General features: G+C 39.7%; 3 protein-coding genes across 5 annotated transcripts; 1 reads left to right on the forward strand and 2 right to left on the reverse strand.

Moving 5' to 3' along the window:
- Positions 1–27,394: 27,394 nt before the first annotated feature.
- Positions 27,395–87,593, forward strand: Jak2 (Janus kinase 2). Of its 2 annotated transcripts, XM_034509401.2 has the most exons (25): positions 27,395–27,746; positions 28,064–28,146; positions 39,580–39,830; positions 45,096–45,219; positions 47,961–48,078; positions 49,679–49,824; positions 55,751–56,072; positions 56,763–56,882; positions 57,180–57,337; positions 59,142–59,253; positions 60,748–60,934; positions 61,514–61,641; positions 64,055–64,189; positions 67,708–67,795; positions 68,519–68,646; positions 69,310–69,448; positions 70,906–71,057; positions 71,207–71,357; positions 72,094–72,230; positions 73,516–73,705; positions 74,285–74,409; positions 74,570–74,742; positions 84,214–84,331; positions 85,542–85,655; positions 86,223–87,593. In XM_034509401.2, exons 3-25 carry the CDS (start codon positions 39,605–39,607, stop codon positions 86,328–86,330), a joined length of 3,399 nt encoding a protein of 1,132 aa, XP_034365292.1. In that variant the 5' UTR covers positions 27,395–27,746; positions 28,064–28,146; positions 39,580–39,604; the 3' UTR covers positions 86,331–87,593. The 2 variants fall into 2 exon arrangements, with proteins under 2 accessions (XP_034365292.1, XP_076775096.1); XM_076918981.1 differs by lacking the exons at positions 27,395–27,746; positions 28,064–28,146; positions 45,096–45,219 and having other exon boundaries at positions 39,698–39,830; positions 86,223–86,587.
- An 11,367-nt stretch (positions 87,594–98,960) lies between these two features.
- Insl6 (insulin like 6) lies at positions 98,961–102,877 on the reverse strand. The gene is made up of 2 exons (XM_034488692.2): positions 102,561–102,877; positions 98,961–99,314 (listed from the first exon to the last, which is right to left on the reverse strand). Exons 1-2 carry the CDS (start codon positions 102,826–102,828, stop codon positions 99,010–99,012), a joined length of 573 nt encoding a protein of 190 aa, XP_034344583.1. The 5' UTR covers positions 102,829–102,877; the 3' UTR covers positions 98,961–99,009.
- Positions 102,878–109,776: 6,899 nt separating this feature from the next.
- On the reverse strand, positions 109,777–112,637 carry LOC117693358 (prorelaxin 1-like). Of its 2 annotated transcripts, none has more exons than XM_034483966.2 (2): positions 112,427–112,637; positions 109,777–110,117 (listed from the first exon to the last, which is right to left on the reverse strand). In XM_034483966.2, the coding sequence occupies exons 1-2, from the start codon at positions 112,635–112,637 to the stop codon at positions 109,777–109,779; spliced, it is 552 nt and encodes a 183-aa protein (XP_034339857.1). The 2 variants fall into 2 exon arrangements, with proteins under 2 accessions (XP_034339857.1, XP_034339847.1); XM_034483956.1 differs by having other exon boundaries at positions 109,777–110,114; positions 112,421–112,637.
- Between the last annotated feature and the right edge of the window lie 14,680 nt (positions 112,638–127,317).

Here is a 127,317-nt window from a genome sequence, read left to right on the forward strand (position 1 = left end):
AGGATCACCAGGAAGTTAAATGGAGCTGAATCCTGTGTTCAAAGATATTAAATTGGATTAAGGGAGTAGCGACCTTGGAGCAAGATCCTATCCAGCTAAATTTAGATCCAGGCATAATGGTCCACACCTTTAATACCAGGAGATAAAGCCAAGCAGATCTCTGAGTTCAAGGGCAGCCCGAGACAGAGCAAGTTCTAGATGAAGAAAAGCTTAAATCTAGGCAAGGTGGTAAACATCTTTAATCTCAAGAGATAGGCATGCAGATCTCTGAGTTCAAGGTCAATCTACAGAGCAAGTTCCAGGACAGCCACACTTAGGCAATGAAGGAATTGGAAAAGAGGAAGCTGGTAATATTGTAATAGAACAAGGGGGCCATGTTCCAGCTCCTGCAAGCTTCAGCCATGTGGCTCTGACTTTAGAGTCTAGAATAAAAGGAACTACTAGAACAACTATGCTTGTTAGCTGGAGCTAAAAAATTAGTGGTGATTGACAAGAGATTAACATCACTGAGGTAAAATCTGGAAAGTGTTTTCTGAGAGCACAGAGAAACTGTGTTCCAGAGATACACAAGGTTGTATCACATGCTGCAGCCATACTTGGTAATGTGTAAGAGTCACACAGATGGTACTGGATTTGAAGGTATGAAGGGGTCATGAAGAGCAGCTGAGGCTTGGCACTGTGAGAGGCCATGGAAGGCTACTGGTGAAGGTGCAACCTCAGTTGCAGTTGACGGCCCAGGACTGAAGGAGTCATGCAAATGATTTGAGGCTTGGCACCATGAAGAGAGCGAATGAGAGGATATGGGTGAAGCCTAGTTACAGTGGAAGACTCCAGTGTATTTGAGATGTCAGTACCATGGGATGATGACTAAGAACAGCAGCATCAGTGGAGTGGATCAACCTGAGCTACAGAGGCAGAGCTGGAGAAGTAATGTCTGCCTTTGAGGAGCCCAGAAGATCACGTGTGGATCCCAGACATTGAAATAAGAAGCTGTAACGCTGAAGTTGCCTTGGAGACTCCAAGATTTTGGAGATGCCAGAGCCATAGGATATCTCCTGAGGAATGCTGATAACAGGGAGTGGAACCAGCCAGGAAAAGAAGTTTGTTGGCATCAACAAAGATGAAAAAGGAGTTGGAGATCTGAAAACTGCTTTGACATCAGACATGGAGATGCAGAGTTTGGAGTTTGCCCAGCTGGTTTCCTGTCTTGATTCAGGGATTACAGTTAAGAGATTGGATCTAAGAAGAGACTGAACTTTTAATATTGTTGATACTGCTATAGACTATGGGGACTTTGTTTTTTTTTTTTTTTTTGTTTTGTTTTGTTTTTTTTTGGTTTTTTGAGACAGGGTTTCTCTGTGTAGCCCTGACTGTCCTGGAACTCACTCTGTAGACCAGGCTAGCCTTGAACTCAGAAATCTGCCTGCCTCTGCCTCCCAACTGCTGGTATTTAAAGGCGTGCGCCACCACCGCCCGGCGGGACTTTGTATTTTTACAAAAGTAAATGTACTTTTATATTATGCTATGGCTAGATATGGCTCCCATAGACTTGAAAAAGCTTATAGAGGCCAGGGAGTGGAATGTGATGGTTTGTATATGTTTGGCCCAGGAGTATTAGAAGGTGTTGCCTTGTTGGAGTAGGTGTGTCACTGGGAGCATGGGATTTAAGACCATCATCCTAGCTACCTGGAAGTGAGTATTCTGCTAGCAACCTTCAGATCAAGATGTAGAACTCTCCACTCCTCCAGCCTGTCATGTCTGCCTGCACACAGCCATGCTATCCACCATGACGATACTGGACTGGACCTCTAAGTTAATTAAATGTTGTAAGCCATTATTAAATGTTGTCCTTATAAGAGTTGCCTTGATGATGGTGTGTGTTCACAGCAGTAAACCCCTAACTAAGACACTCCTTAAACACTCGGTTTTTTCTTTACAGTAAAATCATTCTATATATAAATAAACATCATATCTAATCTATGGTCGATCTACTCCAGAGCAGAGCACCACATCTCTAACCTGACTAATGCCTGTTAAGCAAATGGCCACCCCTCTCCCTACCTTCTACTCTCTCAACCTCTGACAATCCTAGTGTCATCTCCTGTAAGTCCGACTTTTTTAGATTGTGCATGTGAATGGGGGCATCCTGTAGTTGTCTTTCACATAACAATAACCTTCAGCTACATGTTGCCACAGATAAAAAGATTTTTATCTAGATACTATACTGCTGTGTATGTGTATTCCTTATCTATTAATCGGTTGTTAGGTACTTAGTCTACTTTCGTTTCTTGGTTTTGTCAATGGTTCTGCCATAACATGGGAGTGTGGCTATCTCTTTGGTATACCGACTTCATATTCCTTGGAAATATACTCAGTGATAGCGTTATCAGGTCATATATAACAATCCTATTTTCAGTTTTATTTATGGGTCTCCATGGTGTTTTTTGCAATAGCTGCACAAATTGACATCTCTATCGACAGTGTACACGCTCTCCAATTTCTTCACCACCTTCATAGCATTTACTGTCTTTTCTTGTTGATAACCATCATTCTTATTAGAGTGAGGTGACATCTTTTGTGGTCTTGGCTTGCAATTCTCTGGGGCTGGTGATGTTCAGTCTCCTCACCCCACCCCCCATATACCTGTTGATCATTTCTGTGTGTTCTTTTGAGAAATGTTCTTTTTCCCATTTTAAAAATCAGTTTGTGTAGGGGGTTTGCTATGGATTTGTGTGGTTTCTTTATGTACTTTTGGATATGAACCTTTTAAAATAAGTAAACAACGAGTCATGTTTGGGTGCTGTTCTATTATCTCACTAAGATAAGAAAGTCCTGTTATTATCAGAGAACTTTCAAATGCAGTTAGCAAAATAACAGTTACCTAACTAAACTTCTCTAGCCGAAACCATAATAAGATGTTGCCAAATTTTAACTTAGTGTGTAATGATAAGTATATTATATCTGCAAATACCTTTTGTCACACACTTTTTTTTTTCTTTTGTGTTACTAGAGGCAGAGAGAAGCCAGAAATCATGGCTAGACTTCTGTAGGAGGGCTGTAGAGGAGAGAGTCAAAACCAACATTTACTAATATCTGCCTGTCAACTGTGTTAGACAGATTAGTTACATTTTTTGGTTCTATTATATGTCACTTCCTCAGTAACAGCTGAAGCACAAGGTGGCTACCTGAATTCTTATCAGAGCTGGCTGGGATTTGGGCATCTTAAGAGCTATGAATCGGCCTTTCGTTTACCACATGCTTTTAAAGGTGGTGTAGTTTCCCAGGCATCTGTCTTCCTAGCCAGTGAGGTTATCAGCCATTCACAATTTAGAAAGAATGTTTCAAACAGATAGTCTTTCTGGCAGAAGTTTATTGGTTTTGAAGAGAGTGAAGTAGCCCCTAAGCAGTGAGTGTGGGCAGTGGGATGGTGGAGGGTGGCTGCATGGAGGTGGAGATGTCACTCAGAGTTCTGGGTCTCTGAGTTCTGGAGGAGGTAGTAGGCAGCAGTATAGAAAGAGAAGTGGGAAGATCCCAACCATAACCTCTATTTCAAAATTCTGGGGATAGTCGGCCCCGCCCTCAAAAGGAGACAGTCTTCTTCCTCTTTCTCCTCCACAAGGTAGTCAGTTCCCTATTCTCAGAACCCAGAATCTCAGGTTCAAGGGCAGCTGCTCAAGGGAAACTGGGGATAGACTGACTTGTGGGATACCCAACCCCCTCTGCCTGGTCAGACCCACCCCCCTCTCCTCATATGCTGGTTCTCCTCAACTGTACCACAGGGCAGCCTGTATTCATGTGGAATTCTGTGCATTCAAAACCCTTTTAAAAGCATGTCTCTCTTTATTGTCCCCTCGTAGGTAGATCCTGCTTCTGTCTGTGTGTTCAGATGGAGTTTGACCCACTACATACTATTTAATGGTTTCTTCGGATTTGCTAAGTTGATTAGAGCCCTCCATACCTTCTGTGCTTTTGGATCAAGCTACAAATTATTGCAGATTAAATGTCCTGAGGACTTTTTTTTTTTTTTTAAAGAAAAGTTTTACCATTACTCTGTCTTTATTTTTGTAAAGAAAAAATTGCAAAGAAAATTGCAAAGAAAAATTTCAAAGTAATAGACTTACCTTGTAGGGATATATGCATATACAAATCCATAGATTAAACAGTATAGACATCCATGTCAAACCATTGCTTGTGTTTCTTAATTGATCAGCCTTTACTGAAAAGTTATTTCATCACCTTGATAGAATAATAAGGTGATTAGGTATTGAAAATGAGGTCATCTATTTAATCTACATGGGCAAATGTTCCATCTCACTTTTAACCTTTATAGAGGGAAAAATTTAAATGAAATATATTTTTCTTCCATTCACTCACCTACAAAATAAGCAGCACTCATAAGAATATTCAAATTTTGTTGGTGCTTCCTACACATTAACAGTAGAATGAAACACATCTTTCAGTACAGTCGATTAGCGGGATGAGTGAAGGCCAGGATCTTAGAATTTATACTAAGGAAACAATCAAAAAATTAAACAATATCTGACTAAAGTTTGCATTCCGTTACAGGAAAGTTATTTGTCATATCGAGAAATTAGTCATACCCTAAAAATCCAGCAACAGAAAATGTTAATTAAATTAGAGCCCAGCTGCTAATGGGAGCAGATTGTTCAGCCATATCAAATAAAGGTCTGGAGAGAGTACCGTCTAGACAGCGTAGATGCTGACACTGTAGGTAAAGCTGTGGTGCAAAAGCAAACAAAAACAACACGAAAAAAAAAAGGAGACGCACAAGTTTGTAGCCACATTAAAAAAAAAATTATACTGTGTAGAACGCCATGATGTATACAAAGACACGTATAGAGTGATTATTATGGTAGAGAATGGAAGAATTTTGAAATTAAGACAGCAATCTGATGTTTCATTTTTAACGGAAACATAGTATTATAAGATAATTCTCCTATTGCCCAAACTAACCTTGAACAACAAAAATGCAAAATTGTTCCTGAAATATTGTTAGACCGGGCTTCAATGAAGTAAACAGAGGGGGCTAGGGAAAGAACAGAGTCGCTAAAGATCTGCTTTAGAAACACAAGGACCTGAGTTCAGTCACCAGAACCTAAGAGGAGGAGGGGAGAGGAGGGAGAGAAGAGGAGGAAGAGGAGGAGGAGGGGAAGGAGAAGGAGGGGGAGGAGGAGGAGGGGGAGGAGGAGGAGGAGGGGGAGGAGGAGGAGGGGGAGGAGGAGGGGGAAGGGGGAGTGGGAATGGAAGATGCTGCTGCTGTTAATACATAACTGGGTGTGGTGGTTTGTGATTATAATCCGAGAGAGCTCTGGGGTGAAGACTCCCTGGGGCACCCCAGGAGTCTCCTTGTCAGCTTGCCTGGCTTTAAGTCTGCTTTCCAAAAAGAACTATCTTTGTGTTAAAGCCAAAATTTTATTTTCCTGTTCTACTTCTCTAAAAGCCAATAGAGAGAAGCCATGGAGAAAAATTTTACCTGAAACAGAGTTTTGAAGGTTCTTCAATGTGCTAACAGGAAACCTCCTGTTTCTGAGTCTCTGGGATACTCTGCCCAGCTCATCAGGCCTGAGAGATGTTGTGTGGTGGGGCGGTTGCATGACTGTCAACAGTTCACAGGAAACAATAAAACCAGAGCATTTGATTACTGAGGGAAACACTGCAGGCTCTGACAGTTGGCAGGGAATTCAGGATGGGACTCTCCGGCTAAGTCTTCTGCTGAAGCAATTGCTTGATTCAATACAAACCTTCTTCCTGGCTCCACGGATCCTTGTCCAGTTCTTAAAGCTTTACAGTTTTTCTTGTGTATTTGCGCATGCGCGTGCATGTGTGGCCATTTGTGGAGGTCAGAAGTAGATGTCAGGGGTCCTCCTCTATGAGTCTTCCCCTTATTTTTCGGAGCTCACGGATTGGCTAGTCTGGCTGGCCTAGGAATTTCAGGGGTGTGCTGTTTCTTCCCAGCCCTGAGGTTATTGGGTGCTGATACTTGTCCCTGGCTTCTTAGTCGGGGGCTAGGGATCCAGACTCAAGTCTCAACCTTGTGAAACAGGTTCTTTATTAACTGAGTCATCTCCTCAGTCCAGTGTTAGAATTTTCTAACGTTTTGGTTGATGGCTTTATATTATTTTCTCCCCAGCTTCATTATGGAATATTTATTTAGTATTTCTGTCCAATAGCATGCACTATTTGGATACACTTGATTATTTGAGCCAGCAAAGGGCCTGGGTTGCATATTGTGAAAGTGACAGTTAATATAAGAATTATATTAAAACTACCAGTCAATTTTCACACCTATGTACATCAATTAAAAAACAGAAAACATACGATATATTAGCCAGCTGTTACCACTAATACCAAGTCAACAGCCAATAACTCTAAAATTCAGTAGTTTAAGAAATACATACTTATTTTCCTAGGATGTGGCTTTGTGGGTAAGGTAGAACTTCTCTCTTTGTGTTGCAAGACAGCTTGACTCAGAATCCTACTTGCTATCAGAGGCACATTCCTCTCTCAGTCGAACTCCAAATTCAAGAGGTCAAGTTGTGTTACTCCTTTAAGACTGGGACCCATAACTGCTATCATCGACTGGTCAAACAACGCCATGCAAACCATCACGTCCAGCATAGAGAAGTAACTGATGAGAAGTTCACATGAGGGCCGAGTGTGATGGAATAATCCTGTAATCCTGTATGTGAGAGGCTGAGGGAAGAAGGTCAAGAGTCTCAGGGTAGTCTGGATATATAGGGAGACTATGAATCAACAAAACAAAACCCCACAAGCAGAAACAGAAAAAGCCATTCACATGACATATGGGGAGCTCATTGAGGACAATACTCTGCCAGACAACAAGCAAACAAATCAGCATCAATCATTCAAAAGAAATGCAGATTGCCTTACGGAGCAAGTCACATTATTATTATTATTTATGCATGTAAATACTGTCTTGTGTTTGCATGTGGGCCAGTTTAAGATTATTAGAATAGTTATGCAAATGTATAGATTTGTTTTGTTTTTTTGTTTTGTTTTGTTTTGTTTTGGTTTTTCGAGACAGGGTTTCTCTGTGTAGCCCTGGCTGTCCTGGAACTCAAACTCAGAAATCTGCCTGCCTCTGCCTCCCAAGTGCCAGGATTAAAGGTGTGAGCCACCACCGCCCAGCCGTGTACAGATATTTTAAAGAGTGTCCATATCATTAATATTCTGTTGACATCCCCTGCCTTGTCTAGGCGAGATATCTAGTCAAGTATCCATTAGTTTAATTGTGGGTGAAATTTGGGGTTCTGCACACCTACTTACACTTCTTTCTCCATATTGTTTTCTGGGGCTTCAGCAGGGAGTAATAGACCCAGAAAGGAAATTGTCTGGTAGGAGCCCATCTTTGGTAAGAAGTGGTGAGTCAAGAGAAGAAGGTCCTGTGGTTTCAAACTTGTCTATGTTATGGATCGCCTAACAAGAAAGAAGGGTGGGGTGGGTGCTGATTTTTAAAGCTAAAGGTTTAAATTAAAAGTTCTGTTTTAAAATTTCAAAATGAATACACTTCTCTGAAAAAATTTTAAGAAAAAGGAAATTTTCACACTCTGATTAGCTAACTGTTCTTGGTGAAGGAATGAACCAAGCACAGGTGTTTTAGCAATCTTATCACTTGGCCGTGCAGATTAAATCAAACAAGGGAAAGCCGTCAATACCGAACAGACAAAAGCAGAGTCATTAAGCAAGTGATGGCAATCATTTTTATAATAAAAAGACTAGAGATGATTTAATTCTTTTTTTAAGTACATATACATTTAGGGTCTGTAAAAGCCAGTGTTCACATGAATACATAGCTCCATGGTTACAGTTATAGCATAACTTTAAGCTTTCAAAATGCATTCCTGTCCACTGTTGTTCAGCCACATGTCACTTTGTGATTGGAAATGAGCCACCTCATTGTGAGAGCATCATCATCATCCTATGTACGTACCCAAACTAAGACAGCTGGACCTCCAGGCAGCGGGTCTATCAAAGCACAGTCGGGCCCCACATTGACAAAAACAGAACAGTGAGTGCGGCTGAGTTATATTTCACGACATTTTGTCCAGCATGTCGGGCCTTTTAATGAACAAATTAGAGCTCTCCCTCACACCCTCACAGAAGAAAGGGCACATTCTCTGAATAAAGTCATGATATCTGGGATATAATTAGACTGTGCCTGTCCTGAAGGCACCTCCCCTTTGACCCATGAAATCCTCTGAATACTCTAAAGCAGTTGTGCTTCAAGTCATTTGCCTAAGTTCCAAGGATCCAACCACAGGGAAAGAGAGCGCGTTTTCTTGTTACGGCTCTAACATAGTTTGCATTTATAACGGATCCATTGCTTGGTTAGAAGATTATACTCTGCTGATAAGTAAAAAAGATGGGGGAACTCTATTTTTGCTTCATGGGGAATGGCAGGAAAATTTAAAATGTAAAGTATATTTTCAAACATTTTATCTCTCTCTCTCTCTCTCTCTCTCTCTCTCTCTCTCTCTCTGTCTTTTGAGAAATGTTCTGAACTGAGAGTCTCATTTGTCCCTATAAAGGTAATATGTACCAATATAAATAACTTGAAAAACCCTCCAAATGTCAACATCTAAAGGTGATTGTGTTTCCTTTTTTTTTCTAATTCATAGGCTTTTTTTTTTAGTTTATTATGAGAGTTTTCACATATACTGAAATATGGACATATCTGCAATGTACTTTAATGTGCATGCTCACAGACTTTTGGTAGAGCTAGTGTTTTTAATCTGGGCATCTTGATGTCTTTATAGCAATATCTTTTGATTAATAAGTTTGGCCATTTACTTTTGTGTTTATGGCCTTCCTATAGCTTTATGCAACCTTGGTTTAAATATAGTTACTGATTTTCTTGCGATGGAGATCTCACTGTATCACCCAAACTGGCCTCTAACACCTGAGCTCAAGCGGTCCATGTCAGCTTCAGGATTAGCTGATGCTCACGAGCGTGTGCCACTGGTCAAATGGCTCTCAGGCCCTTTTGGGCGTGTGTCTGGGTATGTCCCAGTCCTTCAAACTTCCCTATATTCATAGGGGCCTTTCCCTAATCTTTCTGTTTCTCCTCTTTCCCAGTCTCTTCTTTCCAACCTTCTCAGTCCTTGGGAAGTCTGGGGGGGGTGGGGCGGGGGTTGAATCCAGGACCCCCAGCATGCTGGGCAAATGCTCTATTACCTCAGCTACACCCTCAGCTCTGCGTTTCTTTTCCTTAGGGTTGTTCTTTGCCCCAGGCTCCTGTGGTCAGTATGTATACCTTTAACTCCTTTCAACTAAAGCTCCTGGGCAGCAGTTCAATCCCAAGTCAAGGAAACAAAGGGAATTCTTTGTGTAGATCTCTGTGGGAGCTATCAGAGACTTAGAGAGCATAACCACAGTGTTTGAATAGAAGGTTTGTAATGTGCCTCTGGCAATGGCAACCTTACCAGGACTGCACACTTCACTTCAATGGTGCTGGTTACTGGAAGTGGGCAGGCAATCTCAGTATCTCAGCACAAAGGTGTATCTCTCTTTTTACCAGATTGCTCCTGGCTGTCTTTAAGTGTCCAATTATTTTTCAAAGTTCTGCAAGAGGTGGTTTTCAGCATGAATGCCATCTTATTAACTGTTTTCCCAGAGGGTCGGTGTCTTGGAGTTCTCTCCTTTGTCATTTAGTGAAAATAATTGTTGTTGTTGAATAACATTCTACCCATAAATGATCATAATTCATTCATTATTTTCCCAATTTTGAACACTTTCTTTGTTTAAAAGGTTTTTTGATATTTTAGATAAGACTATAATAAACATCAACACACATAAAGCTTTTGTACTGATTATTTTCATTCTTTCTTTAGAATACATTTTTAGAAATATAGTCACTAGGCCTGAGGTACTTAATGCTACTACCAAGTTGTCAAAGAATTATGTCTATTCATACTTCAATTTCATAACTTTTTTTTTTTTTTTTTTTTTTTTTTTGGTTTTTTTGAGACAGGGTTTCTCTGTGTAGCCCTGGCTGTCCTGGAACTCACTCTGTAGACCATGCTGGCCTCTAACTCAGAAATCTGCCTGCCTTTGTCTCCCAAGTGCTGGGATTAAAGGCATGCGCCACCACTGCCCGATAACTATTCTTAAATGCTGAGTTTTTCTGAAGTAGTTCTGTCACTGACAAACACCTTATGAGATGTAATGTGTATTTTAACTTCTTCATTTTTAAAGGATCACTTTGTAAACTGCAATATGCATTAAAATTTCCCTAGAATGTTTGGAAATACAGGACCTGCTTTAGTCCATGCCCACCCCTTACCCCCAAAAGGATGGAAAACTAGAAATACAGCCAGAGGCTTTGGGGTTGAGGAGAAACCAGAAAACAAACAAACAAACAAACCCCAAACCTAAAACATGAAATCCACCATCATCAACACCACCAACAAAACAATCCCCCTCTATCCCCCAGCCCTGAGTCCATCTTCCTAAGGGACTACCAAAGCTTAAATTCCAATAGTAAATTAGTGTTAAAGATAGTCTTTCATCTACAAAGGAAGCCTCTTCAAATTTGTCATGCAGATGTGTAGGTCTCTGCTACAAATGTGTGGCTAACTGCAGGAATACTATGTGGTGTATGAGTGTGTCTAAGAATGTCTTTTCTACATTAAATGGATATTTGTCAATATTTTCCTTTTTTTACTAGGCCAATTTAAAAATCATTGTTATTCTGAAACAGTAGAGTGTCTTGACAGATATTTGGATATTTGGATTGTATTTGATCAAGGCACTGGCTACTTTATAATATGGTTATTATCTTCAAAATAAATAATGAAATACTGTGTGCTGGCTCTGCCCACAGTTACTTGGCAACAGCCAGATGTGCCTGACTCACTACAAAAGTAACTGCTTGCCCCTTCTTCTCCTCCTCCTCTTCTTCCTCTCCTTCTTCCTCCTCCTTCCTCATCTTCCTCTTCTTCTTCCTCCTCCTCCTTCTTCCTCTCTCTCTCTCTCTCTCTCTCTCTTTCTCTCTCTTGCTCTGTCTTCTTGCTCCTTACCCCTTCTCTCCCCATTCCCTACCCCCCTCTCCATATATGCTCATGGCCAGCTTCTACTTCTCTACTCTCCCCACCCCATGTGTATGTGTGTCTGTCTGTCTCTGTCTGTCTGTCTCTCTGCTTTTCTCTCAACTCCCCTCTCCATGCCCTGAATACACATTCTATACTATATAGAATAGAGTTCTATATTATATAGAATAGAGTTCTATATTATATTGAACTCTATATGTGGCTGGTCCCTCAGGGGGAAGGAATGCCTCAGCATGGGCCTGCAGAGGCACACCCTTCCTCCACACCTTACTGCACCTCCAGCAAACATATCCCTGGTTTCTCTATCTTTTTATAGAACACAGCACTGTGAAAATGTATTTTACTTTTCTATGATTGAATGTTACAATTATGTGTACATTATTGTCATTGATGTAATGAAGGACTTTCCTTTTTGTCCCGTTTTGTCCTCCACTGACTAGAAGCATGAAAGAATTGTCCTTTGTCAAGAGCTGGGACTGCCTTGTGTGCTTGCTGTATCTCAAGTCAACTCAATAATTATTTACTGAGGGAATATTTATTGTTCTACCCATTGTGAGAACTAACTGAAACAATTTGACCTAGCATATAATTTTGACTAGAAATGCAGACTACAGAAAGTGTCTGCTTGAGACATATGAAGCATTAAGGAATAGAGGAAGAACATCGAATGTCATTGCTATTTTCTAGACTTTTAAAAACTGATTTCACAGCCAAATGTCATCTTATTTATTTATTTATTTATTTATTCATCCAGGAAGTGGCTGTCTTCAGTTCTCCGCAGTTCAAGTAGATAGAATTACCAGTGTTGTGATGAGGATAGATGCTCCACTACTATTTCTCAGCCTGTAATTTATGTCACATTTTAATAAACATTAGACATGCAATTTTAAAATGATGTCCTAGTTAAAAGATAGGACAATTTTGTACTTAGTCTTAGATATTGTCTCCAAGAAATGTCATATGTACGGGCAAAATATTCCCAAATCTGTGACAATTTCAATCCCCAAAGACTTTGGACATAGATGTTTAACCTGCCGTGGTCACTTTCGTGTGATCTCAACTTTTGCCCTTGGTTTCACTTCCTCTTTCACACCTGGGGATGTTCCAAACCCTGAGAGAGTTAAACTTTTTATTCTGAGCTTTAGGGTGTGGAGCCAGAGAGTGTGGGTGGGGAGATACCCACAGCAACACTGTTGTTGAGCCTCGTGCCAAATTTTTGCTTTCTGGTGGTTTTTTTATTTCTGCCTAGTAATCAACTACAGTCAGTCCTTCGTCCCTTTGCCCTCCCCCTCTTCTAGATAGTGTCTTCATGCCTCCACTTTTATCTTTAAGGCCAACATTTGTACATAGCAGCCACCCCCATACCCCCGTCTTCTGTCAGTTGATGATCTCCTTTCTGCATGGGGGTGGGGATTGGCCAGCAAATGAGAAGAATCAGCAGTTGGTTTTGTCCTCTTACAATGTCTTCTCTTATTGTCAACTGTGCAGTTTTTATGCTTAAAAGAACCTGCGGGAGTTTGCAGGGTCAGGTGACTGCCTGCAGTTACTCCTACTTGGTCTGTGGCAGCATCTAGGCTGAAAGCCTTTTCTCCCTCCTACCGAACCCCCTTGATGGGCTCTTCACAGCCAATGACTGAGCATGATGAGGGCATTAGAGCTATTTTTGTTTTATAAATAGATATAAATCTTTTGAACAACATCCAACGTACTGTATGCCCTTAGCTATTATATATTATTTTTTTTTTATCAGGATTCTTTTCAGAGTGTTTTCTGCACACATAATACATGCTTAGTAAATATCTGCTGTGCCACCAGAGATGAATGTGGTTTAAGATTAAAATTATATAAAACTAAAGATTCATAATAGTCTGAGTTCTGTGGCTATAGATGAATGAATATTAATATACCATGATGAGCGTTTTAAATGTTACTCTGGCTGTAGTCAGTAAAATTTAAATGCATCTTTCCTTTAGTCTAGAGAGTCTAAGTATGTATTTTGGGCAACATTTTTGTGATTTGAAATGTATGTACAATACCAACCAGTTTTATTTCTGTAGTTGTGAAAATTTAGAAAGCTACATATCCACAAGTAGAATTTTCAGTAAATTATGAGTCACCCATTTCCTGGAGACTATGTAAGAGTTTAAACAAATGAGGACAGACTATAAAGATTGAAACGAGAGTGTATGGGGTGAAAGGCTGGTAACAAAAAGTACTGTATAGGGTTATCACGTTTGTTTACAGAACTCAGCTGTTGGGAATGTGTATGAAAATGCACCCCAGTGAGTTTGAAAGGTTGTACGTGGGCTGAGTAGTCAATTCTGAAAAACGAAGAGAGATAGGAAAGGCCAAGAGATATTTATACTATTTTCCAAACTGTTTAAAATTTTCCGCAAGTGGCATGTATTAACACTTACTTAAAAACTTAAAGCAGAGGAGGGTAGTTTTCTCAACCAATGTACATTAAAATTCTTTTATATTGACACTAGATGCGAAGGCATCCAAATAAGTTTCCATGAGGTATAAGACAAATGTATTTCAGTAATTAATAGTTGCCTTACATGTTTTTCCAGTCATCATTCTTACTAAAGCTGATGCTGTAACATTGTTGGTTCCTGGCATGCTTCCTGTGCATCGGGAAAAAGCTGACTTGACGTCTGGAAGGGACGCGTGTGATACCAGCATTCTTGTAGCCTTGGAGTTCTCAGCCAAAGCCTGTCTTAGGACTGCTACATCCTTTATAATTGTCCTGGAACAAGTGAAGGTGACAGGAAATAAGTAAACAGAAGCCCTGAGACTCAATAGGAAAACAAACAAACAAAACCAAGACATAGCAATAAAGAAACTGATTTCTCTCTCTGCAACAAATCACTCTGTCAATTCTCAGGTGGTATTCAGTGTGTCAGACAAGGGAGTAAAAAAGTCCAAGACTTGTCTGGACTTCAGTTTGAGAAGCACTGCATAGTATATTAGTTTACTAGACTGCCCTAGAAGGTACCACACATTGGATGGCTTATATCAGTAGAAATTGATTCTTTCATAAATTTGAAGGCTGGGCTTTCCAAGGGGTTGGCAAGGGTCAAGCTTCCTGTGAAGCCTCGGGGTGAGGGGATTCCTTCATTGCTTCTTCCAGCTTCTGATGGCCCCCAGGTACTCTTTAACCTGTTTCTCTTTAGATAGATGTCTCGTGGTGACCTCTGCCTCCAATTCACACAGCCTGTGTTCCTGTGCATTCCTAGGAATTCCTGTCATTCCAGGTCAGGGTCCGCCTTAGTGCTTTCGTTTGTTGCTTGATTAGCTCTACCTAGACAGTATTTTCTTAAGAGTATTAAGTGCTCTTAACTACTGAGCTTTCTCTCCAACCCCTCATTTTTTTTTAAAGCTTTATTTTATTTACTTATTTAATGTGAGTACACTGTAGCTGTCTTCAGACACACCAGAAGAGGGCATCAGATCCCATTATAGATGGTTGTGAGCCACCATGTGGTTGCTGGGAATTGAACTCAGGACCTCTGGAAGAGCCGTCAGTGCTCTTAACCGCTGAGCCATCTCTCCAGCCTCCTAGACAGTATTTTCAAGTGAGCATTTCCACATCCATAGGAAAGAGTGGTTAGGACTTCAACGTATTTTCTTGGGAGGTCCAATTCAATTTGTACTAGACTGGCTGAAGTTTGATCTGTTGTGAATAACAGCTGTTAATGTGTAGTTCTAAGACTTAGATTCAAAGGGCTTTAAAGCACTTCACAGAAGTTCATTATAACAATTTCAATAAAAACCTGGAATGATGAAGGCTTTTTTCTTTCTTTCTTTCTTTCTTTTTTTAAAAGCAGCTTTCAGGGAAATGAATTTAGGTATGTGCTATTGTAGCAGGCCTCAGAATATACCAACAAGGAAAGAATTTACTTTACATTGATAAAGCAAACACCCTATGAAGTGCTTCCTCAACACCAGCTGCCTCTCCTAAGAGGAACACACCGGCCTTCCATGCATCAGCTCTCAGGATCAATCGGTAAATAGAGAGGCATAGTTTCAAGACTTCCAAAAGAAGAGGCCCGAGAGGGAACGATTTAGAGGAACAGAAAGGTCTAAAGACAAGTGGGCATTTGCCTTAATGCTGGAGACTGAGTTAAAGGTTCCGTGACATGACTGTAAAAAGGTGAGAGTTGTCATGGAGCAAGTGCATGTCCCAGAAGAAAGTGTTTTACAGGAATTACAGGGAGGAGGAGCTAAACTGAGAGTAGAGACCAGAGCCAGCATTCTCCTGTGGCTGCCTCCCCTGCTCTCCTCCATCTACTGGTCCATTCCTCTGCAACTCCAGGCATGAGAACCATGACATCACTCTCACAGTGGTCACCTCTATTCCAGAGTATGGGTGACCTTACTTCCAGTGAACAGAAAAGGGATGTATGGTCTATGACTCTCAATTCCAAACTCCCTGGAAGGGAACTTCTGGTTCTGCATGAGTCAGGCGTCCATTATGCTCCCATCAAGGGAAACAGAGAGGGTCACAAACTAGGCAGTAGAGGCTGGCTATTCCAGCTAAAGAAGCCAGGTTTGGGAGAAAGAGTGTATACTTAACTCTCAGAAATCAACACTTTCTACAGTACCACCTAAGCATGGAAATTTTCTATATTTAGAATGTCACATTTATTTTTATACATGTATTTACTTATGTGTGTGTGCACATACCCACAGGAATGTGAATTGCACCGTTAGAGATATGTGGGGGGTCAGAGGTCAACTCACAGGATTCAATATTCTCCTTCTATGATTGACCTTCAAAGAAATTTCCTCAAGTGGTCAGACTTGGTGGCAAACACCTTTACATTTTGAACTATCTGCCCGAGTTTCTGCTTTTAACAGTACATCTTGGAATGTATTGTTTTCAAAAATACAATTTGTGAGCAGGCAACTCTCACCATCGTAAGTCAAACCTTGTGCTGTTGACACTTGTGTCTGTGATCCCAGATACTCAGGGGCACAGGGGGTTCATGGATTCAAGCCCAGCTTGATGCACATAGTAAAACTACATTAAAAAAAAAAAAAACTTTTTTTCTTTGTTCAAAGTAGAGCAAAGTTGTACTTGACATTCTGTGTATTTTGACAAATAATTATCTTTACCTAAAAGGGTTTACAGAGTGGAAAACTATCTGGTTCTCATGCATGATCTGCTCATGTCAAGGGAAAGGAAGTTTTGTTCAGCAGGACATAAGGACTATAAAGAGGACCAGTGTCCGGAGGAGGGTGCACTAAGGAGGACCTGTGACTGATAAGTAAGCGAATGCTGTAAGCCTCTCTGTTTACCTGACTCAGACACCATGTTTATAATCTTAGACCTAAAATAAACTAGCCTTTTCCCGTAGCTACTAGTTCTTCTTCTTTTTTTCTTTCAGAAAAGCATATTTTCTCTATTTTGGAAGGCAACAAAATAATTTTTGGACCCATCCTCGGACCTTCTCATGAGTCTGCCAGCCAGCACTTTCTCACATCTTTCTTTGCCTTGAAATGTACCCAACTCTTAAGGACGATGGTTCCTCTAGGGGTGCCCCCCCCCCCCACCACAAACTCCAGCACTCTGGAGGCAGAGCAAGTTGCAGCCTAGCTACATAGTAAAATCCTGCCTCACCCTATGACAAACAAAACAACCAACAAAAATGAATAAAATACAGCAGACTACAAAGCAAGCAAACAAATGAGAAACAAAGAGGTCATCATTATCTTGTTTAGTGACAATTTTTTAAAAAGTGTTTTATTTTCTCTTCAAGATAGGGTCTTACTATGTACTTGAGGCTTGCCTTGAAATTGCTATGAAGTCCAGGCTATCCTTCAAGACATGATCATTCTGCTTCAGTCTCCCATGTACTGGGTTATAGACTTGTAATATTGTGACCAGCTATGTTACAGTTGGTTTTTTACATTTTAAAAATCACAGTATAGGGAGTTTTGGTAAGCTTGTGGGCTAGAAGATGTCTCCATGAGATGTATTGAAAGAGCAAAAGGATCTATTGAGTTAGCATTAGGAAAAAAATAGACACTCCTCCAAACAGAATAGAAGAGAACCTGTGAAAAGTCACAAAGATAGTGTAGGTTACTGAAAAGAAACATCAACAGAGCCCAGCCTGGTGGCCATCCCTGGTGGGGGAAGGGAAACAAAAGCCTAGTCCAAAAGGTCAGTTAGGTCACTCTGGTGGGAAAGCACTAAAAGCCCTACCCTCAGGATAAGCCCATAGGCCTCAAAAGCCTCAAATCCAGTTGCTGGCTTTGGTGAAACAGTGATCCTCTGGCAGATGGGCCAGCCATAGAGACACTATCATTCTGTATGACTCAGAGGACAGGGACTGGGTTCTACCCGGAGAAGAAAACTATTGCTTAACACTGAGCTTCCCTAGACAACCTCAAGAGAGGGAGACTGAATCTAACCAGTCACAGCTCCGGGGAATGAGTGAGTCAGCCTCTGGAAGCACATTTGGAGTCTGGGAGGACTCAATGCTGATAAACCAAGAGTGAAGGTAGCAGGAGGTTTGGCTCAAGGAATGAAGGGCTTAAGGAAAGGTAGCCTTGTCCTCAGAGACAAAGAGATTTCCCTTGATGAAACCGAGAATGATTCTGGAGTTTGCTAGCCCTGAGAGTGAAGGTCAGTGTGTGGATCAACTTTTGCAGTCACCTCTCGGTCTCTTACGGGGGTAGGAGATGACTGTTTCAGCTCCAGTTGGCTTCTTGATACTCAAGTGGCACCCCTCAAGCAGATCAATACTTAAGAGGTCCTGAGAGTACAAATCTGGGGAGTATCAAGAGGCTGAGAAACTGTCCAGACTACATACTGTCAAGGCAAGTAAGGCCAGGGGAGGCCTTGGATAGGCAAGTTAGGGAAGGTACTGTAGTGAACACAACTCTGGCAGACATGTACACTTGCCCAATACCTGTGCAGCAACAACAGCATTAACTATAGGCAGGGCGAGCCCACGAATTTGCCTGACCCCTCCCATGCACTTTACTGGCAGTCTCGAGTTTCCAAGGACCAAGAGAGAAGTGGAGCCATCGCTAACTTGTAGCCCTTCCTCCCTTTCTTTTACTATACTTTCAGCAGTTATTTTAAATTTATTTTACTAAAAATTTTTGGGGTTGTTTTTAAATTATCTTTGTGCATTCATTCAATGATGTTTACAGATTTTTCCCATTACTGGAAAATATTTTTTTCTTTATCTTACTTTTTATAAAGTTTTTTCTTTCCTCTTCTTCCTCTTTCTCTTCCTTTTCTTCCTCACCCCGACACCTTCTGTTCTTGTCCTCTTTTCCTTTCTATTATACATTTGGTAGTTATTTTGTCTTTCTCAAATCATTTTTAAAATCCACACTTAATTTTCATCACGTTCTCATGTTTACCACGTTTTGGTTCTGAGCTTTTTTCATTCCGTGTTTACTACGGCACTTTCTGGGTTTTATCTTATTTTTATTTTTTCTGACACCTTGCTCTATTCTCTTGTCCTCTATAACACTCTCCTCTCCTTCTCCTCTTTTTTCCTCTTTTATTTATTTAATCTTGTGTCAGTTTTTAGTTTGCTCTTTGCATGCCTTTCCCCCAGAATTTCTCTTATTCATTCACTGTTTGCACATTTGCTGTAAATAGTTTTTAGGTTCACATACCCTACATTAGTTTTGCCATTTTTATTGTTTTATGGACATTGGTGAAATATTACTGAGTTTTTTAAAAAGCATGTGTCTTATTTCTATGGTTTGATATTCCTTGTGTTGTAGTAGTTTGTTTTATATTCTCTAAATGGTATTAAGGGGTTGAGGATTCAAAGACAGGCTGTTCAAGAAGACCCTTAAATAAAACCAGAAGAACCATTCACACCAACAGAAATGCAAATCACAATGAAACACAAGACTTCAAAAGGAATGGATGACCTCAAAGATGACACAGACGAATAATGGGATTCAAGTCGAACCTGAAGAGGAAAACCACAGAATGGAGGAAATGATAGAAAAATGGGTGAGAAAGTCAACAGTTATTGATGGAAAACTGAAAAATTAGCAAGGCAGTGGAGAGATTTGAGTAAAACCAAACAGAAGCAATGCAAATGAAAATTGTAAGGAAACAAACTGAAATGTAAAGCATAACCAGCGGACTTAAGCCAGCAGAAGGAAGAGCACCAGGGATGAATGGAGGCCAAGGTCAAGGACACGTTGCATCCAAATACCAGTAAGAAAATATAAGCGCGGCACAGTGTCCAAGAACTCCGGGATATTATCAATGGTCTAAACACAAAACCCTTCGATGAAGATCGCGCCTTCCACTGAAGCTCTCTCGTAGGTCTGACAGAGATGTAGACATACGAGACAAGATTATGACTAGCAAGTCAAAAAATGCAAAGCAAAACAGAGCAAAGCTAAAAACACCTCCAAGGGATATTACACACAGAGAAGGCAGGGGGGTCTCAATCATGAGAGTGCAGAAAAGAATACATTTACTGAGGGGAGCAGAACCAGAAAAGCTGCCCAGGGCATGACCAAGGCACTAAACTAACAGACAACTGATTCAGAGAGCAGAGGAGGAACGGAACTAGCAATAACACAACCCCAAATTACAAGAATTAATAAACAGCTCTCAGTACTATAGATTATTTCAGATAAAGAGATGCAATCTGACTGGCTGGGGGAAAAAAAAAACTAGATTCAAGTATCTGATGTTTTCAAGAAACAAAAGTAGCAAAACCCACCCACAGATTTAGAATCAGAGGCTTGGAGTCAATAGTCAAGTGAACTGCCTTTCTGCTGTCTGATGAAGTAGAGGTCAAACCAAACTTACTCAGAAGACATAAAGAAGGCCCCACTGCATACTAATAAAAAATATTTCATTAGGAACATATAGCAGATATAAATACATATATACTGAATATAGGTACTTTTAGTTTTAAAAAAACAAACACTAATGGACATAAAAGTTTATATAAATCCTGACACAATAAGACAGATGATTTCAGTGACCCAATGACATATTCACAGAGGTCATTTAAAAGCAAAATAAATAAAGAAATCTCATAGTTAAACTGCACTCTGGGCTGGCCATGGTGGCACACACCTTTGATCCTAGCACTTGGGAGACAGAGGCACGCAGTGCTCTGAGACTGAGGCCAGCCTCATCTAAAAGGTAGTTCCAGGACAGCCAGGGCTACACAGAGAAACCTGTCTTGAAAAACAAAACAAAATCAAAGCAAACAACAAACATCCTAAAACCCAAAACAAAACAAAATAAAACCCCACAAAAATCACATTATAGATGAAATGACTTCAGATATATGGAGTTCAAGCCAACAGTCACACAATATACATCAGCAGCCCTTGGAACCACCTCTAAAACAGATCTCATTCTAAAGGAATTTATTTTTATTTTATGTTCATTTTTTTTCCTCCATGTCTGTCTGTGTGAGGGTGTCAGAGGCCCTGGAACTGGAATTACAGGCATGTGTGAGCTGTCATGTGGGTGTTGAAAATTGAACCCAGGTTCTGTGGCAGAGGTGCTCTTAATCACTGAGCCGTCATTCCAGCTCCAAGAGAACAGGTCTTAGCAAGTAAAAGAAAATCAAACTAATGTTTTGAATCTAATTGGATCATACTGCAGATACTAGAGATCAATAGCAGAAGAAACCACAGAAACTACAGAAATACCCGAGGCTGACCACTATATTCATGAAGGGCCAGTGGGCCACTCAAGAAATCAGCAAAAAAAAGTTTTTAAATTAAGCAAATATGAAAGCACAACTTATCAGTATCTGTGGAATACAGTTAAGGCAGTCCCTAAAAGGAAATCTTATACTGTGAGTGCTTACATTAAAAACAACAGTGTGATGGCAGATATATAACCACGTGGGATATCTCAAAGCCTCAAACACAGAAAAAGAAGCCAAAATCCAAAGCAGTAGACAGCAAGAAATAATAAAGATCTGGGCAGAAATGAGTAAAATGGTGACTAGAAGAACAGTACATAAAAATCAATCCAGGAGTTGCTTCTCCAGAAAAATAGACAAGGTTGTCAAATCCATAGCCAAAATGACCAAAAGAATGAGAGAGAATGACCAAATTAATGGCATTAGAGATGAAAAATTGGATGTTACAACAGATTCCAGTAAAATCTAGAAGATCATTAAGAAAAACTTTGAACATTTAAATTCAAAGAACTGCAAAATCTCTCTATATATAAAGAACAAATTTGCCGGGCAGTGATGGCACATGTCTTTAGTCCCAGCACTTGGGAGGCAGAGGCAGGCAGATTTCTGAGTTCGAGGCCAGCCTGGTCTACAGAGTGAGTTCTAGGACAGCCAGGGCTACACAGAGAAACCCTGTCTCGAAAAACAAAGAAACAAACAAAAAAAGAACAAATTCCTAGACATGTACGACCTACTAAAGTTAAATCAGGAATCTATAACCAACTTCTAAAGATCTCTAATAAGCAACAAGATTGATGCAGAAATTAAGTCTCTAACAAAGAAAAACTCAGGATGGAAGGCTTCACTGCTGAATTCCTTCAAGAAAAGCCGAATCTAAAGAGCCACAAACTATTCCATAGTTAGAAAGAAAAACAGCATTACCAACTCATTATATGAAATAAGCATTATTCTTATAGCTAAAACAGAAGATGGCACAAGAACAAAAAAGAAAACTATAATTTCCATGATGAACACACGTATGAAAAATCTCAATAAAATCCTTTAAAGCTTAAAGATAGAGAAATAGCTCAGGCAGTTCTGCCTTTAGTCCCATTCCCAGGGGGATATAATGCTCTCATCTCCCCTCAGGCATTGACACACATGTGGCATACATATACACAAGGGTAAAAATAATAAAAAACATTTTTACACTCTTGAAAATAATTTTTACAAAGGCACATTATAATGATACACTATGGTCAAGTTTGTCTCATTCCAGGAAGGCAAGGTTGGTTCAATACACACAGAGACAGCACAGAACATAATTATCATTTTATTAGATGTAGAAAAGTCCTTTAACAAAGTTCAATGATGAGTAGCCCCAAAGAAACTAGTAACAGGAGGAACATGTGTCAACACAGTAAAGGCTATGGATAACACACTTATAGTCAACAGAACACTAAATGGAAAAGACTGTAATCTTTTCCTCTAAAATCAGGAAGAAGACAAAGGTGCTCCCCCATGAGTCCTACTCAATACAGTGTTCAAAATCTTAGCTAAGCATAAGACAAGAGAAAGAAGCAAAGCAGATGTAAATAGGAAAGGAAGAAGGCACATTGCTTTTCTGCAGACAACAGGAGCCTATGCCTAAAAGACCCAAAGTCTCCACCAGAAAACACTTAGACCCAATAAATACTTTCATCAATGAAGCAAGATACAAACTAAACATACAAAGACGAGAAGCTTTTCTATATGCCAATATTGAATTTGTCAAGGGCATTAAATCAAGGGAGAAATCCTAATCACAATAGCTTAAAAAAAACTAAATAAACTAAATAAATTTAGAAATAAACCCATCCAAGGAGATTAAAGACTGAAGACTTTAATACTTTAGTCTCTGAAGAAAGAAACTGAAGAATACACCAGAAGATGAAAAGACCTTTCACACACTCATGTGTTGGCAGAAATATGTTGGAGAAAATGGTTTTATTACTGCAAGCTATATACAAATGCAATGCAATCCCCATCAATATTCTGTTTGGCATTCTTTACAGAACTAGAAAAAACAACTCCAAAATTCCTACAGAAGCATGAAGTCCTGCAATAATCAAAGCAATACTAAGCAAGGGCAATGCTGGTGCTACCACAATGCCTGATCTCATCCTACAGAGCCAGAGTAACAAAATGGTATGGCACCAGCACAAAACCAGGCACTTAGACCAGTAGAATAGAAGACCTAGAAAAATCCACACAGCTACAATGTTTTGACAGAGATGTAAAATGAATAATTTGGAGAAAAGACAGCCTTTTCAATAAATGGTACTGGGAGAACTGGATATTGATCATGGAGGAACAAAACTAGATACATATCTTTCTCTTGGCACACACACACACACACACACACACACACACACACACACACACACAAATCAATTAAAAAAGCATCACAATTGTAGTGTCAGACCTAAAACTTTGACATTGCTTCCAGAGAATATGGTAATATATTCAAGATACAGACATGGGTAAGGACTTCCCAAAATGGTCTCCAAAAATACAGGAAACAATTCCAAGAATTGACAAATGGGATTTCAGAAAATTAAAATGTTTCTTTCCCAACAAAGGAAACATTTGCCAAATGAGGAGACAGCATATAGAATGGGGAAAAAAAATCTTAGCTAAATGTGTACCAGACAAGGAACTTACATCTAGAATATATGAAAGTCTGCAGAAATTAAATATCAAAAAAAAATTGTTCAAGCTGGGCAGTGGTGGTGCAATCTTTTAATCCCAGCACCTGGGAGGCAAAAAGCATGCAGATCTTTGAGTCTGCGGCCAGCCTGGTCAACAGAGTGAGTTCCAGGACAGCCGGAGCTACACAGAAAAACCCTTTTTCGAAAAACCAAACCAAGCCAAACCAACCAACCAACCAACCAACCAACCAACCAACCAACCAACCAACCAACTAACCACCCCCCAAAAAAACCTCCCAAAACAAAGCAATCAAAATCACTACCAACAAAAATCACCACCAACAAAAATCATTCACTCAAAACAGTTGGCTAGACAACTTTCAAATGTTTAATTGCCTAATTAATATATGAAAAAATGTTGAACATCCTTAATCATGAGAGAAATGCAAATTAAAATTGCTTTTGGATCTCATCTGACTCCAGTCAGAATGACTGTTGGTAAAACAAACAGGAGCAAATACTGGTGAGAGTGTGGGCTAGGACACACTCCTATACACAGCTAGTGGGGTTGTAAATCCAAGAAGCTACTATAGAAATAAGTGTGAAGGCCATGTAAGTCAGCTGTACCACCTCTGGACACGCACAACAGAAATACTTGTACATCCACGTTTATTGCTGCACTGTCATTCATAATAGCTAGGGAGTGGAAGCAGCTGGGTGTCCATCAACAGGGAGGCAGATAATGGAAAAGTGCATACACACAAATGAAACTGTGACATTTGCAGGAAAATGGGTGGAACCGAAAGTCATTCTGTTACATGAAGTAAGCTAGACCACAGAAGACAAACACCCTTGAGTCCTCTTATCTGAGGGGCGTGTGTGTGTGTGTGTGTGTGTGTGTGTGTGTGTGTGTGTGTGATGAAGTAGAATGTGCAAAAGGGGGGGTAGGAACTGCTCCTGATTTCGAAGAAGGGGAAAGAAAGGCTAATAGAATATACCTGACATGAAAACGGAAGGAGGTGCTATTTCAGAGGGGGAAAAGGACCAAGTAGAGGGGGGATGAGGAGGGTGAGAGAGGACAGTGGGAGAAGAAAATGAGTCAGAAGAAAGTGATCACACACACACACACACAAATGCACACAACACACACACACACACACACACACGTTATAATAGAATTCATTACTTTGCATGCTATTTAAAATGAATAAGATGATAGTAAAAATGCTGTCCCTGCATCTGTCTCCATTACAATTCAGCTTTTATCAGGCTGCTAGACAGTTTCTTGTGCAATTGTGACAAATGATTCAGGATTACTGACAAGATGCAGCATGTTTTATACTTCCCAGCTTGATGGCATCTGTAAATTGCCCCATAACAGACATTTAATAGCTGTGCTTACAGGCTTTAAAATACTTCTGATCCAATCTTCAAAATGTGTTTTTAAGTATGATGATGCTATTATACTCAATCCTCATATTCTGATGAGGATATATTTTTCATTATGTAGATAAACTGGAAGCTTAGAAAATTGAAATGACTGTCTTGGAAAAAGCTTTGATTGAAACCTGGGCTACCTAGCCTCTACTGCATAACATTTTTAGGATTGTCTACTTTATGCATATAGTATTTTGCCTACATATATGAGCACTACATGAATGCTCAATATCCAAGGTTAAACAGGGCCTGGTGTTCAGTTCCAGGACATCAAGATCCCAAATTATAGATGGTTGAGAGATACCACGTGGGTGCTGGGAACCTTTGACCATGACTTTTCCAACCTAGGCTTGCTTTATTTATTTGAAATGAAGTCTTGCTATGTAGCTCAAGCTGACCTTGAACTCAGAACCTTCTTGCCCCAGCCTCCAGAGTATGGTTTCACTTATGGCTTTATAGAGCAACTGCCTAAGAACTATAGAAAGATATATAGAACAAGGGCTGACCTCACACACCGATTCAGTCTTGTTACTGTCTGGGTGTGGAATCCAGCTTTGTGACCACAGCGAAAGGACAGAATCTTGCCCCCTGTCTCTACACCAGTGCCACAGCAGACAACTAGCTATTAACTTTTACTTGTTAACCAGGCCATGCTAAAAGCTCTAACTCTAAATGTCTTATCTTCCACCTCATATTTGTTTGTGCAGTTTTTGAAGGTCATAAAAGATTTTGTCCGATTCCTCGGAACTCCCCCTTATCATTATCAAAGAATGGAGGAACTTTGTGAAAAGATTAACGGGTGGAGCAAATCTCTAGTTCATGCTTCTCCTAGGAATCTCACCGAGAGCTGGAAAGCATTCTAGCACACAGAGTAAAGAGCTCAACATTCAAGACTAGCACTGGTACGCCTCACTCTTACTTCACCGAGAATGGTTTTCACTGTAGATAATGGTGAACAAGTAAGTTGCTCAATTTTTCCTGTGTGGTTTAACAAAGGACTTAAATCCTATAAGCTTATTGTTAATCATCTATTTTTCCTTGCCCACATTACCTTTAGCTTTGGCGACATTTACTTAAAGAAACCATGCATTGTGTGGTGGCACACACCTTTGATTCTAGCATTCACCAGGCAGAGGTAGGAGGATTTCTGTGTGTTTGAGGCAAGTAAGTGCTACATTATGAGTCCTTGACTCGAAAATAAAGGAAAATAAACCGTTAGATGTAAGATCTGAATAACAGCATCGCGTATGAAAGGGATGTGGGTGCTATGGATGCTTCATTTGGGTTGACAAACCTGGGGCTAAGAGTAAAAAAGTCCTATACAGAATGGCCCCAGTTATTTCTTTATCTTATTATTTATCCCCTTTGCTTTTACTGTCTTCTACAGAGTGTCCTTAAAAGTGCTAAACACATTCCCTTTTCAGAATCCTTCTCATTGGTAGCTCCTTTTCTTGAAATCAGATAGTTCCAGGACTGGATCATTCTCATCCTTCAAATTTCTTCTCAAATGTCACTTTAGGAGGTCTTTTCTGGTCATCCCCATATAACATCTCCACTCACCTTCGTGTGTGTGTGTGTGTGTGTGTGTGTGTGCATGTTACTGGAAATCACACAGCACAGTGCAGATTTAAAGCATATTTTGTGGCTTCTGTAAGACTAGAGCATACAGAATGGAGGTTGTCCCTGTCTCCTATCCATATACAGAATGGAGGTTGTCCCCGTCTCCTATCCGTATACAGAATGGAGGTTGTCCCCGTCTCCTATCCGTATACAGAATGGAGGTTGTCCCCGTCTCCTATCCGTGGGAGCCTTTGCCTAGCAGGGAGCAAATTCTTGAATGAATGAGCGTGGCTCTTTGGGACCCTGCGTGTCATTTCTTCTTTCAGCCCGTCCCTTCGCACAAGTGGTGGCTAACTGAAGTCAGGCACTTGGGTCTCAGTGCCCGGTCCACGGTGCCACGTCCCCTGGGCCAAACGCTTAGGGCAGGGAAGCCGCATGTGGAAGCGAAAGCAGGAAGGGGAAAGTCTCCGCGGAGGCAGCGGCCGCCTATCCTATCAGCTCCGGCGCACCGGGGCCTTCCCGGTCCGGGCTGACTCATTCCCAGCCGTCTCCTCGGCGAGCGGAGGCCGCAAGCACGCCCAGAGACTGCACCAACCCGCACCCGGCCCGCTCCTCCTCCTCCTCCTCCTCGCGCGCTCCCGCCCGGGGGCTGCCCCGGGAATCTCCACGCGCGCCTCCGCTTCCCCGGAGCCCGCCGCCGCCTCTCCGGCCCGGGCCCAACCCTGCGGAGCGGCCCCGCGGGCGGCGCAGGCGCAGTGGGGCGTGCCGGCCTCCGCCCCCAACCCCCGCCGGCTTGCGGGCGCCCGGCTCCGCCGCTCCGGGCCGCTTGCCTGAAGCTGCGCGGCGACAGAGCCCGCCGCGCAGGGGCGACTGAGCCGGCGTCGCGGGCCGAGCTGAGGCGGCGTGCGGCCCCTGGAGGGCGGGGGACGGGCTCGGCGCGCGGTGGGCGTGGCGTGGGCTGCAGGAAGCTGAGGCAGAGCAGAAAGGGGGCAGCAGCGGCCACCGCCGGCCTCCCGCCGCGCTGACAGGCTGGGCGGGCCCCGGCTCTGGGCGAGCTCGCGCGGCGTCGGCGCTTCGGCCGCGGCCCCGGGTCCGGAGGCGCCCGTCCGGGTGAGGGCTGCAGGCGGCTGCCGGATCCGCCTCTGCGGGATGTGAGTGCGGGCCAAGCCCGCGCGGGAGGGCCCCCGAGGGCCCAGCCTGGCGGCCGCTCGACCCTACGCCCGGCTCGGGGGCTCCCTAGACCTCGGCCCGCCCGACACGTCTCGGAGGAGCGGATCCTGCGCGCCTCGGGGCGCTCCTGTGTAGCCCGACCCGTGTCGCCGGTGGGTGAAGTCCCTGGCTGCTGGATGGGGGTTGGGGGGGCAGCGGTTCTCCCTGCGATCCCGCCTTCTGCTCTCTACTTAGCCCCCTGCTACTGCCAGGGAACTTCCAAGCTAGAAAACCTGTGGGTTTCCGACAGCCTAGGAAGGAGTGGCTGGCTGTTGCTACATGCATGCATCCCGGTGTGCCCCAGAACCCGACCCCCCTCTTTCTTATTCTTCTGTAAATTTCTCTAGACATCTAAACCAGCGCAGGGGGAAAGAAAGAGCATCTATTTGCCCTGGGTTTCTTAGGTAGTGACTGCTGCTTCTGTTTTTAGGTTCCTGAAGCAGGCGACGGGAACAAGATGTGAACTGTTTTTCCTCCCTAGAAAAAGAGGCCCTTCTTTCCTCTCCCGCGAAGGTGGGTGTTAGAGCTCGGGGCTGCTCGGGTGCTGCAGTTAAAGACAAGGGTGTCTGAGATCTGCGAGCCAGCTCCTGCTAGGGAGGCTGGATGCTTGTGTAGAACGGCAGGACTAATTGCTGCTTACTGCGAAAATGGCAGTGTTGAACTTTTCCTGTTGCCGTGGGAGAGTAATTGGGTGGTATTTATTGTGTCTCTTGAATCCTTTAAGAAGCGGTCTTTGTTGGTTTTACAGTGTGGTCTTGCAGAGAAAAAGAAGTCGTCCCCGTCTCCCCTTTCTCTTTAGGTAGCCCGAGTCTTAATTTTCAAGTAATTAGAAATACCGGTTGAGGGAACACATTGGTTGTTTTTGCTGGGTTTCTGCTGCCACATTGAATGCTTCCTGTATTCACCTGCTTGCTTTGTCGGTTGAATGTACGTAGTTTGCTTTCCGGTGGTTACTAGTCTATCAGGGGAAAGTCCTTTTTCCTGAATGAAAGGACAGGAGCAGCTGAGTGTGTCACGGAGAGGAGGAGAAATGCGGAGAAGGGAAACAAATGGGAATAAGGGAGTCGGAGGTTGCTTTTGGTTTCATAATAGGTTTTTTGTATGAGTGAGTTGGTTGGCTTACTGCAAATATTCTGATACAATTCCCAGCGGATTTGAAAATGAATCATCAATTTTTGTTCCTCTGTCTCTATATTCTTTACCTGTTTACTATTCCAAGTATTAAGATCATTTGGTTGTATGTGAGTTCGATTGAGTGTGGTACATCTGCAGACTGATGTGTCCAGGACTTTATCCTAATAGTGTTACAGGCACTAGCATGTACCTGTACAGGAAAGCTGCAGTACATGTAGGCTAGAGAAGCACTTATGTTTATTTTTTTGCTTTTATGACGCATTGTGGAACTTGCTCTGTGGACCAGGCTAGCCCCCAACTCAGAGATCCTCCTGCCTCTGCCTTCCAAATGCTGGGATTAAAAGCCTGTGCCACCACCCACTCAGCTTCATTTGTTTCTTTTAGTGTCTTTTCCTTTGTAATTTGAAGGTGTCTTGGATGTGAAAAGCAAACCTATTTTTCTCTACTTTACTAGGATAGTTAATTCTTGAAAGATGGGATCCTTTTCTGGCAAAATAAGAAAGACCATTGGCTTTGGAGTTAGATCTGAGCGTGTAGACTTATGTTAGAATAATGGTGTTCTTTCCACATAGCAGCAGTATTACTTAAATTTATTTTCTCAGAACATTGTGTGAGGATTGATTGGATGCATGCAGAGTAGTAAGTGGTTTGGCCGCTTTTGAAATTCTTAGCTTCTCATAGCTGGGCACGCAGAGGAGGTTTCTAGCTGGGCGGTGCATAGGTGTTCAGTCCCTGGTGCTTCTTCCATAAAGCATGGAGAAACTGCATGGCAGGGTATTTACAGCCTCTGTATGGAAAGGATTTGACTCCTAAGTCTCCTGGTGCTGCCCTCTTGTGGTTAACTGCGCAAAGGCTTGTCCTTTGCTCCTCCCCATTACACGGTTTTTCCTTTTTAGGCTCCCACTCTTAGTTCTCAGTTTCCCAAACTCTGTCAGGTGCTAGGGCATCAGGGAACTGATGGCTTTCACCACTCACCTGAGGTTATTTCAGATGTAGAAAGTTCCGTCCATTCTTACAGTGTCTTTGTAAAGCTGTATCTTCAGAGTTTACTAAATGAAAAGCAGCTATTTAGTGTGACAATTAGTGTGTAACAAGAAATGTGGCAGTGCTTAGGATGATACCAAGGGCTGAAGAATTGTCAGTACCCTAGCAGCACTAGACCCCAACAATGCTAAATTTTTTGACCCTACTTGAGTATTTCCTTGGCTTAAAACATAATAAAGAAATTGCTAACTTTCAGGATTCCTCAAATGAAGATAGTTCAGTTGTAGTTTGCTTTTCTGATAAAAATTTTCAGTTCAAAGCCAGTATCAGTTCATAATGGCTTAATGCAGTGCTTTTAATAATTTCTGTATGGCATCTGCTAGGTTCTTCTGATAATGCCTGTATGACGTCTGCTAGGTTCTTCTAAGAATGCCTGAATGCTGTCTGCTAGGTTCATTCACATTGTAATTATTCCTCTTGTGTACCTGCTACTCAAGTCATTTCACAGTTTTTATTTTATTCTGCACAGGTCTCTTACCACCATGTTTTTAATAATCTTTTTGTCCCAAATGAAAACTGTTATTTTATACTACTGCTATAATTTGGATCTTGAATGTTCCTGAACAGTTTTTGTGTCAAAGCTTTTGTTACCAGGCTTTGGACTGCAGTAGGCATGCTCTAAGGGGAAGGCAGGAGATCCTGAGATGCTAACTTCTCTTCTGCTTCCCTGCTGCCATGGCAACCAGCCCTTTCTTATATTAACAATTCTCTGCTGGTTAGAAAGACAGTTTTGAGCCCTCTACATTTTACACAATTTCATAGAGCAGGAATAGATTATATCAGTTGTAAAGGCCCTTAGACGACACACTATTTCAGTGTCTGTGCTAAATTGCCCTGTTTGTGTTTCCTGTGTTGCTGTAGGGAAGGCTTGCCAGTGTTACTTAGAGTCTCCTGTCCTTGTGTTCAACAGCATTTTCCCACACTCCAGGTTGAGTCCTTTCTGACAGTTGCCCCGAGGCTTTATTAGGCCTTTATTTGATTTCCTCAAGGAAGACTTTGGGTGGGTTCTTATCTCTTTCCAGCTACTGTAGAACTGTCCCATAATCCAGTGGTTCTTAGACTTACAAACGGGATTTACTGAAATGTGTATTGTTGGATTCTTTCTCCAGAGTTTGTGCTTCAAGTAGGTCTGGAGTGGAACCTCCATTTCTTACATGCATCTATATTTCTTACATGCTTTCCAAGGACCACCAACCACACTGTGAAAATAACTGATTTAAACTGCTTGGCAAAGTTTTTTTCTGTTAAACTGTGTTGGCAAGATTGTCTCTTTTGCTAGTCTACAGTGGTACCTTTATAGTGCAGGAGTAGTCATAGGCTGTACATAAATAAATGGCATGCTGTGTTTCAACCAAGGTTTATTTACAAAAACAGCCAACTGGCTGAATTTGGCACATAAACTAAAATATGAAAATTCCTGATGTATATTATCATCACATAATTCCACAGTCTCCGTGAGTTACTGATGTACTTTTCATTTATTTAGAGCAAAACTTATATTGAAAGGGCTGTTTGTCTTTTTAAAAAAAATTCTTAAAGTTTATTTTCTTTAGCAAGTCACACATTTAATGTTTTATAATTCAAAATAGTATTTTTGTATATGTGTTATTTTGTTTGTGAAATAGAAGAAGGCTTGTCGGATTAGATGCGGCATGTGTTCCTGATTGCAAAACACACACATTGCCAAGTTAGTGTAGAAACACGAAGTGCTTTTTATATCTCTACTACAGTGTTTCAGGTGGCCCAAGTCTGCTAACTGGAGACATGGGAATCATAGTCTGACCATTTACAAACTTTTAATTTTCCATTGGGACTTGTATGTTCCAGGACACACTCTTCCTATGTTCTTCATACCCATGTCCCTGCAAATAATGCTGTGCTTTTTGTTGTCTAAATTATCATTCCCCATTCTTTACTTTTAGAGCATGCATGTATGCGTGCGTGTGTGTGTGTGCGTGCGTGCGTGCGTGCGTGCGTGTGTGTGTGTGTGTGTGTGTGTGTGTGTGTGTGTGTGTGTATTAAAGAATACCAGTGCCTGGGAAGGCCACAAGAGGGCATCGGATGAAGCACTCATTAGGCACCAGACAGGGCGGGTGAAATATGGAAGAGTAGGAAGCTCTTCAACCCCTGAACCATGTCTCCTCAAATTCTTTTTCTTGTAGAGGTCTAGTCTACGCTTCAATTGTGCATGAGATGTCTAAAAGCCTTCTCTGTTGTAATAATCATGGTCATTCTTCCCTGGTCATCTTTTGGCCCTAAGTGAGGAATTTAGTATTAGATTATACAGTAAGTAAATGAAAGGTATAGACTTTAGGAATCAAGAGACACATTTAATATTTATTAATTACAGAAACAAAGGTAGTAAAATTCCCTTATCAGACATAATTAGTTTGCAGTGAGGACAGTCTAGAGGTGATTTTTAGGTTTCTCTGCTCTCCTAGTTCAGTAGTTTCATCTATTATGCTATTTTCTCATGGTCATTTGTTTGAAAAGCCAACTGTTTTAGTATTCTAAAGCATAGGAATAAATTTAGATAATATTAGGTTCTCAAATGATTATATTTGAGGTTTTTCTATGTATGTGTGTATTTATATACATAATTAAAAATTATTATGGCAACTTTTTAATCTTCACTTACTTGACATAATTTTGGCATCAGGGACTGGCTGAAATAATCAGTGAGACATTGTGCTTCTCACCTGTAGGAAACTCTCAGTCTAGTGATGAAAGATGATCAGAAAGCAAACATGTGACCTAACCTTTGAGAGGTCAGGACTGGTGGCTCTTGGGTGGAGCAGGGACAGGTGGAGAGAGGGAGCCTGAGAACTTTGTGGAGATGGTGATTTCTAGAGGGTCTGGGTAACATGGAAGAGCATGGGCCAGACCATGACAGTATTGTGCATTTCATTTTATGTGGAGGGAAATCCTACACATATAGAACAGAATAACTTAGAGGCAAGTTCAGAATTAAGCACTTGAAACTACTTCCATTTCAGGAACTAGAGATGTCCCAGTATCTTACAAATTCTATCTCCCATTAGTGTATTTTGAGTTTAACTTTGCTTTTAATGTTCTTTTTTGTCTTAATACATAAATGCATTTGCCATAATCGACTAATCACTCTTGCTCAACCTTATTTAAAATGGTTACCTTAAAGCTTACAGTTTTCTACAACTTGCTATTCTGTTTTTAATATTTATCTATGTTAAATTAAAGCTACAGTTTTAAACAGCCAAGGAACTTACTTTCTATAGTGTGGATACACCAAAGTATTTACTCATTTTCTTCATAATTTGGTTGTTTGGAGGTCTGTTTGGTTAGCTGTGACTTTGGAAGTGGAGGTGCAGTGTGTGTTAGTGTTCATGTGAGTGAGTCTCTGTAGGGTTTGTAACTAGGAAAAGAACCCTTCTTCATGGTTGTAGTCTCAGCTCGTGTCTGGGATCCTCAAAACCCTTCAAGAAGGGTAACATAACAGTTCTGAGACGTTTGTTACATGGCATTGACACGTGTACAGATGCTATAAAGGCACTAAAGATACAACATAACTGCTACAGTGTAGATCAATGCAGTGATACCAACTACAGTGTAATCATAGTGTGCATGTGTGTGTGCACGTGTGTGCATGAGTTTGTCTGTGTGTGTTTCATTCACAGAAAAAGGCCAATTTGAATTATTTATGTTTTTATTCTTTTCATACTTTTTTTTGGTAGAAAAACAGTACATTTTCTAAAGGGCCAAATTCATTTAATGAAGCAAACATTTCCTGAGTGCTTCTGGAGTTCTGCATTATATGTGGTAGTATAGGCTTGTGCTGTAAGCTACTGGAGAAGCTGAAGAAAGTCCCATTTGGACTACCAAGCATCTTCAAAGGCTAGTCTGGCTAACTTATGAGATCCTGGCTCAGAATTTTAAAATATTTCAGAAAAGACTGGGAATATGATTCAGGGGTAGAGCCCCTACCTAGCTTGTGTGAGGCTCTATATTTAATCCTCAGGATTGAAAACAGGAAAAAAAAAAAAAAAAAGAAAGAAAAGAAAAGAAAGAAAGAGCGAGCCAAGCTGAAAGTATCTTCAGATTACAAATACAAGTAGCGAGGGTACCTTGCTGGATTCCTTGTATAGAAACTAGGAACTTTGACCTTATGGTATAACATGGACTAGAGTTAATTTACTGCTAACCATTTCCTCCCTCAAAATCAGCATATTTTCAACCCGTAGGTCATGACCCCTTGAAAGTTGAACAACCCTTTCCCGGGGTCACCTAAGACCATCGGAAAGCACAGGTGTTTACATTATGATTTATAAGTAATTTCAAAGTAGCAACAAAGATAATTTTATGGTTGGGTTTCATCACAACTTGAGGAACTAACTATATTAAAGGGTCCCAGCATTAGGAAGGGTGAGAACCACTGGCCTAAATGAACATCTTGCCAAATGCTACATGATGCTATAGCATTAGGTAAGTTACAGACTTAGGAAGAAGACATGATACACGTTTTCAAATCCTAAGATGAAGCTAAAAATCTTCTATTTTGTTCTGGTTGGGTCTGCACATATCTCTTCATGTAGAAATCTTAACTTGGTATTGTCAGAACTAGTTCTGTATATAGATATCCAGGTAGGCTATGTTGACACTCAACATTGTCTTATTACAATTATTCATTGTTATGGAAAAGTGAAGGTGTGTGTGTGTGTGTGTGTGTGTGTGTGTGTGTGTGTGTCTGTCTGTCTGTCTTGGGGGGTTGAGGTGAGTTAAGGATTAAGGTGAAGTAGAGAATGGTGAAATGTACCTATAAACCAAATTTCAAAAACGATAGCCATCTTAAAATTTAAAACAATTCATTTTTATTTCAGGTAAAAAAAAAATTTTTTTAAAGATAATATCTTCCTTCGTAGTCTCAGTTGACCCAAATTCAACAGGTTGCCTAAGCTGACCTCAGATTCATGGCGGTCTTCCTGCCTCAGCCTCTTAAGGGTTAGGATCACAAGCATGAAACACTGCACCTGCCTTTACAAGGTTTGAAAATGAACTTTTAGTTGAAGTATATCAGAGCCCTAAGTGTAGAGCCTCACAGATGTTCAGAAACAAACGCGTAGTGTTAGTCACTACACCCGTCATCGAGCATGCACAGAGTATTGCTAACATCCCCGGGGCCTTTTGGGCCTCTGCTCATTTCCTATTCTCTTGCTGTCATGGTCCTGCTGTGATGACCATTGTCCTTACGTTGTCACCATAAGCAAGAGCAGCTGAGCGGTCTGGAAGTAAATTGGAGAGGCTCTGTAGTTAACAGAGTTTTGTTAGTAGAACTTGGAGGGATTGACAAAATTATATTTTTTGGATGTCTGGTTGCTTAGATTTGCCTGGAATAGAAAGTAGAGACACGAAGCATTCGATTAAAAGCATCCTGGAACTTTTCTTCATGATAAATAATAAGCTAATCCCATTGTCAAGAAATGGTCAAACTTTGCTGCATTAAACAGACCACAAAAGTCTTACATTGTTAGATGGAAAAATAAGACACCGTGGATGACGGTGGACTATATAATTGCATCAAAACACACCAGAAAAACAGTGCAGTGATGTCTTTAATGTGTTGAAGGAAAAGACCTGTAGATAGAAATGTGAGAATGTGAGTTTTTTTTTTTTTTTTTTATTCCAAAGTCCTTGGAGAAAAATGCATGGAGACTAGAAAAAGATGTTTTAGCAGGAGGAAATGAATCCAGAAGGGAGTCCTTGGATCCCAATGTGAACACGAACATATATTTATCAAAATTACTCTTTAATACTAACAATATACATTAGTTGACCTGTTTAAAAACAAACTCATCTTTGTTATATTTTCCATTGTTTTAAATTTTGTTTCATTGATCTTTGTCTATTCCTAATTATTTCCTCCCTTCCTTCTGACTTTGAGCTTTGATGGTTCTTTTTGCTCACCCTGAGGTGTAGTATTAGAGAGTTTCCTTTTATCTTTATGTAAGCACTTACTGTTACAAACTTCCCTCGCTTTCTCTGTGTTTGATTGACTTCTATAACTAACAAAGACTTTATAATAAATTACAAAAATATTCTTAAATTATATAAATTTGAACAAGTCAAAATTCTTTAAGGTTTAGTAAATTTACTTGCAGATAGTCTTTAGAAAACTTGTAACTTTGTATCTGTTTCAACAGTTGCCAAATGGGAATTTTTGTTTTTTATTGTTTATTTTATACACTGACATTTTCATAAGGTATGCATTTTTATAATTAAAGACTAATTCTAATATTTTCTTTAGTAATTAAGTCCTTATAGTTGTAGAAAGAAATATGTTTCAAGTTGTAATTATGTCTCTTTGATTGAGACAAGGACATACTGTGTAGCTCTGGTTGTCCTGGAACTTGCTATATAGAGCAGGCTGGTCTTGAGTTTGCAGAGATTTGCTTGCCTCTGCCTCCCAAATGCTGGTATTAAAGGTGTGTGCTATGCCCAAGTGTAATTCATTCATATTTTCTCCCTCCCCCTCCCCCTCTCCTCTCCCTCCCCCTCCCCCTCCCTTCCCCTCTCCCCCTCCCTTCCCATCTCCCCCTCCCTCCCCCTCCCCCTCCCCTCCCTCCCCCTCCCCTTCCCATCTCCCCCTCCCTTCCCATTTCCCCCTCCCTTCCCATCTCCCCCTCCCCTCCCTCCCCCTCCCCTTCCCCTCCCTCCCCCTCCCCTTCCCCTCCCTCCCCCTCCCCCCTCCCCCTCCCCCTCCCCTTCCCCTCCCTCCCTCCTCCCCCTCCCCTTCCCCTCCCCTTCCCCTCCCTCCCCTTCCCCTCCCTCCCCCCTCTCCCCTCCCCCTCCCCTTCCCCTCCCTCCCCTTCCCCTTCCCCTCCCTCCCCCCTCCCCCTCCCCTTCCCCTTCCCCTCCCTCCCCTCTTCCCCTCCCCTTCCCCTCCCTTCCCCTTCCCCTCCCTTCCCCTTCCCCTCCCTCCCCTCTTCCCCTCCCCTTCCCCTCCCTCCCCTTCCCCTCCCTCCCCCCTCTCCCCTCCCCCTCCCCTTCCCCTCCCTCCCCTTCCCCTTCCCCTCCCTCCCCCCTCCCCCTCCCCTTCCCCTTCCCCTCCCTCCCCTCTCCCCCTCCCCCCTCCCTTCCCCCTTTCTCTCCCTCCCCTTTCCCCCTCCCCCTCCCCTTCCCCTTTCCCTCCCTCCTCCCCCCTCCCCCTCCCCTTCCCCTCCCTCCCCTTCCCCTTCCCCTCCCTCCCCCCTCCCCTTCCCCTCCCTCCCCTCTCCCCCTCCCCCCTCCCTTCCCCCTTTCTCTCCCTCCCCTCTCCCCCTCCCCCTCCCCCTTCCCCTTTCCCTCCCTCCCCCTCCCTCCCTCCCCCTCTCCTCCCTTCCTCTCCTCTCCCTCTCCCCCTCCCTCTCTCCCCCTCTCCCCCTCTCTCACTCTGTCTCCCTGCCTCTGCCGCCCCCCCCCCCCACCTGCCTGTTTGTCTTTCTGTCTCTGTGTCTGACTGACTGTCTCTCCTGTATCTTTCTCCAGTTCTGAAATTCTCTATGTAGACCAGGCTTGGAATTCCCTTAGTAGGATGTATGTATGTATGTATGTATGTATGTATGTATGTATGTATGTAATACTTAGAGCAGTGCTTTGTCAGTAGCAAATGCTTTAAGGTTTTCTTTGATGTTATTTTTACTTATTTAATTTGCTTTTTGTAATGGACTCTGACTGTGTGGCCTTCCCCCTGCCTCTGTCTATACACCACCACTCCTATATTATCAGTTGTTATTACCAGTATTTTTCTCATGTCCATGATTATGTATATTGGGAGGGTTGTCAAGTCATGAAATATTCCAAATAGGCAAGCTTTTATTTTAGGTGCCAGCTAGATTCTGGTAGAATTGTCTAAGTATGATATAAGTGAAACTGTGCAAAAACAGTTTTTACTCTTTTCATCTTCCAGTATCAAAGAGTGACATCCTCATTTATGTTGATGGTTTTACAGGTCTCCTACACTTGAACTCTGTGCACTTGCCCTTCAGGTCCCTGCTTCCTCCACAGCTCCTGTCACCGGTAGCATTAAGTCTGTGTTTGTATTCCCTCTCATCATCTCCCATGCAGTCTGAGTTCATGAACTCTTGTTGCCTAGACCACCACAGCAGCTTTCTAGCTTCGTTACTTTAATGTCCTGAATCGTAGTCTGCCCTATAAAGTTTAAATTCTTTGGTTGTTTACTTCTTTCTTTAACCTTGTACTATATCCATCAAGATTGTATTAATCATAAATCACTAGGTGATGGGAGGTAGATGGCACCTACCTCAGCCTCCGAAGGGTTAGGATCACCCTAGCTAATCATGTCCAAGAATCTTCTCTCTTGGCCTCATGGTTTTGAGGTGAGTACTCTGTCCTAAATTCTTGTGCAGACTCAGGAGAAAGAAGGTGAGAGGAAAATACATAGAGATCATGCTGACAGGTCAGCTCCTGTTAAGGATGGGCCTCAAAAACTCCCCAGTAACTTGGTGAATCTTACTTGCTGAAACTGGTTTACATAGCTGTCCATGAGTAGGGAAGACACTTAGAGATGCCCACAACACTGAGCTTCTTTCTTACAAGGAGGAAGAACTGCTCGCAATCCTGACACAAATATCCATGTTTTACTCCTCCCACGCAGGTGTAAAATTCCTGCTGTTTTAACTCTTGAGCTCACAGCGCCCACAGTGCACTCCCCTAGACTACATTAAATGCATCTGACCGTTTAAAGTTCATCAGATGATTCCAGTTTGAAGTTAACACTCCTTCCTCCACTAAAGCAATTGTCCGGGTAACTCGCGTGGTAAATGATGTTCCTATGTGTGAAGTCTTCAGTTGTCTGTAATTCATTTAAGTGTAACACGTTTGTGTTGTTGTTTTGGTTTGTTTTAATTTTTTATTTATAATGGGACTTACTAGGATCTGGCAGTGGTATAGATAATGACACAGAGGCTCTTTAATCTTTTAAAGCTTAGACCTTTCAGCTAAGGCAGCCTCCCAGCCAGCTATCATGCTTAGCCTGACCAATCCTGGCACTACATCCTGCCACATGGGTAGCTGTACCTCTCTGCTCTGGTCCATCCTTCATTCTCCTCCAAGTCTGCTGGCGAGTCTTCTTCCAGCATTTAGGGGAGCTCTGCCCTCCACTCTGTGCCTAGCTATTGGCTGTTAGCTCTTTTTAACAGCCATTCAAATACAATTCTAGATTGCCTCTAGGCTCGTGAGCAAAGATGAATATTTACAAAATATGGGGCCAGAGACTGGCCATAGAAATAACAAAACCAAGATCCTGCCAGCATTTAGCTCTCTGTGGGTCCAGAGTTAACAATTGAATGTACAAAGACATATCTTCACACAGTGTACCTCAACAATTTATTTTACGTGTGTGTGTGTGTGTGTGTGTGTGTGTTTGTGGTGCTGTTTGTAGAGGGCAGAAGGAAGTGTTGGTGTCCATGGAACTAGAGTTAGAGAGGATTGGGAGGCACCTGTGAGGTGGGTGCTGGGTGCTGGGTTCTCTGGAAGAACAATCTCTTTATGGCGGAACGTCTCTAGCTCCTGTTTGGTTAGTTACTGCTACCTATTTATATTCCCTGTTAGATTTATAGCTGGAATTTTATGATTGTCTACTTGAAGTTCATAGTCTGGTTTCTTGTGCTGTACTTCTGTGTGATGGTGTACATACTTAGTCAGTCAGTCACTTGGACAGAGTCATAGCTTTCAGTAAGACTTCTTTGTATCTGAGGGGTAGCTTTCCTAATGCCACTGTATTGTTTTCTCTAATAGGCCAATGTTCTGAAAAAGGCTCTGGATGGGAATGGCTTGCCTAACAATGACAGAAATGGAGGCAGCCTCCGCATCTCCTGTACATCAGAATGGTGATATTCCTGGAAGTACTAATTCTGTGAAGCAGATAGATCCAGTCCTTCAAGTGTATCTGTACCATTCTCTTGGGCAAGCTGAAGGTGACTATCTGAAGTTTCCAAATGGAGAGTATGTTGCAGAAGAAATTTGTGTGGCTGCTTCTAAAGCTTGTGGTAGGTATTAAAAATCACCACTTTTCTTATTTATAGATTATTATTTTACTAATTTATAGGTTATCATGTTACTCGGGTACAATATACATGTATAATTTATTATGGCTATTAGCTGTTTTACATGCCTAACAAAATGGCAGCAACATTAAAGTAGAATGTAAACTGATTGACATAGAGTAGATGTCAAAACTAATTGAAGCCTGTAAATGTTTGCTGAGACCATAGTAGGTGATGAAAGACTCTTGTCATGGGATATCTTATAAGTCAAACTTTTTTTCAGGTGGTACAGGGTTTGCTATGTAGCCCAAACTGGTCTGGAACTGACTGAATAGCCCAGGTTAGCCTTGAGTTTGCTGTTATCCTGTTATCTCAGGCTCTCATATTCTGAGATTATAGATAGGAACTTACATCTCCAGCTTTATAAGTAGATCTTGGAACTACATCCTTAGCGCAGTGTATAGGGAATGTGTATTTGGGTAAAATTCTTACTTATTTACCTTTATTTTGTGTGTATGTGCATTTTGCCTGAATGTATGTGTGTGTACCACTTGTATGCCTGGTGTCTGTGAAGGCCAGAAGAGGATGTGAGTTACAGATGGTTGTGAGCTGCCACCAAGGTCTTCATCAAGAGCATTCAGTACTATTAATCGCTGAGCTATTTCTCCAGCTCCTGCGTAGAATTCTTGGTTAAATATTTTACAGATATAGTCAGCAGATTTTTTTTTTATTTTATCCCCTGAAGTTCTGTATCAAACCAATATATACATTTCTCTCTGTTTGTTTATATAAAATATTTATACATATATTTTATTTATATAAACCATGTCTACTCATCCATCCACCAAAAGCTACTAATAACAGCTGATATTTAAAGATAGGCATAGAGAGCTGGAGAGGTAGGTGGCTCAGAGGCTGAGAACTTGTAGCTCCTGTGAGGGCTCTGGGTTCCTAGCATTGACAGCAGGGATCCAGTTCCCTGACCTCAGAGCACCAGGCACGTTGGGTGGTGCATAAACAGATATGAAGGCAGAACACTCACACACACAATATTTTAATCTAAAAAAGAGTTATAAAAGACTGTATAATAAAATAATTAAATGTTTACTTTTTTAGTTTATATTTATAAGTATTCTATGAAGATATATTTTAGCTGGGTATAATGGCACACACCTTTAATCCTAGCACTTGGGAGGCAGAAGCAGTTGGATCTCTAAGGTTTTGTTTATATAAAGTATTTATACATATAATTTATATAAACCATATACATGTTTTTAGTATATATATGTAATATGCTTTATATCCAAGAAAATCTTATTTTACTTTGTTGAAATGCAGTGTAATTAAATGTTTATTTTCCTAATGCCATTGCCATACTGCTGTGATCACTGTGGCTTGCTGTCGAGTTACTTTTTATTATTTCCAGTGTGCTCCTAAGGCTGAACTGCCTTTCTAGCCCCGTAGCAAGTTTTGTAAACAGGAAGTAGAAGTCGTTAAACTGTATTGTTCTTTTTTTATAAGATTATTTGACAATTTTAGTGCCTTTGATTTTTTTTCCCATGAATTTTGTGATTAATTTGTCACTTCTACATAAAGGAGAGCTGAGATTTCAGGAGTGATTGCACCACATTGCTATTTTTTTTTTTATTGTTACAATTTTATTTTACAAAATCAGATGATCTAATTATCTAATTTAATTTTAAAAAAATTTATACAATATATTTTAATCATATTATTTTCCCTCCCCCACCTCCTCCCAGATCTTTCTCTCACCACCCAACTTCACATTTTTCTCTCTGTGCTAGAATTTTGTCTGGTTTGAGCCTGTGTGAGTCTTGTGTTTGTGGTTATAATCTCTGAGTGTTTCTATGTGCATCAGCCCTGTTGTGTCTGGGACACTATCATCCTTGGAAATATCTACCACGTTTGGCTCTGAAGTATTTCCACCTCTTCTTTCTCAAACATGCCTGAGCCTGGGAGAAGGATGTGAGAGACATCCCATCAGGGCGGGTGCTCAGAAGTCTTCCTGGTGTTAGTCACTGGTCATTTGTATTCTTTGGCATTTAACAGAAACAAGCGGGGGTGCCAGGCGATTGGGAGCAGTCCAGGCTATGCCGTCTACAGTGTTATGGCTCTTGTGGGATTCTTGGCTGTACACGTGCTGCTGCTCTTGTGTACTCATAGGAAGTTGGTAGTGCTTAGCCCTTAGCAGCAACTCGAGTTGTGTTCCCAGGCAAGCCTAGGTTTTGGGATTCCTCAGCCTTAGCAGTGGTCATACACCTTTGAGGCTTGGGGTATCTAAGACCCTTTCCTAAAGGTCTGACAGGACTCTAGAAGGCTCCCATAGGCCTGCAGTTTCTTGTTTCTGGATCTTCACAGAAATTCTGTATTCTTGAGCCTCAGGCTCTCTATTCTCTTTGTATCTTGTTCTCCTTTACCGTGTTTGAGCACGTGAGTGGTTCTGCGTCTGCTTCAGCTGTCAAGCATTTGGTTCCTTTCCGTGTTGATTTTTACAGCTGAACCCAGCAACTGCTAGTCAGTTGCCATTGCTGCTGCTCTCGTACCTGTTGCTTTTTCCTGTTACCAGCTCAACCACAGTATTCAAAGTAGGCAGTAGAGGGCCATTGAAGAGTAATATTTCCTTTGGGCCTAATGTTAAAATATAGGGGAACAGAACAGGATGATGTCGCATAGCTGGCTGTGTAAGAGTGTTTGAACCAAGCACAGCAAACCTCACATGTGAAGGAAGGTTTGTCCTTCCACCAGTCTGTCTGTCCTGTTAGAACCAGTCACAGTAGTTGTCAGGCCTGAGAGGTAATGCTTGCATGTTCATCAGTTCGCCAAGGCTTATGATGGTAAAGTCTAGTACAGCCTTTGAAGCAGTGCTGGCTGAGACTGCTTCTAGAGTTGGACCAAGCAGTTGTGTGGTTCTCCCTCACAATGGCCAGCGCTGGCATGATGGTAGGCCAGTTGGCTCTTTGTCTGGCTTTTTTTTTTTGGTTAAAGGCAGCTGGGGCAGGAAGAGAAAGTCTGAACGGCTGCCAGTTAGGGAGTCCAATTGCCCTATTCTCCAGTATCTGCTTATTTACGGGAAAGTGAGCAGGAGAAGGAGGGATTATAGTAAGTACTCAAAGGCCTCATCGTTGGCACGGCTAGTGAGTTGGAGATTGTTTACCATGCCCTTAGTACCTCAGAGGTGAGTGGGCCTCTCTCATCTCTCTCGATCCGTTTAGTTCTAACATATTTGTAAAATTAAAATTTTTCTTTAAATGTTCTACTTATTATATTGTTGACAGAGGAGATAATGTTGGATGATTTTTTAACCTTAAAATTTTGTTGACATTGGTTTTGAGATGTATGAGCCTGGAGCGTATTTTACATTCACGTAAAGATGTGCATTCTGCCCTATGGGGGCAAAGTTTTTTATATGTCAGTTATATCTAGTTGATTCGTAGTGTTAAGTTTTTGTCTTTGCCGGGTGGCGCACGCCTTTAATCCCAGCACTTGGGAGGCAGAGGCAGGTGGATTTCTGAGTTCAAGGCCAGCCTGGTCTACAGAGTGAGTTCCAGGACAGCCAGGACTACACAGAGAAACCCTGTCTTGAAACCCCCCCCCTCCCCAAAAAAATGTTTTTGTCTTTATTGAGAATGGTGTGTTGAATTATCGAACTAGTATTGTTGAGTGGTCTATTTTCCCCTTTACTTCTAAGTTTTTGTTTCATAGTGTGTTGATAATTGTTCTGTCTTCTGGTTGTTGATTTTTTTACTTTGTTAATTTTATGTTGCTAATTTTTCACTTTATATCTTATTTTCTTATATTAGTATAACTACGTTGGCTTCCTTTTATTATTTGTGTAGTTTTTTTTTCCATTTTTCTCCTCCTCTCAACCTATTTGCATCTTTAGATTTTAATCGAATCTTTAAAAGACATCATATAGGTAAGCCATGTATATTTATCCATATGAGGAATCTCTGCTTTTAATGGGATAGTTGTATGAATTTGCATTTGAAATAGTGATAGTGAATATTACTTTCTACTATTTCATTGAGAGGGCATTGGATCCCTTGGAACTAGAGTTATAGATAGTTGTAAGCTGCTACGTAGGTGCTAGAAACTGAACCCAGGCCTCAACAATAGCAACAAGCTCTCTTAAATGCTGAGCCATCTCTCTAGCACGCTTTAAACCTTTGTGTGTGTGTGTAAGTGTGTAAGTGTGTGCACATGCACCTGAGGAAGCCAGAGTCATCAGTTCCTGTTGGGACCAGAGTTACAGGTGGTTGTGAGCTGCACAGTGTGGATGCTGGCAACTGTCTTGGGTCCTTTGCCAGCACAGTATGCATTCTTAACTGATGAGCTAGCTCTGTCTGTAGCCCTCCTTTGACATCTTATGTACCTCTTAACATGGCTGCCCCCTAGTGTTCTTTCTTTTTCTGGTACTTGAAATTGAACCTGACACCTCATACATCCCACACTCTACCACTGAGCTCCACCTCACCTTTGTGAAGCGTCTGAAAAAGAGATGCCGGCGTGGTGCTACACGCTTGTAATCCTAGCAGTTGGGACATGGAGGCTGTCCTATGAGAGTTTATGGTCGGCTTCATCTACATAAGGAGTTTGAGGTCAGCTTGGACTACATAAGACCCTATTCAAAAAGGGAAAAGGATGGAAAAGTATTTGGGGCCAGAGAGATAGCTCAGTTGTCATTTAACCTATAAGGGGACAGTGAAGTGGCTCAGTTGGCTTTTACATTTTTTTAAAACAGTGCATCAGATATAATTATTAGCACAGTGTATAAAACTTCTCATTTTAATATGAAAATGTTTCATTTTTTAAAAAGCATCTATGGCTTGTTATTATCTCAGTGATTTGATAATTAATATCAATTAAGATATACACATGCATACTTGTGCATGCTCATAGTGTATTTTTTTTAACTAGAGGAAACTCTTTAGGAGACAGTTAAAAGCTGTCTTAATAAATTGTGTTTTTATCTTCATATAAGAATACCAGTAGTCTTATTTTTAAAATACAGAGAGAGGGGTATTTGATTAAAATTTCATTTTAAGGAGTGTTTTCCCACAGTATTTCAGCTGCGACTGGAGAGTCACTGGGCTCTCTGCAGATTGAGTTATGTAAATGTTCTGCCATTTACATCTGCAGTCAGTCCCTCATGACTCACCTCTCGGTCTCACGTCATGCAGATTATGCATGTTATGTAAATGCTCCGCTAGCTATTTATAATCAGTCCCTTTTATGCTTCATTTCTAGGTATTACGCCTGTGTATCATAACATGTTTGCTTTAATGAGTGAAACAGAAAGGATCTGGTATCCACCCAATCACGTCTTCCACATAGATGAGTCAACCAGGCATAATATACTCTACAGAATAAGGTACTTTCTGACATTAAGTGATTTTCGTATTGGTAAAAGAGAAAGTGGGACAAATTGTTGGCTCTGTAAGGTGATAATTATGATGTTTTGTTCTGTTGGGATGCCACTTCATGACTTTTGATTATAATTAAGAATTTTTTTTAAAAGAACAGATGAAAATAGTTTGTGTAAAATCAGTCCTCAGTGTCTGGAATATTGGCAGTTTCCAGGAAATGTGATGTGTGTGCAATAAAAAGCAATCAACTTTTTTCTTTTTTTTTTTTTTAATAAGTTTTTAAAATTGAAAGTTTCTTTCTTTTTTCTTTCTTTCTTTTTTTTTGGTTTTTGGTTTTTGGTTTTTAGTTTTTGGAGACAGGGTTTCTCTGTGTAGCCCTGGCTGTCCTGGAACTCACTCTGTAGACCAGGCTGGCCTTGAACTCAGAAATCCACCTGCCTCTGCCTCCCAAGTGCTGGGATTAAAGGTGTGCGCCACCACCGCCCGGCTAAAGTTGAAAGTTTTTGTTTGTAAGTTAATTCATTTAGCAATATATAGTAATGTGAAATTACTAATATTCAGGAAAATTAAAATCCAGATTTTTTTCTGTATAAAAGAATAGCAAAGAAATAATTTTGGTTTTACAAACAGCTGTAATTCTCTAAGCATTTACATGTTATTTAATTTTCTTATGACTTAATGAAATATTAAGAATTTCTTGTAACATATAAAGACTCTGATACTGTGACATATTACTCATAGTCGTTCATGCTCTTACAACCTGGAAAAAGCATCAGAGTTCAAACTCAGACCTAGTTCTCTTCATAAACTGCCTTCCACCAGCTTACATTTACCTCATTAAAGAGATAATGTGTGTAGTGTTTACTGTTCTTATTTGATGGTCTTACTATTTATTTTTATTTGTTGAGACAGGAACTCATGTATCCCAGACTTTATCTGGCCTAACTGACAAACTAGGACTGACCTTGAATTTCTGATCCTCCTGCCTCTAACTCCCAGAGATCACAAGCATGGGCCACCACACCCAGTTTGATTTGCTGGAAACCAAACCCAGGGTGTCACACATGCTAGGCATAGTGTGGTGGCATTATTAGTACTTGATGAGTCCTTAATAAATTTTCATAGTTCATTCCTTATTTTCTTCTCCTTAGTCTGTATAAAATATGTAGGTGCATATGTTTGAGTTTTCTGTTTTTAAGGTAAAACACTGTTAGTAAAAGAGTTCAGGGTCTAAATAGTGAATGTATAAAAAGCAGTGGAATGGGCTGGAGGAATGGCTTGGTGGTTTACAAGCCCTGGCTACTGACCAGACTTGAATGAGAATATAACTATCACAAGTATCCATGGTGCACTGAGCCTCTTTGGATATCAGATTTCATATATGTTCAAAGCAAAGGACTTTTGTAAATATTTCTCCAAAGAAATGTTTGGCATGCATATAGCTAATAGGCATTTAAAAACAAATTCAACATCATTAGTCCTGGGAGAAATGTGAATCAAATGTGCTGTAGGTTAACAACCAATCCACTAAGATGGCAAAAGTAGACAGGCAAACAATAACAAATGTTGAAAATTATTTGTATTATTCATTAGAATGCTCACACAGTGTCAGTGAGAGTAGGAAATGGCACTGTCACTTAGGGAAAAGATTGGCCATTTCTCCCAAAGATAAATACAGTGTTGCTAGCATGAATCCACAAAAACACTATTCACAGAGTGTTATCCATGTTAGCATGGAAACAGAAACAACTCAAATGCTTTTAAAGTGATGAGTGAATGAATAAGATATGGCATGTCGTACAGTCCAGTATTAATTCATTAGGGGAAAGGAATAAAGTATATACTATAATGTTGATGAAACTTAAAAACATTATAAATTATAAATGAAATCACACAAAAAGACAACATATCAAAGCCATTATTTTGAATATAAAGTGAATAGAATAAGATTTGTAAAGGTGGTAGCTTATAGCTAGGGGTTAGCAGGGTGACTTACTTGGGTTTGATTGCTAATAGCCATGGAGAAAGAATAAAAAAGTAAAATTAAGTTGTGACATTGGTACCACATTGAATACTACAAATCACTAAGCACGTTAATGTGCAAGCTGTATGTAGATGAATTACATCTCAAAGATTTTAGTTTCATAAGTTAATGTACTTAATTTTTCTTTGAAAGATACATTTTAATGTTCATTTTTCTAAAAGAAGGAAAAATTATCTCTGTGCACAATAAGCTGCATTTTTTGATGCCTCTACTAGTGTTTCTGGACTTAAGATTTTTGCTGACTACATTTCTCCAGTTTCCTTTGATTGGTTCTCCTTCTACATCCTATTACATATTACACCAAGGTGGGCTGTATGCTTTGACTTTAACTTTACAGTTACTTATGTTCCATATGCTGCTGCTCTTGTTTGATGCTGTGTTTGTTTGTTTGTTTGTTTATGGAAACAAAGTATTATCCTAGGTAGCCCAAGATAGTCTAAAGATAGTCTCAAACGCATGCTTCTCCTGCCTCCGCTCCCTGGGTGTTGGGATTACAGATATGCTCCAGGATGCTTTACCTGTTTCTTGTATTTTCTGCTGACATTATTATCATGTAATTATACAGAAATCCTTTTTATTCACAACTTGTATTCAGCACTGCTTATTGTGTTTTATAGCACAGCATTACTAAGTTTTCATGTGTTGAGGGTATGTTTGTGCTTTGAACTCTGCAGGCTGATGGAATGTCCCATTGTCTTCCAGGTTTTACTTTCCTCATTGGTACTGCAGTGGCAGCAACAGAACCTACAGATATGGAGTATCTCGTGGAGCTGAAGCTCCTCTTCTTGACGACTTTGTCATGTCTTACCTTTTTGCTCAGGTATAACTATGTTATAATTATATTAATCTTTTTCGGTTGTGTATTAAACCAGAAATGTCTTCCTATACAGTATGCATCTTAAGTAGGGTAAGTAAGCTTCATGTGGGAAGATTGGAGTTCCAACTCAGGCACCAGGTATACAGAGATAAAGGAATCGTCGATGTGATAATAATTTTTGATCTCATGATTTACAGATGGATTTTATAATTATTCTTTGAATTGACCTTTCTGAAATCATATAAATATAAAATGAGCAGAATAGTATTTGTAAAGGTGTAATATGAGTAGAATTTTTCTTTTAGGATCTAAGTCGTCTTAATGATTTTTTAATAAACAACACAATTCATGTGGCCACTGCATGGTAAAATTCTATAGAGGTTTTAATAAATTTTGGATAATTTCAGGTTTAAATAGTAGGCAGTAAAATGTAACAAGAGGAAGTAACATAAGAAGTAAGCCGTGAGGGTGGGAGGCTCCTCGTGGGAGGCTGGCCACAGTGATTCTTAATGTGGGAGCTGTGTGCAGCTACTTGTCCACTAGTGTATGATGATACACTTCTGTAGTGTTATTTGAACATTTCATAATGCCTTCTTCTCTGTTATCTTGAATTAAACAGTAATTGAAATATTTTCTTTTTAAATTATTTTACTTTCATGGGCTACCACTTTTAACTATCCTAGCAGGGAAATAAACATGGCAAGACAAATTTATTGAAAAATGAAACAAAATTAAAAACAACAACAACAACACCTCCCACTGCATCATTTTGAATGTCTAGTCATTTGAGAATCCTGGCCCCAGGCAAACTATCAGTTTCAGTCTCTCAGAGGTGCCCTGTCCTCTCTTTTTGTTTCATTCCTTCTGTGTGTGTGCTCTGCTTTGTGTCCATCAACAATGCCTTCATCATTAAAAAAATTATATCAGGTTTCTAATCTTCTATGAAACCTTTTAATTATGCCAGTTGTATACAATTTTAACAGTCTCTAGGTTCCTAAAGTATCTGCAGACATTGTAACAATCTGCTTTTGTGTTTAGCTTCCAAGAAAAAAATCTGGTCTTTTTGATGGACTAAAACCACCTTCTATGTTTCTTTATATTCCACACAGACTCAAGTACGATGCCTTCAATATGAATTGAAATCAGTGTACATTTGATTAATTAATATTTATTTTAATTTAGGTATTTTTCTATGTTTTTAAGATAAATCTTTATGACTGGGCAGTAGTGGTGCATGCCTTTAATCCCAGTTGGGAGGCAGAGGCACGTGGATCTCTGTGAGTTCGAGGCCAGCCTGGTCTATAGAGCAAGTTCCAGGACAGCCAGGGCTACACAGAGAAACCCTGTCTCGAAAAACAAACAAAACAAAACAAAACAAAACAAAAACAAAAAGAGAAAGTATGATAGGCTGTGAACTCAATTTAAATCAGTTTCTATTTGTACATGAACCTTGGTTAGTACTTTGTGTAAAATGATTTAAAAATAAGGCAGTAATTGATTTATTACTTTTCAATGCATATTTTAGAAGTTAATTTATAGCATATAACATAATTAAATGTGATAGTAAAATCTGAGCCATTTCCTTATCATTTTTGTTTTTCAGTGGCGGCATGATTTTGTTCATGGATGGATAAAAGTACCTGTGACTCATGAAACTCAGGAAGAATGTCTTGGGATGGCAGTGTTAGACATGATGAGAATAGCTAAGGAGAAGGACCAGACTCCACTGGCTGTCTATAACTCTGTCAGGTAATTTCCTCCTCTAAAGCGTTAGATATTTTGTATAATTTACTTGTATTTTTTTGTGTTTGTTCACACATTTTGATTTTATAATAAAAAAGACTAGGTAAGTTAAGAATAATTGAAGAAATACTTGAAGGCATAATATTTCATGTCTAGCTCTGATATTGTGCACATGATCTGAAGCAATGGTTTTCAAATCATGGTTCATAATTTATGTGTATTAGATTTCTGTCTGGCATGTAACCCAGAAGATGTGAATTCTGAGTGTGAAGGGACACACACAACAATGAAGTTTATACAAGTAATTTGGACCTATTCTTCTGCATATTGGATTTTGAGAATTATAATGGACTCTTACAGACCAGCATGGCTGTAAAATGTCTACTTTAAAAATATACATGCAGGCAGGCAGGCAGGCAGAGAGAGAGAGATAGAGAAATAGAGAGATAGAGAGAGAGATAGATTGTGTGTGTGTGTGTGTGTTAGAGAGAGAGAGAGAGAGAGAGAGAGAGAGAGAGAGAGAGAGAGAGAGAGAGAGAGAAGTGGTTACATACCACTTCCCAGTGAGTGACTCAGTTGCTCATTGCTGAGTGAACTCAGAGCATTTTTATATCTAGTTTGTAGGAGAGAAGCTTCTTTGTTCTCTCCCTTGGTCTGTAAGTATTCTTGCTTTGTTTTTAGATGTCTTATTAGGCATTGACACAGAAAGTACACTGTAAAGTCTGATTTTACAAACTCACTTAGAAATCTAAAGGATTAAATCTAAAGGGAAACAAAAAAATTCTATTTTCCACTAAGGGCTTGACTGCTGTTAAAATGCAGACTGACAGGAAGGGGAGATGCCCAGGATGGTTTCAGAGTCAGTATGTAGCACAAAAGGCCTTACACTTGTGGTCCTCCTACCTCTACCTCCCATGTACGGGGACTTCAGGCATGTGTCACTATGCCTACTTATATATAATTATTTTCTTGATTCTTTTAACCCTCTCATGGAATGAGACTGTAAACCTGTCTACAAGCTTTGTTTTTAAAGTCACTTTTCTGTTTTTTATTAATGTTTATTAACTGTTCAAAGTAACAGTTTCCTTTTTATTTTCATACATGAATATCTACCTACCCACTGCCCAAATAGTCCCCATTCTATATAGTGGGAATTTTGGAATTTTGATTTCTTTTAAAAACAAATATTATAAGAACATGTTTTCATTTTAATCCTGTGTGAAGGATATGGGGCTTCTTCAGATTGTTCACAGCAGCTGACTATGATTTGTCTTGTGCTCTGGCAGGGGTGTGATTTTGCCAGCTGCAGATAGTTTCTGCAATTGTGCGATGTTTGGAATTCTGGGGACTTTTTAGAGGGTGTATTAGAGGGCCCTAAGAAGTGGGGTGAGTTGTTGGTTGGTAGTTGGTTGTTGTTTGTTAACTAGTCATGTGCAGAAAAGAAAAAGAAATTAGGTATCCTGATGGTGAAGCTCAAACTTGCGCCAAGGAACTTGATGCCCCTAATCAGCAGGAAGTAGTCTAATGATATCATCGCCCCTTCCCAATCCTGACTTTATTCAGGGATCTTTCCTCTCTCTCTATCTCCCTTTCCTTTCTCTCTTATCTAGTGTTAGGGCATTGAAAGAGTCTTAGAAAAGGGGTGGAGAAGGATGGAAAAAAGAACAACACACCAAGTAGCACAGGACAGATACAATTCTACTTTGTGTTTTTTCAGAAAAACTGGACTCCACATATGAGAGGAAACATTCTAGTCATTTTTTGTTTTTTACTTTAAAACTTGATAATTATTAAACAGTCATAAGGTTTTTAGATACTTTGAAACATTTCTTTCTTCCTAAAAGAAACCCCATGTGGATTTGTGTTTCAGCCCTCGTCTTCCTTTCCCCAGACTCTGGCAACCACTCATCTCTCTGTCTTTCTGGATTTGCTTATTTTGATCTTTTTATGTAAATGGAACCATACATGGAGTAGCATTTTCCTAAGTCTGACTTCCTCTGATGTTTTTTCTAAGTCTTTAATTTTATTCATTATTAATGCATGTGTATGAAAGTGTGTGTTTGTGCATGTCATGGTGCACTTGTGGCAGTCAGAGGACAACTTTCAGGAATCATTTCACTTCCTCCAGTGTGAGAGCTGGTGATGTAACTCAGGTGTGGGGCTTGCATGGCAAGTGCTTTTACCTACTGAAACCTTTTTTTAAAAAAAATTTTATTTTATATTTTATTTACATTTAAGATGCCATCCCCTTTCCCCATTTTCCCTCCCTAGAAAACCCCTGTCCCATGCCCCCCCTTTCCTTTTTGCTTTTATACAATTTTTTAAAAATGTTAATCAAAGGATTTATAAGTTTGGTAATGCTCAATCAGAAGCATAACCCAATACCCAACCTAGATATAAAAACTATCTTTGGTGGAGACATGTGAACATCTGCCTCCATGCCCCCCCCCATCACCTAGCTTCTCCTCTCCTTCATCTTCTCTCCTTACTCCATCTCTTCCTCCCTACTGAGACCTCTTGCCAACCTTAGCATAATATTTTCAAGGTTCAAAAATATGACAGCCTATATCAGCTATTTCATTCCTTTTTATTGGCAACCCAGTTCCCTTTTATGGATATATCACATTTTGCTCACCTGTTCATCATTTGATGGAAAGTTGGATTGTCCTCACTTTTTGACTCTTATAGTTAATGCTCCTGTGATGCTTTGAGGATATGGATTTTTATTTAAATATTCCTAAGTAGAATTTCTATTCATATGATAATTCAAACGTACCTTCTTGAGAAAACTTTTCAAAGCAGCTATTCCCATCTTATATTCCCATGAGTGATACAAGAATTTCCTAACTTCTCCAACACTTATTAGTGTTTGTCTTTTTGTTTGTTACGTTTTTGAGGCAAGTTTTTTCTACATAGCTGTGACTAACATGGAACTCATTGTGTAAACCAGAGTGGTCTAGAGGGCACAGAGGTGAGCCTACCTTTGCCACACCTGAGGTGAGATTAAAGGCATGTGTCACTATGCCCTGCATATTATTTGTCTTTTCCCATCCTGGCAGGAGCAGTGGTGTCTGATTATGGTTTTGGTTTTATTTCCCCAGTGACTACTTATGATTAGTAACCTTTGAAAAGTTTATTGACCAAATACATATTTTCTTTGAAGAATGTTCATTTAAATTCTTGGTCATTTAAAAAGTGAGTCATTTATATTCACTTTAAAAATGCATTTATATGTTATTTTGTGTTTAAATTTTTTTATACATTCTGGATGTAAGTCTCCAAATACAAGGTACCACATTAAAAAAAAACCCTATAAATGCTTTTTCTTAATTTGTGAATTATTATCTTTTAAATTTCTTGATTGAATTATTTATAAACTAAAGTGACTAAATGTAAAATTAGAGGTAAAATGAACAAAATGTGAGCTGATTAGAAACTAGGCCATTTTAGTGCTTCCTCAGGACATGTGATAGGTTGGGTAACTGAGAATAATGAATGAGGGGGGTGGATTGATTTAGAAGAGAAAGTCAAGGGCAGCAAGGAGAGGGGAAACACAAGGTAACTAGGTTTCCAGGGCTTGGCAGAAATCAATGAATTACAGTATGCCCCTTTTACTCCTACTTAGAGACTGCTAAGAGGGTCTTTTGGGAAGAAGGCTAGGGGGACTCCTAACTTTGTTTAGACACATTGCTTGAGGAACTTTTGAGGCATGTAAATTGCATGGGTAAACTGACCTGCCTGCGAGGGGTATGGGTTTAGAGTGTAGTGATCAGGGCTGGGGAAAAGCAAGGGAGTGACAGAAAAAGACAGCAGATGAGAAGAGGGTCCACATCAAGTCTTGAGAAATAGCACCATATTTACTCACAAAGCAGCCACCATTAGTCCAAAATGGAGATTGAAAAGGAATGAACAAGGAGATGTAATAAAATCAAGGAAGTGAAAGGAAGAAACTTGCAAGGAGAGAGAGATAGTGGTGTCGAATGCTGCAGAAAGTGGCTGGTAAGAACAGAAATGAGGGAGGCTTTCCTGACCTCAGCAAGAGGTCATGCTTGGGTGATGTCCCCTGAGCCGTACTGGTGTGAGCTGAGCAAATACAGGCAAGAGCATGGAAATGACTCCTTAAACTCTTTCACAGAGGATGAGGTACTCGGTAGCTGCTCGGGAACATGAATCAAGGCAAACTTAAATTTAATATGGGAAGGACATTAGTGTTTAAACATGTGGGTAGAAAAGAGGTAAGACAGAGTAAGGTTGAGAGGGTGTGTGCATCTGTGTGTGTGTGTGTGTGTGTGTGTGTGTGTGTGTGTGTGTGTGAGAGAGAGAGAGAGAGAGAGAGAGAGAGAGAGAGAGAGAGAGAGAGAGAAAGAGAGAGAGTATGTGTGTGGGGGGAGGGAGAGTTATGAGTGGATGATACATGCTAAAGAAATAGCTTTTATCTGACAGGTTTATACCTCATTTATTACATTGGTGGGAAGGAGAAAAAAATGAGTGTGAATGTGTATAGATTTGTTAGCAGAAATCTTAAAGAATTCCCCAGTTAGAGGACGTCTTACCCCAGCAGGCATGCACAGTCTACACGAGAGATACAAGCAGGAAGAATATTGCTTAGGTTTGAAACAGAAAGCTGTTTGGTTTAAAATAGCTGTGGAACTTGGGTAAATTAATAGAACAGAGAAGTGCTGTAAAGGAGTGTGCTTGATGGAGCTGTTGGAAACTGGTAATTATCAACCTAGAACATAACCCAGTTGCCCTGTAAGTAGCTTTCTCTAGCATTTGTGGCTACTTGACCTCCCAACTTTGAAAGCTCCACAAGGGGCCTTGTGTGAAGTAGGAAAAGGTATAAGCTACAATACTCTGGTAATACCAGTCAGTTCCAAAAAAATAGAAAAAAATCTGATTTTTAAAATCTTTGCTTATATTTATGGTGTATCTATAATATTATCATGGCCAATTTCAAGATAGTATCCTGATGTCATTGAATGTAGATTGACGAGCTCTGGTCATGCCTTACCACTCACACTTGAAGGCATAGACATTGGAAAAGCCACATGGAAGTTTAAAAATAATTAAATTATGACTTTTGACTGTTTATTGCCTACATGTTTAATGACATTTCATTATAAAATTACATTTAACTGGAATTTTAATGACTTTTTATCAGTCAGCTAAGAATCCTTTAAAATAATGAATATTCAGTCTAAAACAGGTCTAGAATTTCACTGGTGGAAAATGAATAGACACAGGATAGTATACGTGATATTATAAAGTGGTGCTCACAGTATTCTGAGAACAAAGTGTAGAGCCCCTATCTCACCTTTAGAACCAGACAGCTTTCCTTGAATGAACCTGCCAGTTAAGAGATGGATGCTGAGAATAGAGATCAGTGTGGAAACTGAATGTACTTGGGAAACACAGCTATCTTCTCGAGGTTATTGTACATAGAAATGAAAATACAGAACCACAACACTTCCAAACGGAATTGTTTTGATTAGAATGAAATTATTAGGACTTATTGAAGCTAAGCTCACAAAATAATACAAACAATAAAGTGTGTTTATATAGCAGACAATAGTGTCCAACCATGGCTGTTTCCAGAATTCAGATAAAATTTAGAGTATAGCATTATAGGAAATATTTGTAGCATAGATAAATAAATGCCCAAACTTATAAATTATTTCAGGCATATAAGATAATTAGAATAAATGAACTTTTAGAGACTTTATTATTATCTAGACTGAGCACTCATTTCACTTCAGGAAGAAAATTAATGTCACATTGTAAACTGTTGTCACTAAGAATACACATCAAACGAAAATTTAAGGCTTCTTGCATATATATCAGATGGTAGTTATATTGAACCTGCTTATTGTAGGAAAAGTTAGGAACTAATCTCCCAAATTTGTTTTGTTTTCTGTGTGCTTGTTATTTCTAGCTACAAGACATTCTTACCAAAGTGCGTTCGAGCAAAGATCCAAGACTATCACATTTTAACACGGAAGCGAATAAGGTATAGGTTTCGCAGATTCATTCAGCAGTTCAGTCAGTGTAAAGCCACTGCCAGGAACCTAAAACTTAAGTATCTTATAAACCTGGAGACCCTGCAGTCTGCCTTCTACACAGAGCAGTTTGAAGTGAAAGAATCTGCAAGAGGTCCTTCAGGTGAGGAGATTTTTGCAACCATTATAATAACTGGAAACGGTGGAATTCAGTGGTCAAGAGGGAAACATAAGGACAGTGAGACCCTGGCAGAACAGGTAATCCTAATGATACGTTCTTGCTCTTTCTTATTTAAGTAGAATGCCCGTAAAGCAAAGTAACTGTGGCTGCTCGAGTCTTCACAGTCTCTGCTGATAGAAATTTTATTTGTGTAAAAAAGTTATAACTATCGTTTGTATCACAATGTTTTGTTAATTTTTTGTGGCAAAATAATTAGTAATGACTATCTTATAATTTCAGAGAAAGATTGAATTCTATAAGTGATTTTAAATTAACATTGTTTCCTTTATTCTTTAACTTATTGAAATTTAAGTACAATCATAAAGCTAATTAAATGAAAGAGTTTAACTGACTTTGATAATATAATTAGTTTTACTATATTTGCATTGCAATGCTTAAACTTGTTCACATGTATCAATTGTATGATTTCAGCCATGTAGTATCATCATATTGTTTTTTACAACAGTTGATAATTCTCTACTTTTCTGACAATCATTCTTTTTAATATTAATTGGATTAAATTCTATATCACAGTCATACTTTAATGCTCTCATTTTTAAGTCAATACAAGATACATAAACTTAGTTTTCAGGCTCAATATTTAGGAGAAGTAATCTTATTTAATGCCTGTACATTGCTGTCAATATCCCTTTAAAGAGTTTTAAGTGACTATCATTACCTCAGGCTTTGAAATGTCACTGTAACTTCCTAAATGCTCTTGATTACAGGATTTCCAGTTATACTGTGATTTTCCTGATATTATTGATGTCAGTATTAAGCAAGCAAACCAGGAATGCTCAAATGAAAGTAGAATTGTAACTGTCCATAAACAAGATGGTAAAATTTTGGTAAGTTTGTATTATACATTAGTAGTGGGGTTTTTTTTTGTTTTTTGTTTTTTGTTGTTGTTGTTTTTTTTGAAATTTTCAGAAGTCTTAGTACCAAAGTTACTGAATTACTGGGAAGATGGGCTAAGCCTGTGTTTGGGAGGGTCTTACATGTCAGATAGAAGGATTGATGGTAATTGTAAGTTATAAAAATATTTGAACAATTTAGAGGAAATTAACCAGAGTAGAGTATAGAGAATTTCCAACATTATAACTTAATTGATTTTTTTAATTCCATGGTTTTCCTTTTTTGATTAGGAAATAGAACTTAGCTCATTAAAAGAAGCCTTGTCATTTGTGTCGTTAATTGACGGGTATTACAGACTAACTGCGGATGCTCACCATTACCTCTGTAAAGAGGTGGCTCCTCCTGCCGTGCTTGAAAACATACACAGCAACTGCCATGGCCCAATTTCGTGAGTAATGCTGAATTTCAAAGTCCAGTCCTAGGGAGCTGGCTAGCAGGTCAGCATAAGGACCGCATTTGAATTCTAGGCACTCCTGTAAAACCCGAACATAACTGTTGTAAGATATGGGGACAGACAGGCACGTGCTGAGAGCCTTCAGGCTAGCCAGCCAGCTGAAAGCTGCTGGTTCAGTGAGAGACCTTTTCTCAAAGCAACAAGCAGTTGTAAAGGAAGACACTGATATGCTGTCCTGGTCTCCAGAGAGATACATTTTACAGAGGGAAATGTTGTGCAACCACACAATCAGTTCTCATTGAAGGGTCCATATTTGTGGTGTGATTGGCTGCACATCCAAAATAGTTTTAAAGAACTGGTGTCTGCCTAGGACTGTAGCTCAGTGTGCAGTCACTTTCTGGCACTGAAAGCAAACAAATGAAGACCTCTCCTGTTTATTTTTTTAAGATTTATTTATTTTATTTATATGAGTACATTGTAGTTGTCTTCAGATACATCAGAAGATGCATTAGATCCCATAACAGATGGTTGTGAGCTACCATGTGGTTGATGGGAATTGAACTCAGGACCTCTGGAAGAGCAGTTAGTGCTCTTAACCACTGAGCCATCTCTCCAGCCTCCCTCCTGTTTATCTTTTCTTAACTTTGAAATACTGTGAAGGAACTGCAGTGATACATTTTGAAATTTGACATTAGTTTAGTCTAACCTCTACTGAGGCTTAAACACAGCCTGTGTATTAGACCCATGCTTCTAGGTTAGTGCTGTGCAGGGGAACTTTCCACAGTGCTGAAGAAGATCAGTGTTTACATTCTAATTAAACATAGTTTGAATTTTATATTTAATTATAATTTAAATTCTTTACCTTTCAATATACAAGGCTAAGAATTACTGTTCTAGTAAGCTTTCTGTTGCTGAGCAGAAGCAACTTGAAGAGAAAGGGTTTTTAATTGCTTACAATCCAGGTCACAATCAATCATGGAAGGAGTCAGAGCAGGGGCTCAAATGAGAACTGAAGCAGAAACCATGGAAAAAGCCCTGCTTCCTTTCTCACTCTCCTTGTTTAGGGCAGCCTGCTCTCTCAAGGAAAGCACCACACAGAGTAGGCTGCACCTTCCCGCATCACTTAACAGTCAAGATAATTCCCCAAACATGGCCACAGGCCAGTTCAATCTGAGCAGTCTTTCAGTTGAGGCTCTCTGGTTGTTTCAGCTTGATAAAAAAAATCTCATCAGGACAGCAACCTTATGACCAGCATCTGTGCAGGCATTCCTATTGTTATGTAAATTACATCTTGCTTTCACATGCTGCATCTTTGAACTTTATGCGTACACTAATTCTTTCCACACAGCAAATTTTAGGACTAGTATTTTCTGGTCACTGCAGATCTTCTGTTAGATTTGACACTGTTGTAAATATAGAAAGACAATTTTGTGTTAGTACTCTGTGATAGAAGAGACAGGAGAGATTTTTATGGGAGTATATTTTTTAAATTATTCAATTTGTAAAAAGAAAGCAGAACATTAAAATGAATGAATTTGCCTCGTGGTTTTATTGTTTCATGGAGTCTTAAAATAGAATAATTATTCCTTGAATTGGTTTGAACTTACTACAAAATAACTTGATACACTTATTTCTCTTGAATACAAATTTTATATATATATATATATATATATATATATATATATATATATATATATATTAGTGAGTGTTCTAAGAACTGATTTTTATTTGGGAGTTGTGGCCCTTTGTCAGTTACATGTGCATGCTGCCATTCATGTTATTTCTCCTTAACTTGTAGAATGGATTTTGCCATTAGCAAACTAAAGAAGGCAGGCAACCAGACTGGATTGTATGTACTTCGATGTAGCCCTAAGGACTTTCACAAGTACTTTCTGACCTTCGCAGTTGAGGTTAGTGTGTCACATTTATTAACAGCAACAGGTTGTGTCATCTGTATTTCTCCATCAAGAAGTATTTCATTTTTAATACTAACAATTATAGTTCTTAAGATGGTAATTGGCATAATAATGCTTGTCATATCAATATATTATAAAATAAATAATCCATAAAGTTAATGTAAATACATAAATAACTATAATGTTTTTGTTTTTGACATTCATTTTATTTTTGATGTTTGAGTATTAGCCATGTGTCAAGTTGTATTTCATTAAGTATACTCGAATCTGCTTACAAAAACCAAAAATATTTACCAAATCATTTATAGGAAAATAAGTGAAAAGAACATTTTCTGATTTCTAGAGTAGTTTACTAACTGGGACATTCAGAGCACCAGGGACATGGTTGAATGTAAGAGTGCAGTGGACCCTCACTGTTAAATGCATGTAAACTTGGATCTCATCTAAGATTGTTTTTATCCATAGTTATCTTTAAAATATATGTAAGGCAGATACGTGCTGTAAATCTTGAGAGGATTTATAACAACATCTAGATTTATTTTACAAAAATATAGAACGTAAAGATGTTATTCAATTATTTTCATAAAAGCACCTATCTTGTACTAAGCACACGTAGAGAAGGAATTGTCTGTAAATGCAGGTGGTGTATGTATCTCATCACTTTACCGTTATATAAACTGTTAAATTATTTACTCAACATACTCAAATTTTTATGTCTATCATTGTGCTTAATAGATGTGATAAGAAATTAGAGAATATATGATATAAACCTATGTTTCAAAAAATCTGTTGGAAAACAAAAATTTTGAAGTACACTAACAGTACTCAGTTAAGCATTGTGATTAGTATAAGCAAAAATAGACTATATCAGAAAATATCTTATTTATTCAGAAGGATCTTTTAAAATATAAAATACATGAGAGTGCCTTGAGGGATTAACAGTTATTTTATAAATGGCTCCAGCTAGGAGGAATACAGTAATAAAGCAGGTCAAATTAGTAAAGTAGTTCATTGTTTATTGCATAAGACAAATGCTTTTAAGATAGAACTAAAAGTGTCATAGAATAATATACAATGAAATGCATATACTTTGCTTGTGGAAAGGAGTTAGTCCTGTTAGGGGGCCTTACCAATAAAATATTTTATCACTTCAGTGAGTTAAGGGATGGATACAATCACAACAGGGTTTGTGTTGGTCAGTGTGGGGAGCAGTGAGCCTACAAAGGTCCGTGTGCTGCACTGGTGTTAGACAGGGGAAGCTGGTACAGATGGTGGTGGGGCTAGGCATTACTTCTTCCACTGAAGTCAGTTACTGAGCTCTTCCGCAGGGTATGGCACTGTGATTAATATATTCCTGAGGCACTGCCTTAGGATTTAGAGCTTAGCCGGCTAACTGTTCTGTTGGTTGTTTTTTGATAGCCCTTTAGGCGGAATAATCTGCATAATTACCTTTGTGATTTTCTCCTTTTTATAACTAAACTTACATAGCGAGAAAATGTCATTGAATATAAACACTGTTTGATTACGAAGAATGAGAATGGAGAATACAATCTCAGTGGGACTAAGAGGAACTTCAGTAATCTTAAGGACCTTTTGAATTGCTACCAGATGGAAACTGTGCGCTCAGACAGTATCATCTTCCAGTTCACCAAATGCTGTCCCCCAAGGCCAAAAGGTAAAGAAACTCTCCAGTTACTGTAGAGATGCCAGTCATGGCCGGCATGTGGTGGGTGGTGATTTGAAAAGAAGTAGGCAAAAGGCAGTGCTGTCTGAAAGCTGGTTGATTTTCTAGAGTGCTTTGCTACATGTAGCAAAGAGAGTGACTGGAAGCTCCATTCTAAGGTGTTCTAAAGGTAACTGCTTTGAACTTGTCAGCCAGTCGCTTATGGTACTTCCAAACTCCACTACCGAATTTCTGTGTGTTTTAAGTTAATTCTTTCATTGGTTTTTTAGGATTTTAGTTTCTTAAAATGAAATAGTAAGATTGTAAACCTCTTAAAATAATTTTTTTTAAATTCCCAGAAGATAAATTCTGTTAAAAAGTGGTGGTAAGTTTGAATGTGTTTGTTAGCTAGTATTTCAATTAGAGTTGAATAATTAAACTCCTAAAATAGCTAAGCAGCTGTTGACAGTTCCTTAGACACAGAGCACACTCACATCACTTATCTGGAGCAGGTCATAATTTTGCTGTGCTTTGATTATATATGGACCTACCCACATGTGAAGCAGATACATTGTGGTTTTTTTCTTTCAGATAAATCAAACCTTCTTGTCTTCAGAACAAATGGTATTTCTGATGTTCAGATCTCACCAACATTACAGAGGCATAATAATGTGAATCAAATGGTGTTTCATAAAATCAGGAATGAAGATTTGATATTTGTAAGCCGATCTTGATAATTGGGTGGTTTCTATGTCCCTTTAAAGCAATGTCTTTTTAAATTTCTTAGCTGATAATTACATTCATGTTATATTTGGCATATTATATTAAAGCTTATAAAATTTTACTTGAATTTCAAAGTTCACCATTTATAAAATTCATAAATCTTAGAAAATATGCCCATCTTACAGCATAAATTAGCAGAATTAATTAATAATGGAGTCATATTCTCTTCAGAAGTTTAAAAATATTCCTTTGGGAAGTTTAAAAGTTAAAGACACCTGTCTTAGTTCCCATGTACGCAAGCAAGGGGAATTTAGTAGATTATCGTTAAGGAGCTGAAAATAGAATAGAACCAGGAGGTGACGGCTTGACTAGTGTGTAGTGTGAGAAAGCAGGAGACTAGACTTTGTATCGTAGAGGTTAGACTGAAGAGCATTACAGAGAGGACTGATCCTAGGTTTGTTCAAGGGCATGAGTTAGAAGCGAGACGTATCTTGGAATAGAGTATGCATCCAGTGTGTAGAGTGTGAAGTGTGTGTCTACTAGCAAGAAGAGAAGAAAATGAATATTGTCTATTTTAATTTATTTAGTGAGAAAAAAGGAGTTGTAAGCTTTTGAATTTAGGCTTTGTTATATTACTTACATGATCTGAGAAACACTAAGCCAGTAAGTTAAAGACACCTCCCAATAGATGCTTGGGAGAAACACATGCAAAGGTTTTTGAAAAACACACTCTGATCCAGGAGTATAGTTCTAGCACTTGGGGGCAGAGAAGCAAGACATATGAAGAGCTTTAGGACATCCTTAGCTACATGTGGAATCAAGGGTGATTCTGGGCTGTGTGGGACCTTTCCTTAAAAACAAAACATAACACAAAACAAACAACAACCAAAAAGGAAAGAAAGAAAGATGTTCTCTTAACTCAGGCTATCCAGCATTCCCATGGGTAAACCACTCCAAGAATAAGCTTTTAATTAAAAAATTAAAACATACAGGGAAACTACCCAAGATTAAGTAGAGGTCATGAAAGCAAACAAACATTAAACTTAAACTTCTAATAATTTTATATAATTTTTAAGTATAGACCATAAAATGTAGATGTCTTTAAAGAAGACTTGAAAACAGTAAAATGAAGACATTTAAGATGTATTAATTAAAGACAGAATTCCAGGAAAAAAGGAATAGTTGTGTAGAATCTACTGTTGTACTTGCCGCTATCGTTGACAATTTCGAAATCAGTTTCTTCTCCCACCTCTGACATGAGAGCAGGTGAACTGTGCAACCGACCTGACACAGCTCAGTGATAGGGCGTTTGTCTAGCATGTGCAAAGCCCCAACTTTAATCACAGCACTGCAAGTTAACAGCACACCCCAGAGTTTTTAAATGAAGTAGATTGGCTTATGCCTGTCACTTGTACCCTCAGGAGACTAAGGAAGGAAGATAGTAAGCTTGAGACTGGCTTGGGATGCAATAGTCAATTCCCCACCCTCAGCCTGAGAAACATTGAGACCACACAAGGGAGATGGAGAAGGGCAGGGGGAGAGGGACAGAGAGGCTGAGCGGGAGGAAGTAGAGAGGGTGGAACTGCAGACTGTGAGGGCAGTATTTTTCAGGCATGACAGAAGCAGAGAGCAGCTGGGAGCTTGACTGTTGGAGAACTGTGTGTGGAGCTTGCATTTGAACATGGCAGCACTGCCTCAGAACGCAGGTTTCCAGCAGTTATTCTGAGCAGATACGTGATGAATGTTAGTATTCATAGTGGTGGTGGTAGATGCTCATCTAGTTTATTTCAGGCTTTGGTGCTTTCGTGTATTTATTCACTTACTAATCAAAGCAGCTCTACAGGAAAGTGTATTATTGTTCATTATATGAATAGTCCAAGGCAAACTGAGTTCAAGGCCAGCCTGGGACACATAGGGAAAAGAAAAGGAGACGTGGGAGAGGGAGGGGCAGGGGTGAGAACACCCAGGTAACAGAAGCACAGAGGTGTTCTGTAGCCTCCTGAAGGGCAGCTGGCGAGTGGTAAGAAACAAATCAGGCTCTGCCTCCACACACCACACTGTCCTTCTTTGTACTGTATTAATTAGCAGGGAAGCCTGAGAAGAAGGATCATTTGTAAACACATTTAGGCAAATGCTGACTCTAAGAAGTGCAACAATTACAGCCATTGCAGGAATGTGAAAGTACTATAGTAAAATACACTTGGTTTATTAATTCTTCTTTTTTTGTTTTTAATTATTATATAAGGAAGAAGAATAGAGAATTTCAAACCTCAAATTTAGGTTCAGTTTATAATGGAAATATTTAACATTTTAAAACACATTTTTGTCATTGAATGTATTTTTATTTTCTAATTCCTTTACTTCATCTGTCTTTATTTACTTCCCACTTACCTTTTTTTTCTTTTAAAGAATGAAAGTCTTGGCCAAGGTACTTTTACAAAAATTTTTAAAGGTGTAAGAAGAGAAGTTGGAGATTATGGTCAACTTCATGAAACAGAAGTTCTTTTGAAAGTCCTAGATAAAGCACATAGAAACTATTCAGAGGTATGTATGTGTGTTGGGTCCTTCACGTATCTTTTTATACTATGTAAGTGTGTGTATTCATAATCACATTAAATGCATGTGTGTGACTTCAGAGTTACAAAATTTTATGCTTTTATTATATATATTGTATATAAACTAGGTTTCATTATGAAATATTTACACACAGAGAATATATTTCAAGCATTTAGTCTATTACCTTCTCACGTCTCCCTCCCAATGATCCTTTCTCGTCCCAACTAACCTCTGCTCTACTGTTTCATCTTTAAGTGACCGAATGAGCTTCATTAGGGGTGTTTACATGAGTGTGGGTGAAGGTTTATTGACAGGAATATACTCACCTTACCATTACAGAAATATGTCTCCATCCTCGATCAACCAAGGCAGTGGTAGGTCCCATGAGCTCCTCCTCCCTCCATGAAAGAGTATTGAGAGACCTCATCTTGTGTATACCTGGTCAGGTAAACACAACTGCTTTGAGTTCAAGAGTGTGACATCCATGTGAAGCCCAGAGCAAGTGCTGAGTGTTCCATACCACCTTCCTCCTGCTGACACACGCTTTCTTCTACAATGGACCTTGCAGGGCATATTATTTACTTTCCCATTGCTGTGATAAACACTACAACCAAAAGCAAATTATAAAGGAGTTTATTTTTCACCTGTAATTCCAAAAGGGTAAGAGTCTATCATAGCAGAGCAGGCATGACCTGGTGACAGGAGGAGGAACAATGAGAACTGGAAATGTGAAGCAATAGTAGCCTTCAAAGACTGTCCTTAATGAACTACTTCCTCTAGCTAGGTAGGCTCTGCCTCCTAAAGCTCCCATAGTCTCCCCAAACCACCAACTAGAAACTACGTGTTTAGATACATAATCATATAGGGGACATTTCTTAGTTAATCACAGAGTGGGTGATATAGATGTCTTATTTATGGCTGGGAATTTGAGAGTCACTTATTCTTAGTACTTTGACAAGTTTTCAGTCTCTGTGGTCACTGCTGACCACTGCAAAAAGAAGCTTGTCATGACCAATGCTAGCCTATGGACAGAGAGTTATTTTCAGAGCAGTGTGATGCTACATGTTCATGTAGCAGAGCATTAGCCACAGCTTCCCCGTGACTCAGGCCTATGACCTCCCCACTCACAAACTTTTGAGCAGCTTCTCCAGACATGAATTTCTCCAGCAAAGCAGGTCTCACATCTAATCAGAAAGCAATCTGTTAAGAGACGTGTCACATCGAGCTATTAGGGTATCTTGTCTGGCTGATCGGTAATGTTGCATACAGGAACCATAGTTGGGTAAGAAGACTGTTCTTGACAGTTTTGGCCTAGCAGCCAGCACTGTGAGGGCTGGCCAGCAGGGAGGAAGCTTCCAGCCCAGTTTTGGTATGATTTATTTATGTCCTATGATCCAGATGTATGGCATTTTCAACAGTGGGCTCTTACAGTCTAGCCTGGTACTAGGATTACCACTTACCAACCTATGGCTTCTGGGAACAGCTTTATCACATAGATCCCTCTGTTTAGACTCTTAAGTTTCTATTTTATTTTAGTTTTGGTTAGTTTACAGATATCTAATTTACTTATGGATTTTTCACACATTAGTTTTTCTTGATTGTCCCCTTTCCTTCCTGTCTCTCCCCCCTTCTTCCTCCTCCCCTCCTCCTCACCTTCTTTTCCCTTTTCTCCTTCCCTCCTCCATCCTTCAATCTCTTCATCTCTGACCTTCCCTTCCACTTTTATATCTACACATTCTGTTCCCCCCCCTTCCCTCTCATGAGCTCCTAGCTTGTATTTGGACTCTATACATTCACATGCATAAAAATTAGAAGATAGAATTCATATGAAAGAGAACATGTGAAATTTATTTTTTTGAACCAAATTGAGTTGCCTCACTTAATACTGTTTTTTTCCAGTTCTGTTTTCTTTCAAATTTAATAATTTTTTCTTTGTGACTAAATGATATTTTCGTTATCTGTTCATCAGTAGATGGGCCTTGAGGCTGATTCCATTTCCCTGCTGTTGTGAATATAGCAGCAGTATGTATGGATGTGTGGGTATCTCTGTAGTAGGATACAGTCCTTTGGGTCTATGCTTAGAAGCAGTATAGCTGGGTCATGTGGAAGTTCTATTTTTAGGCTTATGTGTGTATGTAGGTGTGTGTGTTAGAGATCAACATTGGGTGTCTATTCCTCTCCACCTTGCTTGTTTTAGAATGTATTTATTCTCTCACACTTTCATTCATATGTAGAGTGCTGTTCAGGGCACCTGACACTGTTCTATAAAATATCTGTAAAATAGAATATTGCCCTCAGCAGCAGCCACTATCCAGAAATAGAGCCACAGTGAGTAGAGAGCAATAGTCAAACTATTTACCGTCTCCGTCTCCTGCCAGCACTAATCACTTTAAGAAGAAAAGGAACATTGACAGTTCTGTATGTGTGAATCATTAGTTGTTATGGGTACAAGTGGAAAGAAAAAAAAAAAAAACAAAACACCCTAAGACTAGTGGAGAGGAGGAGTTAGAAGCGGGAATGGAAATAGCAAAGGATGGGGAGGGCATTTCTGGCAGAGGGCAGATGGCAAAGAGAGTGCTAAAATGATAGAGTCTGTATCCCGGGGCTGAGGTGCACATCTGCAAAGCAAAGCAGATGAAAGCCACAGAGTTAAAGAAAGGAGTGAGGGAGAATGCCGCGCAGAGCAGGGACAAGCTGGCCTGCTGATGACATTGTGTATTAAACAAAGACTGTTAGCCAGAGAAAGAGCTGAATGGAAAACACAGTATGAAAACTGACTGGCCCGGTATTACATTCCTTCTAGATGCTAGAGCTCCTTCATCAGCTCCTAGAGGTCTATCAAAATTGTCATTTTTTAAAAAGCATCTATGACTGCATGATGAGGAGATTACAGAATATTTGAGAATTTTATTTTTTCTATACATTTTATCCTTAGAACTTATTTAGTTATTTCTTTTTAATTACTTTATTTTTTACTTTATGTGCATGGTTGTTTTGCATGTGTGTCTGTGCACCGTATATGTGCATAGTGCCTGTGAAGGTCAGAAGAGGGTATAGGAACTTTGGAACTAGAGTTACAAGCAGTGGTTAATGGTTGTGTGGGTGCCAGGAGCCACCAGGTCCTCTGGAAGAGCAGCCAGTATTCTCAACTACTGAGCCACCATTTCAGCCTAAAATTAATAGGATTTTAAAAATCACATTAATACACTAGTTGCTTTCAGTGTTGTGCTATAGATATTATTAAATATTTACATAAATACTGAGGCTATGCCCTTTAAGTGTAGCTACTCGGAGCTTTATAGTTCCATGGAGACTCCTCCACAGTTCCATCTACTTAGGAATGAGCTTGAAAGGCACCGCACTGAAAACATCCCACCGTCCAGCTGAGAGTAGGACATACACTATTTCTTTGAAGTCAGAGGGTATCTTTCTGAATTTTGCACACTTATAAACATCATTGGACAGAAATTCCTTCACATTTCTTGTTTTCCCCTTGCCCCCTTTAGTCTTTCTTTGAAGCAGCAAGCATGATGAGTCAGCTTTCTCACAAACATTTGGTTTTGAATTATGGAGTATGTGTCTGTGGAGACGAGAGTAAGTAAAACCACCTGCTTTTCTTTTTTTAATGTCATACCTGTCTCAGAGAATCCTTATTATTTAGGACTACTCTAAGTATCAGTAAAACCATGGAATTACAGATGTTGTTGAGCTTGAAAGCATTGTAGGACTGTTCAGTTATATCTTGTGAAGAAAAAAAAAAGCAAACTGGTGTTTAAAGCTAAAATGTAGAATAGAGTTGATATGTTTTATTATAATACCCAAGTGATGGACGGAGGATTACAGTGAACAAATGCAAGCTTTTGTGTGCACATAACGATACAGATTATGAGTGGCTCATGTAACACTGGAGCAACTGGTCCTTTCAGTACAAACTTATTTGGAGTTATGAAAACAAAGTATGTAAATGATAGACTGGATTATTAATGCAACTGATTGAAGTGACTGAATGTTGGCATTAGGTAGGTTCCCTAGTTATGCTGGAGTATGTATATTTACTCTGTATAATAAATAATATGCTATATATAACATTATGTGTTAGGTATGAATTGTTTAGCATCCTATCTCTTACTGTTGTGAATGAGCTAAAAACAAAGTACAGTGATGTGTATTTATTTTTTCCTTTATGTTAGTACAGTTTGCTTAATTTAATCTATTTACCTATTGTATCCACAAATAACCTAAGCACCTTGAAATGTTGATTATACATGTTGATTGGATGTATACTTGAGCTTTATCATTACCTATTTTTTAATGCAGACATTCTGGTTCAAGAGTTTGTAAAATTTGGATCACTGGATACATACCTGAAAAAAAACAAAAATTCCATAAATATATTATGGAAGCTTGGAGTGGCTAAACAGTTGGCATGGGCCATGCATTTTCTAGTAAGTGATTTCTGTTATTCTTTTTAATAAACTAAAACTCCCCATTTTATTTTGTGAAAGTACTATAATTAATTATTTTAACCTGGCAACCAGAAGGAAGTCTTGGAATGAGTGCTGAGTCATTCAGTGTGTTAGGCATTGAAAGGGACGGTTGTGCACATGGAGGGAGTTCATCAGCTGTGAAAGTCAGTGCCGCTGCTCCAGCAGCCTCCTCAACTACCATCGACACCCATAGTTTCTATCACTTGAGTTTACAGGCGCATATTGTGCTGCTGCGGTAGTAGAAAGAGGACTATGGTGTCTGGAGTCATTGAACAGTGCGCAGTGAGAAAGCAGTATTGACAGGTGCAGAATGCCAGAGTGCCTGCCAGTTATTAGTATACATTTGGTGGACTGGAAGTTGTCTTTCCTAATGCCAGCTGCCACCTACAAGTGCTTATCATTGCAGTCTCCTTTGAAAAGTAACACTCATTTCATTGTGGGTATAGATTATTGCATCAGTTAAAGAAACGGAAGACTTCCTTTTATTGTCTAATGTATGTTCCACGTCAATATTAACTATGCTGTTTTGTCCTCTTTAAATCTGCATTGTAACTTTGGGCATATTATATCACACATATTTGTATACTGATACTTGAATGCATGTGTATTTAACTTTAATAGGAAGAAAAATCCCTTATTCATGGGAATGTGTGTGCCAAAAATATCCTGCTTATCAGAGAAGAAGACAGGAAAACCGGGAATCCACCTTTCATCAAACTTAGCGATCCTGGCATTAGCATTACAGTTCTCCCGAAGGACAGTGAGTTCTGCGTCAATTGCACTCAGCATTCTGAAATGTTGTTTGAGTGGTGCCTCGAAAGTCATGTTCACTTTCCTTTAATTCTAGCTTATTACTATTCTTGCTTACTGATGACATTTAGCTACTACTTTTAGTAATTTAAACTGTTATGGATAAATTGTGACTATGTTCATTTCTCCTTTTGTAAAAAAAAGTATGTTACCATACACTGAAATTATTATTCTGTGTATATATGTGTATGGGAGGAGGCGTGCATGTGGCACGGACAGGTGTGAAGTCAGAAGGTAACTAGTGGGAGTTGGTCCTCTTCTGCCACCAGGAGGCCTCAGGGTTGAACTTCATTCTTGAGCTTGGCTGCAAGCACTTTTATCCACTTAAGCCATATTGCTGGCTGTATTTTAACTAATTTTCTATCTGAATCTTCTAAATTAAGAATCCATATTAATCAGATTTTGTGCATTGGTGCACGATATTCTGGTTTAGCCAATGCTACTTAACTTTGATGGCTGACTCCAAAGTAAGGACACTGATAATCAGACAGTAGTGCAGAAAGGAAAACCTTACAGGGATTTTAGATCTGCATTTGAGGAAATTTACCTTTTAGAATGAGAAGTTAAATAGAAAAAATTTTATATGGTAAAGGAGAGAGGAAATGATGAACTCTTTAACCTCCTTGGTATATAGAAACAGGTCCATGTTGCTTTATCAAAAGGTAGATAGTAGCCTCATTTTCTTATCTTTTTCTCTTTATGAGAATCTCAGCAGGGAGGTTTATACTGCTTCTCCCTTCCTTAGATACCTTCTTTGTAGTGGCATTAAGGACCACTGAAACTTTATTTAGGAAATTCCATGATTTGAACATTACCTAGTCTGCCAATTCCGTACCGAGACTATTTGGTATAATTGAATCGTTTGTCTACTGTAATGATGCCGTTGGGCCTTGCCTATCTGCAAGTCATAATGACCTCTGCTGCTAAGCTGTTAAAACACCCATCAACAGTGTGACATTGCTTACTTGTTAGAAATACATATAGTTTGAATATTGAGAGTAAATGTTAAGACAACTTTTGTATGTTTCTCTCTGTTGTAGAGAGAGGGGGGAAGGAGCGAGGGAAGGAGGGAGGAGAAGAGAGGGGACTAATATGGGAAGGTGGTAGAAATGGCGTGCCCACTGAGACACTTTGGTTTAATGGAAAGAAGTTTAGTTGATCTAAAATCATTACACAGGATGCTAATTCTAACAACACTGTTAAAAAATATGTCTCTGTGGGAAATTTCCTCTGTCTTTGTGGATCTGAATTATTAAAGCTGAGTTACTGAAGTAGGATTTCAAGGTTCAGCCAGTCCTGTACAACCACAAAAGACTTGATTATTCAAATAAGTTTGAAAATCTTCACTTACAAAATAATGGTTGTAAAGCTTACTTAATAAGATAGTTTGTTCCTGTTGTTTAACAGTTCTTCAGGAGAGAATACCATGGGTACCACCTGAATGCATTGAAAATCCTAAAAATTTAAATCTGGCAACAGACAAGTGGAGTTTCGGTACCACTCTGTGGGAGATCTGCAGTGGAGGGGATAAGCCTCTGAGTGCTCTGGATTCTCAAAGAGTAAGTCCCTGGGAGCTGAAAGGAGAGGTACTCTGATTCTTCAGGTTTCTTCCACGAGATGTGATATTTCCTAGCCCTTCTAATTGTGAAAAGAAAGTGAAGTAACAGCACTGTGGAATTTATTTTATCATGTGGCCCTTTAATTATAGAAGCTGCAGTTTTATGAAGATAAGCACCAGCTTCCTGCACCCAAGTGGACAGAATTAGCAAACCTTATAAATAATTGCATGGATTATGAGCCAGATTTCAGGCCTGCTTTCAGAGCTATCATCCGTGATCTTAACAGCCTGTTTACTCCAGGTGCGTACTGAAGGGGCCATCTCTCTGTTCACTGTCTATCTCTGTTGCTTTAATTGGATAGTTTCTAATTCTGTAGTTTCATCTGAGACAGACCTTGATGTCATACTGTATATATGTCCTACTTGACTGGGCCATATTTATCTTTAAAAAGATCTTTTCTCCATTTATAACCTCATTTTACTAACTTGTTTATTTTATGAACAAGAAAACTTAACCACAAAATTTATTATCTGTGTCTAAAACAAGAGTTTTAGAATTCATTATGTGTTTAATTAATGGGAAGCATGTTTATCTGATCACATTTGTTCTACATGGAGTTTTTAACAAGGCCCCTTTTGGTTTTTCTAGGTCCCCTCTATTTCATAATTGACTTGTTTATATAAACACAAGATAGGTTTATTTTTGTTTGTCCCTACCTCTGGAGTGCTGACATAAATGCATGCCTGCCCCACAGCTACCCAGCAGGGCTTACCTCTCTCACTACATGAGTTGAGTAGAACCTTAGCTTATGAATACTGAAACTGCCTGTTTTGGAAAATAGTATTTTACCTTTTGAAAAATCTATCTTGAAAGTCTGGGTAATAATTAAAGGCCCCTATTGATATAATCTAAATAACTTTGAGTTTTCCTGTGTTATTTAGTATCCTAAACTCATTCTGCTTCTTAGCTTGGATATCAGTTTTACCCAGAGAATGTATTTGCTAATTTAATATAGTGTCATTTCTTATTTCTACAGATTATGAACTACTAACAGAAAATGACATGCTACCAAACATGAGAATAGGTGCCCTAGGATTTTCTGGTGCTTTTGAAGACAGGGACCCTACACAGTTTGAAGAGAGACACTTGAAATTTCTACAGCAACTTGGCAAGGTAAACTGTCCTAAGTTTTCAAATAGGATATAATCAAACACTTTTTTTTTTTTTTTTAACAAAAAGGCTTTGGACTAGAGTTACTAAATATAATTTTCACAAAAAAATTAAGGGGCATTTGTAGAGAAGAAAAGCTTAATTGTTGACTGTTAGAGAAATTTTCTGTTAAATAACACTTTACAGAAGAATACCTCAGGTTCTTTAACACACAATGCACATTCAACATCTTTTAAGAGGATGGATGTTAAACTAGGGAGTCCTTCCCAAGCTGAAGGTGTTCTGTGTCTCTCTCCTGGAGGGGAGTTAGTAGTTCAGAGTGAGTTAGTGTAAGAGAGAAGGGAACAAATAGTGTTCTGTTTACTTTCCAACGGCGTCTTGGGAGAAATCATCTGACTGCTTAGAGCGTAGGACCTGAGTGTCTGTGTTCATCAGCAGAGTCTCCATGAAAAGGTTGAGCACTCATGCACAGCCTGTAGTATACAGTCTATACTATATAACAGGATGAGAAAGGCCGCAGTGCATAGCAGGCCCAGTTGTAGTGACAAGCACTCCTCCTCGTTTGTTTACAGGGATCTATCATATCTCACTATGAATTGGATTTTGGCATAGATACAACATGAAGGCCTCACTGAGACCTTTACCTAAATTAGAAGTTTCAATAAGCTTCCCTAAAACATTGAGGGTTGTATTAAAGTTAGCCTAACTAATAATTAACTCTTGTTCCTTTTTCTGTAAAATACTCTTGGGAATAGTTGAAGGATATAGCCATTCAGAAATGGAAAGTTCTAGAGTTATTCTTGTTACAATGGTGCCATCCTTGTGACCATTTAACCTTTCTCACTCTGTGTAAGACACTACTGTATCAGACGTTAGAAGTTAGGCCTCCGTTGTAGACGTACTCAGCCAGAACAACCCTCATCACTGACGGCTAAGGTGCAGTGAGATAGAGGAAAGGTTACCGGACGTCAGTGAGAGAAACTTACCATAGCTCTGCGTGTACAAATCAGGATTTGTCTTTAATAACCAGTGTTCACCACTTATTTAACTATCTTTTCAAAGTGTACTGCTTGTTTTTCATTCCGAAATTCACCTCAAAGAAGTTGTTTATAGGCATACTACCCAGGTTTTTTTTTAAAATAATACTTCTATTTCTTGTTTCAAAAGTTCTCTAACATAAGCTGAGAATTCTACTCATTCCAGCTGCCAGCATTTTCTGCATATTTAGAAATTAATATTAAGTTGTCTTGAAAACGTTTAGCTTCCATCCTCCTGTCACGTGGTTTAGGGTAACTTTGGGAGTGTGGAGATGTGCCGATATGACCCGCTGCAGGACAACACTGGAGAGGTGGTCGCCGTTAAGAAGCTCCAGCACAGCACGGAAGAGCATCTCCGAGACTTTGAAAGGGAGATTGAGATCCTGAAGTCCCTGCAGCACGACAACATTGTGAAGTACAAGGGAGTGTGCTACAGCGCTGGTATGTTGCCACTCAAACTTGGCTGCACTTGACAGCTGTCTGTCATCCAGGTAGTAGGTTTGTCAGTGCCCGAGAGAGATGCCTGGAGATTGTGCAGAGAGATATTGGGCTGTCACTACATCAGTATTTTTGCTGGTTGGTTAACCATTCTTCGCACCACTCCTAAAAGAAGAAGTGTTAACTTTTTTTTTTTTTTTAACAAAATTAACTTTCTTATGTAGCCTATTAAAATGTTTTTGTATTAGATACTTGTTATAATTGAGGAAAATTCATTATCAACTTACTTTGATTTACACAAATAATTAAAGAAGGTTTAAGAATATTTATAAAGCTTCTTAAAAAATTTGGACTGAAAATCTTAACTATTACATTAACTATTATAACTATTATATTAACTTAACTATAAACTTAACTATTTTTAACTATTATAGCACTTAGCACTTTTAATTTGTGATACACTTTTATCATCATAATAATGTATATACATACTTAAATCACTTACATATAGTTTTTTCCTAGTATATTTAATCAGTAAAATACAGCACATTAAAACATTGTGTTCCTTTTGTATATTAAAAGGTCGGCGCAACCTAAGATTAATTATGGAATATTTGCCATATGGAAGTTTACGAGACTATCTCCAAAAACATAAAGAACGGATAGATCACAAAAAACTTCTGCAGTACACATCTCAGATCTGCAAGGTATGCAGCATCCTAATGTCTCTTGTGGTTGAAATAAATACGGTGAACTAACTCAATCATACAAACTTGTTCTTAACTGATACAGAGAACTTGTAGGAATACAGCCATATAAATTATATTCATACAACTACTGAAAGAAAAATATATTTTTTGTCCATAGGGCATGGAATATCTTGGTACAAAAAGGTATATCCACAGGGATCTGGCAACAAGGAATATATTGGTGGAAAATGAGAACAGAGTTAAAATAGGAGATTTTGGATTAACCAAAGTCTTGCCGCAGGACAAAGAATACTACAAAGTAAAGGAGCCAGGTGAAAGTCCCATATTCTGGTGAGTATGGCATTTTTAGTATAATGAAGTGAAATTAGAGAACTTGCTCCAAACTTTATTTTTACTGTTACTTAATATATAATATTTAATAATGTTAAGTTTAGTACTTTTCCAAATAATAGCAATATTTATCATATGCTTTGTATTGAGCTCATTTGTACTGAGCTAAATGCATTTCATGTACTATCTCAAATAATCCTTTTTAAAAAAAACAGTAAATGGTTGTAAGCCACCTGGCGTGGGAGTTGGGAATTGAGCTGGGTCTTCTGGAGAGCAGTATGTCTTCCCAGCTGCTAAGCCAACTCTCCAGCCTCTCAGGAATCCATATTACAACCCACAGAGAATGTACATTCCCGTGGTTATTAGAGATGCAGCAGTCCTAACCTGAAAACCCAAGGTCAAAAGGCACCGAAGCATGAGACATCGCAGGTGCTGTCGTGGTTCTCAGAGCCACAGATTTGTAGCCTGGAAGCTTCACTGACAGACATTTATGTAAGAAAATGTCCCAGACTCTGAAAACTCTGAAACCAGAAGCACTTCTGATCTCAAGCATTTCTGACAAGGCCTGTAAGCTCCACTTAATCAGGAGGAAGCTTATTGTAAATATAAGCTAAATAGCTTGCTCAAGATGTATGACTAATAAATTGTAGCTCTGAGATTCAAACTCATTGTGATCTTAGTATTTACACTGTCAGTCTTTCTAAACCATGATAATGTTATAACCTGGCATTAAATAAATACTGGATTTATAGCAATTGGGCATTAGAAGTAATTTCTGATCTTTAATTAAAATTGTCAGGAAAGTTCATAACTTATTTTACTTATTTAAATATTAGCATTATTTAATTATACACAATATTAAGTGTTGTGACATTTTTCATAATTCATGGGATATCCAGTCACACTTACTGACTCACTCTCACTCCCAGCTGGCTCCTGTTTTGGAGTTCATTGGTTGTTTCTGTGATGACCCAGGGGATTTGGTTAGGCTTTGATTATAGGAACATAGGTGAGGTTTGGACTTTCCCAGCAGTTCCACTGCTTAAAATATTTATGCGACCTCATAAGCCCTTCTCTGCATTTGATGATAGAGTGTTGACAGGCCCAGCTTTATGTCTGTAATCAGAGTTGTGATGAGTTCAAGAGAACAGCTGCTGCTGACCACTGGAACAAACTTCTCAGACTCAGGCTGGCAGCAGCACTGTGTCCAGGCATACACATAGTTTTGTAGAAGGTAAATCTAATGGGCACAGGTCCATTCACCAGCGGAATGGCAGTAGCCTCCTCAGTAGAGCTTATGGCTCCCTGAGCCGCAGACTTTTGACTGTGTTTACACTCTCTCATACCTTTATTCCCTCCTATGGAGCGTGCCTCAAGTCCAGGTAAGAAGTGTTTAATCACGCCCATATGGAGTTGCCGCCAATGCACTGGTGAACATTGATATTGTTGCACACAGAATCCCTGTGTCAGGCTGGTGATGACAATTCTCTCACAGCAACCTGCAAACACTTCAACCTTTCTGCCACCATAAAGACTGACTAGCAGTACAGTTCCTGCTGGATTTTGCTTTGTTCTTTGAGCACAGTGTGTGGCATTTTTATTACTAAGACCTTAACATTCTGTCCTGCATACTTTTTTTTTTCCCCACGAGATGCGGGAGGAGGCAGGCGGGAGCGAGCGGGATTCGAACACACACACACACACACACACACAGAATGTGAGAGAGAGAGAGAGAGAGAGAGAGAGAGAGAGAGAGAGAGAGAGAGAGAGAGAGAGAGAGAGAGCGAGCCCAGAGGGACCCGCGCCCTCTGTAGGCGGACGCCTTAGGGCTGCGCCACTGCTGGTTTGCTGCCTGCATACCTTTTTAAAAAATGTGTATTAAACATTGTTTTCATTGAAATGTACTTTGGTGAAGTTTGGGGTAATGCTTGTTGGTTGGTTGGTTGGTTGGCTTGTTGATTTGGTTTGGTTTGGAGATTTTTGTTGTTTTGTTTTTGTTTTTGGTTGCTTGTTTTTGAGACAGGATCTTATTGTGTATCCTTGGCTGGCCTAGAACTTGATGTGTAGACCACACTGGTCTCAAACTCACAAAGATCTACCTGTCTGTCTCTGGGATGCTGGGATTAAAGGTGTGTGTTACACACACACACACACACACACACACACACACAGCTGATGCAGAGTTTCAGTGTGTTCATTTAGGTTGCATTTTGTCTTCTAGGAATGCCACAATGAACTTCTTTTGGTTTTATATACTTTTCCAATAAAATTTCTGGTTTATTTCTCTGCTGAAATAATACTATTAAGGCAGTGTTGTTTGACTCAAAGGCTGGTGTTTAAAATTTAGAAAGAGTAATACAAAGAATACAACTAACAATTTATAAGTATTGTCTAAAATTTGCCAATTACTTAAAATATATCAGTTTGCTAGTGCTAAGTTCAAAGACTATCCATATGTCCCCGTTATGTTTACTTAATGCTCCAAGTTTACAACTCCTCCCTGTTACTGCAAACTGTTCAGAAAGGATCTTGGTTAAAATATTTAGAAAAATTATTTCACATAAGAATAAATTATATTGGCATTATGATTGTTTTAAAGGAAGAGTTTTTTTTTTTTTTCCTATATTTTAGAGATACGGTGGTTCACTTCACTACAAGATACAGGTATATATATATATGAGTTCTTTCTAAACAGGACTCTGGTTACTCAGGAAACAAAGCCAATAATTGACAAGTGAAACTTAATGAAGTTAAAAAGCTATATGGATAAGGAAATAATCAAGGAAAAAGGCATCCTACAGAATAGGAGAAACATCTTGGCTAGCTGTACATCTGACAGAGAATTAATATCTAGAATATACAGAAGACTAGCACACTAATCACCAAGGAAACAACCCCTCATTAAGTCCTTACAAGGGATATGGATTGAGTGCAGCATCGCAGACTAGGTCTACAGAGCGGTAGAACTAGAAAGAGCTAGAGCCCTGCGCTGACTTGAATGTGCCCTTCCCAAAGAATGGGGGCGTTTGAGAACATTAGGCAGGCCTGGGGGTCTAGCTCAGCTCAGGATAGATCAGCTCTGGGTTCCTCTACAGTTTCCCTTTCCTCACAAAAGACCGGCTCTGGTCATACCTTCCTTGGGAAAAGACTAAGGCCATTTATAAAAGAAAAATATGAAATACTCAAAGGTCTGGTGAGAACCTTTGTGCATGATATCATAATCTTGAGATATAACTCAGTCAACACTGTTAGGTGGGGAATGAGACGCTTTATCATGGTGAATTCTTAGGATTACTACGGTTATTTTCCTGTTAGCTTCATTTCTATAAGGATCTAACAGAATTTTCCAAGACTGCAAAGCATTTTCTTTTAATCTAACCAGTCTTTGAAGAAACTTGCAAATATTTAAAGATATTTTACTCAGAAAATTATGTCAACACATAATTGAGTTTTAAAGAAATAAAATATTTTTATATTTTAATATAAAGATCTAAAATGGCACATATCATTAGATATAATCCATCAAAACAAAAGTTTTAGGGGTGCCGCAACAATGTTTAAGTGTTTTAAGGGAGTCTAAGGCCTGGTGTGTTACAGAGGGGCAGCCCAGGAAGCACATTTACAGGAGTCTGCATCACTCTTTTTAAAACTTGTATGTATATGTACCCACTATAAAACCAAATTATGTTACTCTGTTTTATAGAAATTTTATGTTGTTTTTTTACTTTTTAAACTTTTATTTGTACTTTCTTTCTCACCCCAAATTGAGCTTTAAAAATTACATTTGGTACTTGGAAAAATTCTGATCATCTAGGCCTTTTGGAATCAGAATATTTGAACTGGATTTATGTGACCACAAAATTTTTCTTCCCAATGGATCATTAAAATACAAATACTTTAAGTTTAAGTTATTCAGGTTATTCAAATACAGCAGTCCAAAGGCATTTAAATAAGTCACAGATTTGGATAACTGTTTAAAAAGTTTATTGTAGATATTTTCAATCAAGGCTTTAGGTCAGCGGTTCTCAACCTGTAGGTAGTGCCATCTTTAGGGGAGGTCAAATGACTCTTTCAACCGGGATCACCTAAGACCATTAGAAAACACAGATTTTATATTACTGTTATATTCATAACAGTAGCAATATTATAGTTAGGAAGTAGCAATGAAAATAGTCTTATGGTTGGGGGTCACCATGATGTGATGAACTGTATTTAAGGGTCACAGCATTAGGAAGGGTGAGAACCACTGGTTTAGGTGAATATATCAGTAGTCAAATGACAACATACATACTTTGTTCATTTTATATTTTTATAAATATAAACACAGAGAAAACTATATTTCAGTAGACAGAAAATTGGGTACACCAAAATTTATTTTTGTAATTCCTAGATTAAGTAGCTAAAAAATATACAATGACCCAGTACTAAAATTATCTATTAGGAACTGAAAACTTATTCTTTCTCACTAGTATTGAAAGCAAAGAATAAAACCAACTTGACTTTCAAAAATGGATTTAGTAGCTAACCACTAGTTATTCTTTTCATTTCTGGGAATAAAAACCAAAACAGTTTTGAGTTAACTGAAATGTTTTTATTTGATTATTGAGTGATATTTTATTTGAACTGATCTATTTAGAAATTGGAGAAACATTGTCAATCATTTCAAATAAAGTATAATTAATATATATATATATATATATATATATATATATATATATATATATTGGTTTTTTGAGACAGGGTTTCTCTGTGTAGTCCTGGCTGTCCTGGAACTCACTCGGTAGACCAGGCTAGCCTTGAACTCAGAAATCCACCTGCCTCTGCCTCCCAAGTACTGGGATTAAAGGTGTGTGCCACCACTGCCCGGCAATATAATGTTTTAATAATACTTTTTATTATATGTAATGTAAACAGATCAAGTTTAAGAGATTAAGGTTGTTTTGCCTCAGTTTTGTTTATTTGTTGTTGTTTAGAGTAGCCATCCTATGGCCCGTTTGTCAACACCATACCTTATTTACCCCGCCTTCCCCCTCAAAAGATTTAATTTACAGAAAAAGTCTTGACTCATTTTTCTTCCTGGCAGAGAACTTTTGTTCAAGTGTGTGTGTGCACACGCGTGCGTGTTATGTGGAAACTCAAAGTTAGCATCTGATTGTATATTGCATTCACTTTTCCACTTTAGTTTTTGAGATAAGACTGAACATCGAACTTGCCATTTTGGCCAGCAAGCCCCCAGATCTGCTTATCTTTGTCCCTCAGGACTTGGGCTATAGGTTGCTCTCCTTGTTTTTTTTACATGATCTGGGGATCTGAATGCTGGTCCTCATGTCTTTTACAGTTATCACCTTACCCACACTGTCATACCTGCAAGTGAAATATTAATTTTAAAAACTAGCATTGGTAGGCAGTGAAGTGGCTCACCTGTAAAGGTGCTTGCTGTATTGACTTGAGTTGATCCCCAAATCTATGTAGAAAGTGGGAGGAGAGAACCAAATCTCCAAGGCTGTCTTCTGACCTCCACAGGCACACACATAGGCGCACACGGTACATACCCCAGTCACCACCATGCGCACCTACACAACAATGAGTTCAAATGTACTGGAAGCATATCTAAGGTCCTGTGCTAGATCCACAGCATCAGTGATCCAGAATAGCGCAGAGCACATGTGCTTCTGTAGTCATTATGAAGCCAGTGAAACATACAGCAAAGCCCTTCCTGTGTGACGCTCTTTCCTGATATGCCTTAAATATATGCCTTATTTTTCTTTTTGTCATAGTAAAAGCCAGCAAACAGTATAAGCCTTGGCACCTCGCTTCCTGAGTGTGTGGAGAGATAAGTCACGAGGCGGTCAAGATGAATCTGAGTAAGATGCGCTGTTCATCGAGTCGTTGAACATCATCATGCTCTCCCATGGAGGATGGTGGGGGCAGGAGTCAGGCGGCCTGTTCTGGAGTACCTTACTCTCATTCTCCAACAAAGGTCTCCAAGGCCTCATTCCCTAAAGAGCCCCCTTCTTATACTACATACAGTGGCCATTACATTTTAACATCTGAAGTTTGGAGAGAACATAAAATCTAGATATGAAAGATTCTATAGATAAAAACATTTCTATAGATAAAAACATGCAGTTTTTATCTATAGAAATTAATCATAGTTTTTTTAAAAAGCTTGATTTTATTTAAAAATAAATCTTTGTCCTCCTTAATAATTTAATTATTTAAGATACTGTTTTGCTTTAATCTCTTGGCATGTCCCAACACATTTTGGGTGTTGGTACTAAGAGCTCAAGGGAAAATGCTTCTACTTCAATATTGAATATATTGTCAAGGCAGAGATTTGAACCTACAGGGAAGGCTTGTGCTGCTTTTATTGCAGATGCCATTCGGACAGTCTGTGCACCTGGGTTACTCTGCAGTCATCATAGGCTCTGCCTAGGACTATAATAATGGAGAGAGAGTAAGCTAGGACACCATTCTTGCTGGCTCCTTACACACAGCATAAGAAGAGTTAAAAATAATTCCTGGGCCAACCAGAGGCTCAACAGTGGCCCTAGTTAGGTTCCCCACGATCTGCATGGTGGAAAGAGAAAACATAAACCCGAGGGGTGTCTCTGACCTCCACACATGCACAAATAAACACATGTAGACATAAATACATAAAACATACACTATTTAAAAAATTCCTAGGAATCCTTTCTTGGGTAGGTAATTGTGATTCAGTTTATTATATAATCAAAGTAAAACACTCAGCAGGATTTGGGAAGATGAAGTTCTGTTTGCCTGTAGGTATTTAGTGTGGAAACGGGAGCTACATTAGAGCCGTGAGAATGGACTGCGGTTGGGAGACTTCACTAGAAAGGCGAGCAGTACCATCTACAGGAAACACGGGAGCAGGAGAGGGCGGGATTAAGTGATAGAACTGTAGGAAACGCTACATTTAGAAAAGAAATACTGGCAGAAATATAAGTAAGGCCAATCCAGTCTCTCAGCTTAAAACCTCTCTATGAAAGCAGGAGACAGAAAGGTCCTTTTGTTGAATAAGGAGAAGTATGGGTGTGCTGTTGCCATAAACACTCCCCGTGTCATAAGAGCTCTCCAAGATGGAAAGAAATCTTACATTTTTCTGTACTCAGACAGAAACAACCCATTGCATGCAAGTTTACTGGACAGACATTAGTCCTCAAGTGAAAGGACTTAAACTGTACTGTTTGTCACACATAGTTCATCCTAAATTCCCTTGGAGACTCTGTGACTACCTGTGCTGGCTACTGGTCCCAGTTATACGGCAACATGGGCTAGCACTTTGGAAAGAGGCTCTGGACAACTTGGGTTCGTACCCTCCCCAAGAAAGGGCCATTGCCTTCTTTGATGATTATTTCCAAAAAACAGTTCCTAGATAATTGTTAAATATGTTTCTGGATCATAAAACTGACAGTGGCTTTTAAGAGCAGTTCGAAGACAAAATATACAAATTCCTTAAATGCTCCACAAAAAAGGGAAAGAATCTTTCTCTTAAGACCCACAGACAGAAGTAAGTCTTTCCTGACTTGATTTACCTTTGTATAGGTAAAGGGGCATTATATAATAAATGTACCTGTGTGTTGGCAATATGTAGTTCAGAAATTAATTACAAAGAGTGCCCTGCTAAAAACAAAACAAACAAACAATGGCAACAATAAAACCTAAAACTAAAAAAAAAAAAAAAAACCATAAGAACAGCGCAGCTATAATCCCAGCGCTTGAAGCTGGGGCTGGAAGATTTGAGCCAAGCTGTGTACACAGAAAAACCTTTCCAGTTTTTTAAAAGGAGGGAGAAATATGCTTTAGGATATAGGAGAATAGCATTGTCTTAAGGAGATTACATTTTGATGATAGAGTAAAAAGCTAAGTACACAGATTACATACCTGTTGCATGTTTGTATAGTGCAAACTGTAAGTACATACCTGCTGCATGTTTGTATAGTGCAAACTGTAAGCACATACCTGCTGCATGTTTGTATAGTGCAAACTGTAAGTACATACCTGCTGCATGTTTGTATAGTGCAAACTGTAAGTACATACCTGTTGCATGTTTGTATAGTGCAAACTGTAAGTACATACCTGCTGCATGTTTGTATAGTACAAACTAAGTCTAGATGTGCAATAAGCAAGCGATCACTGAGATTGAGTATTTACGGAAGGATTCATGCGATGAAACTTGAATTGGAATTTGAAGAAAGGTTAAAGAGTAAATACATGTTATTAATATATATATATATATATATATATATATATATATATATATACACACACACACATATATATATACACATATATACATATATATATACATATATGTGTGTGTGTCTGTGTGTCTGTGTGTGTGTGTGTGTATATATATATATATATATATATATATATATAATCTCCTTACTGTCCTAGAACTTGCTCTGTGGACCAGGATGGTCTTGACCTCATAGAGAGGTCTCTAAGGCTTGTTCATGTTTTCAGTCTAGCCAGTCAAATAGGTCTCTAGCTATTTCTATAATAAAGGCATGCTTGACCATAGAACGCTAATACTCATGGTCCACTGCCCACCACCCCAGGCTGGGATACCACTTTTCTGTGGCTTTCTATTATCCATATTCTCTTTCATAATCACCTCTTTCTGATTTTTTTTAAGATTCATTTATTTATGAACTTTATGTATATAGGTGTTTGTCTGTATGTACACTTACACACCAGAAGAGGGCATCACATCCAATAGGACTATGGTTTTTTTTTTTTTTTTTTTTTTTTTTTTGGTTTTTCGAGACAGGGTTTCTCTGTGTAGCCCTGGCTGTCCTGGAACTCACTCTGTAGACCAGGCTGGCCTCGAACTCAGAAATCTGCCTGCCCCTGCCTCCCAAGTGCTGGGATTAAAGGCGTGCACCACCACTGCCCGGCTAGGACTATGGTTATAGATGGTTGTGAACCACCATGTAGGCATCAGGAATTGAACTCAGGACCTCTGGAAGAGTAGCCAGTGCTCTAAGCCCTGAGCCATCTCTTCAGCCCCTCCCCTTTTGACTCTTAAAGCTTTATGTTATATTTCTGGCTAGAAGCTGCATTTCTCCCCGTATTTTTAATCTGGACTTATTTAAAAGAACAACTTAAGGAAGAGCATCTTACATTTTAGGTCTTAGGAAAACTTGTCATTTAATGCCTGGTGCTGCTAACAAAGACATAAATGTGCATAGGTTTTTGTGTCAGACGGTCTCAGGACCAGGTTCTCTGACTTGTTAGGAGGACCCCTACTCAGTATGTATCAGAGTCATAGCTGTCTCTCATCACTGGGAAGAACAGCATAGGAGAAGCAGACCGGGAAAGGTCTGTGGAGCTGGTCACACGCCTCTGTCCCCTTTGTTCCCCTGGGTGTTTGTCATTTGTTTCCCCTTCAGTGTAATCATCATTACATAAAGTAACTCTCCTAAATGATTTCCAACATTGCAGGTATGCTCCCGAATCCTTGACAGAGAGCAAGTTTTCTGTGGCCTCAGACGTGTGGAGCTTTGGAGTGGTTCTATATGAACTCTTCACATATATCGAGAAGAGTAAAAGTCCACCAGTGGTCAGTGTGTTTTTAATTGCTTAACTCCTCAAGTCTTCTCCTATTGTTTAACTTTTGTTTTAAGTACATGAAGCATTATCCTAAGACAAGTAACATGTCTAGGACCTATTTTAGAACCCCTTATTATTTATTTGGGTACAATATTCAACAATACCCAACAAAATAACCAAAACTTACTAAATTCAGTGTATTCCCTTGTCCATTGTCTCTGTGACTATAACAAAATATGTGGTACTGAGTAATTCATAAAGAAAAGCTCATAGTTGTAGAGATTGAAACTCCAGTCTCAAGTCAAGGATCCTCTGGGTTCATTACAACATGGCAGATAAGCAGAAAGGGAACTAACTGCAAAAACAGATCACACGGCAAGGCTTCATAGGAGAACAAGGAGGGCTAGCATTCCTCTTCCTGTAAAGCATCTTGCTCTCCCAGGAACTAGAACACCCAGGGAGCCTGGTGTTGATCTCTTAAAGAGCCCACCATTCCAGCACTGCCAGGGGCCAGACCGCCAGGACACTTAAGCCATTGACATTACATTGTGTATGCACAGCTACTCTGAAACATCAGACAACCTAAAATACACCTTTGGAAATAACGTTATAGGTTTCTTTCAATATAGAGAAGTATAAAAAAATAAAAAAATTATTTTAATGAAATTACTCATAGATGACCATTTTAATATTGTAACTTTTTTTCAAATATATATATCTGTATATCTGAAACTTACAAAGAAGTACCTATTGTTTTCTACAGTTGAGCTCTATAAGCTTCCTGTGTAGTCTGATAGCCTGTTAAGTTTTACATGGTTTAATAATTTATTTCACTTTAGCTGTAGTTACTTATTGCAAGTATGACTTTAATTGTCCAATAGCATTCTGACATAAAGTTGCATATTTCTGGATAATCATTTACAATTTTTATACATAAATGTGTACTTTTGTTTCTGGCTATCACGTTAGAAGAAAAGTGTACTTGTCAGTGAGAGGCTATGAGTTAGTAAATCACTATTGATTGTTTCAAAAGAAGAGCTGCATCAGGTTATGTATTCGCAGCATTGAGAGGGTTGAATTATTTGCTATATTCACATTATATGTTTAAGGAAATTTTACCAACCTAATATAAAACTTGTTATATTAATCTTAATTTGCATTTGTTTTGTTAGTGTAATATGTTTATTTAGCAAGTCATTTAAAATGGGTTTGTATTTCAGGAATTTATGCGAATGATTGGCAATGATAAACAAGGGCAGATGATTGTGTTCCATTTGATAGAGCTACTGAAGAATAACGGAAGATTGCCGAGACCAGAAGGGTGTCCAGATGAGGTAACAGGCTTTATATTCATTCACTCATTCTTTTGTGTGTCTGCATGATGTATGTGCAAGAGTGTGTGATGTGGATGTGTGTGTGTCTGTATGCATGTGGGAGAAAAAGGTGTGTGTGTGTGTACATGTATTTATGTATGGTGTGTGTGAGAGTACATCTGAGTGTATCTGTGTCCTGGTGTGTATGTGTGTGTCATGGGGATGGGTGTATGTGTGATTGTGTGTGTCTTGGTGTGTGTGTGTGTGTGTAATGGGGGTTGGTGTCTTGGTATGTGTGGGTGTGTGGGGGAGTGAGTACAGGCATACATACCACAGTGCACATTGGGATCAGAGGAAAACCTTCCATGGTTGGCTCTTGCCTTTCTTCTGCCTTGCTGAGGCAGTCTCTCTGTTGTTTGTGCTGCTGCACTGGGCCCTTCAGACTGGTGGGTCCTCATGGTTTCCTCAGTGGTTTTCTTGTCTATGCCTCTCCTTGTCTTAGGAGTATTGGAGATTTCCAAATTCGTGTCATCCTCTAACTGACATGATGCTTTGGTTCATTCTAACTTTAACTTTCTCACTTTACAGATTTATGTGATCATGACAGAGTGCTGGAACAACACTGTAAACCAACGCCCGTCTTTCAGGGACCTTTCCCTGCGGGTAGATCAAATCCGGGACAGTATGGCTGCATGAAAGAGATGGCCGTTCCGCAGAGACCAGGCTGACTTCCAGAACCAGAGCAAAGCTCGAGCTGCATGGCTGTGGACCGTATCCACACGTCCTTGTCATGATGCTAGCCGGAAGATGTGATGCTGGCCGCTCCAAACTCTGTGAATATTTTTACGTCCCGTCTGTGAACTCCTGCTGAAGTCTGGCAGGATGCTCGCGCGCGGATTCATGCTGCCCACCACAGCCACTGCATCATCTCCTCTGGCTGAAGTCTGGCAGGATGCTTGCGCGCGGATTCATGCTGCCCACCACAGCCACTGCATCTCCTCTGGCTGAAGGAGGAAATAGACATTTTCAACTCAGCTCTTTGAGAAATGAAATGATTACAATGTAAATTTTTCAGTGTAAGTGATACACGACATACATGTACAGTTTTTACCACGTGGAGTGTATGATACTTTGGCATCTTGTGTGATTTACATGAGGCTCATGTTTATTAATGTTTTCTAATTTTTCCATAGTTGATCTATAATAACTTCATGATACAAATTAAAATGCTCAGAAAATTAAATACCCTTTCTTTCTTGCTCATCTACACTGCTCTGTTAGGGCCTATAGTTCCATGTCACTGTAAATATTTTTCAAAGCAAAAGGAACAAAAGTCTAGTTTTACTTGTGTAGGAAATCTTCCTGACCCTAAAGAATTTTGAAATGGGACAATCTTACAAAGATACAGCACGATCTATTTTCTTATTTGTTTTCCTTGTGTTTATGGTAAATATGTTTTTAAATAGAACTGCCTCCAACTTTTTCTATGAGTATAATGAATAGTATTCTTTTATATTTTTGAGATTAAGAATGCCAGAAATACTTCCCTCCCTTGAACTGTTAACTGCCAATGAGACGTTTCAATCCCTGAGACTTGTCATTATACATTAAATTGAAGCATAAGCCATAAATAATTTGTAAAATGTATAAGCTCTTTAAGATGCTTAACGGGTTAGAACGTGGTCTAAGACTGTGTCCGAGGGGTTTCCAGGCTTGCTGTTACAGCAGTGAGAGAAGTGTCCCTTCGTCAGAGTCTCCCAGACAGACAGCAGGGAAAGGTTGTGGAGCTGTTCATTCCATTCAGGAATACGAGCAGACGTGTAATGTACATCTCTAGAAGAGAGGAGAGAGCATACATATTTTCAGAGTATAAGTAATTGTTACCATTCGTAGTGCTGCTCCAGCTTAGACTGTCATGTCAAAAATAAAGCAAGATTTTTGTGTGTTATTTATACAAGATCTTAAATGTTTGGTAATTTGTTTTAAAAGCTCTATTTTCACTGGTGTGTTGTGTTGTTTTAACTTGGACTTAAGAGTTTTGGTTGTGCTGAAGAAGAGTAGGCAAAAATCCTCGTATTCTTTGAGAATTTTAGTAGATAACATATATAGAAACCATCTATGGTGGTGAGACTAGTAGATTTTGTTTTAAAAATCTAATACATATTTAAATGGAAGTTAGATATATTTTTATGTAATTTCTCAGGTCTTTTCAAGGATGTGTGTGTGTGTGTGTGTGTGTGTGTGTGTGTGTGTTACAATTGATTTGAGTTCTATACATCTAAGATAAAAGTAGTGTATCAGATGACAGGAAGGGAAAGCTGACAGCAGCCTGATAAGGCTGTCTCCTTAGAGGTCCCCCAGAGTCTGACATACCCAGAGGCAGATACTTGCAGCTAGCCATTAATCTGATCAAAGGTTCCCAATGGAGAAGTTAGAGAGTAAACTGAAGGAGCCAAAAGGGTTGGTGGCCCCATGAGGAGAGCAACAATACCAACCAGCCAGAGCTCCCCAGGGTCTAAACCACCAGCCTAGGAGCACATATGGAGGGACACATGACTCCAGCTGTATATGTCGGGGAGGATGGCCTTGTTGGGCATAGGTGGGAGATGAGATCTTTGGTACCATGAAGGCTGAACACTGAGTTGGGGCTGGGGGGAAATCTGAGGGTGGGGAGGAGAAGTGGGGGGTAGGTGGGTAAACACCCTCATAGAAGCAGGAGGAGGGGGGATGGGATAAGGGGTTCCTGGGTGGTGGGGGGAATGCGGTAAGGGGATAAAATTTGAAATGTAAATATTATATCCAATAAAGGGGAAAAAAAGAAAAGCGGTTAGAACCAACATCCTTAATAAAATGTCAGCCCTCTTAAAAAAAACTATCTTGATACTAAAATTGTTTTGAGAATTGTATATTGCAGAATGATCAGCCTTGGTGTATCTACTCATCAAGCAAGCTGGGTAGACCTGCTCAAACCTCTGAGGTCGGGAATTTCATCTGGATGCAGTGAAGACACAGCATCAGAGGCTTATCAATTTGCTCTTCCCCCCACTCCTCTTCTAATATCTCAACGCCCATAATCAGCTTGAAGAAGCTAATGAAGAGTCAGCGCCCCTATTCCCTGGGCTTGGGGACTAAGGTGGTAAATGTTGGGCTGTCCTTCTAGGGAAAAGTAGTGGTTTTGTGGGAATAGAGAGGATTAGCTAGGATTTATTGCATATCCATAACCTATTAGTAGAAATCCGTACAACTATTATCAAGATGAATATATAAATTCTTAAATGGCACCAATTTACTTTGATTACAAATTTTAAGGTTTTCATTGGTACGAGCTTCTTATTGATATAAAAGTGAGATGAATATTGTTACTCTCATAGGCATTGTACCAGTATAACACATTCAGGAATACAAGGCTTAGATCCAGTCCTTTTAACTTTTTTAACTGATTTGAGATGGTCAGCCTGTGAGTTAAGGGCCTATAGCAAATTCATGGCTTGGAGTTTATTGTTAGGGTGTTTTCTATGTTTTATTTAGAGATAGCTGAGTGGAGTTAACAGACAACAGTCCAGATTACCTTACATGGATAGTTGGTTTTCAAAACATCAGAAATCCACAGAATCGACGTGACAAACATTTCTGTATGAATGTTCATTTTGATTAGAGACATGTCTGCTCCTGACAGCTTCCTATATTGAATTCTAAGAAGAAATTGAGCATCTTTGGAGTTACTCCAGTTGTGGTGAGACAGCCACTAGACAAAAATTGCCTCTTTCCTTCTACAGACAAGTTACTGTCCAGAAAAGGACACACTTGCAGAATAGTCGACTGGTTATATCTGCCTAGACAGAGTAATCAACCCTTAATAATTCTTCAGCACTAAGGTCTGTCAGATGATCCTGGGCCAGAAGGTGAAAGAACAGATGCTCCAACGTTTTGTAGTAGAGGGAGTGTCCAGGTGTTCAGAGGTCTCTATAAATTGGCTAAGTTTTAGAAGCTATGCTTTGTGCTTCCCACAATTATAGTTAACTCAGTCATTCTGGATTTCTGACAGGGTTGAAAACTTATAGCCTCATAGCCAATCCTGGCTATTTACCTTGAGAGAAAAGATTTGAGTGGATGGTTGTCAGCTGACATTCATCCTAAAGCCAAGAAAAAAGCCACGTTTAGAACTAAGTGTTTTAGTTAGGATAGATGACAGAGGTTCTGGTTAGTCAACAAAATGATGGACTGGGTATTAGGACTATCTTGTACCACACTGGTACAAATTGGCATAAGTATGCTCTAATTGTATTTTGAGAGAAAAGTTTCATTTTAACAGGAAGGGTGATGTGTAGGAGGAACTAAGGTGGGAGGAATACCGAGAGGAAGAGAAGGAGTAAGAAGAGGAGGAGAAGCTAGGTGATAAGAGAGAGAAAGAGGGGGGAGACAGGGAGGCAGATGTTCATGTATCTCCACCAGTCAAAGAGAGTTGATATATCTAGGTTAGGTAGTGGGTTACACCTCTGATTGAGCAATACCAAACTTATAAAGCCTTTGATTAACATTTTTTAAAAAATGTATTAGTGTGAAAAGGGGACATGGGATAGGGGTTCTCTAAGAGGGGAGAATGGGGAAAGGGGATGGCATCTGAAGTGTAAATAAAATATCCAATAAAAAATGGAAAAAAAATAAAATAAAATATACAAACTATATTTTGTGCCATCAAAAAATAAATATATTCATTCACTTAAAAAAAGTAGTATATCATACAATACAATTGATCTGATATTTTTGTACTAAAATTTAACATTTTTTATAAAAGACTAGTACTTTACTTATTTTAAAAAACTGATATAAACTACATTTGTTAGGCTTTTAAAAATATTTGAATTTTACTTTTAAAGAATCTCATACACATTAAGATTGTAGAATGAGATGACAGTGTAACTGTAAGATTCAAACTTGCTTTTCATTGAGAGTTTATCATCTTTTTAATTTTGGCTTGAACAGTACACTTAAAGAAATTACTTCCATAGCTAACTTGGTTCCACTTGAGAAGTGGGCATCAGTCAGATGTTTCTTCAAGCTAATATTTCTTAGAATTCTGTTTTTCCGAATTTTATCATTGTATACATATCAGATGGTGTTATTCTATAATCATTAGATAATCACATACTATTATGGGTACCTGGCTTTACAACAGTGGTTCTCAGCCTTCCTAATGCTGTGACCCTTTGATACAGTTCCTCATGTTGTGGTGACTTCCAACCATGAAATTATTTTCATTGCTACTTCATAACTGTAATTCTTCTGCTATGAATAATAATGTAAACATCTGTGCTTTCTGATGTTCTTAAGAGACCTCTATGAGACGGTCATTCTTCTCCCAAAGGGGCCATGACCATAGGTTGAGAATCAGTCCTTTAGAAAATTATTTTTTTCATGGTATTTATATATATTGCCAGTAACACTGCAAAATTTACTCTAGAACAATGCCTTCTTACAGCCCTAGTTTTTTTCAAAGTTAAGTGAAAATTTTTACAATTGTAACTAATGGTAAATATTTAAGTTTTACCTAAACAACTTTATTACATATGAGGAAATAACTACATTTATACCTCTGGGGAGCCACTGCTTCCCCACAGGGTGGACCTTGTGCTCCGTATTTTGTCATAGTAACTGCCTCATTGGACCTTTAGCATGTTCCCACGAGATTGGAAGGTTGCTATATAGTGTTATAAGTTACTTTCCTTTGTGTAGTCACCCAACCCATCACAGTTGTACATATAGATGAGAATGTTTCATAGACTTAAGTGAATGGTGGTTTATTTTTACTTTTTTACAGTGGTGTGTCTCGGTGATGACGTTCTGTAGTTTTGAACTGCATTACTCTTATGACTTTAGATGTTGAATCTTTTCAGGGTATATGTTGACCATTTGTACTTTATGTTATGAGAACTCTCTGTTGGGTTCATTTGCCTGGATCATGGAATCTGTACTCAGGTCTTTATTTTATTGCTATCATTTTATTCTATTGTTTTATTGCTCTGATTAAGCATTTAATCTTGAGTAACGGTATAAATTGATGCCCTTGTCTCATTTATGATTTTGGAGGAAACACTATCAGTTTTCCCCTGTTCAGTATAAATAGGGATGTATTGCCTTTCATATTAAGGCATGATTGCTCTGTTGTAGGTTTCTTCGGGGGTTTTATCAAAGATGTTGAATTTTGTCAGACTTTTTATCCACCTATTATATTATTTTAAAGGTTTTGATTTTTATATATATTTGTGTGTGTGTGCACGTGCCATATGTCCCTGGTGAACCCAGGGGCTAGAAGAGGGTGTCATATCTTCTAGCTAGAGTTATAGACAGTTGCATGCCAACATGTGGGAACTGGGTACTGAACCTGGATTCTCTGTAAGAGCAGCAAGTAATCTTAACCAGTGAGCCATCTCTCCAGACCCTACATTGTGATTTAAAATATTCTATTAGTTATTTGAATTTTATATACAATATATTTTGATCACATTCACCCTTATGTCTCTCTTTATCACCCTCACTTCCTTTCTCTTCTTCTGAGTCCAATTGTATTGCCTAACTATACTTGAGAATGGGAGCTTCCATAGTGTGGTTAACCTACCTGGGACTACATCATTAAAGAAAGCTCTTCCTCTTTCAACAGCTATCCAGTGCTAATAGCTCCTCAGCCAGTAGTGGAAATATTACACCCAACTCCGTGCTAGGATTTTATCTGGCTTGAGCTTGTGCAAGACTTGTGTATGTGTTGATAATCACTGTAAGTTTGTATGTGCATTTGCCCTGTTGTGTTGGGAGAACACTTTTCTTGAAATCACCCTCCATCTCTGGCTCAGACAATCTTTCTACCCCTCTTCCTGATTCTTGAGAGCAGGAGTGTGATATGTACATTGCGTTTCAGGTTGGGCACTCAACATCCTCTTACTCAGTGTGTATTGGTCAGTTGAGATTTTCTGTGTTAACTGTCATCTGTAGAAAGAAGAAACCTCTCTTAGGAGGTTTGAAAGATGTACTGATTTATGCACATAGCAATAAGTTATTAGAAGTCATTTTAATACTATGCTCATTTAGCAGAATAACAGTGGTAGGTTCTCCTCTCGGGCCTAAGGCCTGTCTAAGCTAAGTGTTCTTGGCCCCATTAATAGTACAACTAATGGGTTCTGTCTCGTGGAGTGGACCTTAGATCCAGCCAGAGGGTGGTTGGTTGCTCCTGCAACACTTTTGCCATTATTGCACCAGTGGGTTTGTCTTGTCAGGACAGTTATTTTTGTAATTTGTAGGAGTCACAGCACGATGAGTCTGATGATTGTTTTTCTCTGGTAGCATGGATATCACCTTCCAGAACCATGAAACTTAGTAGAGATGAAGCCTCCAATTGAGTACCTGCTTGATGTCTCAATGTTCACAGTTCAGTATGTGGAGTCTTCAGCAATAAGGTCTTACTGCCAAGTCGTGGAGGGTGACAGAGAGTACTGGCTGTAGCCTGTAATGCTGAGCAGTGGTGCGGGGTATACATGAGATCCCATTTGCCAGTAACTTACAAAAATAGTAATCTACTCGTGGCACTGGGTTTCTTATTTGCTGGAATGGTGTCTAGTTTGGGGTAGTGTCTTCGTAGTGCAGCTCCAGTAAAACTTTTTTATGTATATATTTAAGAAGCTTGTACAGTAGGTTTTCATACAGCTTTTTCAAAGGGCTTTTAGTGTTGGTTTTCTTTCTGCATATTTCTTTCTCCAACCTTCCTTTTTAAGATTGTGTGTGTGTGTGTGTGTGTGTGTGTCTGTGTGTCTGTGTGTGTCTGTGTGTGTGTGTCTGTGTCTGTGTGTCTGTTTCCCTGCCTTGTAGTCCATCTGTCTACATTTTATCTGGTTTTGGTGTTAGAGTAATAGTAGATTCTTAGAATGCATTTGGAAGGATTTCTTCTCTTCCTGTTTTGTGGTTTATAAGAATCTCATTGTCTAGTCCTGGCTGACCTAGAGCTTTCTGTGAAGATCAGGCTGGCCTCAAACTCTTGGAGATCTGCCTACCTTTGCCTACCAAATGCTGGGATTAAAGGCATGTGCCCCTCCCTGCCATAGTGTGCTCATGGAGTTCAGAGGACAATTTGTAGGAACCAGTTCTCTCCTCCTACTACATGGGCTGCAGGGATCAAACTCAAGTAGTCAGGCTTAATAAAAGTATCCTTAACCATGGAGCCAAGTCCCCATCCCTCCAGTCCTTCCCTTTCTGTTTGTGATACAGTTCAGGAAGCATTGGTATTAATTCGGGTGAGTCTAGAGTTTCCAGTGGGCATTCCCAGAGGGCATTCCCTCTGCTTTCCTCTTTAGTGAAACCCACATTCCCTACCTTTTAGTCCTATATCCCCAGGACATACCAAGTAAAAAGTAACAGCCAGCTTCCTGGGCACACAGATTCTTGGATAGCTGCTTTGAAACAGAGAAGGGGATCCTTGGTGGGTCTGATCTATAAAATGCAGAGTCAGCCTTTGCATCCTAAGGTGAGGACTGGCATGTGTGAACCTTAAGAAGCACCACTCAGGCTGGAGAGATGGCTCAGTGGTTAAGAGCACTGACTATTCTTCCAGAGGTCCTGAGTTCAATTCCCAGCAACCACATGGTGGCTCACAACCATCTGCAATGGGGTCTGATGCCCTCTTCTGGTGTGCATGAATAGAGCAATGGTGAATACATAAAATAAAAAATTAAAAAAAAAAAAAAAAAAGAAAGAAGCACCACTCACAGAGGCAGAACTACAGACCCACAGAAGGAACTGGGCTATGGTGGGCACCCAGAGGTGTCTTACTGACCACCATCCGTTATAGCCATCAGCAGAGTGTTCACACATGCGAAAAGAGCTAGTGTGATGGTCTGTGCTGGAGAAAAACACAGACTAGACTCCAGCAAGATTGGTAGTAAAGTGAAGATTGGTGGCAGCTTTGAGATCCTGAAACTTAAACTTGGAATGAGAAAAATCAGTCTTGGTGAAGTAATAAGACAAGTGAAAAAAATAAAAAGGATACAAATAGGAAAGGTAAACATTAAATAGTCTCGATTTGCTTGTGGCATTATACTATACTTAAAATAATTTATGGTCTCTTCAAGAAAAGTCTAGAATCTGATGAATGCTTTCAGGCAAAGTTGCATTATTCAATACCATAATACACAGATCAGTAGCTTTTCTATATACCAACAATAAACTGGCTGAGAAAGAAATGAAAAATATCTTCATAAAAGCTTCACAAAAATAATGATATCCATGAATAAATGTAATAAAAAGGATTAAAGATCTCTGCAATAAAATATTTAAGACACAAAAATGAGAATTGAAGAAGACACTAGAAGACACTATCTTCTCTGCTGCAAGACTGAAAGAATTAATATTGTGATGGTAGGTACAGTATCAAAAGTAATCATGGATTCAATGCAATTACCATCAAAATCTCAAAAACATACATCACAGAGCTTGGAAGAAAACTCCTGACATTCATTTGGAAACACAAAGCTAAAAGAACACTGTTGGGTAGCATGGTGCCTAATCTCAAATTACACTACAGAGCAATAGTGACAAAGATAGTAGGGCCCAGACACAGAACCAGATGTGTGTACCAAGGGACAGAGAAAAGAACCCAGAAATAAACCCCCAGAGCTGTAAGCACTGCTTATAACAAAGGAAAAAAATTAAACACTGGGGTTGGGGGCAACCACACCTCTGAACAAATGGTGCTGGGGAACTGACATTGGTCTGCAGAAGAATGAGCCTAGATCTATGCCTCTCACTCTACACAAATACCAAGTCAAAATGGACCAAGGACCTAACTATTAAACCTTAGTTACTGCACTGCCAGAGAAAACACATCAAGATGCAGGCATAGGCAAGAGCTGTGGCAGCACAGTGAATACCCCAAGACTCTGTCATTGGGAAATTAAAATCTTTACATAGTAAACAGATTAGCAACATAGTAAAAGGACAGCATACACAGTCGGAAGGATTTTTTGCTAGGTGTCTTATCAGACAGTGAACATCTAGGACACATAAACTGCAATGATTAAGTAACAAATTTTAGTGGATCAATGAATAGGCTAATGAACTGAATAGACAGGTCTCAAGAGAAGAAAGAAACAAAGCAGACAATAAATAATTTTTAAAGGTAGTCAACTTCTTTAGCCATTAGGGAAATGCTCAGTCAAACTATACTGAGATATCATCTCATCCCTACCAGAATGGCTAATGTCACAAAAGCATTGCCAGTGAATGAACACTGGCAAGGATGTGGGGAAGGAGGACTCCTGTGTCACTGTAAGTGGCGAAATAAATGGATGCAGCAAATGTGGGCATCAACATGGTTTCTCAAAAACTAAAAAAATGATCTACCAATGAGCATGGTAGTGCATGCCTTTAATCCCAGCACTGGAGAGGCAGAGGCAGGTGGCTCTCAATGAGTTTGAGGCCATCCTGGTCTACATAGTGAGACTCTGTTGGAAAAACAGAACTACAATATGACCTGACAATATCACTGCAAGGTATATACCTGATGGACTCTGAGTCAACACACCAAAGATGCTTCACATCCTTGCTTATTTCTGCACTATTCATGAAGGCTAGGAAACAGGAGTATCCTAGGGGTGTTCATGGACAGATACAAGAATAAGTAAATGTGGTATATATACACGATGGAATTATATCCAACTGTGAAGAAAAATACAGTTATAACATTTCAGGAAGACATATAAAATTGTCAATTGTTATATTAAACAATGTAACCCATACTTAGAAATACAAATGCTTTGTGTGGTGGTTTGAATATGCGAGTGGCACTATTGGGAGGTGTGGTCTTGTTGGATGAAGTGTTGGGGTGGGCGATGAGACCCTCCTCCTAACCACTTGGGAGCCAGTCTTCTAGCAGCGTTCAGATGAAGATGTAGAACTCTCAGCTTCTTCTGCACCATGCTGCCTGGACACTGCCATACTCCCACCTTGGTGATAACGGACTGAACCTCTGAACCTGAAAAGCAGCCCCAATTAAATACTGTCCTTGTAAGAGTTGCCTTGGTCATGGTGTCTCTTCACAGCAGTAAAACCCTAACTAAGACAGAAGTTGGTGCCAGGGACTGGGTATTGCTGTGATAGCCCTGACCATGCTTTTGTTTGAGCAATGTGGATTTGGGGACTTTGTAAAGCAGCAGAATACTTTAAGTGTGACTTAATGGGACATACTACCAGATGCATGGAAGACACTGTTCCCGAGTGTGTTTTGAAAGGCAGGGACCTAGCTCAAGAGGTTTCAGAAGAGTAGACTTTTAGTATGTGGCCTACAGACTATTTTTGTGATATTTTGGTGAAGAATGTGGCTGCTTTTTGTCATTGTCCAAAGAGTCTGAGGCTAAGGTAAAGGGATTTAGATTAATTCCTTTGACAAAGGACGTCTCAAAACAGCCTGGTATAAATTCTGTTGTGTGGTTACTAAAGTTCACCCTTATGAAGATCATTTCAGTGAGAAGTAGCAAATACAGAAAGGAAAAATACAAAATGTATGGTTCAAAGGAAGAGTAAAGAAGGAAGTGGACTCAGCTAAATCCTGTGTTCAAGAATATTAAATGGGATTAAGGGAGTGGAGACCCCGGGGCAAGATCCCACCCAGCTAAGCTTATGCTTTTGCAACTGAAGATACATTTAAGGGATAGTTACATTTAAGCATTATTATGACATGGTTGTTGTTTTCATTTGGACTTTTAATCTGGAATGAGCTAAAATCTAGAAATGGAGCATACACTTGTGATCCAGATCTTGAGGCTGGAAAACACAGGCTTTTAAGCCAGATCTTGGGGAATAGTGGCCTTGAAAAGTTTTGGCTCAGGCATGGTGGTATATACCTTTAATTCCAGGAGACAAAGGCAAGCAGATCTCTGAGTTCAAGGCCAGCCTGGAACAGAACAAGTTCTAGGTGAAGGAAAGCTTAAGTTCAGATGTGATGGTATACATCTTTAATCCCAGCATTCAGGAGACACATTCATGCAGATCTGAGTTCAAGGTCAGTCTACCAAGAAAATTCTAGGACAGCCAAGCTTAGGCAGTGAAGGAGTTGGAAAACAGAAAGCTGTCCTCTCCTGGTGCTCCTGAAGAGAGTAACCATTAGGGTACTCATCCCTTATGTATCATATACATAAAATAAAAAAATAAATCTTAAAAAAAAGATTTTTCACCCAGCACCACTGAATAGGCTGGGAAGAGCATGGGCCCTTCTCCAGTATCTGCTTGCTCTGTGGACAAAAGACCTTCCTTCTTTAACTTTTAGCCAGCACCAGATTGTGTCCTTCTGCAGTTTGGTGAGCCTTTCCTTACTCTTTTGCTTACAGCTTTGCTGGGGCTGGGACTGCTCTTTGTCGCTCTTTACCGTAAAGCCTAGATCTAACGTTAGAGTCGCATTTCTTTAACAGAGCTAAAGTTTTGTCTGTAGTAAAGGTACATTTTCATCTAAAGTGTGTGGACCTAGTCAACCATGACATAACATAAATTTGTTTTTTTTTTTTTTAAAAAAAAAAAAAAAAAAAAAAAAACTTCTATTTACCAAGGTTAATGGGAAGGGTATATTTTAAAAGCAAAAAAAAAAAAAAAAAAAAAAAAGCATTTTACAAATGCACCAGAAATGTAGATTTTTGCCGAAAAGGAGTTTTGTCCTAAGACATAATGCAGCTGAAGAGGAACAGAAATATACTGAGCAGGGTATTATAGGGCATAGCTGGAAAGAGGACAAGAAACAGCTTCCGAGTGATGTTCACCCATCATTTAGTGGGTGAGAATTCTACTTTGGAATGTTCAAGTTTTGCTCAACTTTATAGCATTAAAATTATTTCACAACAGGGCTGGTGAGATGGCTCAGCAGGGAAACGGTACATGGATAAAAATCAAGGCCCTAAAAAAAATGTGTTTACTATTACAGTACAATAGCTTGTATGAGGGGCATAGTTAGCTGCTTTAAGATGCTAAGACAATTAGTTGGATGACTGAGATGAGCCCAGAAGTTATGGACATGCATCTTTTTTTTTTTTTTATCATCTACACAGTATATATAGCATTCCGTATTTCATTTAAACCCAATTTAAGAGCTTTCAACCATGACAGAACCTGAATAGGTAATTTTCAATACCTACCTGGATTATGGCACTTACACATCTTTAAAAATATATGACAAAACAGGAATCACTAAACACGAATCTTGCGAAGATTCTCTAGTGTAGCTCAGTCCTGCACCTACAAGCAGAGCTCCAAAAACAAATAAGTAGTAAATTAGATTTAGTAAGCTTTTATTAAGTGAGCACAGTTTCTATGACAGTTTGTACAGTGATGTTTGTTTAATCGTTAAGGTTTAAAAATCAACTAACGGGAGACACGCAACGGCCAGCTCTTCTTTGGTGCATCCTATAACACAGCATTTATCTGCAAAACCTCTGCGCTTCCTTTGGGAATGATTCCCCCAAAGTAAACTGCTGAAGGTATTCATTTTGTTTGTGCTTCTCTTCTGACGTTTTACACTCTTAACATAGGGCTTGCCGCTGTGGTATGAAAACACTCTTGTCTTAGGAAGCAACTCCGCCTTTTTAAACTGATAGTCCGGCAGTGGCTGAGCTTCCCAAGCGTGTGTTACTTTCTCCTGAGAGACGCCTGCGGGGACTGTAGAGAGACAATGGGGGAAAGAAGTCCCATTTATCCAAATCTTCTATTTGATACGAATTTAGTATTACAATACTAAAATCAGATAATAATTAAAAATCATTTTAAATAAAAGTTGAAAAGTACAGCTATTCAGAGGCAATGTGTTAAGTAAAATAGTTGCTGTGTTCTCCTATGAGAAGGCTTAGCAACCTTTCAATATTTCGTAATAACATTTTTTTATCGTGATACCACTCACATGCTGTTAAATTCAGCATTTTACAACAGTAATCAACACTGAAATCAGTGGCTCCTACAGGGTCTTCAAGATTGTGCAGCCAGTACCACTTTCTAATTCCAGATGTTTCTCTCGCCTCTCAAAAACAACAACAAAAACCAGAACAAACAAACAAACCAAAAGCCAGCAGCCACTGCTAACAGTCTCACCCACCCTCTCTCCCTCTAACGCTAGACAGCTCGTCATCTATGCTCGCCTTTATGGATTTGTCTATTCTGTACATTTCACACACGTGATAGCTTTTGGTAGGTGGTCACTTTTGTCTGTCTTTCAATTAGCGTAGTATTTTCCATGTTTAATATATTTAGCCATATGTGAGCTTCCTTTATTCCTTTCATGGTTAAACAACTTCCCAGGGTGTGGCTTTCCCACAATGCATTTCACTCATCCATCTGTCAGCTTGTGGATGCCTGGGTGTTCTTAACTTCTTGGCTATTATGAATGGCACTTGCCCTGCTATTCACACCCACATTTTTATGTATTGGTGTTTTCAGTCCTTTGGGTATAATAACCCTAGGGGTGAAATTGCTGGATCCTGTGGTGATTCTGAACATCCTCTCATGGGCTTCATAGGTCACCTTTGTTGAAATACCCATTAAACCCTGTGTTCATTTGTTTACAGTGTTTGCCTTTGATAATCAGTTTGTCTTTTTGTGTGTATGTTATAACTAAGTGGTGAATAGAAGCACTTCGTTCTTTAATGAAATGTAAAGAAGTATGCAGTGGAGTTGTGCTCCACACACAGATTTATTGTTACATTGTTCTTAACTAAACATCATTAGACTCTGGATGATAGAAGCTGAAATAACTCCTGGATGCAATTCTTCAGAGACATTATGGACATCTACTGTGGCCATATTTAGTATTGCCTAGGAGGATAATTTTTTCCAAGGCTTTAACCACAAATTCAGCTCTGTGAGCTGCACTCTGCATCCTGTAACCCACTGTAAGCTCAAAGAAAGAAATCTATTATGGTGGATGACGATCCATTATGTGTGGGGAAACTAATCGGCTCAGTCATATTTCTGCAATTTGAAATGAGAAGAGAAGAAGGAAGAGGAAGAAAAGGCAGAGGCAGAGGAGAAAGAGAAGGAGGAGGAAGAGGAAGAGAAAGAGGAGGAAGAAGAGAAGGAGGAAGAGGCAGAGGAGAAAGAGGAGGAGGAGGTAGAGGAGGAGGAGAAGAAAGAGAAGGTGAAGGAGGAGGAGAAAAAGAAGGTGGAGAATGGAGGGGAGGAAGAAGAGAGTTAGTGAGTTTCAAGACTGGAAAGATTCATGGGGCTTGTCATAGAATAAAGGAACACAAATACAGAAGAGCAAAAGGAAAGGGGGATGAGGAGGAGGAAGAAAAGGGAAAGAAAGGAGCTAGAGGAGTTTAGAGTCTGCGTGGATTCTTGGCTTTTCTAAATCCATTACTGGATCTTTCTTCCCACCTCCCTCTTTCATTGTGAGATTTTGCCAGGGATGCTCTGTCCCCCTGAAGCTAAAGGCTGCAGCTTAGTGCCCTTTCTGCTACTACAATTAATAAGACAGAATTATAACTAAACAAGAAAACAAAGATTAAGGGGAACAAAATACAGTAAGAAAAGAGGAAATGGTATAGATACTAGTTGATTATTAATTCTTTAACACTTGAAATCAGATCAAAATGGATTCCTATGAAAACCTTAAAAGACATAGACATACGAAACTTAAGCACATCGATGACAAAGAAATCAAAAGCAAAACTAATCACACATAGCCGGTTTTAGAGGTGAAGTCCACCTATTTTAAACGAGTTTACAAGCAGCTCCGTTTCATTTTATGACTCTCATTAATTCCCTATTTCCAAATAAATAAGAACACTGCATTGTTTTAAAGCTCTGCTAAGTCATTTCACTTACAAACACTGCCTTGAAAAAAAAAAAAAACTATAAAATTAGTTAAGTAAATCTATAAACACATTTTACAACGTAGGAGAAAGGCTTATACCAGAAAGGTACTGGTAGGTCAAGATCACAAAATCTGTCTATGCAGTTCATCATACTAACTCATACTAATTCAACATCAGCATTGCTGCAGACCACAGAGAATTGTCATCTGTCCCCACTGTAGTCTCCCTTTCTACCTATTTGCATAGATGAACTATCCATGCCGAGATCCATCTCATCTGCCCTTGTCCTTCCCGGTGTCCTTCATTAAGTTTTTACTTCACATGAATTGCTCTGTTGGTTTTGACTTCTTACCTCTCTCAGCCCTTCTAGACGAACCTTACTGCCCTACACTGCTGTTTCTTTCCCTTCCTGTTCCAGACATCCTGAGCCCCGCCCCCTCCCCCCCCCCCCCCATAATTTAGATAGCAGTGTCCTTCCTTCCCCCTGCTGTTTTCTCTATATAAACTCCCCCGCCCCAGCCACCTATCTATGTGGCTGGCTAGTCCCTCACCACCTATATCCATTTTTCTGACAATGCCTGGCAGTGGTTAATTGCAAATGAACAAGAATTTATTTGATTCATGATTTGGAAATGGTTGGAAAAGTCCAAGGACTTTTCCTGTAGCATCATCCCATAGCGGAGGCACAGGAAAAGGAGGATGAAGTTGATTTCTCAATAGATTCACTCAGTAGATTCACTCAGGACAATCCACGTCTGTGATAATGGCCTGAATCCATTTCAAGGGCATTTAATTCCCTCACTTCCTAACACTGCCCTAGAGATTGAGCTTATAACACATGGAATTTGGGGTATACATGAAACCGTAGCAACCTCTTTTGCCAAAGGTCATCTTTTTAATAAGGCCTACTCTGAGCAAAGTATTTCTTCTAAGTCCAAAGTAGACTTTGTATTAGTTTGTTTTTTTTTAATTGTATTTACAGGTACAGTAGGCACAAATTCTATTCCCTACAGAAATCCACTGGCAGAGCAAAGTCGAGGATAAGAAAAGAGGAGTTTGCACACTGATAAGCTAACAAGCCTTCCCTTCAGAGTTTTACCTGGGTCTGTGAATCTTCCCCAGGTGGAGGAAGAACGGTGAGGGTTGAAGGTTTTGACCTTCCCTGAGTGGTGGGGAGCGAACTGCGTCATAGGAGTTTGCTCGTCCATCTCGAACCGGCTCCAGTCACTTTGGCCACAGAGTTTTATAACTTCTAACAGCAGGTGCCTGCCGCACAGCCTCCTGGGTCTGGAGATCTCTTGTTCCAGGGAGAAAGGAGCCATTAGGAGTCCAAGCCACAACAGACAAGAACAGCACAGCTGCTTCATCCCTGGGCTGGACCACAGGGCCAGCGCGCTTTAACGGCCGTCGCCCCGCCCCGCCCCCGCCCCGCCTTCTCCACTCACCACGCCCCCAGCCACGCCCCTCTCCGTTCCGCCCTTGGGCTGCTCTCCTGCCTCGGCAATCTTCTCCAGAACACTTAGGTTAGGTGTAGGGTGTTCCAGGCTTGCTTGGACTTCCGGCTTGCAGAAAGTTGAAATTAGCAGGCTCTTTTCTGCTCAGAAATGAAAGTTTTAAACTGTCGTCTTTGCCCTTTTATTCATTCATTTACCTTGTCATCCTCTCCAAGAAACTGCCTCATGAAATATGAGAACATAGGACTCTGAGAGGCAGCATCCTCCACCTGGAATGTGATCTCCTTTTTGCCAAGTGTTTACATGAGCCATTTCTTCCCCTCGGAGAAACTTCTCATCTCTTTCATGGATTATATTTTTTAACTTTAAAAAATTGGTGATGGAGCTAAAGAGATGTCTTGGCAGTTAGAAGAACTTGCTCTTACAAAGGATCGGGGGTCGCTTGCCTGTACCAACAAAGCAGCACACGATGATCTGTAATTCCAGTTCAGTTCTTACTTGTGGCGCATAAACAGACATGCAAGCAAACATTCATACATACCAAATAAAATAAATAAACCTTTAAAAATATTCATTTTTAAGGTTAGCATGCAAAGTATCAGGCTTCATCGCGGCCTCTTCTCACATCTGAGGCTTTATACTAAAAGAAAATTCAATGGGTCCCACGAAAAACTAATAAAAAGGGGCCCTATAGATTTCTTCTCCCTAACCTGAGTAGCTGAAGCCGCTGCCTTCAGGGTTTGCCAACCAGAGGCCCAGTTAATCAGGTAACAAAGAATGCAGAGTTACAGGACAAAGGGCTGCTGAGTCATCCCAGGAATGCACAGCCATGAAGATAAGAGAGACAAACATCCGCCTGCAGGAACTGCACCCCTCCACCATGGACCGGTTTGGCCTGCTGATGTTCAAAAATTAAAAAACAACCAATTGTGTGCTCCCTCGGGAAAGTTTCTCCTTTTCTCCACCCCAAGCTTTTATATAAACCCTAAATCCCTGAGCCATGAGGTTGATGCCCCTGTCTCCTACATTGAGACACGTGTAGGCCCAGAGCGCTCCACCATTAAACTACCTCATGCTCTTGCAGCAAGTTGGTCTCTCGTGTGTCCTTTGGGTGCGCGCCATCCTGAGACTCGAGTGGGGTCCCCTTCGGGAGGTCCATGAGCCTTTCAATACTTGAGTCTCGATTATCCGCCTCCCTTAACTGCCCTCTTCTATAGTTTCTGCCTTCAGTAATTCCCCTTTCTGATTTTTTATTACCTGTGTTCTATCTATTACTTGATTTTCTCCTACCTTCTTTAAGTATTCATCCCTCTCCGGATCCCTTTTGTAGTTTTATGACCTACAAACACACACATTTAAGCAAATATATATATAAACCTACAAATACATAGTTTTAAATCTAGATTCTACATGTAAGTAAAAACATCATTTAGTATCCTGGTCCCGGTAAAGTTTGCCTTAGTTTATTTGTACAAAAACATTCTTTTTATAACATTTTTATTACTTTATTACATTTATTTACCAGTGCTGTGTGTATGTGTGTGTTGGAACCAGTTCTCTCCATGAACCAGATGGGTCCCAGGGATCGTCGATGTCATATTGTAAGGCTCGGCAGCAAGTGCCTTAACTAGAGCATCTCACTGCCCAGGAATGTATTCTTAATTGCCACACATTATTACTACCAGTATAATGACAGAATAGATTTATTTAACTGAAAAATTACTATTTATATGACTAAGTTTGAGTGAATAAGTTCTAATATTATAAAATTAATTTCAGATGTATTTACTAGTCTCCCATACTATTAACTTTACTCCAGGACATTGTCATAAAATATTTGTCTTTCTGAATCAAATGTACTTTATTTAACATAATTTACACTTGTATCCATTTTCCTACAAAGGTCATAACTTTGTTTTTTTTTTCTTCATGAATGTATTCAAATTTTATTGTGCATATGTACCAAATTTTCTTTTTTAACAAAATTTTGTTTTATATTTAAATATATGTGTGGGTATATGCACTCAAGTGTGGGTGCCCACTGAGATCATAAGAGGGTGTCGGACCAACTGGAGCTGGAGGTTCAAGTGGTTATGAGCTACCTGCCATGGTTGCTGTAACTATACTCAGGTTCTCAGAAGGAGCAGCAAGTGCTCTTATTGACTGAGCCCAGTGCGTTTTCATTACCCAAACATCAGTTGAAGGACATCTCCACTGGCTCCACTTCCTAGCTACTGTGCGTAGTGCAACAGTAAAAATGTGTGTGAGTGTCTCTGAGACGGGTTGACTTAGAGCCCCTGGGATGTGTCCCAAGCACTACAGAGCTGTGATCAGGTCGTTCTCTTTAGTTTCTTCAGGAACTGCCATACTGGCAGCAAGTGTTTCTAGTCTCACCAACAGTGAATAAATGTTCCCGTTTCTTCCCCACATCTTTGCCAGCATTTGCAGTCCTGTGCTCTATCTATTGATAGTAGCTATTTTGAGTAGAGTGATATGGGCTCTCAAATTATTTATAAATTGTATTTCTCTAGTGGGTAAGAAGTTCAAGAAATTTTTAGCCCATTTGCATTTCTGCTTTTGAGAATTCAGTTTATTAGCCCATTTATTGATCAGATTAGCTTTCCTGGTATTTAAACTTTGCAGTTTTTCATATAGGGTGGATATTATTACCCTATCTAATGTGTAATTAGTAACTCATTTACCTCATTTTGTAGGCTACCTCTTTACAGTGAAGGCTGGGTTTTTTGCTTTTTTTTTTTTCTATATGGAGCAATATTATAATGTTAATATTATATGATCTTTTTCTTAAAGGTTTATTTATTTATTTATTTTATGTATGAGTACACTGTCACTGTTCTCAGACACCCAGAAGAGGGAATCAGATCCCATTACAGATGGTTGTGAGCCACCATGTGGTTGCTGGGAATTGAACTCAGGACCTCTCTGGAAGAGCAATCAGTGCTCTTAAAGGCTGAGCCATCTCTCCAGCCCTTATATGATCTTTTTAATTGTTGAGATTATTTCCTGTTCTATTGGAGTTCTTGTCAGAAAATCTCTGGCTATGCTGCATCTTGAAGTGCTTGCCCTATATTATCCTCTTGAAGTTTTACACTTTCAAGTTTTAAGGTCTTTGAGTGATTTTGAATTTAAAAAATACAATATAGAAAATAAAAATCTAAATTCATTCTTTATGTGAAAATCTGGTTCTCTCAGCACTGCTGTTAAAGAGGCTATCTTTTCTCCTACCTTGGTTAAAAACCAGGCAGCTGTATATGTGCAGCTTTATCTGGGGTCTGCTATACTGTTCATTGGTCCATGTATCTGTCTTTGTGCTAGTACCCACTGCTTTTTCTTCTAGGACTCTAATGTAATTTGCTCTTGGGTGCTGTAATACTTTCAGTATTGCTCTTTCTGTGAGCATTTCTTTAGCTGTTTAGGGTCTTTTGTGCTTCCAAGTGAAATTTAGGGTTATCTTTTCTAGTGCTGTCAAGAATGACACTCGGAGTTTGATGAGTATTGTACTAAATCTGTAGACATCTTTTGCTAATAGCAGTCAATTTTGCCCGTATTAACTCTGTCTGTTAGTGAGCATGGGAAGCCATTCTATTTTCTATTATCTTTCCAATTTATTCAGTGTATTAAAGTTTTCACTGTAGAAGTTTTTCACCTCTGGTTTTTAGAAGTTATTGGGAATTCCCCCCTGCTTTTTTTTCCCTGGTGAGTTCATTACTGATCTGCATTAAAGCTACTGCTCTTTCTATGTTGGTTTTATGTTCTGCTTCACTGCTGAAAATATTTGTTGCTTCCTACAGTTTCTGACAGCATCTTCTTTCATTATCTCATTTAGTATTTTCACACTTACTGTAAATAATTTTATTTCCATAATATATTCGACAGACATTTTTCACTTTTAGTTTTATAATCATTGGTGAAATATTGATAGATTGTATGGTTTGATGCTCTTGCTGATATAGAAATTTAGTGTTTTGGTTTTTCTTCTTTGCAAAGTGATGCTGGAGATTTAGCTTCCAAGAATAGGCTGTTCAATGAGAATATTGATCACCAGATATGAAGAGGTATTCAAATAAAAAAATTGTAACATAGAAATGCAAAGAACATGAAAAAGCAAAGCAATGTAACTCTTCCATAAGGTTATGATTCTTCAACTATGGAACCCAAAGATTCTGAAATAGTTCAAATGCCAGATAAAGAACTTTAAATGTTTACAGTAAAAAAGGACCAATGATCTAAAAGAGGCTATGAACAACCAGATGACTTCAATCAAGAATCTTGAATGGGCATCGGTAGGCTACTTAACTTTAGCATGGACAACTTGCCAATGACTACATCACGGAAAAAAATCGACACCTCTTGGGGGTGGGGATAAGATATCATAACCAACTCTCCTCCATTCCCTGGTCCATGATTTGGAAGCGTCCAAAGCGTTTGTGCAGGTCCGTGTCTAGTAGACAGCACTTGAGAGCACTCTTCCCATTCTCTAGAGCTTTCCAGTTCCCCACTCCCTTCTTCCATGACAGACACTCCATGGGCCTTAATGGGGGTAAGTGATGCCAGTGTCCTGTTAAGGTTAAACACTCGATAGTTACTTGTTCTTGGTACTTTGACCAATTATGAGTCTCTGAGTTAATAACTGCCTCCTTGATAATTTCAAATGATATTTTATTATCTGGAAGGAATTTTATCAACTTCAGAATGCCAGCCAGAGGGAAGCATGAATTTAATAAGTTAATAGTCTCAGTACTTCAATTATAATTTATTTCTCTTTTTCTTTTCTGTCTTCTGATTCTATTTTTTATTCCTCTAGCTTTGTCCTGAGATCTAGTGGCATCCATGGACACTGTTAAATCAACTATCAGTTGATATAATACACAATAATATAATAATATAATATACAATATATAATTAATATATAATATGATACATAATCTATCATATATAATATTAGATAAGAACAATCTCATCACTTTCCTTCATGGAGATTTAAATGCTCAAGTTTTATGTGCCAAACTAGCTGATTTACAGAATATTCTGTGCTTTCGACACCTGTGCAGGCTAGTTTTATGTCAACATGACACAAGTTAGAGTCATTGGAGAGGAGGGAGCCTCAACCGAGAAAATGCCTCAATAAGATTGGGCTGGGGGCAAGCCTGTTGGACATTTTCTTAATTGGTGTTAAAGGAGAACCCAGCCCACCATGAGAGGTTCCATCCCTAAGTTGGTGGTCATAGGTTCTAAGAAAGCAGGCTGACAACCATCAGACTAAGGTTAGGGATCTTGGTGGGGGAGCTGGTGGAAGGACTGGAGAAGCTGAGGGGGACTGCAACTCCATAGGAAGAACAATGTTGGCTGGCCAGACTACCCAGAGTTCCCAGGGACTAGACCACCAACCAAGGAGTGTACATGGAGGGATACATGACTCTGGATACATATGTAGCAGAGGATGGCCTTGTCTGACATCAATGAAAGGGGATGCCCTTGGTCCTGTGGAGGTTTGACACCCTAGCATAGAGGGATGATAGAGTGGTGAGGAGGAGTGGGTGGGTGGGAGGGAGAGCACCCTCCTAGAGGCAAAGGAGTGGAGGAGAGGGCAAATGGGATGGGAGGTATGTGGAGGGTAACTGGGAAAGGGGATATCATTTGAGATGTAAACAAATGGAATGACTAACTAAAAAAAAAAAAAAAAAAAAAAAAGGAAAGAAATAAAACAGATTGAGCAAGCCACGAGGAGGAATCCAGTAAGCAGCATCCCTCCATGGCCTCTGCATCAGTTCCTGCCTCCAGGTTCCTGCCCTGTTTGAGTTCCTGCCCTGACATTCCTTGATGAGTGATGTGGAAGTGTAAGCCAAACCAACCCTTTCCTCCCCAAGTTGCTTTGTTCATGGTGTTTCATCACAACAACAGTAACCTCAATTAAGACTCTGGCATTGTCCTGCTTTGTGTTTTCCCTTGCCACCATCACCAACTGACACGGCATAGATTTCACTTCTTTATCTGTGTTCTCTCTTCCTATCAGAACGTGTTCGCCATGGAGGTTATCTTCCTTGCTTTAAAAAGAGTCAGGAATACAGTGGATTCTTAACAACTTAGACTAATAGATACAATTAATAATTCTATCAACAAATAATAAATTAAGTGCTAATAAGTATATATTTGATAAATTAATGAATAAGTGAATAAATGAGAATTTATGAGTTCTTTATACTGTTTCCCTACCTCTGTCATTGTTCTAGCTTAGTATTGCACTGTTTAATGTTTCAAATCCTTTTGAAAAAGCTCATTCGGGAGTGGAGTCATCTTTTGTTCATATTTATAACCTAGTGTCTCCTGAATTGAGTCTTACTGAGTATCTGTTACGTGAAGAAAGACATTTAAGTAATATTTATTATTAGCACAGCTTAATGGATTTATTAAATTGTTGTTTAAATGTATTTTATTTAATCACTACTTTCTAATTTTATGTGTATGGCTGTTCTGCCTACATGTATGTTGTGTGCCACTTGCATGTGTGGTGCCTGCAGAGGCCAGAAGCGCCCATAGGATTTCTTAAGAGGGCATTGTATTAGGGTGAGCTATTATGTGTGATGATGTGGTAAGAACTTATAACCATTTTAAATTAATATTATTCAAAAGCCATAAGACCATCAAAATGGCAAAATGAATTTTGCATAAAAATATTATTAACAGAACTACAATAATGCAAAGAACATTTCTTTCATATCAAAGGATAAACTCAAATGTAAATTACAGTTTCTCAGATCCTAATAAATAAGAAAAGGGAACAGAGAGAGGCATCAACCAGGTAGCAAGAATGCGCATGAACACTGCTCAATTAGCTCTGTATCAGCAGAGTTTAGCGATCGATCTTCTGGTACAGCCAATGTGGCAACATTGCTCGCTCAGAAATCCACCAGACTCCCTCCTTTTCCGTGAATGAGTATCTGAACGTAAGTATTTAAGTCCCGGAGGACTGTCTTCTGCTTCACCCAGTGTATCATAGAAAGTTTTCTTAATTCCTTCCAAGCTGATAACAGGATCACTCAGCGCAGGCGTGTGTTGTTGCTCTGGGAAGGAGGCACGAGCCTCAGACAGTGCTGCCCTCAGCTCCTCTGACAAATTTGGAAGGCATTTCAACCTCATATCGAAAGGCTCTGAATCCTTGTTGATGAAGGATGGCACAACTTCTGTTAAGTTTAAAAAAGAAAAGTGAGTGTGTGTTGGGGGGGGCAATATTCATGCTAAGGAGAATTCGGGAAACTATAGACAGATATGTACAGATATAGAAACTATATATAGATATAGAAAGAACATTTTGCCTGAATCTAATTAAACACGGAAACAGGGTCAGCAAGTATTGACTATGTTGATAGACTTGCTGGCTGGGCAGTTCAGAGTGCTACTGTCTTACCAAGGTTTGTTTACTCCATATGGCTTCTTTCTTCATCATCCTCTTCTTGCTTTAAACACTGTAATTTTCACCCTTTGACACTGAACTCTTATTTCTCTGAAATCACCCTGGCCATTGAAAACACTATTTTTCATGTTTCCTAGCCCGGTGTGGTGCCACACACCTTTAATCCTAGCACTTGGAGAGCAGAGGCTCACGAACCTCCATGAGTTCAACGCCAGCAGGTTTACAGAGTGAGTTCCAGATAACCCAGGACTATGTTAGAAAAACCCTATTTCAAATAAATAAATAAATAAATAAATAAATAAACAAATAAATAATAAATAAATAACCCAAACCACTCATTTACATGTTTTCTAACCTGAGTAATTTTCTTCGTTGCCTTTAAGCCATGAAAAAGTAATCCTTGAAACATATTTTCTTGATTTTAGGATTCCCAGAGTGTCAAGTACTGCTTTAGGATAAAGTTTAAAAGGCAGAATTTCCACCAGTTCAGCTCTGACTAGAGGAGGATGGTTGTCTCCCAACATTTCTTCCCCAAAGTGTTTGCTCCAAGTCAATGGTATTGTCTACTCAAGACAGGAACAGCCTAAAAGAACGCTTCCCAAACTGTGTGCTTCCCTGGGGTGCCTGGACCAATGTGCTGAGTGTGGTATTTGCTCCAGTGTTGTGGGAAACCCTCTAGAACCATCTGACCCCTTCCTTCAACAATCTACATAACTACATTCAACATTCACCGTTTCCACCAGGGGTGTCAGTTAGGAGATTAAGACGAAAACATTTTTTTTTTCTGCCTACAAACCCTTTATTGTAACTCAAACCTCCCCCCTGCCCTTACCTATTCCAAATGCACAAATTTAGATTATTAGCAGACAAAGAAACTGGCAACATCGATTAAGTTTAAATTATAGTGTGATGGCTCAGTTCTTGCTGCTAGTCTTTATGTGCAGCAGAACACTGTGTCGGCTTACCAATAAGTCATTCTCTCTGGAAATAATAAAACCAAGGAATCCGAAAGGCATAGCCTAAGTGTAGAAGGGAGATGTAGAAGTGTAGGAGTGTAGAAGGGCTCCTGGTTAGCCGTGGAGGTTTACCCTCTAGAGAAAGCCAAACCGTTCCTGATACAGGGGTGTCCTGGGACAGAGAGCCTTCCTAAGGGTCCCATTTTCCTTCTAGCCAACAACCAGCTCCAGTGGTTGGAATTTGGCAGAGGGAAGGAGCACTGTCACACCTGGTCATTCCAAGTCTAAACCAGGGATGGCAGAGGACATTCTGTACCATGTTGTGTATATCAGAAGTGCTGGCTTTTTTCTTCGGGAAGACATTCTAACTTTAACTCACCTATTGGTCCCTCCTTGCCCTAAAATTTTGTCCCAGCAAAGTTTTATCGGCTGTTAAGCAAAGCTCATGAGCTCCTCTTGTGTACTTAAAACCAGTAAGCCAGGGCCAGCTGTACTTTGGGTCAGAGTTAACTTTCAAGCTTTTGTGTCTTGAAATTCTTTACTTAAAACTATTTCTACCTTATTTTGAAATCCGTATTTTTGGTTTGTAGACAATAGACGCAAACATGACATTTTAATCTAACTGAACTCATGCAGAAATACTCTTTTTAATTACTGGATTTTGGATTCGAATATTATTTATATGGCACTAATGACTTTTTGGCCATGATGATTTGTGAGCTAACCCCTATTGGTTTTCTTACATTCCCTCACCCTCTCAATTGAACTGCAAGAGGTTAAAAAAGATGCGCAGCAAAGCTCCCTCAGTGATGTAGTTCTCCGAGCCATGTTCCACAGCCCAGATTTTGGCTCCTGGTAGGACCTCGCACCATCCCTAGTGCGAATAAAGCCTATGGCTGCAGCTTATCTGACTCCCTCTGTTGGGTTCTCACTGAAACTCTAACCCAAGCACATCAAACCTGAGGCTAGGGATCGCAAACCCTCCTACCCCACCCAACGCCCCCACCCCTTCATCCCCAACCCCACCCCATCCCCTCCTCGCCCCACCCCAACCCCCGAGAGTGGGCTTTCCTACTGGTGGTCAGCCAATGGGAAGGCTGTGGGGAGATGAGAGGGCACTCACCAGTGGCTTGTCTGGCAAGCGGAGCTGCCTCCTCCTGGCTCAACGCCAGTCTTCCCGCGGAGGTCCCGCAGATTTCGATCCGTGCACGGACATATCCACGGCCGCACACCTGAATGACTTGGTCCATCCACTCCTGCGAGACTCGAGCCCTGCAAGGCTGGCTCAGCAATAGCCAGAACCCCAGGAGCTGGAGCAAGAATCTGCTTGACATTCCGGTCTGGGCTACTTCTGGGAGGCTCAGCCTTAGCGGGACTGGGCTCTTGCTGCGTTCCTAGTGCTCAACCCCGCTTTTATATCCCTTGGGAGCTCTCAGCACCAGTGTTGATGGTTCCAGCTCCACCCACTTCCCACCTACGCGTGCACGGTATTGTCTTCTTGGGTCTTGTTCCCCTTACCCACCTTTCATTCATCACACCACCCTTCTGTCTTCTCTATTCTTGCCCCCAAACCACCTTGTATCCCAGAATTACTCTGGGTTTGAAGCTTTTCCTTAATTACAGAATAAGGCATGGCCCTGCACTAAGTCCCATCAGCAGTCACATCAACTCTTGAGAGGGAAACTGACTTTTCACCTAGAATGTGGTTTGTTTTGTTTTGTGTGTGTGTGTTGTTTTGTTTTTGTTTGTTTTTGCTGGTGTGAGCCTGGTTGCTTTTGTAATTTCTTTTTAGTAAACTCAGTACTGTTGTTTTAAAAAGTTGTTCAGTTTTGTATGTTGCTTTTAGATCCTATAGTGGATATTCTGTTGGTCAGAATGGAGTGTGGGGTTTTTCTATAGATAGAATTATACTATCTGCGCCATTTGACTTCCTTTCTGGTTCCTTGTTTTCTGCGCACTCTGTTGCCTTATTGTTCATCCTAGAGTCTTTAGGACTATTTTGAAGGAGAGCAGTAAGAGCCAATGCATTTGTCTTGTTCTAAGTATCAGAGGAAATGCTTTCGGATTCTCCACATCCTACATGATGTAGGCTGTGGCTTGTCGCATACTCTTGATTATATTAGGCAGCAACTTTCTGTAACTTGTTTTAAATAATAATGCAGTGTTGAATTTTATCCAATGCTTTCCCTACTTATATGGAGATAATTTTTACCACTTTTGCAATTCATTCTGATGATATATTACATTTATTGATTTGCATATGGTGAACTATCCTTGCCTCTCTCAGATGCATCCACCTTGATCACCATGAATGATCTTTTTGATGGTTTAACATTTTGTTGAGTGTTTTTCTATCTTTATCAATGACATTGGTCTACAGTTTTATTTGTTGTCTCTCTGTCTCCTTTCGATATGGGGTGATGCTGAACTGATAGAATAAACTTTGATTCCTTAGAATACTCTGAAAATCTGGTAGGATTCAACCACAGGGCCATCTGGGGCTGAACTTTTCTTTGTTGGGAGACTTTTTGGTTACACAGTCTCATTATTTGAGTTACTCTCTTCTGGTTTTCTATGTCCTCATGGTTCAATCTTGATAAGTTATCTATATCCAGAAATTTATCTGTTTTTGCTTTTCAATTTTTAAAAATGAAATTGACTTACTAGATTGTACATAGCATATGAAACTTTTTTTACACTGTCTTCAATGAAGCAACTATAGTATTTTGTAGTAAATATAATTTAAAAACCAAAACCAAAGTCTCCTGAGTTGTGGTACCTGAGCCATGAGTTCTAACCAGACTAAAAACCCAAAAGCCTACAACACATTTTTCAAATACAAGCCTGGAAATTAAGCAAACATTCTTGACTCTAACTGGAGGATGTCTTAGTTAAAATGTATAAAATACAAAAAATAATTGTCATGTATTATTTTGTCTCTGTCTTTGTAATTTTAATCAGTTGTGTCTTCTTCTTTGTCTCAGTTATTCTAACTAAAAGTTTCTCAGTTTTGTCTGTCTTTTCCAGAACCAGCTCCTTATTTCACCTGTCTTTTCAGTTATAATTTAGTATCTACACACTTTTAAATATCTGCTATTTTGGATTTGGCCTGTCCTTGTCTTTTGATCTTTGAAATACACAATTCGGCTGTTATTTGAAATCTCACCATTTTTCTTATTGCTATAAATTTCCCTTTGCTATTGGCTTTTTAAAAAATTCATTAACCTTTGTTATGTTGTTTCCATCTCCGTAAGTTTTAAGATTTTTCTTCTTTTAGACTCAAAGTTATTCTTTTACATTACATTGTTTAAAGAGGTACAAGAAAAGAGAGATACATTATGGCTTTTGACCAATCATCAAACCAATATAACATAGTATAATTTTTTTTAATTATTTATTGTAGTAAGAATCTATAGACATAATTGAAAACAATTTTAATTTCCTTTGTTATTTTTTTCATTGACTTAGTATTTACATGGGATCAGTTGTTCAGTCTGTATAGGTTAATATAATTTCTGAAGTTTCTTTTATTCTCAATTTCTAAGTTTTATTTCATATGACCAATAAGATATACATGATATGACTTTGATGTTTTAAAATTTGCTATTTTGCTTTGCTATGGTCTATTGTAGAGAATGTGGGGCATGCTGATGAAAGGAATGTGTATTTGGTAGCTGTTGGGTTGAAAGGTTCCTCTAGTATCTTCAGTGTGGGTCAGTTCTGGAGTTTCTTTGTATCTACACGCATGTCCAGTGTTGAAAGGATGCTGAAATCTCCCTCTCTTGCAGTACTGGAGATTATCTCTCCCTCTGTGTCTAATGTTTTATAGTGAATTGTATGCTTTAACATGGGTGAATCTACATCTGTAGTTGTTATGTCTTCTTGCTGAATTGGTCTGTCTCCTTTTAACAGTTTATCTCAAAGTCAATATTACCCTGTGTGAGTATAGGTGCTCCTGTCTGCCACTGCTTTTCATTAGTGTGGAATGCCTTTTTTTTCTCTACTCAGTGTGTACATACTGGTGAAGGGAATTTCCTGTGAGCAGCATACTGTTGCTTTGGGTAATTTACTGTGTTATTTATTTCTAAGATCATTGGACCTTCATGGTTTGTTTTTTTTTTAAAGTCCATTTAGCCTGTATATTATTAGTTTTTGAAATAAATATTTTTCTTTTTTCTTTTGACAACCTATTAATTTTATGTATTCGTGTGGCTCAGTGTGACATTTCAGTTCATGTGTACAGCGTGTACCAGGCATACCCAGACTTCCTTTGTCCTTCCCTCCCTGCCTCCCCACACTCTAGATTTCTACATACATATCTAGTTTTGTTTGTGGGGGGTTGTTTTGCTTTATTTTTTTTACAATCTTACATGGTAATTGGTTAGAAATAGTATAGAAGTAACCAAAATAGCTAAAAATATGATGGTGTATAAATACATTTCTGATTTCTAAGTCTTATTACACTGAGATTTGGGAAGGAAGGATGAAGTTAACTCACTTCTGGATATGTATCTCAGGGCAATAGAATTACCATACCAAAGAGGCACCTGTGCACCCAATGTGCACAATTCACAACAGTCAAGATACAGAATCAATAGATTCTTTATAGATACTCAGTGGAATATTATTTAGCCACAGGGAAAATAAAATTATTATCGTTTCATAGCACAGTGGCTGGAACTGGAAGGAATTACATTAAATGAAATAGGCACAGAAGAAGAACAGCCATCTTTTCTTTTTCCTGTACAGAAGTCAAATTTCCTTTACTAGTAATTAAAGATGTACTCCTGTTATTTTGCTTCATTTTCTGTTTGTGTCTTCTATTTTATTCTGTTGCTTTGGTTTAATAGATTGCTAATGTGGACTTCACCCTGCTGTTGTGTTTCACATGGGTCTTACTCTTTCAGTGTTATGGTGCTGGCTTGCTTGCTTTCGTTTCTGGTTTAGGACTCCACTAAGCATCTGATGGAAGTTGCTTTAGTGACCAATTCCTGATTTTGCTTCTCTGGGGTCTTTATTGCTTTTCTCCTGCATTTCTGAGTGGCAGCTTTGACATGAATGATTTTCTTGGTTGTCAAGTGTTTTCTTTCAGAACATAAAATCAACTATTCCCTTTTCTCCTGGTCTGAAGATATCTCCTTGTAAGCAGATAGATGGATGGAGGCCATGATGTGACTTCTTACTTTCCTCTCGCAGGGTTTAAAGTTCTTTCTATTTAAAACTTTTTTTAAAAGTTTTTTTAAATTACATATATGTGGGGGTAGGTGGGCATGTGTATGTGAATATAGATGCCTGTGGAGGCCAGAAGAATGTGTCAGGTCCCCTGGAGCTGGGATTGTCTTGTATTTTTCACAGTGTGACTATGTATGCCATAGGATAATTCTGACAGGTCTTTTTGGGGTTCTCTGTGCCTTTGATACCCACATGTCTATCTTTGAGGCTGTGGGATTTTTCCAACTGTTAGTTTATTTAATAGATTTTTGTTTGTTTGTTTGTTAATACTTTTCTCCATTTCTTTGGCTTCTGGTGTCCAAAATGTGAGTCCTTACTTTTCAATCATGTCTCAGTAGCAAGCTCTTCATGTCTGAGATTTCTGTTTGGTTCTTTTCGGACATCTCCAGCAGCACACTTAACTGGCTTTCTAGCTTTGTTTTCCTGTCTCCCCGCGTTGCTGCCGATGCTGTTCAGTTTCCTTGTGCTCGTTCTTTGGAGTTAGACCCTTGTCGGATGCTTTGTAACAGCTGTGTATTGAGCTCTGTTGTTTGTGTGTTCCTTCAGAGGCACTGTGGTTTTCATGTTTCTTGTGACCCTGAGCTGATCTTTACACACTGATGGTGCCCATGGTGGCTTTTGTAGCACCTTTTGTGGGGTGTCAGTTTGCTAAGGCACGTTGCCTTTTGTTCCAGTTGGACCCTGTGGTCTGTAGCTTCGGCTGTGATTGACAGCTTTGGGTATGCTGAGAATGGTTAGAAGGGCTGGGAAGCCTGTCTGTCTCCAGCATCATGATGAGTTAAGCGATACTCCATTGGTCCAGTGGGTGAGGTGCATACAGCTGCGGGGGTGTAGCATTTGTGTGTTGCCACTCTGACAGTGGGAACGGTGGCACTGAAAGTTAACTTCCCCAGCTCCCCAGAAACAGCTCAGCTATGCATAGCGGCAGGTTTTGGGGGTGGGAAGCATAGAATTTATGTCTGGGCTTAGAAGTACCTCAGGCTAACTTTGTAGCATGAGCCAATTATGGTGTTAACATCAGCAACTATATGCTGTCAGATCCAGCACCAGTGCAGGAATTGTCAGAAGTCCCTGTCTGCTGGATCCCCTCACTCACCCTTCTCCCATAGTGTGGTACTGCCCACCCCCCAACCAGGGAAACTGAGATCATGGTTTCTCACACTCTGTTTCACTCTTTAATCTTTATATCTTCCAGAGTTCCTGTTTCTTCTTTGCTATGTCCTGTAACATCCACTTCAAAACACAGCTATTTATTTGTTGTTCTGGTTCTTTCTATTGGAGCAGGGCTAAGCAACCGTCAACCATCTTGCTCCTGTTCCAAGTACATTTTTAAAATAAAAGCATTAATCTGAGCACACAATCATCAGTTTCTCACAAACACTTTAGGCACACTTCAGCAGGGCGTGCATTAGCTATGACAATACTTTGAAGATTGAAGTAGTTGTTTGGCTGTTTATTCTAAATGGTTTGTTTACCATGGGTTTTCTTGACAGCGTGTAAAACCTAGTCTTATAAGTGAATGTATATTTAGAGGCTGTGGCCACTGTCTGAAGTTCTTTGTTTGAAAAGGAAAGACAGATACAGGTGGGGCTAGGTCTGCAAGACTGTTTCTGTATGCAAATGTCATCTCTGTTCCATTGTCCTGGCTTTTCTGTGCTGACATCACCACTTCAAAGAGCACAGGTCCTGTCTGTCAGGTGGTCAAGCACCTCTGAGTTCCCACAGCCCATTCTCGAATTCCTCTGCTCATGACCTTCTACCTGTGCTAGCTCCTGACAGCCATGACACCCAGTCAGGCTTGGCCAGTGGCTCAAAGAGAAAAGAGAAACTCAGTTTTTAAAAGATGGGCTACCCATTCTTCTAAAGCTGGCCACCAGTAACTTCCTGGTGCTTTGTGCTTTCTGATCAGTCTGCCAACTGCAGACAGTCTGTTCCTGGGCCCAGGGATGATCCAGGCAGCACTGCACCTCTGTTTCTTGCCTTGTATTCTACCATTTCATTGAGATTCTGGGCTTGAGGAGTAAGGTGAAGGCATGCATTTCCAAGCATTCTAGGTAAAAGATGGTGATAACTCTCCAGTTCCCAGCTGTCCCTGCAATTATTCATCCAGTGTATTCCCTACCTGCTGCCTTACTGAGAGAATGAAATGTAACAGTGGAAAATTGATCTCCAAGGTCTTCTTGCTGGGAAATTATTGGAAATTTCTCAATTAAGAGATTAAGAGAGAGAGAGAGAGAGAGAGAGAGAGAGAGAGAGCGAGCCTTTTCTTATCACTTATTGCTCAGCTCAAATAGTAGCTCGGCAGGGTCCCAGCCACACCTGTGGCTCCAGGCCTCACTCAGCAGACTCCAAATAGGTTTTTGGTTTGGGTTTGGTTTTTAGATTTATTTTATTTTATATGTATGAGTATTTTGCTCAAAGGTACGTTTGTGCATGTCTGATGCCCGAGCAGATGAGAAGAGGGTTTGAATACCTGTGGAATTGGAGTTAAGAGTGGTTGTGAGCTGGCATCTGTGTGCTGGGAATGGAACGTGGGTCCTCTGAAAGAAGGAGAATTCTTACCTGCTGAGCCATCTCTCTAGCTCATTTAAAAACAAACAAAACAAAACAAAACAATTGGTCACTGAAGTGTGCCTTTATTGTGGTCTGTGGCTTTCATGTTATTATACCAGGCACTGATGCTGTGGCACAGTTTGATTTCTGGCTATATAACTCAGTCGTTACCACAAACATTCTTGGAATATCACAACCACAACCTGTCACGGAGCCTAGAACTCATACTTAATTTTGGGGAGTTCTATTGCTAGTAACTAATTGAAAGATGGCAAGTGCCTATAATTAGGACCCCAGACAAGATGCCATACTTCTGATGACATAATTCCCACAAACCCTTCTCAGATCTCACAAATAAAACTCTCAGGAGCCACACTGAGAACCACTGATGTAGTATTAAGTACCACCAACTTATAGCCAGTCATACACACAAAACCTGCCAACCAAAACCTCGTGAGTTTTTGCCTCAGTGCTCTAAGGTGACTGATAAAGGACAAAGTATCCAGCCTTTTGGCTGCGCTGATTTAGCCACTGAAGTGAGAGTGTTTTATTTCCAAAGAACTACTTACCATGCTTTGGTCAAGAGTCTTGAGCAAGGACAACAGCATTTCAGTTAAATTAAAACATATTTTATACTGAGAATCCTGAAGACCACAGATGTTTTCTCTTGGCTGTGGCAGAGCAAATGGAGCCAACAGTTCTCCACAGGTTTGTAAACCCCAGAAAGTCGTCATAACAATTGTGGTCCTGTCCTCCTGTGTATCAAACTCCGATTTCCCTTCCTGCTGAAGCAATGACATCAACTTAGTTCTAAGGCCTCAAATGAATGGTCAGGAATCTCATGTGCTGCCGTGATATCACCTAAAGCTGGAAGGGTCTCTGATGGCCAGCCCACAAGCTACTCTCTCTATTATGGCAGTTGATGTCTCCCAGTGAAACACCCTTCCTTGTGAAGACAACACAGCACTACTCTGGCTTGTCCCAGAGGAGTGAGCTTCAACTCTCTGCCAGTCTGCTGGAGTATTCAAATAAACCAATCACATTGGTTTACAAACGCCTGTCTCACACAGGGTCTTGCCTATTCAGTCCTTTCATACCTGCCACTCTTGTGTGACCCTGTACAGCATGCAAGCCCCATGTCCCAATCCTGTAACCACATGCTTAATAGCTGCTATGTCTCTTATGTGCTCACCACCAGTGGGTGGGTGTTTAGTCACCTCCATAACCCAAGTGGGGAACCCTCTCCCTCTCTGGCAAAATGACTTGATTCAAACTGACAACCACAAGAACTTACCCATCTTCTCCTTTCTCTTCCCCCCCCCTCTTTTTTCCTGTGGGGCACAGGTCTTACTTTATACTTCCTACCATATTCTAAGTTTTCTACAATCTTTCCTGTGTCCCTTGTATCCCTTCCCAGGAGAGAACTGCCTACATGTCTTCCAAAATGTCTGCATCATTTCCTGCTGGGGACCAGGGTTCCAGCTGCCAAACTCTCAACCAGAGCATTCCTCTCTTCCTTCTCCTTCTCCCTCTCCCTCTCCCTCTCCCTCTCCCTCTCCCTCTCCCTCTCCCTCTCCCTCTCCCTCTCCCTCTCCCTCTCCCTCTCCCTCTCCCTCTCCCTCTCCCTCTCCCTCTCCCTCTCCCTCTCCCTCTCCCTCTCCCTCTCCCCCTCTCCCTCTCCCTCTCCTTCTCTTTCTCCTCCTCTTCCTCCTCCTCCTCCTCATCTTCCTCCTCCTCCTCCTCCTTCTTCTCCTTTCTTTCTTTCTTTTTTTTTTTTTTTTTTTTTGTTAAAGCCTTTCTAACTAAAGTATTGAACCCTGGTTCTGATTTGTAGCCAGTACTTCTGGTTCTTAGTGTGATACCTGAGGCTTCCAATGGCTATATCCACATTGTTTGGGCTCAGGGATCTGGCGGTCAAAATCTGGAGCTTCCCTGCAACAGAGATTCCATTGCTGGTGCAGTTGCACTGCTGTAGCAGACCACTTTTTGTTGTTGAGGCTTGAGTTTTCCACTGCCAGAGAGCAGAGAGCCCTACAACAGGCTGGCAAGCTCCACATTGGGCAACCTTCCCTCTCTATCAGGTGTAGGGCCTTTGGGCATGGAGCTGGCAGATACAGGGTTATAGAAACAGACCTTAGAGTTACAGGCCAGTTTCCCTTCCAGACTGAGCTTTTCAATTGAAATACCAAGATTCAGGTGTCCCAGCCACATGACCTCACCACTGTCATAGCTGCTGTGCCTTCCCTGCCATGATGGACTGTACTCTATCAGACCATGAGCCAAAATATCCTTCCTCCCCTAAGCTGCTTCTTGTCAGGTACCCATAAGTGGCTGTCATGCTTATGTTTGCTGTGGGCTTGTTGTATATGGACTTGAATGCTTGATTTGTAGAGAATTATCACCATGGGCATCAAATTTCATTGAATGCCTTTCCTTACCAGTTGAAATGATTGTGTGTTTTGTCTTTTATACTATTGATGTGGTGTGATAATTCAGTCCCCCCAACTCATTGTTGGCCTGTTCAGCTTTTCTGTCTTTATGACTATTTACAGGTTGTAGGTACTTAGGAATCTACCTGATCCTTCTAGGTTATCCAATCTATTGGTTTTAGTTATCCACAGTAGTCTCTCTTTTTTAAATTTTTATTTTATTTTAAGTTATGTATATATGTGTGTGAAGGGAGGTATGTGCACCTGAGTTCAGGAGTCCAAGCCAGGAGAAGGTGTTAGAGCGACTGGAGTGGGCAGCTGGGAGCTGTTTAATGTGGGTGTTGGAAACTGAACTGTGGCCCTCTGTAAGGTCTTTACTACAATAAACTTCTCTCTCATAAATACTTTTGCAACTACCTATAAATTTTGGAACATTGCGTTTCTATTTAAACCTTTAAAATTTAAAAAAAATTTTTCTTCAGATATAATTGTCAGTCAGGAACAGATTGTTTAATTTTTTACAACTTTGTTAATTTTCCATGATTTATCTTATTATTTTCTAGTTTCACACTCTTGTGGTCAGAAAGGATATTTGATATGACTTCAGTCTTCTGAAAAATTTAAGCTGTGTTCTGAGACTTAACGCACACATGCTCCATCATGCAGAACATCCCTTGAACAGTTGTTAGGAATGCGTATTCAGCAGCTGACAGCGGAATGTTAGGTGCCTGTACTCTGAAATGTAATTCAACTCCCTGGCTTCTTATTTAGGTTTTCTGCCGCCTGACAGATGATGAGTTCAGGGCTGGCCATCCTCAGCATCCTGCACTGAGAATGTTCACAGTCATGGTTGGAATCTTCAGTGACCATGCCACCAACATTCTGCCAATTGATATACTGAAGAAGTTATGGCTAAAGGCATCCTTCTTGGTGGTGTCTGGCTTGCAGACCACTTGCTAGCGATGGTGGCATCATGGAATATGATCTATAGGCATCTACAGAGCTTATCCTCAAGCACGCATGAAAGGCCTGCTGCTCTGGGTCTGGGTCAGTGATGGCACTGGTACCCATCAAATTCCTGACATCAGTAATGGTGTATGATATATAACTGGTGAGCCAAGGACTCAGGAGCAAAAACATAGGTGGACACCAAGTTAGAGGCTCAGTGGCTCCAGTCAGTGTAGAGACATTGATGCCAATAACATGGGCATGCCCAGAGAAACACTGGGAGTCCAAGTATAAGTTAGCAATGAGTGAGTCTGGTGTCTGAGATGTGAGCTAGGCAATGTAGCCAACAAAGCATCGACCTAGAATGTGAGCATTTCTGGAGCAGCATGGGTGGGGGTCAGGGCATAAAAGACTGGGGGAGGTGGGGAGCGTGCAGCCAGGTCTCTCTCTATGGTTTCCAGGCTGTTGAATACTCTGTGGCAAAAGATGCTGGTATCTTTTGAGGAGCAACCTCCTTGGAAACACAGTGATCCCACCATGCTGTATACAGCTGATACTACAGGGTGCTAGCCTTTCCTTTCCTTTTTTTTTTTTTTTTTTTTTTTTTTTTTCTGGCCATCTGAGTGTCTGAGATGGGCATCAGCTGGCCTGTCCACATACATGCTCTGTTCTATTCTGCTCTGCTGTGCTGTGGAATTTTGATGGGCCATCTCAAGGGTATTTTGTTTTATAAATAACTAGGATTTTTGTTGTTGTTTTCTTTTTGTGGGAGGAGGAAGGTTTCTACCTCTGACTCGATCATCTTGGTAATGTCACCTCTTTGACCTGGGTTGTGTTTCAAGAATGTTTTTACAATGTTGAATGAATACCTCTGAATATTATGGTTTTTTTTTCATTCAACATTATACTTTTGTTATTTATGTTCCTAATGTATGTAGTTTCAGAAGTCTAGAAAAATCAAGTTTGCTGATCAGACAGATTTAGGAAATACCTTAGTTTTTAAAGATTATTTATAATGAAAATATGTGTCATATAAAATACATGTGTCACATAAAGGATACTCACTGTTTTCCACGACTGTTGTTCTATCATTCTTATTTCACTTGTATCTACAAGTGTCTTTCTCTCTGCATACAGGTGTACGCGCACGCACATACACACACACACAAAGCACACACATACACATGAGTGCACACACATGCATATACATGCACACACACACCACACACACATGCATACACCCACACCACACACACACACACCACACACACCACATATACACATACCACACACACAAACATATACACACCACACATATGTACCACACACATACCACACATACACACACCACACACACACATACTCACACCACACACACACGCACACACACCACACTATAGTCTCTCACTCATCCAATTATGACAATGAAAATTATGGTGATGGTTATTATAATTTTAGATAATATACTTTGCAATGTACACATATTAGGCATGCAATTTGATAAATGAGGACACTGGTGTATGCTGTATCTTTGTCATGACACAGACAGTCCTATTTTCCCTCACAGTCCTTTCTAGTCAATGTTCAACTTTCCAGGAAAATGCTGTTATGGTCAACTGAGGTTAGTGTTACCAAAGTTTTCATACATGGAATCACAGTGAAAAAGCCTTTTAATTTAAAGGAGACTTGGTCAGAATGGGTCTCTCATTAAAAAATAATAACAAAAAAATGACACTGAAGAATGGAAATTATGCAGTGAATAGTAATTGAAGCAGTTCCAGTAATGGGTACCAAATGTGCTCAGAGAAAGCTGGTCTAACTGAAGTTATCCCCACCTTCTGCTTCTAAACAGAAGAGAACTGAATGTGGCTGACAGCACTGAGTTAGCAGCTGAGACTTCTGGCAGCATTCCATGTTTGATTACAAGAACAGAATCCAGCAGAAAATCCGTAATAGAAAAACTTGTGACACTCTTCTTTGACCTTAGAAGAGTGATTCTCAACCTGTGGGTCATAACCCCTCAGGGGTCAAATGACCTTTTCATAGAGGTTGCATACCAGATATCCTGTATATCAAATATTTACCTTACGATTCATAACAGTAGTAAAATTGCAGTTATGAAATAGCAACAAAATAATTTTATGGTTGTGGGGGTCATCACGACATGAGAAACTGTATTAAAGGGTTGCAGCATTAGGAAGGTTGAGAACCTCTGATTTAGATGCTATCTTATACTGATGGAAGGTATAAAAACTTTCAGATTTTCAGAAGCACATACAAGTTCTGCTATTTCGGCGGTGCTTATGCTTAGAACAACAAAGTCACAGCAGTGGGAATACATGTATGTTTGCTTTAGAAGAAATCACACTCTTTATCAGCTGTATAAATGTGAACTAGCTTGTGAGAGGATCCCACTATGGCCACTGGCAGTCATGCATGGCCTGTCTACTAATAGAAGCCTTTGAGTGAGCCCCTCCCTTCACAAAGACTGCTCCCCCTCAGCCCCCTTCTTGACTTTTAGACCTTTCAGATTGTCCATGCACACCCCTTTCTGGGCCTTGTGTTCTGCTTGTCTATAACTCAGGAACTCCTCTAGTCTTCATATAGGTCACGAGACTGACCAATGGAGGTACCAAAAAAAATCAGTGGAGATGCTGAAAGTACCAGAAACTGCTTTCTGCACTTTGGTAGCATGCACTGGCTTCCTGAAGTCTCCTGCGGGTACCCACAAGGGTAAAGCCAACGGAACATTTCCAATCCTCTTGCAGAATAGACACACCCCCAAGGGCAGGAAACACCACAATGTTTGAGAAACAGGCTGTATTTAATAATAATGATTTCTCAGCAATAGCCTATTCCTTTCTCAGAATGACAGAACTGAAAAAAAAAAGACAAGGTTCTGGTGAGAGTCTCTAGAATGTCCATTCACATTTGGACACTCATATGTTGGAATTGTTGAAATCTATATAACACATCAATTAGATCGCTTACATTTGAATCATATCAGTTGCAGAGGTTTTGAAATTTGATGTCTGTGAGTGTATACACATTATATGTACTATATATAATATCAAATGAAATCTGTCTCTATATCTGTCTGTCTCTCCACTTGTGTGTGTGTGTGTGTGTGTGTGTGTGTGTGTCTTTTTAGTGCTAGGAATTGAACTCTGGGCCTCAAACATGCTAGCCAAGCACTCTCTCACTGAACTACATGCTCAGCCTGATTTTGACAATCTGAGTCTGTTCCTTGTTTGTTCTCTTCTAATCCCAGTACTCTTTGTTTTGTTTTGAGATAGTTTCATGTAGTCTAGGCTGGTCTTGAACTCACTATGTAATGGAAGGTAATGGGCCAACCTATGCACTTTGTCCATACACTTTGTATGGCCCTAACACACGGCAAAGGTGACTTTTTAAAAAGCATATTATTTGTGATGTTTTTGGAGCTTCATTTGTAATTCTAAGGATAGAGCCTACAGCTCATACACACTAAATCAGAACTCTATTACTTAGCTACAAACTAAGCCAGTCACTGGTTTTAAAACTTGATTTAGACACTACTTGGATATAGCTAACACTCTATACTGAAGGGGACCCTGTCACAGGTTCTGGACACCAGTGTTTAGTGGAAACTACTCATTTTAGATGTAAAACTTCATAAAAGTTTTGGAGAGGCACGATGCTCTCCCACATGGCAGCTCACACCCTCTGTAACTCCTGTTCCAGGGGATCTGACAGCCTCCTCTGGCCTCTGTGGGACTGCACACATGTGCAAGCAAAACATTCATTCACATAAAATACAAATAAATCTTACTAAGGCTTCAGTATTAAAATGTCGTAAACTAAGTTTTAATAATTACAAAATCATTCACTAAGTCTTTCTGCTGCGTCAGACTATTGAATGCTCACTGAAGCCCTTCAACCCTGAGGGGGGAGGCTTCTCACATAGGTAGCTTTGCTCTCCTCTGCCAGCATGTCTCCGGAAGTGGAAAGCCACGGGGTAACTTTGTCTCTGACCATTGGCAGAGCCATTGAGTGTGGTTACCATGAATCTCTAAATGTTTGTTCATAAGGTGACTTCAGCTTCCTCTCGCGTTTAATGTGTTTTTTCATGTTTTATTACCTCATTTTTCTTGAAGCCCCACAAAATGCCTTGATAATAAGAGACCATAGCTGATTCAGTATTAGGAATTGAATAAAAGTTGCAATTAAGATGCACTAAATATTTAATTAATGCAAATGATTAAGATATCACAAGAGTTACAGGTGGACCACTTGTCAATTTGGTAAAAGGGTGGTGTAACAGGAAGAAGGGAGGCTTTGGATAATCAGCTCTCAGGCCAGTTGAACTAGGTTTTAGCATAGCTGTGCTTAAAAGCAGTTGTTTAGACCAGCTTTGTTTTTCGGCTCCCTATGCACGTGGGGAAGACTCTTGTAGGAGTAGATGCTTGAATATGAGTTATCAATAGACTCTACTTCAAGACAAGGAGCCAGAAGGAAGGGCCTGGCTGGACTGTACAGCAGCTAAATCTTCTGTAAGGTCTTTAGCTAGAACAGCTTTGAAGGGGCCTGAAATTCCACCTGCTGAAACGGATGTCCACAAAGCTTGCATAGCAGAATTATTCTAAATTTAAAACTCTTGATGAACTATTTTGGGCACCAATAACATACCAGTATTATATTGAGATTGTGTGTGTGTGTGTGTGTGTGTGTGTGTGTGTGTGTGTGTGTGACAGAGTCTTGTTACATTGCTCAGCCTGGTCTCAAACAAGAACCTCCTGCCCTAGCCTCCTGATTAGTTGATATTATGCTAGATCCCATTGTGCCTGGATCCATCAGATGAAATCATCTTCTC

This window comes from Arvicanthis niloticus, chromosome 1, assembly GCF_011762505.2.
Source record: "Arvicanthis niloticus isolate mArvNil1 chromosome 1, mArvNil1.pat.X, whole genome shotgun sequence".
Lineage (NCBI taxonomy): Eukaryota > Metazoa > Chordata > Mammalia > Rodentia > Muridae > Arvicanthis > Arvicanthis niloticus.

Excerpts from the sequence above, each read along its gene's own strand:
- Jak2 (XM_034509401.2), top strand. The coding sequence starts at position 39,605 with ATGGGAATGGCTTGCCTAACAATGACAGAAATGGAGGCAGCCTCCGCA. Across the intron at positions 72,231-73,515 it reads TTCTACAGCAACTTGGCAAG|GGTAACTTTGGGAGTGTGGA; the intron begins GTAAACTGTCCT and ends CACGTGGTTTAG. Across the intron at positions 74,410-74,569 it reads ACACATCTCAGATCTGCAAG|GGCATGGAATATCTTGGTAC; the intron begins GTATGCAGCATC and ends TTTTGTCCATAG.
- LOC117693358 (XM_034483956.1), bottom strand. The coding sequence starts at position 112,637 with ATGTCAAGCAGATTCTTGCTCCAGCTCCTGGGGTTCTGGCTATTGCTG. Across the intron at positions 110,115-112,420 it reads CAGACAAGCCACTGGTGAGT|TTGTGCCATCCTTCATCAAC; the intron begins GCCCTCTCATCT and ends ACTTAACAGAAG.
- Insl6 (XM_034488692.2), bottom strand. The coding sequence starts at position 102,828 with ATGAAGCAGCTGTGCTGTTCTTGTCTGTTGTGGCTTGGACTCCTAATG. Across the intron at positions 99,315-102,560 it reads GGGAAGATTCACAGACCCAG|TCCCCGCAGGCGTCTCTCAG; the intron begins GTAAAACTCTGA and ends GTCTCTCTACAG.